The 136,725-nt window shown below is 59.2% G+C and overlaps 5 protein-coding genes across 11 annotated transcripts in view; 1 reads left to right on the top strand and 4 right to left on the bottom strand.

The window, feature by feature from the left end:
- Castor2 (cytosolic arginine sensor for mTORC1 subunit 2) overlaps positions 1–12,131 on the top strand; it is a 14,428-nt gene extending 2,297 nt beyond the window's left edge. Inside the window, exons 2-9 of the mRNA XM_090324043.1 lie at positions 6,346–6,416; positions 8,774–8,967; positions 9,245–9,377; positions 9,674–9,797; positions 10,056–10,166; positions 10,331–10,413; positions 11,212–11,306; positions 11,381–12,131. Of these exons, the coding sequence (XP_090180169.1) occupies positions 6,346–6,416; positions 8,774–8,967; positions 9,245–9,377; positions 9,674–9,797; positions 10,056–10,166; positions 10,331–10,413; positions 11,212–11,306; positions 11,381–11,446 (877 nt within the window). The 3' untranslated portion in view covers positions 11,447–12,131. The remainder of the gene's footprint in view (positions 1–6,345; positions 6,417–8,773; positions 8,968–9,244; positions 9,378–9,673; positions 9,798–10,055; positions 10,167–10,330; positions 10,414–11,211; positions 11,307–11,380) is intronic.
- A 4,230-nt stretch (positions 12,132–16,361) lies between these two features.
- Positions 16,362–23,863, bottom strand: Rcc1l (RCC1 like). Its single transcript, XM_090324066.1, has 11 exons — positions 23,481–23,863; positions 23,244–23,373; positions 21,994–22,122; positions 21,688–21,754; positions 20,436–20,487; positions 19,733–19,817; positions 19,222–19,403; positions 18,683–18,770; positions 18,225–18,398; positions 17,899–17,984; positions 16,362–16,855 (listed from the first exon to the last, which is right to left on the bottom strand). Exons 1-11 carry the CDS (start codon positions 23,835–23,837, stop codon positions 16,778–16,780), a joined length of 1,428 nt encoding a protein of 475 aa, XP_090180192.1. The 5' UTR covers positions 23,838–23,863; the 3' UTR covers positions 16,362–16,777.
- A 2,625-nt stretch (positions 23,864–26,488) lies between these two features.
- On the bottom strand, positions 26,489–34,490 carry Ncf1 (neutrophil cytosolic factor 1). Of its 2 annotated transcripts, none has more exons than XM_090324116.1 (11): positions 34,294–34,490; positions 30,931–31,011; positions 30,776–30,851; positions 30,467–30,632; positions 30,008–30,063; positions 28,877–28,999; positions 28,570–28,677; positions 28,151–28,256; positions 27,256–27,363; positions 27,001–27,161; positions 26,489–26,663 (listed from the first exon to the last, which is right to left on the bottom strand). In XM_090324116.1, exons 1-11 carry the CDS (start codon positions 34,381–34,383, stop codon positions 26,539–26,541), a joined length of 1,200 nt encoding a protein of 399 aa, XP_090180242.1. In that variant the 5' UTR covers positions 34,384–34,490; the 3' UTR covers positions 26,489–26,538. The 2 variants fall into 2 exon arrangements, with proteins under 2 accessions (XP_090180242.1, XP_090180241.1); XM_090324115.1 differs by having other exon boundaries at positions 28,139–28,256; positions 34,294–34,486.
- A 2,674-nt stretch (positions 34,491–37,164) lies between these two features.
- Gtf2i (general transcription factor IIi) lies at positions 37,165–86,384 on the bottom strand. 6 transcript variants are annotated; one of them, XM_090324142.1, is made up of 35 exons: positions 86,036–86,381; positions 74,415–74,518; positions 72,517–72,655; positions 70,669–70,803; positions 68,800–68,983; positions 68,636–68,664; positions 65,533–65,587; positions 65,196–65,239; positions 61,446–61,523; positions 59,435–59,494; positions 58,042–58,098; positions 57,208–57,270; positions 52,772–52,891; positions 52,115–52,180; positions 51,263–51,446; positions 49,658–49,716; positions 48,770–48,841; positions 46,888–47,071; positions 46,255–46,313; positions 45,839–45,910; positions 45,041–45,224; positions 44,776–44,834; positions 44,220–44,294; positions 42,406–42,507; positions 42,076–42,141; positions 41,434–41,617; positions 40,576–40,631; positions 40,017–40,097; positions 39,724–39,807; positions 39,415–39,598; positions 38,666–38,694; positions 38,368–38,409; positions 37,785–37,826; positions 37,432–37,509; positions 37,165–37,338 (listed from the first exon to the last, which is right to left on the bottom strand). In XM_090324142.1, the coding sequence occupies exons 2-34, from the start codon at positions 74,511–74,513 to the stop codon at positions 37,451–37,453; spliced, it is 3,006 nt and encodes a 1,001-aa protein (XP_090180268.1). In that variant the 5' UTR covers positions 74,514–74,518; positions 86,036–86,381; the 3' UTR covers positions 37,165–37,338; positions 37,432–37,450. The 6 variants fall into 6 exon arrangements, with proteins under 6 accessions (XP_090180268.1, XP_090180270.1, XP_090180269.1 ...); XM_090324144.1 differs by lacking the exon at positions 57,208–57,270; XM_090324143.1 differs by lacking the exon at positions 59,435–59,494.
- Positions 86,385–102,645: 16,261 nt separating this feature from the next.
- On the bottom strand, positions 102,646–124,724 carry Gtf2ird1 (GTF2I repeat domain containing 1). The gene is made up of 26 exons (XM_090324403.1): positions 124,605–124,724; positions 124,342–124,483; positions 122,275–122,427; positions 120,927–121,110; positions 120,448–120,752; positions 119,441–119,530; positions 118,311–118,394; positions 116,645–116,828; positions 115,764–115,789; positions 115,098–115,170; positions 114,790–114,830; positions 114,519–114,599; positions 114,099–114,188; positions 113,234–113,281; positions 112,708–112,773; positions 112,424–112,607; positions 110,860–110,909; positions 110,641–110,697; positions 109,500–109,583; positions 109,166–109,349; positions 109,005–109,033; positions 106,003–106,080; positions 105,684–105,876; positions 104,810–104,847; positions 103,860–104,005; positions 102,646–102,800 (listed from the first exon to the last, which is right to left on the bottom strand). The coding sequence occupies exons 1-26, from the start codon at positions 124,722–124,724 to the stop codon at positions 102,735–102,737; spliced, it is 2,796 nt and encodes a 931-aa protein (XP_090180529.1). The 3' UTR covers positions 102,646–102,734.
- Positions 124,725–136,725: the final 12,001 nt, after the last annotated feature.

Here is a 136,725-nt window from a genome sequence, read left to right as displayed (position 1 = left end):
GGGGAGGACCTGGGATTCGAACCCATTCTTTGTGGCGTACTTTGGAATGTTTGCTTGCTGGTACTCAGATGGGAACTCGGCTTGGCTGGCGCTCTACCACTTGGGCTCCGCCCGCAGCCCAGCCCTGCGCTGCTTCTGTTGCTTGTGGGATCCCCTGGCCCGGGTTACAGGCCAGCTCGGCTAGGGGGGTTGCAGACGCTGCCCACACTCAGCGGTGCCGGCCTGCCTCGCCTCATCTGGAGCCACGCCGGCACCTCACCTCCAGACCCCGTACTTCCTGAGGGCCTGTCCCACGCACTGCCTCCACCACTCCTGTGCTGTCTCCTCCCCGCTGCACCCGACCCCTCACCCGGAAGGAGATTGTGCATCCCGGGTTATCCCTGCCTCCCCCTCCGGCACCCTTGGTCTTTACCCCTTACAAAGGGGAGCTGCAGCTGATGGATGGTGATGCAGATGTCAGTAAGGGATTTGAGGGCTCCAGGGGCTGGAAGACATCTGGTGGACAGAGCCACACCTGGCAAGGAGTGGGCCAGGTGCCCAGGCAGGGCCTCTGGGGGCAGTGGACACACGTGCAGTGTCTGGAGGGAAGAGGCAATGGAGTGCACTGTGTCTAATAAAGCTAGGCAGTGGGGAGAACAGGGGGCAGTTCAAGGCCAGGCCAGGTCCCCCAGCAAGGGTGACATGGGGCTGCCAGCCTGTCTCATGACCCCCAACACCCCAGGAGGTCTGGCCTCCAGACCTGAATTCTGCCCCTGGGCTTCCACCCTTGTCTTCCTGCTCTTTCTTTTAGTCTGCTCCCACAGCCTCCTCCCAGAAGTTCTCCCAGAGTGCACCTCTGGGTCTTATCTGCCCTCCACTGGGGGAGGGGGAGGTGACAATCAGAATGCCAAAGAGAATGTCTACCTCTCACAGCCAGAAGTTACACGCCGGGCTATCCTGAGTCAGTTAGTGTAATAGAATCTGTGTGCACATTTGCACATGTGTAAGTCTTGGGGCTTGAACTCGGGGCTGAGAGCTCCACCACTTGAGCCACGACTCTGCTTCTGTCCCTGTGTGCGTGCGCTGAATTACAGACTTGTCTGCCCAGGCTGATTTTGAACTGTGATCCTGGTGTCTCAGCCTTCTGAGTGGCAAGATTGCAGGCCTGCGTCACCAGCGCCCAGCTTCTCAGGATTGTGTTTTGTAACGTAAGCAGTTTGGTGGCGCGGTCAGGTAGGGTGGTCCATGCCTGTAATCCGACTGCAAGGGCATGCAGCAGCCGGAAGCTCAAATGCCACCTGCTCACAGGGTCCATCTGGCTGAGGCTGAAATCTTGGTCCAGTCCTCCCATCGTTGAATCTGTCCTTTCCCAAGCAAGCCCCTGCCCAGGGCCCACCCTCACATCCTGGGGACCCCCAGGGAGCCAACCAGAGTTGCAAGGGTTTGTGGGGCTTGATTGCCCAAGACTGAAAGTAAATAAAAATATTCCAGATGGCTGCCAAATGCCCCACGTCACTAAAACAGGAAAGGGGGTAGTGACACTGGGGAGGGGGGCAGTCATTTGTCCTAGAGTGAGACCAGGCCATCAGGGAGCAGGATCCACCCAAAAAGATGGGGGCACCTGCTAATCCCATCAGGACAGCTACCACTCCGTAGAAAAAGTGTTGGCAAAGAAATACAGAGATTGAACCTTAGTGCCCTCTGGAAAATAGAATGGCAAAGTCTCAAGAAATTAAAGGTAGATTTATCACGTGATCCTCTTGTCCCTCCGTTTCTTAGAGTGTGTCTCAAGGAATCAAAGCAGGGACCATCTGTACCCCCAAACTCGTAGCAGCCAGCACGTGGAAGAGGCCACAGGTGTCCGTGGCTGCATGGATGGGAGGAAGGAGGGAGTGGACAATAAGTTTTCCATATGTCTGATGACTGCTACGCAGCTTGAAAAAGAAAAAAATGGCATGCCAGGACTTGCCATAGCCTGAGTTGAACTTGTGACAACAAAAATGAGCCTTTGTGTCACAGAACTGTTCATGTAAAAAAAAGAAGTGGTTAGAATGACAATGTGATGTTTTCTAGACCGCTCTGTAATTTTAACAACGCACCTAAGAAGACATCCTGTCAGGAAGGCTGAGATCTAGAGGCTTGGCCGTGCAGGCCAGATAGAAGAGTTCAGCAGACCGCATCTGTGGCGAGACACGGGGCACACCCCTTCCATCCTAAGCTAGGTGGCTCCAAGCCAGACTGTAGAGAAAGGCCAGGAGACTCCATCTCCAGACAGAAGCTGCAGACGGCAGCACATGCCTTCACTCTCAGCAATGGCGGGATGTCTAAAGTAGGTGGATCAAGGTCGAGGTACCTGCCCAGGCAGGAAGCAAGACCCCGCATCTCTGAAATAACCAGGGCAAAAAGGAGCTGGAGGCCTGGCTCAGCAGTAGAACATCTGACTAGGATCTAAAAAAAACACCAACAAAAACAATACCAAGAAAAAAGAATGAAGTCACATAAGCCTATTGTATTTGTTCAGTATTGGCATTTGAACTCAGCCTCTTGTTGCTAGCTGGTGCTTTAGCACTTGAAGCCACACCCCCGGCCCAATTTGGGGCGGGGGGGCGGTGGGTGCAGCATGGGGGTACAGCATAGGATCTTATTCTCATTTCTCCCATGCCAGAACCAGAGCTGAAGCTCAGGGTCGTGCACTGTCATTGAGCCGTGTTCACAGCTGATGTTCTTACCACTTGAGCCGCGCCTCTGGTCTGACATTTTGCTGGTTGAGTAGAGATGGAGTCTCACAGACATTTCAAATTCCAGTCCTCCACGTCTCAGCCTCTGAGTTTTGCAGCCTGAGCCACCGGGGTCCAGCCTGGGACCGTGATCCTCCTCCTTCAGGCTGTCAGGTAGCTGGGATGATACACAAACATTTGAACGCCGCTGTCCAGCCGCGCTAGCCATGACTCAGGTGTTTGGTCCCTCCCTGCCTGTGGGTATCCACGGGACATTCCCTCCAACACATGGAGGAAGGCCTGGGAACCCATACCTCTGCCCCCCTGGTCCTGGGCTCGTCCCGTCCCATCCGTCGAGGAGCTGGGAGGCCAGCACAGGGGAGCTGTCTTCAGGACGAGCTCCGGGAAGTGGGGGGCAGGGGGGAGTGGCAGCAGGTCTCCGGAGCTCCCAGGTGAGCAGCCTGCACAGTTTGCCTGGAGGACAGAACTGGCACGGGGTACCGAGCTTGTCTCCACGGGCTTCTAGTGCTCGAATCACACTCCTCGCCCCTTTCTGCATTGTTCTTTTGCCAGTCCCAGGGCTTGGAGTCAGACCTGAGATTTCTCAAGGCTAGCGCTCTACCACTTGGGCCACAGCACCACTTCCGGCTTGTTCTGTGCATGTGGTACCAAGGAATGGAACCCCGAGCTTCCTGCTAGCTAGGCAAGCACTCTACCACTAGGCCACGCTCCTGGCCCGGGCGTTTGTTTCTGAGGTGAGGTCTTGCTTCATGCCTAGACGCCTCCTCTTTGTGCCTCCCTGGGCCTCTGGGTGACAGACTTGTGCCACCACACTGGGCCGCTGGTTGAGATGGAGGCTTGTGAACCTTTGTGCCCAGGCTGGCCTCTTACCGCCACCCATCCACAATCGTTGCCTCCTGGGTAGGTAGGATTACAGGCTGGAGTCACCCACCCAGCCCCCCTGTAAACTTTAAGTCACCCCTAGATGAGTACTAATACCTGAGACAAAGTCAACAGTTGCTACAAATAGGAAACAAGTCTTGACTGGCTCAGCATGGCCGCTTGTGCTTGAGGTTTGGGATTCGCTGTTGGTTGAGTCTCATGTGGAACTATTTGGCTTTGAAATCTGGAATGCCCCCGCAGGTCCTGTTGAAGGCTGGTGCTCCCAGAGCGGTGGCCTCGTTCCCGCTGCACCCCTGCGCACCCCGAGCTCCTCCCTGCCCTCTCCGCCCAACCCCTGTTGGGGTGCTGCCTCCAGCAGGGCCCCTGGAACCAGCCCTTGAGCCTTGAGCGAGCCCCCTCTCTGCCCCTCCTGCTGGACACAGGGCCCACCCCCGGGGCGAGCGTGTGTCTGTGGCTCCGGGCTCTGTGTGGTGCCTGAGGTCTGGGGACAGGCCTGGGCGGAGCTGTGCAGGCCTGGGAAGCTGAGAACAAACAGATGGGGGTTCACTGTGATTGATTTCAGTGTTCTGAGCAGACGGAGCCTCACCTCGGCTGGACTGGGCAGCTGACCTGGCGCAGAGGTTGGCTCTCCCCGGGCCTGAAGGCACAGCAGCCTCTGCACAGTTGAACCCCCGCCAATCACCTGTGGAGGTTCTGTCCAAACCCGATGCCACAGAAAGAAAGGAGAAATGAAGAAGAGCCAGGCACCCGTCAGCCTAGCTGCTCAGGAGGCTGAGATCTGGGGGTCAGGGTTCAAAGTCAGTCCAGGCGGCCAAGACTGGCACAGAAAAAAAGAGGTGGGGGAGGAACAGAGAGAGGGGAGGGGTGAAGGAAGGAAAGAAGGACAATTAAAGATCTAGGGTGAGCAGAGAAAGCCAGTCTGGCCACAGAGGACCCTGGCGAGCCCCTGGAACCGCCCCAGGGGGAAAGAGCCACTCAGCTATTGCCAATGGAGTGGAGTAGGTGGCAGATGGCATGGCGGGCCAGCTTCCAGGCAAAGGCCAGGCTGGCAGGTGCCGCTGGTAGAGCCGTTGGCCCACTGAACTGGGCAGAGGGCTGAGGCTGGCCAGGTGGCGGCGGGCCCAGGGTGATGACCCAATGAGACAGGAATGAGTGAAGACCTTTTTTAGGCCAGGGACACTCGAGCAGGAGAGGACGAAGCAGGGTTGTGGCTGGCCGCTTGCTGAGCGTCTGGGGGCCATGTCCAGGATGTATGCGGGGGGGGGGGGGGGCCTGGGGAGCCTGAGCCCAAGATTGGAGCCACCAAGGCCACGCTGCCCCACAGGCCGGGAGCCGGGCCGGGGGGGGGGGGGGGAGCTGACCACTGCTGGCAGGGGTCCCTGGATGGGCGGGCACTCAGGATTTGCCAGGCAACAGTCCTGGGAACACACAGGGCCAAGGTGACTGGAGGACCTGTGGGTTCATCCCCACCCAGGGCTCCCACCCCTGAGGGCAGCTCCAGCCCCTCCCAACCGGGGACAACCGGGCTGTACACGTCAGAGGCCGGGATGGGGTCTCAACCCAACCCCATCCGTCATGCGTTCAGGAACCCTCCTCCGCATCTCCATGAACTCTGGCCAGGGGACTGCTTGGGGAGACCTGTGTGTGCAGCCAGCGTGGAGGGCACCCTGTATCGCTGTGCTCGGGCGACTGAGCTGGAGCATCGCCAGTCCAGGTCCCGCCTGGGCTCCACCTGAAGGAACGCGGGGAGGTCAGGGCCTCAACTCAGGGCAGATCACCCTCCTGCCGTGGACAGACTTGGGTGGCTGGGAGTCGAGTCTGGGGGGACTCAGCTGGCTCCGACCCTGAGACCAGAATGAGTGGTAGCTGTGTCCACCCAGCGGCCCCCGCCAGGGTGCCCTGCCTGAGGCGATGGCCTACAGCAGGCAGGCACCGGGCACCGGCCCAGGGGCAGCAGCTCACTTCCACAGCCCATGGCCCTAGAGGCCGTGGCTCCTTCTCGAGAGCCAGGACAGCTGGTTTGCTCTGGTTCTGTAGCATCCCCGCAGCCCGTGGGTCACGGGGGCCAGCACGGTGTCCCCCAGCCAGCCTGGGGCTCTGCCCGGACCCACCATCTCTACTGAACAGGGAGCTCACCACTGAACGGGGAACAGCTCCAGATGCCATCTCCCCAGGCAAGAGTTGCAAGCCAGCTTAGGGGACAGTCAGGGACAGAGAAGTGGCTTGAAAACCAACCAGGTTGGGCTGGGAGTGTGGCCTAGTGGTAGAGGGCTTGCCTAGCATGCACAGAAACCTGAGTTCAGTTCCTTTTTACCACATACATAGGAAAGCCAGAAGTGGTGCTGTGGCTCAAGTGGTAGAGCTCTAGCCTTGAGAAAGCCCAAGGACGGTGCTCAGGCCCTGAGCTCAAGGCCCAGCAGGGCATAAAAGGGAGGGAGGGAGGGAGGGCCGGCCCGCGGGCAGGCACACTGTTGGCCTTCTGCCCAAGCTGCTTCCTCCCCCGGGGAGGGAGGAGCACTGCTCTCAGGCCTCGCCGAGGGCTTCGGGTCTGGCAGGCTCTGCGGGCATAGAGGGCTGTGTGGGAATCTGTAGGCCTCCCACAGCCGCCTCTGTCAGGACGGGAGCATGGGGCCCAGACAGTTTGGATACATGGAGTCACCTCCACTGGTGATGACGACTGGACGGCTGCCACCGGGCACTGCCAGGTCTGACCAGGCATCCTCTGTCTGTCTGTCCGTCCTCCCAGGTGCAAGTTCTTCAGTCTGACGGAGACCCCCGAGGACTACACCATCATCGTGGACGAGGAAGGCTTCCTGGGTAAGAGCCGCCCTCCCTGACTCACCCCGCTTCTTTCTGCTAGGCAGGCTCTCCCGCGCCTCCCTGCGCTGTGCTCTGTGTGGGGGGACAGTGTCTCACTGCTGTCCTCCCGAGTGTCATGCCCTGGACCCAGCCCTGGTCACTCGAGGGCTCTGTCCCTGACCCCTGCCTCCTGCTCACCCTCACCCCATGCTGGGGCCATCCGCACGCCCAGTGCGGCCAGCTCGGGCCCCAGCCCGAAGGAGGCCTGGAGGCAGAGGCGGGGTCGGGGCCACAGCCAGCTCCTGGCAAAGGCGCAGAACCTCTGAAAAACCAACCAAAGCCGAAAGGACAGACAGGCAGGCCTTGGGGGAGAACACCTGTCTAGCAGGTACAAGGCCCCGAGTTTACACTCCAGTACCCCGGGAGATGACGTGTGCGCCTCCTTCTCCGCTGTGGGCACTGGCAGACCTTTCCCAACCCTGGTGGCTGCCTTGACTTCCCCCAGGCAGAACTCGGCAGGAGGACCTGGGAGGCAGGTGTGCAGAAAATGCCAGAAACAGGGACGCACCCTGTAGTGAGGCTGCCAGCCTAAGGGACCCCGGGGCATGGCAGGCTCTTACAGAGCTGCTGCTGTGTGGCCACCACGGGGCCCCCAAAGTGATCGGAAGCCCAGTTGCCCCAGGGGGGCATCGCTCTGCTGCTGTCCATTCACGGCCTCTCCCGCACGTCAGTGTGTCCTGTGCAGCCTTGGGGATTGCAGATCCCGCCAGGCTGTGTCAGGAGAGAGCACGGCGGTCTGCGCGGGTGATCCCAGCTCTCAGGAAGCAGAGGCAGGAGACTCTCCACCTAAATATGGAAGTTGCTCTGCACACGGGGGCGTGGATTTGAGCCCAGGGCACCGTGCTTAGCACTCTACCGCGCTAATAATGCCTCCAGCCCTGTTTTACTTCTAGCTTTTCTCCAAGTAGAGTCTTGTAGTTTTGCCCAAGGCCACTGTTCCACCGGGCCCCTCCCACCTGTGGCTGTCCACAAAGCGGAGACCTCAGAAGTGTGTCACCACACCGGTGCACTGCTTGGGGGGGGGGGGTCTCACTCACTCTTTGCCCAGGTGGGCCTTGACCTGTGATCCCCACCTCTCCTGAAGGCAGGCCAGCCAGGAGCAGGAGCCCCTTTGTCCATCCTCACTGTATGCAGAAGATATGAGTGGCATCAATATTGCACCGCTCACCAGGGCCTTATGGCTTCCGAGTTGTGGTTTTAGCTGCTTCCACGGCCTCGTCCTGAGCCAGGAGATGCAGGGGCCCAAACTGCATCTCTGAGAGTCTTAAAGTTCTTACACACAGAAATGCGCTGCCAGAGCCACAGTCTGAGCAGCAGAGGCACCGAGCCCTGCTTGACATGAGAAATCGGGGCGGGGGGGGGGAGGGTTGAAGGGGTCACAGATCCCGCCTCTGGAGTGGTGGGGCATTCAGTTTCCTTTCAGAGTCTCAGCCCTGCGCTGGGACATGAAGAAGGGACAGCCCCCCCAGTCAGGGGCACCCCAGCCTCACCCGTGACTCTCAGTGTGAATGCACAAAAAGGAGGAAAGGCTGGGGGGGTGGCTCCCACCTAGTCCCAGCTCTGAGGCTGAAGCAGAAATGATTTCACGAATAAACACAATGGCGGCTGCATGCATGCATACATATGCATGCATGCACATACGTAATGGATGCTGGGAAATGAGGGGGCCCCTGGGAACAGAGCATCCTGGGCCTCCACCTGCCACCAGTCCCTTGCCAGGGGTGGAGGGGATCCATGCCACCCTGATAAAGTGTCCTGTGTGGCCCCTTAGTGCTGGGGAGAAGGTGAAGCTGGACCATTGTCCTGGTTCCCCTCCCAGCCGCTCCGCTCACTGGCTGACCACAGGCCCTTCTGTGCCAGCACAGCCAATGGACGCATGCGACTGCTGTCGCCATGGCGACCAGAGCATCAGTGGAAGCCTGGCGGCCTGTCTCCTCCTCCTTGCCCTCAGCCCCTGGGTACCCAGGATGGCCCGGCCTGCTATACCAGCACAGTGGGCTCTGGCCTGCCCCTTTAGGCGTCTGGTTTGGGGTGCAGAGAGGGGGGCGGGGCATCGGTGCACCCCATGAGCTATGGCCCCTGCCCCCCCACAAAGTCCAGGGAGCCTGGTTTGAAGACCTGAGCACCTGTGAATGTGAGCTGAGGGGGGCCACACACACGTGGTCCCAGCCACATTGCCAGCTCTGCTTGCAGCTGGAGAAACTGAAGCATAAACCCCTTGGCCACAAGCCCCCTGCCCTAGCAGTGCCGAGAGGGGCAGCGCTGGCCACGAGGCAGGGCCCCTGCAGCCTGTTCACCTGCCCTGCCCTCCGCAGAGCTGCCCTCGTCGGAACACCTGAGCGTGGCCGATGCCACCTGGCTGGCGCTCAACGTGGTGTCAGGCGGCGGTGGCTTCTCCAGCTCGCAGCCCATCGGCGTGACCAAGATTGCCAAGTCAGTCATCGCGCCCCTGGCTGACCAGAACATCTCCGTCTTCATGCTGTCTACCTACCAGACAGACTTCATCCTGGTGAGCGCCTGCCCCCCCACCAGACAGACAGACCTCATCCTGGTGAGCGCCTGCCCCCCCACCAGACAGACAGACCTCATCCTGGTGAGCGCCTGCCCCCCCCGCACCAGACAGACAGACAGACCTCATCCTGCACCACACGCGCGCACACACACACACACACACACACACACACACACACACACACACACACACACACACACACACACACACACACACACGTGCGCACCCGGCCCAGGGCGGCCAGGCCGTGCTCAGGGTCCCCACCTTCTCTCAGGTGCGGGAACGGGACTTGCCCTTCGTCACGCACACCCTGTCCTCCGAGTTCACCATCCTGCGGGTCGTCAACGGAGAGACCGTGGCAGCCGAGAACCTCGGCCTCGCCAATGGCTTTGCGAAGCCCAGGATGGGTGAGTTGGTGGAGCGGCTCAAGCGGCAGTCTTGAGTAAAAAAGCCAAGTAAGCGCGTGCAGGGCCCTGAGTTCAAGCCCCAGTGCTGGCATGAGTTAATAAATGCAAATCCCAGCGGGGTGAGGCTGGGCTGGAGGTTCGCCCGGGAGAGAGTGGAGGGGACGCTCGGGCTTGGCAGTTGGGCAGCGGCGTGTGCAGAGACCCAGGCTGGAGGGGCAGAGGCCAGAAGCCAACAAGGGGCCCGGGATCCCCAAAGGTGCCCACCGCCCCAGCTGAGCGCGTGTCTGTCCCCGCAGTCCAGAGGCCCGTCATCCACCCGCTGTCCAGTCCCAGCAACAGGTTCTGCGTCACCAGCCTGGACCCTGACACGCTGCCCGCCGTGACCACACTTCTCATGGACGTCATGTTCTACTCCAACGGGTACGGGGGGGAGGCAGGAGGGGCGGGGACGCGGGCGTCGGGGATGGAGGGGAACGGCCCTCGCTGGAGCCAGCCTGAGGGAGCCCCAGGGGAAAACCTCACCCTGACTGCCACAAAGCCCGGCCCAGCCCGTGGAGCGAGAGGGCGGCGCCCGGCTGCATGGGCTCCTGGGGGGCCCTGCCCAACTCAGCACCCCAGTCGTGGCCGCTGGGCAGAGGGGTGGGGCCCCACACGCTCACCAGAACCCCCTGTCCCCAGAGTGAAGGACGCCATGGCAGCCGGGGAGGACTGCGGCCACATCCGCTTCTTCTCCTTCTCCCTCATTGAGGGCTACATCTCCCTCGTGATGGACGCGCAGACCCAGCAGAGGTGAGCAGCTGAACGTCCTCCCCACTCCCCCCGGGGGCTCCCTGAGACCACAGCGCGGTGATGGACGTAACGCAGGGCTTTGAGCGGGGTCCCCCGGGGAGGGGGTGCAGGACGCGCCTGCCCCAGGGCCTGAGCTCTGCCTCTGAGCCTCCTCCCGCCCCAAGGTTCCCCAGCGACCTGCTGTTCACCAGCGCGTCTGGAGAGCTCTGGAAGATGGTGCGCGTCGGAGGGCAGCCGCTGGGATTTGGTGAGCGGGGCCCACGGGCGGAGGGGACCTGGCCGGGGGCTCGGAACCAGACCCCACACAGAGCTCCTGGGGCCCGGGCAGCACCCCACACCCACCTGCAGGCACAGAGCCCCGGCTCCAGCCCGCGCGCGCTGCATGGACGGGGCAGTGACAAGCCCCACCCCTCGTCAGGGTGTTAGTGACGTGTCTACTTCCCCAGGGAGCCTGCCTCGGCCTTGTCGTCGTGACGGGGACCCAGGGAGAGAACCCCCATGGGAAGGATCCTAGCCTAGCACCCCATCCACAGGGTCTCCCACGGCCACCTTGGTTTGGTGGCTGGCTTGGGCCTTCCATTCCTGACGCTCTCCTCTGCCTCCTGTGGCCGGGCTGGTGGGCGAGTGCTGCCGTGCCCAGGTTTACAATGGCGGCTTTGAAGCTGGTGGTCAGTGTAAGGCGGCCTCGACTGTCGGGCGCCGGCCGGCTCACATCCGTGACCCTGGCCACCCGAGAGGCGGGTGCTAGGCTCAGTTGGAAGCTGGCCTGGGAAGGGAGGTCCGTGAAACTCAAAGCTGAGCGTGGAGGTGTGGGTCCAGGGTAGAGCACAAAAGCTGAGTTAGAATGGGTGGCCCTGAGCGCGCCCCGTGCCCGTGTGCAGGGGTGACAGCGGTGAGAACACAGGCACAGAGGGCCCTGCGGGTCAGGCGGAGCCGGGTGTGAGGCCCTCTAGAGTGGTACTTGCTAGCCAGTAGCAGGGGGTGGGGGCGGGGGGAACCCCGGGGCCGGGTCCTGGCCTGGGAACCTGAGCACCCCATTTTCCAGATGAGTGCGGGATCGTGGCCCAGATCTCGGAGCCGCTGGCGGCGGCAGACATCCCCGCCTACTACATCAGCACGTTCAAGTTCGACCACGCGCTGGTGAGTGGCGCGGGGCGGGCGGGCGGGCGGGCGGGGCACGGGCTCCGGGCTCAGGGCCGGCTCCGTGTCTGCAGATCCCCGAGGAGCACGTCAGTGGGGTTATCAGCACCCTGAAGGTCAGCCATGCAGAAAAGCACTAGAAGGTTCTGAGCTCCCTGCGCCGCCAGCCCGCCGGCCCCGCCCCGAAGGTTGTTCTCGCCATGTTTCCATAGAGACTGGAAGATGGGCCCAGGCACCCCGGAAGGGGCCTCGGGGACACCCCCGCATTGCCAAGGCCCCCCCAGCCCTCCCCGTCATTCCCAGAGCCCAGCCTCCCCCCAAGATGGCCTCCGGTTCGCAGGGGCTGGGGAGAAGCCACCGCCCTCGGGTGGCCCAGGAGGACACCACAGGAAGCCAGCCCCACCCCAGGTGCAGGGGACCTGTGGAGGGGAGCTGCAGTGGAGGTCGCCGGACTCTGGTTCCATCAGCTGGAGACCAGTGGGGTCGCCAGGTGACAAGAGGCTGGGGCCTGCCCTGCCTGCCAGTCACAGGGCCTGTACCCACCCCAGCATGGCTGTGGGGGCCTCTCCACACCCCTCCCTGCTGCGGAGTGGGGGGCCAGCCCTGGGCAGGAGCACCAGCTCCTGCCTGTTGTTTTCCTGGGTGGGCTGTGCCTCAGTTTCCCCCAGTGGGGGCTCCCCAGCTCCCTGGGCCTGGGTGTCTCAGGTCATCCCTTCTGTCCCCAGCCACCACCAGCTAGACCAGCTGAGGACTCCCCTTCCTCCTCCCCTGCTTCCTTTTGGGGGACAAGTCATCTGCCATCCCCTGCCCCACAGCCCGGGCGCTGAGCCTTGCTGGCGCCTGCGCCTGGCTTTGGATTTTCTCTAGGGCCTTGGTGCCCCACCACTGAAGGCAGTGGTGGCCATTTGGGGAGCTGGGACCCGCCAGAGACCTGCGCACAGGTCAGGCAAGTCCTCTGGGGGACCCCAGGATGCAGTGGCCCCCACAGGCCCTGCTGGGCCAGAGTGGACTTGTCTGAGGGTCAGCGGGAACGGGGAGACCTGAGGCCACACAGAGGGGCCCAGGAACTGAGCCCCCGCTCCCGGGTCGTCCTGCCTCGGGCGGTGGCTGAACCCCAGGAGAGGAGTGCTGGAGATTCCTCCTTGTGGGGGGTCACGGAGCCCCGTGGAGGGGCTGGTGTGGACTAGAGCCCCACTTAACTGTCCACTCTTGATTTATTTTGCACAAAACTCTTGACCAGCCAAATCTTGAAAATCGTTCGCTGGTTCCAAAGCGGGCAGGCGGGGCGAAGGCGGGGGGGCCAGGCCTCCTCCTGCCCCGGGGCCCACGACTCCGGGGGCGCACCTCTGCCTACCCCTTTGTCTGCTTTTCTGGTTGGTCATTCCTTCGTGCCCTGCAAGTATATTGGCCCTGACCCCCCAGAATCACGTGAGAGCCTCTCCCCACCCCCCAACATCCTGGGATGGCCTGTTGTAAACAGCTATAAATCCCCGTGTTTTATGTTGATAGAGGTCTATACTGTACATAGCATATATACTTGAGCAATATATACGTTAATATATTCTGCGTGTGTGGGCGTGGACACGTGGGGCCCGGCGCGACGGCCACGTGCACACAGACACCTTGGAGCCCCCGAGCTTTCTGAATTCAAGTACACAGCAGCCACTGCGGCGGGGCAGGCCGTGGGGCTGGTGGGGAGCAGCGCCTGCACCCCCGCTCGAGGCCGGTGTGGGCTTCTGGCCCCTCACCAGGGTCGTCCGGCCTGGCAGCGCCCGGCTCGTGTCTCGGCCGGAAGCTCTGGCTTCCCCCAGCCTTGTGTGCGCGCCCTGCCTGAGCCGGGGCCCTGCCCGGGGTCCCCCTCCCGCTTACTGAATGTGAGGGGGTGCCTGGTGCCGGGTGGGGGTGCATGTTACCTTGGCTTCTGCAAGGCCCTGGCAGGACCCCCGGGCGCTGGCTGTGGGGTCTCCTGAGTGGCTGGTGAGCCGGGAAGCATGAGTGCTGAGGGGACAGCCTGGCCTGGGGCCGCCCTCGGCGGGGGCTCACCCACCCCAGCTTGTCTCGCCAGCCTGTGTGTCAGGCACTGCCAGCTTACACCCCCAAAGATGCATGCGGCCCCCAGCCCGTGGCCTCCCCTCCCCAAGACCTTAGGGCAACACCTCCAAACCACCAGCATCTGCCCTCCCTCCCCAGGGGCGGCCATGTGGACGGGGCCGCACTGAGTAGTCTGGGTCCGATGAGCCCGGGGGACCTGGCATCAAGGGGGACGACTTGCGTGGATGGGGCATTCCTGCTCTCCACCAGTCTCCTGGCCACCCTGGGCCAGCACGGAGGCTCTAGGTCACCTGTGGGACAGCACAGGTCCCTCACGGGGCAAAGGCCCCACCCCCACCAGCTGTGGCCAGGCAGGGAGCCAGGCAGACCCTTGGGTTTTCTGCCACTCTTGGGTAGGGCCAGCGGGAGCGAGTGAGGGACAGGGCCTGTAGCCCAGGGCAGCCTGGGAGCTGGGTCTGCGCTGGTCTGGGGAGGAGTGGAACCCTGACGCGCTTGCCTGTCCCCACTCCTCCCCACGGACGGGCGGGGAGCCAGGGGGAGCAGAGGGGCTCTCCAGGAGGGCAGCCATTGCATTGGGGGATGGTCAGCCTGAGGGGACATGTGTGGCCCCTGGTGTAACTGCAGATGCCAGGCCCTGCCTGTGGGCCAGGGTGCTGTCCCATGTGGATTCAGTTCATGCATGTGTGTGTGTGCGTGTGTGTGCACGTGGACGTGTTCTAGGCATGAGCTAGTGTGCGTGTGCGCAGAGCCCAGCCAGGGACTGGTTCATTCGGCATTCGGCTCTTGGTCCCAGGAGCAGGGGCTGCCCCGCTGTGTGCGGGCAGGGCGGGGGTCCAGCAGCCAGCCAGGCCTGCCACAGTGGGGCCTCTTCAACTGCCCCTGACCCTGAAGACAGTATTCACAGTGAAAGAGGGCGCGCCCCTCACCCACCCAGGCTCCTCTGGAAATAGAAGCAAAAAGCAGGGCAAATTCAGGGCCCCAGGCCATGCCCAGTGTGTTTTCTGGTCCACTGCCTCAGTTTCCCTATTCTGAGACTGAGCCAGGAAGAATTGGGTGAGGTTGCCTTGGAAACCACCGGGAGACTGACAAGGAGAGCATTTCTGGTCCCTCCTCTCATTCTATGCCAAAATCATTTCCGTTATCCTGCGATGGAAGGGAGAATGGGTGGGTCCTGGGGGCCGCTCTTGGGAGCAGCGGGGTGGGGCGGCGTTCTGCCCCCAGCCCCTGAGCCTCCTGGCACACTGTCACCAGCACTGAGGCACCTCCTTGGGCCTGGGTAAAGGGGAGACCAGGCAGCCCCACCCCAGGGCCCTCATGCTTTCTTTTCTTTGTCAAAGAAATACAAAACCCTTGAAATTCATGTACTGTATGATGAAGAGAAAAAAAGGACTTAATGTTCCCTAAAAAAAAGACGGTATATTTTGTACTTTGTAAAGTGTTCATTAAAACGAAGGGGAAAAGCTGACGGTCTTGTGTGCATTCTCCCAGTCTCGTCTCCTTCCCCTCCTGCTGTGGTGGGGAGGGACACAGGGTCAGGAGAGGACAAGGGCAGGGCCGCCCTGAGAAGCCCCCAAAGCAGCGGAGCCGCAGTCATCGCCTGAAGCGGTGCGTATAACGAGTGCCCCCAAACTGGCGCTCACAGAAGCTGTGGCACAGCCAGGCTTGGGTTGTCATGGCCCATTTCCTGTTTCTCTGGCTGAGTACTGAGCCTGCCTGCTTCATAAAGGAGAGGTTTAGAGCTTCCAGGCTGGGAGGCCAGGCAGGCCAGGCTAAGCAGGGCGGGTATCCTGCTGGACCCAGTCACGTGGCAAGACAGGCCGCCCGAGGGGCTGGGGGCTGACTACGGCTCCGTGTTTGTGCAGATGTGCCAGTCCTGGGGGTTTGATTCAGGGCCTGGTTGCTGTCCCTGAGCTTTGTGCTTAAGGCTGGAGCTCTACCACTTGAGCCACAGTGCCACTTTCAACTTTTGGGTGGTGTCTCATGGACTTTCCTGCCCTGTCTGGCTTCCAACTCTGATCCTCAGATCTCAGCCTCCGGAGTAGCTGGGATTTCACCAGCAACTCACTCTACGGGAACTAGCTGGCATCCTGAGAACCGCTGCAATCCCTCCCAAGTCCACTCCCCAGCAGCCTGGATGGCTCACACTGGACCCCTCGTACAGGCTCCACCCCATGGCCACACCAGGGGCTGAGGACCCCCTCCTGTGCTTGGCTCCATGGTTCTTCCCTCAGGGTGGGGAGTTTCCTCCCAGCATGGCCCCGCTCCCTGCAGAAGGGAACCTGCATCCATTTGCCATAGCCTGCACTGCTGTCTGTAGCCACACAGCCCAGCTCTGGTCCCATGCACAGAAGCGACATGTGGGGCCCCCACACCCCACACCGGGCCTGGACCCTTGCATTAGCACTGGCGGGGTCTGGGGAAGGGCCGGTGGCTCGGGCAGTGGCGCAGGAGACCCACTCGGCCCGCCCCTTGTCTTGGGCCTCAGGGCTGCATGGACAGAGGCTGAGAACACGGGTGGCCCCTGCCCTCTGACCAGAGCACCAGGACAGCATGCTTCCACTCCTACGGCAGAGCAGAAGCAGAGGCAGGTTCTGCATGGCTGACAAGAACAGGCCCGGCAGATGGCAGCCAGGAGGCTGATGGTGCCCAGATCAGAAGCAACCTCAGCACACCTGTACTCTAGCAACCACGTCCCTCCCTGGTGGCCGCGGAGGGGACACCTCACCAGGTAGCCTAGACGCCGGCAAGGGCTGAGGTTACAGGCGTGGGCCCCGAGTGTTCTCATCACACTTCTGTGTGGCCATTTGAAGAACCTCGCTTCAGATGACCCCAGGACCACGGCCAGCGACGCTAGCCAGCAGGGTGACCGCAGACCCTGCTGACCTCGGCTTCAGGAAGCATGAGTTTTCCAGCAGTGCCTGACCTCCGCCTCCCCGGTGCCTTTATCAAAACCCTTGAGTGCCAGCACTCACAATGACCAGCAATAAACCTGAGACCTTTTGTGTTCTTCAAAAAGCAGAAAGCAGGCTTTATTCCAGAAGGTGCTTTCCAGTGCTGCTGTTCTAGAAAAGTCATGATTGGCCCTTGTAAAGCAAATGTGCTCCCCAGTTTCTGAGTCTTCTCCAGTTCTACCCCCAGCCAGGGGTGGCCCTGTGCGGGCACACAGCATGCAGGCACCGTGATCGGTGGTCAGAACCAGGGCCCAGCAGGGAGGCTGGGGTGACCACAGAGTGGGGGGACGGCCCACTTCCCCTGCCACAGGAGGGCAGCACAGACCCGCGTGTGCTCCTGGTGGGAGATGAGTGCTGCAGGGTCCTCAGGAGGGCGCCGCCACCCCCAGTGCCACTGGAGCCACGGCAGGTCCCTCAGCCCTGCTCAGCGGGGCGTTCACAGCCTGGGCCCCAGCTGTGTCCCGGGGCTCAGATGAAAGACTTGGCCAGAGTTACCATGTGATCCACCCCGCACGCCACGTCCACAGGCTGGCCAGGCAGGGTCACCTGGAACAGAGCAGGCGCATGGTCGGCCCCCGCAGTGAAGCCGCCCTACCCCATGCCTGCTTCAGGGTAGTGCCTATGTCCTGAGACAGATACCCCAGCCTGTCCCCAAGGGGGTCTGTTTCCTCCCTCCCTCTCCCTCTGCTCTTTTGTTCTTGTTTTCTGGTTTTGTTTCTCAGACAGAGTCTCCCGACCTAGCCCAGACCACCCTCAAACTTTAATCTTCCTGCCTCAGCTCCCAGGGACTGGGGTTACACATGGGTGGTCACGCCTGGCTTCCCTGTTGACTGTTAGGGTTAACAGGCAATTCCATCACGACGCTACACTGCCAGGCGTGAGATGTCTCTTCCCACGCTACCACCCTCTCCCCCTTCCCCACATCACTAAAAAATATACTCGTGGGTCCTTCCAGAGGTGCTTGTTTGGTGTTTGGAATTACCCAAGTTCAAACACAGCCTCTACCACCTGAGCCGCAGTGCCAGCCCTTTTGCTTGTGTAATCTGCAGGATGAGTGTCTCCAGACCAGGCTGGACTGCGATCCTCACGACTGTGCCTCTCTGCGGCCCTGGGCCCCACCGTTCACCGAGACGGAGGCTCTGATGTCCAGGCTGACCTCAGACGGCCTCTCCACAGCTAGGCCAAGGGCTGACCGGAGGCGGTGCTGGTCTGAGTAGACCCCACCCCGTGATAATGGCCACCCGGCTCGGTGTGAGCTCGGCACACGTGGAGGGGAGCTGAGGCAGACAACAGCGACCTCAGCTCCGTGCTGGAGCCGAGGGCCTGCGCCACTGGGGCAGAGCAGGGCCTACCGTTCTCTCCCGCCCCACTGAGGTGGCACTGGCACTGGGCAGGGCACCCTGGGGCTCCAGCCTGTCTAGACCACAGCGGCAGCCGCTGTGGCTCCTGTGCTGTGCTCCTCCCGGGGAGGCTCCCCGCTCACCCTTCCCGCCCTCTGCTGCGGGGACAGGGCGCTCCCGGAGGCTGTGACTGGGATGAGCCCAGAGGTGGGCCCACGGGCCCCGAGGGGCAGCCAGGGCCTGCCTTACCCGCCACGGGAAGTACTGGTCGTCCAGGCGGCCGATGCCCAGGCAGCCCCGCACGTTCTTACCCCACACAAACAGCTCGCCACGGTCTGCAAGGCGGGGACGGCACTGAGAGCGCTGCACGGGGCGGGGGCAGAAGCTGCGTCCGCCTGGCCACGGCTCTCCCGACCCCGCCGCCGCAGCCCCACGGCACCACCAGGCCCTGCCTCCTTTTCCTTTCCCTTAGAAGGCACGGGGCCTTGAACTCGGGGCCTGGCCCATGGCCAGCCCTCCCCCTTCCTGGGGCTCCGCCCCCAACGCCAGGCCCTGCCCCACGGCCGGGCACTCACCAGTGATGGCCGCAAAGTGGCTGAGCCCGCACCGGAGGCGTGCCACCCGGACATCGGGGGCGAAGGCCGTGGATCCGAAGAGCGAGGGGGGTATCATCTCGGGCAGCGCCGCCTCCACCAGCCCCGGCCCCTTCCCGAGAATGCCGTAGCCCCACACGAACACCCGTCCTTCCTCTGCAGGGCACGGCCAGTCAGGGCGCCTGCCGTCCCCAGTGTGCCTGCCACCCCCACAGAGGTGCTGTGTGGTGAGCTGGGGTCTCACTGACAGCCCGAAGTAGCCTTGAACTCGCAAAGCTCAGCCTCAGCCTCAAGTGCTGGGATGCAGCCAAGGCAGGCGCCAGGCCTGCAGCCCGTGGACTCGGGCTTCACCACACCCAGCTCCAGCCAGGCTACGGGGCCCCCGCTGTGGCCATGCCCACCCCTGGGTCTGCGTCCTCCCCCGCCGGGCACCCACTCACCGTTGAGCAAGGCACAGCCAGTGCCCCCGCAGACTGCCTGCTTCACCCTGCCCACCCGCGAGAAGGGCAGGTTCCGGGGGACATTGACCTGGACGGAGGAAGGGGCTGAGGGTGAGAGGCCGGTCTGGACCCCAGCGCACCCACCCATCTATGTACCCCACATCCAGAGCCACCTCGGCCCCCCGCCAGCACGGACCCCTGCACTGCAGGCGCCCACCACGGTCTCAATCTCCACCCCGAAGGAGCCAGGGGTTAGGCTGGAGGCTCTGAGAGTACAGGCGCCTGCCCTGCACCGCACCCCCAGCTGACACAGCCACCCCCAACCGCTCACACCCTCAATCCCGGCTACTCAGGCAGAAACGTCCACGAGACGCCATCTCCAAAATCCTGGGCAAAAGCCTGGACCAGAGCCGCAGCTCAAGTGGTAGAACGCTAGCCACAAATCCAAAACCAGCAAGACCTTGAGTTCAAACCCCAATACCGGCCAAAAGAAAGCAGAAGAACAGCAGCCCTCAGAACCTTCCCTGGGGATTCCAAACCTGCGTGGATTCTGTGACTGAGGCCAGCTGCAGATACTCCGAGTTTCCCCAGCCGAAGATGCCTCCATCGGCCGACACGGCCAAGCAGCAATCGCCATAGGTGGCCACCTGGACGACCGTCACGCCCGCCAGGTCCCCGCCCAGCCTGCAGGGGGTGCTGGTGGTGGCGTAGTGACCCAGGCCTGCCAGCACGGGAGACCGGGATTTCAGTGACTCACTCTTCACCCACCGACCTGGGACCCGGACCCGCCAGGCTGGTGGCAAGTGCCGGACAGGACGAACAACAAAACGCTCCCCGGCCTGCCCGCCTGCCCACCCGCCCGGGGTCACATGGCTTCTCAGAGGGCCATGCTTCCAACTTAACCCTTTTCCAAGGTGTAGAAAACCTTTCAAGAGGAAATGGCATTACTTGGGGGTCAGTGGCAGTGGTAATGCACTGTGAGGGGGCTTGTGCAGCACAAGCTGAGGAGTCCAGACGCCTCGGGACCCGAGACCCCAGCTGGGACTCTACCTGTCTGCCCGTCGGCGCCCCATCCACAGGAGTAGACCTGGCCTTTGTCCGTGAGGAAGAGGCTGTGGTCCTGGCCGCAGGCGACCTGCCAGGCAGATGGGGCTGGTGAGGTGATGTCCCCGCCCCGGCCCGCAGCCTGGCAGCGGGCATGAGCGGGACAGACGAGGCAGGGGCCCCTTACCACTCGCACTGGGCTGTCTTCTGGAAGTTTCTACCCATCTTGGAAGCTGACCAGCCTCCAGCCAAAGCCTTGCCGCTGCCACCAACCTCTGCTACCATGTCAGCCCACAAAATGCCAATGCCTCCTCCATGAGGCCCCCCTTCCACTCTTCACCCAGCAGACCCATTATTGCAGGGGCTCCAAGTCTTTAAAAGCCCAAGCGTGTTCCACAAAGCACTGTGTTTCACACGGGACATACTGCGTGTTCAGGGGTGCTGTGGGAAGTAAGACACACACACACCAGCCTGGACCGCACACCCTTCCAGGCCCCGGGTGACTCTGCTGCCTGGCACCCCCGCCTGGCCCACCCCTTGAGTCCTAGCCAACCTTGGAGTCACAGGAAGTTGAATAACTTTTGCCTGTTACAGGCAAATCACTAGCTCCTCCGCTAAACGAGTTCAGAACTTCCCACCGCCCTCAGGCTTCCTCTGGTCCTGTAACAGCTCCCCTGGGACAGGAGAGCCACTCCGCCCCAGCTCTTACCTGGATCACCTGGCCGTCAAAGTCCTGCATCCGGTGCACTCGGTGACTCTCCCTGCAGCCACGGGGCGGGGGAGGAGACACGAGCCAAGGTTAGCAAGTCCCCGAGTCCCACCCGGAGTCCTGGATCCTCAGGAGGCTGAGCTCTGAGGAGCAGTTTGAAGCCAGGCTGGTCATTAAAGTCCATGGGACTCTCATCTCCAATTAATCACCAAAAAGCCAAAGTGGCACTGTGGCTCAAGTGGTAGAACACTAGCCTTGAACAAAAAGAGCTGAGACAGCAGCCAGGCCCCCAGTTCAAGCCTGGCAAAAAAGAAGTAAACCCAGCAGGACTGGCTACATCCAGTACCAGGAACTGCATTCCATCACGCAAGCCTCTCCACTCGTTCCCACCAGGCCTTTTGCTGGTTATTTTGGACACAGAGTCTAGTAAATTCTGCCCAAACTAACCTTGAACCACGATCCTCAAATCAGTCTCCTGAGGAGCTAGGATCACAGCTGTGAGCCACGGCCCCTGATTCCACAGTAATCTTACGTGAGTTTAGAAAACCACAATGGAAGGAACTAGAAAAAATTTTATTACTAGCATTTTACATTTCACTAATTTTTTTCTAAACTTTGTTTTTGGCCAGTATTGGGGCTTGAACTTAGGGACTGAGCACTGTTCTCAGGCTTTCTCAAGACTAGAACTCTACCACTTGAGCCACAGCACCATTTCCAGCTTTTTCTATGTATGTGGTACCAGGGAATCGAACCCAGGACTTCATACATGCTAGGCAAGCACTTACCACTAGGCCATGCTTTTGGCCCTTTTTATTAATCTGATTCATTTTTGTGTGTATGTGGTACTGAGGAATTGAACCGAGGGACTCGTGCATACTAGGCAAGCCCTCTATCACGTTCCCAGGCCCCATTAATTATTTATATTGTAGTTTAGAGTTTTGAGAAAGGATCTTGCTGGGTAGTCTGCCTGTCTTTGTTTTTTGCCAGTCTTGGGGCTTGAACTCAGGGCCTGGGCACTGTCCTTGAGCTCCTTTTTTTCAAGGCTGGCAATCTACCGCTTGAGCCACAGCACCACTTCCGACTTTTTCTGTGCTTGAGGTTTCAGCCTCCTGAGTAGCTGGAATGTCAGGGGAGAGTCCCGGGGGTTCAGCCTCAGTGGATTTTAAACACCAAAATGAAAACAATGCCAGGAAACCAAGCTTGTTTGTTTAAGTTAATCAGTTCTACCAGTTCACGCTGGAGCAGGGCTCACCTGTACACCTCGTTCTCCACCACCTGGCGTCCACACTGCCCGTACGCGTTGTTGCCCATGCTGAAGACTGCGGAGCAGGTCTGGTTATGTCAGCTCTGTGCGCCTGGCTTTCTCCCGCCCCACCTTCACTGGGTCTCAAGGGTGCCTGGTGGGGGGCAGGTGCTCTGTGCGCCTGGCTTTCTCCCACCCCACACCTGTGCTGCTCCTGGCACCCCCACCTGAGGCCAGCACCCCTCCCGAGCCTGCCGCTCCGCTGACCTCAGTATATACCCCTGGGCTCCAGGACTGCCTCAGCCCCATACTCACCGCCTTCCTGGTCTGTGAGCACTAGCGAGTGGGCCCGGCCACAGGCCACTTGCAGCACCCGTGTGTCCTGTGGTCTGTCCAGGGGCAGCGGCACTGGCGAGGGCTCCAGGACGTAGTCGTAGCCACGGCCTGGGGGAGGTGGCACGCATCTTATTGCAGGACTTCCAGGGTTTTTGTTTTTGTTTTTTTTTTTTTTTGTGGGTCATGGGGCTTGAACTGGCCTGGGTCTATCCCTGAGCTCTTCAGCTCAAGGCTACCACCCTACCCTCCAGCCAAGCCCCACTTCCCATTTTCTAGAGGTTAACTGGACATAAGTCTCAGGTCCTTTTGTGCTGCTTTGATTGAGCCTTGATCCTCAGATCTCAGCCTCCTGAGTAGCTAGGATGACAGCCTGAGCCACTGCACCTGGCGCTTCCAGGCTTTCTGGACCCTTTTTCTCTGGCAAGCATCTCTTGGGCACCTCCATGTGAGCCTTGATGGGCTGGGTGAAATCCACCCGCCCCCTTGCTGGGGCTCCTCAGGCCCTTTCCCCCACTCAGAAGGCAATGTCCCCATCACCCCCCCCACCCCACAGACCCTGCACCATCATGCCACATGGGACGACCTCACACACACACACTGCCCTTTATGTAAAGACAAGGACGTGAACTCAAGACCTTTACCCTTGATTCTTTTTTTGCTCAAGGCTGGCACTCTACCACTCAAGTCACACCTGGGTTTCCTGTCTGAGATGGACTCAATCCACAGTTCTACAGATCTCTGGCTCCTCGGTAGCTAGGACAATAGGCGTGAGGCGTGGCTTCTGGCCTCAGGTCTAGATCCCACAGGGGAGAGGAAAGACAGGCTGCTTGCCTAGCATGACAGGTTCACCCTGGCTGGGATGGCAGCCGTGGTGCCACCGCCTAGATGTGTGCAGCCACTGGGTGACAGCTCTGGGCCTTCGGCAGAAGGGCAGCCACGGCCCTGTGCTGGCGGGTGAGCGGGGCACGCCAGAGTCCTGGGTCTGGGGGAGTGCTGATGGGCTCCCTACCGTGGGCACTTGTCACCTGGCTACCTGGGGGACAGGAGGGGCCTGGTCTACGGCCGGTGCGCAGACAAGCCCGGGAGACCCCACCTCGATGGAAGGGGCGGGCGAGGCACAGGCCCTGTCATCACAGGAACTGGAGAGTGGGAGGGGGACATGGGCCTGGCAAGCCCGAGGCCCTGGGCTGCAGCCCCGCCGGCCGCCTCGGCGCCCCGGCCCCGCTCACTCTGGTCTCTCCGACTCCGGTGGAAGCCGAGCTGCGAGTCCTTGTTGAGGCCCATGCCCCAGACCTTGGTGACGTCCCTGGTCCTGGAGGCCAGCAGCGTGAAGCCATAGCCGCAGGCGGCCGCGGAGATCTGCAAGGGAGACGGGGGAGAGGGAGGCGCCTGGCACGGGGCGCGGGGAGCCGGGCGCGGGGTCGTCCGCCCCTCCGCCCCTCCGTCCGCCCTGCGGGCCCCCGCACCTGCGGATCGGGCTCGGGCTCCAGCTCCAGGCGGTAGGGCACCGTCTGGATCCGGCGGCGCGGGCGAGGGGCGCCGCGCGGGGCGGGCCGCGCGCCCGGCACCACGAAGGTGGGGACGCCCAGCGCCCCCGAGAAGCTGAAGCCCCACACGAACACGCGGGCGGCCCGGGCGGCTCGCTGGCCCGCGTACTGCACCGCGGGCGCCGCCGCCTCGGCCTCCGCCGCCTCGCGCCGGCTGCGCGACCGCCCGGCCGGCGTCCAGTGCCCGCGGGCCAGCGCGGGCCGCAGCGACCCCGGCCGCGCCAGCCGGGCCCCCGCCGCCAGCGCCCGCACCACGCTCGGCGGAGCCGCCGCCATCGCGGCGTCCCGGCCCCTCGCGCCCGGCCGGAAGCGCCCGCCGCGGACGGCGAGGCCGCGAGGCGCCTGCGCAGACCGGGGTCGGGGGCCGCGCCCGCCCTCGCCCCGCCCTCGCCCCGCCCCACGAGGCCGCGCGCCGGAAGTGCGGGCCGGGCTGCCGCGCGGGGACTCGGGCTGGGCAGGGCAGGGCCGGCGGGGCCCCGGGCGGTGGACTCGGGCAGGGCCGGCGGGGCCCCGGGCGGTGGACTCGGGCAGGGCCGGCGGGGCCCCGGGCGGTGGACTCGGGCAGGGCCGGCGGGGCCCCGGGCGGTGGACTCGGGCTGGGCAGGGCAGGGCCGGCGGGGCCCCGGGCGGTGGACTCGGGCTGGGCAGGGCAGGGCCGGCGGGGCCCCGGGCGGTGGACTCGGGCAGGGCTGGCAGAGCCGGCGGGGCCCCGGGCAGTGGCTCCCGTGTCGTGCGTGGCTCCCGTCACTGTTTTGAAGTTGCGGGGTTTTACTTTGGCCAGCCTACACGTCTTCACTGCATTGTTAATAACCTTGTGAGATGACTGGCTGCATTCGCTTTGATCTAAGAAAATAGGGGCCGGGAATGTTGGTAGAGCGCCTGCCTAGCATGCACGAAGACCCGGGTTCGATTCCTCGGTACCCCACATACATAGAAAAAAGCCGGAAGTGGTGCTGAGGCTCAAGTGGTAGAGCTCCAGCCTTGAGAGAAGTCCAAGGACAGTGCTCAGGCCCTGAGCTCAAGCCCAGGACTTAGACCAGAAGCGTGGCGAGTGGTGGACGGCCGCCCCGCTGTCCCCGCGAGCGGGGAGCGGGTGGGGGGCCGGGAGGCAGGAAAGCCCGCCAGAGCCCCCGTCGATGATCCCCACGAGCCGGGGGTGGGAGGGAGCGAGTCCCGGTTCAGAGGCCCAGCCCCACCCGGCCATCGAGCCCGAGGTGACGTCCCGGAGCCATCGAGCGCCGCGCGCAGCTCCCGAGCTCACGGGAGAAGCTGACTGCGGGGAGGACTCGGACGTCGCCTCCCCCACGCTCGTGCGCCACGCTCCGGCCACGGCTCGGGGAGGCGGCCAGGGCCCCCGCGCCGCGCGTCCCCGCGGGCGCGCTCCCGCGGGCGGGCCCTGCGCAGGGGCGTGGCTCCACGGGGCACGTGTGGTCAAGCTCCGCCCAGCGGGCTGCGGCTGCGTCTGATTGGCTAAGCGAGGGGGCGTGGCCTCCGCGCGGTAGGTGCGCCTGGCCCCGCCCCCTCGGGCCTTCGCGGTGTTGTCCGGGGGAGTCCTGCCCTGCGCGGTTGGAGGCCCCGCCGGCCGTCCCGCGTGGAGGGCGCGGGAAGGCTGTAGGCTGGCGCTGGGGTCCGGCCTGTCGTCTGCTTACTCAGGAGGCTGAGACTCCTCGCCAGGTAAGCGGCAGAAAGCTGGGCGAGGGCTCTGGCTCAAGTGGTAGAGCGCCTGCTTCGAGCGTTCCTGAGAGGCCTGCGCACTCCGCACAGGCGCACGCGCACACGCCGCCCTGCCACGTTAGCGTCTGCATGCGGCGGCCCCTCGTGCCGCTGCTGCATCCCCACTCGAGCCGTCCCTCCTGCTCTGCTGGGGTCTCCAGGCCCTGAACGCGCATGTGCGCGTGCGCGCGCGCGCGCGGGTCTCACGCCGTGAATCCCACTCCGTCACGGTTCAAAGCCAGCCCAGGCAGAAAAGCCCACGGAGCTCTACCTCCACCTAACCACTGAAGCGCCAGAAGTGGAGCTGTGGTCGAGTGGTAAACCGCCCGCCCAGCGTGACTGTCAGCACCAGCACAAAAGCAATTCACGAGGGGCCAGGAGTCTGGCCTGGCATGCGCCAAGACCCGGGTTCCACTCCTTGGTACCAGAAGTGGTGCTGGGGCTCAAGTGCCTTGAGAAAGCCCAAGGACAGCTGAGCTTGAACCCCAAAAGAAAAGAAAAAAAGCAATGCAGAGTGCGCGCGAGGACAGTGGGTCTTGCCAGGCTTTAGAATGAAGAAAGCTCACGCCTGTCATCCCAGCTGCTCAGGAGGCTGAGATCTGAGGATCGAGGTTCAAAGCCAGCCTGGGCACAAAAATACCTGAGACTCGAACCTCTAGAAAACAGGAAGTGGGGCTTGGCTCAAGGGTAGGGCAGTAGCCTTGAGCTGAAGAGCTCAGGGACAGCGCCCAGGCCGAGTTCAAGCTCCAAGAAAGAATGGCGGGAAAGCCTGGCCACTTTTATTTTTTTCTTTGCCGACCAGCCCTGGGGCTTTGAACTCAGGCCTGGGCACTGTCCCTGAACTTCTCCTGCTCGAGGCTACCGCTCCGCCACTTGAGCCACAGCTCCAGCCCAGCTTTTTGATGATGAATCTGCATCTCACGTCTCGTGTACTTTCCCGCCAGATCTCAGCCCCCTGAGCAGCCAGGCTGACACGGCGCACGGTTTGCAATGTCTGCCCTCCCCTTCTGCATGGCCCTGCGTCTGGGGACGACTGGGATGGGGTGGGGGGCGAGGCGGGCCCGGTCCCGAGACGCACGGCCCCCCCGCCCTCCCGGGGACCGGCCGCCCGCGTCGGGGGCTGCGCCCACCCCACCAGCCCACCCCACCAGCCGGGCCCACCCCTCCTCACCCTGGAGACACCCTGGGGAGCCCATGCTCCGTCCACGCCACGCTGTTTATTGAGGGGCTAGCTACAAGCTCTGTACGCGGCTGGGGCCGGGGCTCAGGTGGCGGGCGCCAGTTTCCGCTTGGTGCTCTCGCTGCAGCGGTGCAGAATGAGCTCGGCGCTGGGCCGCGGGGGCACCGCGGGCTGAGGCTTCGGGCGCGGCGGCGTCTGCGGCGCGGCCTCTGGGGTGCAGGGCCAGCGGTCAGGGGCCGCCCGGGCGGGCCGCGTGGCCCCGCCCACCCCGGCCACGCCCACAGGCGTCCCGAGCCCGGGCCCCAGCCTCCGGCGCCCTCCGGTCCCAAGGCCTCAGCCTATCGGCGCCCTCCCGTCCCAAGGCCTCAGCCTATCGGCGGCCTCCCGCCCCAAGGCCTCAGCCTATCGGCGGCCTCCCGTCCCAAGGCCTCAGCCTATCAGCGCCCTCCTCTCCTGCCTCCGTGGCTCCGCCCCATTTTCCAGGCCCCTATCAGCGTCCTCCGGCCTGACTGGCTCCGCCCCCCGTCCGGCTGCGCCTGCGCTTACGCTGCGGGCTCCGGGCGCTGGGCGCGGGGCCCGGCGCGGGGCCGCCCGGCCCCGGGCGCCGGCGCTGCTGCAGGAAGCGGACGCTGTTGCGGCGGTAGGCCTCCTGGCTGAGGCGCTTCCGGGACCGCTGGTGGATGCTCTGCGCGTTGCGAATGGTGGACCTGGCCGGGCGGGACGGGCGCGAGGTCAGAGCCCGGCGCGCGCGCCCCCCCCCCCGCCCCGTCCCCGCGGGCCCCCGGGGTCCCCCTCGCCCACCTGCGCGGCGGGGCGCCTCTGACCCTGCCCGGCCGCGGGGCCGGCGCCGGGGCCTGCCCGGCCTTCTGCAGGTACATGGACGGGAAGTAGCCGGTGGCGTCCTCCTTCCTGCAACGGGCGGGCGGCCGAGGCCCGGGCCTCAGGAGCGGGGCCTGCGCCCGCCCGCGGGAGGGGCCAGGCCTCCTGCCTCGGGCTGGGTTTTCGGTGCCCCCCCCCCGCCCCCAGCCTTTGCCTATGGCGTGAGCGGGGCGCAGCACCAGGGCTGAGGAGGGCTGCGTCCACCTCCGAAGCCAGGCCTGCTGGCTCCTGCCTGTAGTCCCAGCTAGGGGGGAATGGAGTTCAGGAGATCGGGGCCAGCTTGGGGGAAAAGACGAGTTCACGACTCATCGCCACTGACGACCAGGGCAGAGCAGGCCCCAGCTGCTCAGGAAGACCACGCGTGACAAGCTCATCTCCAATCCAACACCAGAGATCTGGGAATGAAGCCATGGCTCGAGGAGAGCGCCACACTTGAGCAAAACAAGCTCGAGGAGAGCTGGGGGTGGTGCCGGGCTCACACCCGTGCTCACACCCGTCCTCACAGCTACTCTGAGGTCCAAGGATCAAGGTTCCAAGCCAGACCCACCAGGAAAGTCCATGAGGCTCCCACTGCGACCCAAAGCAGCAAGAATGCTAGACTTGAACAGAAAAGCTCGGGCCCCAAGTTCAAGGCCCATGAGAGGCGTGGGGGAGGGCACTGTGCCACCAAGTGAGAAAGGCTCTATTTGGACAGAATTCTGAACCCCACGTGACAGGCAGGAAGGGTTCACCCCTCCCTCATCTGCCAGCAAGACTCACCCAGAGTCCCAGCACGGGGGTGGGTGCTTGGGGAGAGACGTCCTACCTGACCACCCACCAGCCGTCCAGGAGCTTGTGAATGACCTCAATGGCGTCCCCCTCGGACAGCGACACCTCGTCCTCCTCCACAGCAGCGTAGCCTTTGATGACGACGTAGGGCTCTCCTGTGGTCCAGGACCCAGCACAATACTGCCAGGGCTGCGTGCCTGGCTCACACCCCGGTGTCCCTCTGTCCTCAAGCTAGGCTAGCTGCCCCTCTGGCTCCCGCCCATACTCCTGGGGTACCAGGTGAGCCCCCAGCCGCCACCCCCACCAGAGCCATGGGACCCCAGGCTCCCACAGATGGGGCGTCTGTGGGCAGCATCCACCAAGCAGTGTTGGGCTCTACACACTGACCAAGCGTGACCAGGGCCAGTGGCCTCCACTTCTCTGCCCTCTCTCACCACCCTAACCCCGTGGCCGTGAGGGGCTGGGCACCTGCGTAATTGGGCTCGGGGTCCTCTGCCTCGTCGGGGCTGTCCAGAGGCTCCAGGAAGGACGCTGGGACCCAGCCTCGCGTCGCCTTTGTCTGGCAAAACCACCAACCTGCACCGGAACCCCATGATCTGGAGTCAGCTCCCCGCCTCCGTGGCAGAGGACGTGGACACGAGGGGTCCAGGGTGCCAGCCTGTCAGGTCCCACATGGGCTCCGGGGGCAGAGGGGTGCCCCTGCCCCACCATGCCCACTCCAGAGCCTCGAGGCCGGGAACCTGCCTCGGGGTGGCAGCGGGGTAGGGGGACTGACCGCTCTCGCTCTTCTCCACCACATCCACCACATCGCCAGTGGCCACGGCCATCTCGGAGGGAGAGCTCTTCTCGTAGGTGGCGATGGCGCGGTAGCTCTGCAGGATGAGGGGGCCCGTGATGTCTGTGGAGGGCACAGGGGCGCGGCTGAGCAGGCACCGGGACCCCGGCAGCAGGCTCACAGTGGGCGTTTCTCATTTTTTTTGTTGTTTTTGGGGTTTTTTTGGTCAGTTGTGGGGCTGTCACAGCTGTTGCTTTACCACCTTGAGCCACAGCACCACAGCTGGTTTTCTGGTGGTTCCTTGGAGATAAGAGTCTCAGGGATTTTCCTGCCTGGGCTGGCTTTGAACCTCTATCCTTAGCTCTCAGCCTCCTAAGTAGCTAGGATGACAGGCGTGAGCCACCAGTGCCCGGCTCGGGTGGACTATTATTAAGTGACTACTGTCTTCCCGTGAGGGGACCTGTCCTGGGCCCAGAAAGTTAACAACGGGATCAGAGCATGCGTGTGTGTGTGTGTGTGTGTGAGCATGTGCATGTGCAAACGTGTGTTACTGGGACGTGAACGCTTGCCTTTCTTCTGCTTGCCCACTCCCAGCCTTTTTCGTCTCCAGTGTGTTTTAGGGTCTCACACCTTTGCCCGAAGGATCCACTTTGGTGCAGGGTCTTCCTGCCTCTCCTAAACATCTGGAGCGAGTGGTGTGTGCCCCACGCCCGCAGAGTGAATGCCTGACACACAGTTAGTGCCTGGTACATGCCAGCCAGTAGTATTCACCACTCCTCTGCAATCAAGATTGGACCTGGGAGGCTGGTGGGGGGGCCAATCTTGTAACCCCAGCGCCCAGGAGGCTGAGGCAGGAGGATCACGAGCTCAAGATCTAGGCACCATCACTTGTCTCAAAACCAGACAGAACCCGCAAGAAAGAGCAGGGTCAGAAATGGACCAGAGACCTGGCTCTGGAGCCCTGGTCTCCAGCCCAGCCCCAACACGAATGGATCAAGGCCCTGCCAGCCCCACCTCTGCAGGCCACCTTGGCTCCTGGAACCCCAGACCCTGGGAGGGTTGCGTAGTACAAAGATAGGCCGCCGCCTGCACGGCGACCCCGACCCCCACAGCCCGGGCCCGGTGCCTTACGGGCTGCACTGCCTTGGCCGTCCTTGGGTATCAGGTAGGTCTCCGGCTTCTTAGCCCTAAGAAGAGAACACAGCCTGGTTCAGACCCTCGGCTTCCAGGTGAGACTGGGTCAGACCTACAGAAAGACTTCCCGTGAGCACTGCAGAGAGAAGGCCTGAGCTGGGCAGGCTGTGGCTGGAGGGAGGGGTGAGGATTGGCCCCACAGATCACACGGACACCAGCCGGGGTGGCTCTCCTGGAACCACAGGAGTGGACACAGGTTTCCATCTCTGCCCACTGGCCATCTCTGTGCCAGGTCAGCTAGGGGCCAGCCAGGCTGGCTGGGCAACTGGGTCTCATACAGGGCGCAGCTGCCCTCTGGGAGGCTGGTCAGCTTCCCGCAGGGACCCAGGGCCCCCCAACCTCCCAGATCCCCTCTCAGGAGCGCTGGGCCCCGCATGGAGGCTGGCATCCACTCACTGGCTGTCTGTGGGCAGCTTCAGGTCATCCGGGCGCACCCTGAAGAAGCTGAGCACGTGCGGGCAGCGTGAGATCTTCACGGGGAGCCCGAGAAGCGCGTGCAGGTACTCGGAGAGGGCGCCCTGCCGGTTCTCCGCCGCCCGCTGGCCGTCGAACCACCTGGGGGCTGGGGCCGAGGGCAACTGAATCACAACGCCACGGGCAGGGGTGGGACAGGCGGAGGGGAGGGGAACGTGGGGCGCGGGATGGGACCACAAGACAGAGCCACGGGAAGGGACACGGGCGGGGACCTGGCAGGGCTGCCCTCACCCTGGAGGTGCGGGATCACTCGGCTCTCAGGGTTGATATCTCCAGCCTCGATCGGAAACATTTCTTTGAGCATTTTCTAGAAGAGGAGGTGGAAGCGAGGTGCTGTGGGCCAGGTGTGGCGTGGCACGGCGTGGCTCCCACAGCCCCACACTTACGTGGAACTCGTAGATCTCTGTGAAACGCCGGTACACCACCTTCTCCGACAGGTCCTGCCACTTCACCAGAAACATGTACACCTGGGAGAGGAGCTGGCTCAGCTCCGCGCCCGCCCCCAGCGCCCACTGCCCTCCAGCCTCTGGGAGGGGCCTGGCGGGGCCCCTGAAGGGACTCGAGAGCTGCCAGCTCCAGGGCTAGGCACGGTGGCATCCTGTAATCCCAGCTCTGCAGGAGGTTGGGATTGGCAGGATCACAGCTCAGGACTAGCCCACGGAATCAACACCCCCCCACCCCGGTTGTGGGACTTGAACTCTGGGCCTGGGCACTGTCCCCGAGCTCTCTAGCTCAAGGCTACTACCCTACCCCTTGAGCCTCAGTGCTACTTCCAGTTTTCTGGTGGTTAAATGGGGATAAAAAACTCTTGGGTCCTTTAGTGCCAGGGCTGGCTTTGAACCGTCATCCTCAGATCTCAGCCTCCTGAGTAGCTAGGATGACAGGCGTGAGCCACCACGCCATCTTGGGGGCCCAGGACACAAAATGGGGCTCAGCATGTTCTCGCACAGTGGGGGTACCCCCTCTGTGGCAGTGTTACCCCCTGAGACAGGTGGCCAGGCACTGGGGCTGACATTGCTTCAGTCCGTTCACTAGAACTAAACCCAGCGACATAGCTGCATTCCGCTTCAGATGCTGCACCCACAGTCTGGGTGTCAGAAACCGCAGGGGCTGAGTGAGGTGAAACCTGGCCACCCTGGGCCCATGGTGGGGGGGAGGCATGGGGAAATCCCGGCCAGGCCCAGAGCCAGCACCCACACCAGGAGGAAGTGGCCCTGTGGTCACCAGCAGGCCTCCCTGGAGCTCCAGCCTGAGCTGGCCAATGAGATTCCTGTTCAAAGCAAGGAAACAAGCCAGGGCCGGGTCCCACCCGTCATTCTAGCTATTCACAGGGGGAGACTAGGAGAGTCAAGATTTAGCCCCACTCAGGCACAACAGCTGATGGATTCCTCACAACACACGAGCCGGCATGGACATGTCATTCTAGCATTGTACAAAATTCAGAAAAGCCCAGCATGGTGGCTCACACCTGCAATCCTAGCTACTCAGGAGGCTGAGATCTGAGGATCAAGGTTCAAAGCCAGCCCAGGCACAAAAGGACCTGAGACAAATCTCCAATTAACCTCTAGAAAACTAGGAAGTGAGGCTTGGCTCAGGGGTAGGGCAGTAGCCTTGAGCTGACAGTACCCAGGCCGAGTTCAAGCCCCATGACTCACAAAAAAAAGGGGTGGGGGGGACTAGGAGCATGGCCTAGTGGTAGAGTGCTCGCCTAGCACGCATGAAGCCCTGGGTTTGATCCCTCAGTACCACATACACAGAAAAAGCCAGAAATGGAGCTGTGGCTCAAGTGGCTCTAGTCTTGAGAAAGCCCAAGGACCATGCCCAGGCCCTGAGTTCAAGTCCCAGGACTGGCAATAAAAGTAGTAGTAATGGGAGCTGGGAGTTTGGCCTAGTGGTTAAAGTGCTTGCCTAGCATGCACAAAGACCCGGGTTCAGTTCCTTGGTACCACGTGCATAGAAAAAGCCGGAAGTGGTGCTGAGGCTCAAGTGGTAGAGCTCTAACCTTGAGAAAGTCCAAGGACAGTGCTCAGGCCCTGAGCTCAAGCCCAGGACTGGGGGAAAAAAAAAAAAAAAAGTAATAATGAAAGCAAAGGGGCTCAGGTGGAAAGTGAGGTTTTTTAAATTGTTACGTATTGAGGGGTTACATTCTGCCTTTCCCTTTCCTATTTCAAATAACCAAATAAATGTATATACAATATACCAGGAGGTAACAAAGTCAGATACAGTAACAATATGAGATTAACCAAAGGGCAATAAGAGAAGAGAAACAACAGTATATTAAGAACAATCACACAAGATAAAGCACTTATTTCTGTATCCTAGAGATTCTTTCCTTTGGTTTCATCCTATATGGCCTTATGTATCTAGGTTTTGTGCTACTAGAAGAGCCCTCGGTGTGTACTGATTATTACAAATGAGGGAAACCATTGAGCCTATTGGTTCCTTTGGGTCTGCTGGAAAATGAGGACTAAAGAAAGTTAAGGACCGTGATCTCCGTGGATCCTGGACTCAGTATCAGTGAACATTTCACCCCCAAGGCACAAGGCGGGGGTAACCGCGTGACTGGTGTTTGTGTGTGTACTCATTTCCTGCTTTCACCCACACGCGGCCGTTATGTAAGAATGGGCTTCAGTTGAGGAAATCCAGGCACGCAGCTGGGCCTGGTAGCTCACGTCTGTAACCCTAGCTTTTCAGAGGGTGAAGATCAGAGGATTGTGGTTTGAAACCAGCCTGGACAGCCAAATCTGTGAGACTCTTGAGCTCCAGTTAATCATCAAAAAGCTGGAAGAGGAGATTGTGGCTCAAGTGGTTAGAGCACCAGTATGGAGCAAAAGAGCCAAGTGGGATCTTGAGGTCCTAAGTTCAAGCTCCAGTACTGGCACAAAAAGGGAGAGGAAAAAAAAGCATCAACTGGGCGCTGTGGCTCACATCTGCCATCCCAGCTACTCAGGAGGCTCAGAGCTGAGAATCATATCACAGTTCAAAGTCAGACCAGGGAGGAATTTTTTTTTTTCTTGCCAGTCCTGACCTTGAGCTTTCTCAAGGCTAAACGTCTACCATTTGAGCCACAGTACCACTTCCAGCTTTTTCTGTGCATGTGGTACCAAGAAATTGAACCCCAGGCTTCGTACATGCAAGGAGAGTACTCTTATCGCTAGGTCAAACTCCCAGCCCCTCTGTGAGACTCATTTATCCACTGAACTACCAAAAGGCTGAAAATAGCTGTGGCTCAAGTGGTAGAGTGCTAGCTTTGAGCAAAAAGCAACTCAAGGATAGCACCCAGGCCCTGAGTTCAAGTCCCAGGACCAGCATGCGCGCACGCACACACACACACACACACACACAACATGAACATAGATATAAAGCAATACAGTAGGGTAACCTGCTTTCTCTCCAGTAGTTGCAAAAATGTACAGGACAGACAGGAAGGAGGGGAGAAGAGCAAGAGAGAAATATTTACACTGTTGGCCTTTGCCCTGCCTCTCAAATTATTTCAGCTTTAAAAGCAGAGGGAGTCAGTGTGACATTCCCATGGGCTGCACGTAACCTGATGTCCGCAGGGTCCTGCCTGGCCCTGCTATTGGCCCAGGGTGGGGTTAGGTGAGGATGGGGTTCAATAGGACTTCAGTCTCCCCAGGGTGGCTGGTGTCTGTGGATCCCAAAGAGGACACTGAGCCCCAAAGGCCCTGCCCTGTCCAATGGCAGGTTGGCAGCGGGGCCGCCACGCGAGGTGAGGCCGGGGTACTCACATAGTGCTGGCTGGGCACAAAGCGTTTCTCAAAGCCCAGCACGGCGATGTGGCGGATGGCTGTGTTGGCTGTGTCCTCCATGCTGGTCATGGTGGCGTCTTCCCTCCCTGCACTCGTCTCTAGGCACTCTTGTCACCAGGCTGGGCCTTATATGTGCTGGAAAGAGGAAGTCCTTTCCCTTGCCTTGGCGGAGGTTTGGGGTGCGAGGTGGGGGCAGGGAAGACACAGCCTCTGGGGTGACCCCGGGGCCCTGGCCGGGCCTCAGGCAGACACCGCGTCCATTGTGCAGTCTGGCTGCCCAGCGGGCGGCGCCCGCGCTGTTGAGTATCCCACCCGCAGTGGATCTGGGGTTTTGTTTGGTTGGCTGGCTTTTTGGTGCTTGTCCTGGGGCTTGAACTCAGGGCCTGGGCGCTATCCCTGAGCATTCTCAGCAAGGCTGGAGCTCCACCACTGAGCCGTAGCTCCGCATCTGGCTTTCGGTGGTTCACTGGAGATTAGTTTCAGACTTTCTACCCGAGCTGGTTTCCAATTGAGATTCTCAGACATCGGCCTCCTGAGCAGCTGAGCCACCGTGCCCAGCGGAACGGGCTGTTGGGTGAGAGTGAACGCAGGGCTTGGCGCTGGAGTTTCTGTGGGCACGTGTTTGTCCATGCTGTAAGTGTAGGGCAGACTCTGCGCTGCCGGGCAGCCCTCTGGGGACGGCGATCAGGAGCTGGGGCCCTTTGGGGACTTGCCACACCACAGCTGCCTCCTCCCCAAGCTGCCACTTCCTTCCCTGCCTCTCCCCTTACACAATGTGGCCAGGCCGTGAGCGCACTCAGCCTGGCCAGGCTGGGGAGATGAGAGCCTCGGGGGCTTCCCTGCCTGGGTGGGCATCAAACCTCAACCCTCAGTTCTCAGCCTCTACAGCTGGGATGAGGCGCAAGCCCCGGGCATCGGGCACAAGATCTCAAAACTCCTACTGGGAAACACACGGAAGCAAATTATAAAATCCCACCAGACGCTGCCACCTGTGCCCCAGCCCCAGACTACAGCTCTAGGGAGCGAGTGGGAAAAGATTTGCGCTGGGCCAGGCCTTCCTTGGCAGTGTTGGTCACCTGTGGGAAAACTGAGGCACCAGGGCCTGGCCACTGGCAGCAGAGCCAAGAGGCCTGCAGACTGGGCTCCACCCGAACTCTCAGCAGGTGCATGGCTGGGAGGGGGTGGGGCTGGTGGGCACAGATACTGAAAGTGAGAAGCTGTCACCGAGGCTAGGAGGTGGTGGCCCCCAGAACCCGCCCCCATTGCCCCAGGCCAGGCTGGCCATTTCCTTAGCCAGGAAATCCCCAAGACAGGCAACGTGGCCTGGGGCACCACTCTGGGGTCACGGTTGTCATTCGTCCTGGTTGTGCCCAGGTCTGAGGCAGCTTATGACATTACCCTGCCAGGCTCTGGGGACAGACAGCCTAGGGCACCAGGACCCCACGGACTCCCTTCCCCACTGACTGCTGACTTCAGAAGTTACTCCTGTGGATCGTGGGGGGGCTGGGGCCCCACGCCCCTGCTGCCCGTGCCCTGTATGGCTAGGGCAACGGGCAGAGGACAGCTGCCCTGCTGCGAGACGCTCAGGCACCCCGAGCAGCAGGGGAGGCCCTGGCTCCGCGGGGGTCTCCTGTCCAGCGGGGCCACAGCTACTGCCTGAGCTTCGTGGGGACAGGGCACTGGCGGGGAACCCTCCAGCTGAGGCCAGTGGGGGCTGCAGCCTGCACCATCCCAGGACGACGCCAGGGGTATAGACTTCACCTTCACGCACGCACGCGCAGTCTCTATAGGAGGAAGCCCCTGCGGGCATGGCATCCTCAGGTGTCTCAGAGCCCAGGAATGGGGAGCAAACAGCGTGTGCCAGGCCTGTCTGCACAGGGAGCTCAGGCAGGGCCGCAGACTCCTGCAGCTCCCACTCCATGACCCCTCGGGCCAAGGGCCCCATCAAACCCACCCCCACGTTCTCAGCCCAGGGTTTTGGGGACTTGTGGAAGGGGGCAGCTCTGGGTCCCACGCCTCTCCATTTCTGGGGTGGGGGGCTGGGCTCAGCAGGGCCCCCTCCCAGCATCTGGAGCTGCGCCTCACTGCGGAAGTGAGGCCGATCCCGGGCCAGCGCAGGCCCAGGCAAGACCCAGACCTCCGGTGTGTGGAGCTGTGCAGGGCCCCAGCCCCTCAACATGGCCCCGTGGGGCTGGAGGCCCGGTCCTTGGCTGTGTCCAGGCATCGCCATGCTGTGCCCTGGCACCAGGCAAGCTCAATGTCCCCCAAAGACCCAGGTGAGGGAGGCTGTGGGGGCCACGCAGCGGTGAGGACGCAGGGGCCTTCCCGGCCGGCTCAGGCCTTCCGACAGGCGGGGAGACACGTCACAAAGAAAGGAGCCGCGCGTGAAAGGCATGGATGGACTTTATTTGTTACCCTATATCTACAATCTGAGGTAAAATATAAGCAACACAGAAAATGCCTATTTCTGCTACCATGTGATATAGTCTCGGTGGTGTCTTCGTCATAAAGCTAAGGAAGCGAGCTCCTCGCTCCGCGGCCTTCTGTGAACCTCGCCGTCTGCCACAGGTGGAGGAGCGAGTGGGCGCGGCGCTCTGTGCCGTGTGGCCTGCAGGAACACACGCCCGGCAGCGCCCTGCGTGGCCCGGTCACAGGGGTGAGGCCGGCGGCCGCCGCTCTCAACCACAACAAGAGCACGGACCGCAGGGCGGACTCAGGAGAGGCCAGCCGACGTACGGATGGCGCAGGTCCACTAGGAAGGGACTTCTCCAATAGAAAACTATAGAACCGCCAGGCCCGGGAGGAGGCCCACGGCTGCCCCACGGCCGCCCCACAGCTGCCCCACGGCCCACGGCTACCCCACAGCTGCCCTGCTGGACAATGCGCCTCAATTCACAGAACGGCTGAAAAAGTAGACATTTCTATCTAAAAGTAGAAAAGAAGGTTTGTATAGAAGGAATTCTGTTATACAAGTACTGTACACAGCTCGGCATCCTCGGGGCCGCTCCACTCCCACGCCGGCGGCTGCGAGGACACAAGAGGAGTGGGTCAGCACGGCCACGACCCAGCCAGCAAGGCTCCCAGGACGCCCACCCGCCAGCACGGAGGCCGGCTCACCTGGCCCGGGAGGAGCCGTCTACCACGTGGGGTCGGGCTCCTGCTTGATCTGGGAGCTTCCATCTGCCTCCTTCATCTCTGCCAGGACACACACACAAAAAGCCCATAAGCTACACGCCGCAAACACGCAACAAGCGATGCCGCCAACCACGAGCCACGCGACGGATGTTCCGGCCCCAGAGGTGGCCCGGGCATGACGGCGTGGGGGACGGGGCGCTGCACCCCACTACCTCACAGAACCAACACCCTGCCACGAGGGCCCCACCAACCACTGCGGGGACCCGGCTGCCCCCAGCCAGCCCGTGGCCCACTCTGGAGCACCGGGCCGGGCTTGGCACGCTCCCCTTCCTCACCTTCTGCCACGGGAGCTTCCAACTGGCTCTGCTCAGCCGACTCTGGAGGAAGGACACACAGCGCGCAGCCCCGATTACTCGAGAGCACCTTCAGTGCCTGCTTCCTCCTCCTCCCTGTGCCAGTCCTGGGGCTTGAACTCGGAGCCCGGGCGCTGTCCCTGAGCTCTTCAGCACAAGGCTGGTGCTCTACCATTGGAGCCACAGTGCCATCTCCAAGTTGTTATTTTTCTAAGGCGCTGCGCGTGCGCGGAGGCAGCCCTGTGTGAGGCCTGCTCACACTGTGCTCGTGCCAGGTGACGGCCCACCCCTCACCAGGCTGCACGGGAGCAGCCAGCTCCTCCCCGCCCCGGCATCACAGTGCCCACGCACGTGCCCGCCCTATGTGGCACTTCACTAGCAAGTTTCGGCAGTGGCTGCCCAGTGGCCCTACCCTGCCCCCGGCCAGCAGCCTGAGACTGCCCGGCTCTCATCAGCACCCGCGAGAGCTGGCATGAGTCACCGTCAACTGAGGCAGCCAAGGCCACCTGTCCACGTGTGGACATGCGAGCACGTGGCTGCCAGTCCCTCCCTCCCCCGCTCTCACCTTGGGTCACGGGGCCCTCAGCCTCGTTCTGATCCACCAGCTCTGAAAGGAAAGCGAGATGAGCTGGCAGCGGTGCTATGGCACAGGCGCTCCCTCTTGGGGTGGGGACCCTGCCTGTGAGGGCGCTCAGGGTGCAGAGGGCTGCGAAGGGAGCTGGGGCCTCAGGCACGTGGGCTTCACTGACAACCGTGCAAGGACCCATAGAAAGCATGGCAGAAAGCGTGGCCCAGGCTCTCAGCACCCACTCTACCACACGGGGAGAGCAGGGCAGGGGGCGGAGAACGTGGGTGGTACTCACGGTTATTAATCACCAGTCCTGGGAACGGCCTGGAGGGAAAACAAACGCTGTGTGAGCACTACCTCCATGCCCCAGTGTGCCCCGCGGAAGGAAAGTGCTCCATGCTGCCTGACTGCCATGTGCCACCAGTCGGCCAACCACACTGTGCTGTGCCAGGATGGAGCAGAAGTGCAATGGCAATGCTACAGAGTGCCAGGCCGGGGTTTGCAGCGGGGACGTGGGCACGTAAGGCCCCGTGCAGAACATGGGCAGGGCGGATGTGTGCCACTCACAGGCGGAGCACTCATGATGGGCACGGGGACGAGAGCCTGGGGGGCCAGGACAACCGGGAACCCAGTCCACAGCTGCCCTGGAAACCCTGAAGCCTGAGGGGAAGTGCAGCTGTGGCTAGAGGGGAGCTCGAGGCTCGAGAGAACATTCCAGTGAAACCTGGACAAGGGTGGATGACGCCTGTCAGCTGAGACTGGGGATCTTGGTTCAGAGCCAGCCTGGGTAGCAAAGCTACTGAGACTCCTATCTAGTTAACCATCAAAGCCCCAAGTAGCCCTGATGCTCAAAGCGGCACAACATGGGTCTGGAGCAAAAGCACAGGGACGGCACCAGGCCTGGGGTTCGAGCCCAGGCACAGACCGGGCTGAGGATGTGTGGAGCGCCAGCCGGGGTGCCGCCCTATCCCGCCAGGCCACGGGCAGCAGCCGCCGTGTGGGGATGAGGTGAGACGCAGCCTGCAGCTACTGCGCACAGCCCACCTGATGACCGTGAACTTGATGAACTCAGCCGAGTCCAGGATCCGCCTCATGGAGCTGATCTCCAGGTAGCTGGGGGCTTTGAAGGACACGCCCGGCGGCATGCCGTCCACCACCACGCAGCCCGGGTTGATGGTGATCTTCCGGTAGGGCACCTTCACCGGAAAACCCATGCCAATGGCTTCACCTGCGGGAGGCCGGCACAGAGGACAAACAAAACACAGCAGTGACGCCCACCGCGGCCACGGCACCCTCCCCACGAGCGCTGACCCAGCCTCAGCCCCTTGCTGCGAATTAGCTGCAGGAACTCACCAAACTTCCGGCTGAAGAGGTCGTTGACCTGCTCCCGCAGCTGCCGGGCCTTCTCCACCTTGGACAGCCGCTCGCTGTCGTCATCTGGGGCGGGTGTGGAAGCGGGGTTAGCCCACTTGCCCCCCACCGCCCTGAGGAACGGACTTTGCTGTGGCAGCTTCCTGCCGCCAGACACAAGGGGCAGAAGCCAGCGTGTGCCCTGGGGAGCCCCTCCCCGGGACAGCAGGTGCAGGAGCATGGGGGCTGGCAGGCAAGCCCCTAGAAAAGGCCGGGGTGGGCCGGCAGAGCCCTACCTGGAATGGTCACCTGGATGATGTTGAGATCTTCCACGCCGGAGGCTGTAGTATTCACACTGGGCGATGAATTGATCTTCCCTTCAAACAGAAACCGTGGCAGAGGGTCAGGAGCGTGGCCTAGCGGTACAGTGCTTGCCTAGCCTAGCACGCGCAAAGACCCGGGTCCACTCCCTGGCATCACAGACACGGAAAAAGCAGGAAGTGGTGCTGCGGCTCAAGTGGTAGAGGACTAGCTTTGAACAAAAAAAGCTCCAGGACAGGGCCCAGGCCCAGAGTCCAAGCTCCAGGACTGGCAAAAATAAATAAATAAAAGGAAGGAAGGGAGGGAGGGAGGGCACAGAGCAGACACAAGGTGTGAGAGGGAAGGGGGGCACGGCCTGTAGGAGGCGGCGCTGGCCTGGCGCCCGGCGTGCCCTCTTCTTTCAGGGCTGTGGTCCTGCACACCTGCTTTGTTCTAGTAACATGTGAGGCCGCCCCAGACACCACTTTGTTTTTCCTGATGTTTAGGGAACAGAGCAGGGGACACCCAGAGACGGGGACACCCCTGAGTACTCACGGGGCGGACTCTTAGACGACGTACTCTCCTTGATGGCCGTCTCAAACATCTCAGGCCTGCAACAAGAGAGAACCACAAATGCCCAGCGTGCCCAGCACTCAAGCCCTGAGGCAGAAGAGTCCCCGCCCTAACAGCAAGCACTGCCCTGCGGGGGGGAAAATGTAGCCTGGCACCTCAGACATCTGAGGACCCCGAGGACCTGACCCCCTCCCCCCACACGCCTGAAGACCTGAGGACCCGACCCCCTTCCCCCACACACCTGAGGACCCGACCCCCTCCCCACACATTCCTGGACCCAAGTAGTCCAAGCACTGTGTGCTGAAGGACTCAAGAGGACGCTTCCATCAACTTAGTAGCCGGGACGGCAGGGAAGGAGTTGGAATGGCTGGCAGCAATGGCGCCCATGGGTACCAGCCAGTGGCCAGACGAGTCCACCAAATCCACAGGTGCTTGGGCAAGAAGGGTTCACAAAAGCAAACCACTTGCCAGGCACTGGTGGCTCATGTCTGCCTGTAACCATGACTCGTCAGGAGGCTGAGATCTGAGAGACGCTTCTCCAATTAACCAGCAAAACGCTGCAAGTGGAGCCATGTGTGGTTCAAGTGGTAGAGTCAGGATCAATTTCAAGCGAGAGCCCGAGGCCTGACCTCAAGCTCCAGGACCAGCGTAAAAACCAAGCAACCTGAACCGCTGGCTGGACGTGACGGACACCAGTGTACCACCTCTCCATGTGCTAGCGTTCTCCTTCCTATCTTTGAACTAAGTTGCTCATTTCATGTGAGTGGCCCGGCCCCGCCCCGCCCCATCCGGCCCCGCCCCACCCAGCCTGGGGTGGCCCCGCCCCGCCCAGCCCCTCACTTCTTGATGATGAACTTGATCTTAGCCTTGTTCCGCAGGATCTTCTCCAGCCGGGGGATGCCGAAGGTGGAGGGTCTTCGGAAGGGCACGCCCTCAGGCAGGCCCTCCACGTAGAAGTCCTCCGGGAAGGACTCAAACAGCGCAAACGGGACCTTCACCGCCTGCTTCAGGCCAAGCGCCTCCCCTGCAATGGAGGAAAGCAACGCTCAATGCATCAGCCATCTTAATGCCTGTGTTATAAAACACACTCGTTTTAGCGTGAGAAAACAGTCTTTCACAACACGCCGCATCAAGAATCGTCCACATCTGCACGTTTGGTTTTTTTTTTGCCGGCTATGGGGCTTGAACTCGAGCCTGGGCGCTGTCCCTGAGCTCTTCGGCTCCCGTCTAGCACTCGACCACGTTGAGCCATAGTTTCAGTTTGGTTTTCTGATGATTCACTGGAGCTGTGAATCTCAGTTTCATGCCAGGCTGACTCTGAACTGCGACCCTCAGATCTCAGCCTCCTGAGCAGCTAGGATTACAGCGTGAGCCACCCGCGCCCCACTGGAAATGAACTGCTTTGCTCTGCTGCTTTCTTATGCCAAAAATGACCTCATAGCAAAATAATGTTTTGTTTTAAAAAGAAAAAAAACAACCTACCACATTTTTCATTGAAAAGGTTTTCCACTTTCTGCTTCAGATCGGTAATTTTGGCATTCCAGGCCTCTGTAGGGAGAGGACACGGGTAGGGTGGTGTGGAGTGGAGGGCACACGCATGTGTCCACCCACACCGCTAACGGCACCTGCGGGAGGGGAACCCGCCCGCTGCCCCCGGCCCCGGTCCAGCGGGTGGATGCATGGCCACTGTGGAAGCCCGGGCCTGGAGGCGAGGTGGAGCGGGGGGCTGAGGTGCGGCTCCGCTGGGCCTTGGGTGCACGGCCCACGCCGGCCGGGGTGAGCGGCGCAAAGGAGGGAAGGTGAATCAATTACCAAAGGAGAACTCCCTGCCGCGGGGCTTGAAGGGCACGTTGGAGCCGTTGGTCTGGGTCGGGGTGCGCACGGCTGAGGTCTGAGGACTGCTGTTGTTGGGGCCTGGGGAAGGTGAAAAGAGATCACTGTCACCACAGCGACGCACGCACGGCGTGTGCTTTCCCGGGCCCAGGACATAACTCCAAATCCACAGACATGTTGTCCCGCAAGGGCACAGACCTCTGCCATCCCCTGGCTGGCCCACCCACAGCCCACCCCTTCCTTGGAGGTCCCCAATGACAGGGGACACACAGGGGCCCCAGGGAGGGACACGGGCACGAGACTCAAGCACACGTAGACCGGGGGCAGGGATGGGCCGAGGCCTGACCGGGCAAGGCAGCGGGAGCCCACCGGTGGAAACACAGACAAGCCAGCCCAAGAAACGGGAGACCACGGCAGCCCCCCCTGGGCCCCTGGGGCCTGGCTTATGTTGTGGGCAGCAGAAACAACGCCACTGCCCACCATGAGGCCCGCAGGAAGCCACGCGAGGCCAGCACCGAGCAGACACCTGAGAGCATGTTAACCCTGCCCGCTCCCCAGTCTCACTGCCTGGGCACAGGCAGGGCTGGGGTCCCAGCAGAGGGCGCAGGGCAGGAGCATCAAGAGTTCAAGGTCAGCCTATATCTAAGCACAAACTGGAGGAGAGTGACGGAGGTGCCCCTGGAGGCCTGGCTCTGGGACAGAATCTGCACTGCTCACGTCTTACGAAATCCTCTCTCCTCCTGAGCCCAAGTCAGACAAAAGCCTGGCAGGACACCCAGGAAGGATGGGCTGAGCCCCTCCTCTGAGCTGACATCACGGTGGGAGTACCCCCACCTCACCCCTGCGCCAGAGCTTCCAGTACAGACATGGCCTCAGCACAGAGCAGCAGTTGAGAAACAGATGGAAAAGGTCCCCAGAAGTGAGCCTGAGTGGCTTCTGCTCGGCTCACACCAGCTCTACTGAGGATTCATGGACTCTTCCAGTCAGGTCCTCTGAGGCTGGAATTAGGGCCCCACCCTCTCACTTGGGCTGAAGCTCTATCACAAATCCACTTGAGCTAGCTGCTGCTTCACTCAACTTCCCCAGCTGGGCTGGCTTCAAACCACAATCCTCAGATCTCAACCCCGAGTGGCTGGTTGTAAGATTCCCAAGCCTGCAGCAGAAGTGGCCTCCATCAACCCGCACTATCCACCAGCTGCTTCCTTGCAGGACTCGGCACTGAACCAGAGCCCGGCAGGCCATGGCACCATCATGGCTCCCCTGGTGTCCGGGGGCTATAGGGAGGCTGGGCCTTCTAAAGGTCAGGATGGAGGCCGCCCGGTGCTCTTGTGGACTCAGGGCTCACTGCTTCCTGCCAGGTCCACACAGCCCCCCCACGCCAGGCCACGCCCGCTGGGACGGCACACGAGCTCCTGGGATGTCCTCCCTACACAGCTCCATGAGTGGTGGACTCCAGACCCTACCATCACAGTGTGTGTGCTGGTCCTGGGGCTTGAACTCAGGCCTCGGTGCTGTTCCTGAGCTAGTTCACCTAACACCAGTGCCCTGGCTTTTTCTGGTGGCAGGCTGCAATCTGTGCAGTTGCTAGCTCATACTGGTGAGATCGTCTCCGGGCAGCTCCAGAGCCTGGAGGAGGATCGTCCAGTCCGGGGCCCCGGAGCCAGCACGTCCCCGGGCCTCACTCCGGCCTTTTCACTTCAGATGTCTCTGTGTAGGCCCCGGCCAGCCTGGACCTCCGCCCTCCTCGCTGCGCCCCGTGCCGACGGAGGCGGGGCTGGCGCTGCGAGACCTACCTTCCACCGTCACCTCGATCTCAGGCACCTTGGCGTTACTCCCGGGGCTGCGTGGTCTTTTCGGGGACTGCAGGGCTGCAAAGCAAGCACACGGTTACTCACTGCACTTGCTGCACACTTCACGAGGAAATGCTGTTCAAAAGCACGCAGGAAAACTTTTCACAGAGGAAACCTGAAGAATGAAACTGGCCATGCAATCCTCCACACGCCTGTCAAAGCCGGAATGGAGGACGGCACATAGGAAAGCCTCTTAGGCTGAGACCTGAGGATCACGGTTCAAAGCCAGCCAGGGCACTAAAGAACATGAGGTTCTTATCTCCACTTAACCATCAGAAAATCGGAAATGGGGCTGTGGCTCTAGGGGTAGGGCACTAGCCTTGAGGTGAAGAGCTCAGAGACAGCACCCAGGCCCAGAGTTCAAGCCCCATGACTGACCAAAAAAAAAAAGAGAGATGACCAAGAGGCCAGGCCACGGCCAGGTGACAACGGGCCACTTGGGTGGAGGCTGGCTGGGACAGGAAGGCTGAGCAGGGTGGTGAGCGGCTGTGGTGCTTACCTTTAGTGTTTATCTTAGTGGCCATTCCCGGAGGCAGGTAGGACACAACCAGCTCTGGCCTAGGAAGAAAGGAGCCAAGAGCCCTCAGCACAGGGTGGGCTGACCACGACTCTTCTTCACCTCCACGTGGTGCACAAGGATCAAGGACGCATGGCACACCCCGCCCCAGGCGGCACGGGCCCCTGCCCGGGACGCGGCGGCCCTGGGCGGGAGGCCCCGCGTGGCGGGGGCCGGCAGCTTCCCAGCGCTCCCCAGAGGCACTCACTTCTTCACCACGAACTTGATCTTGTTGCTCCCACGCACGATCCTCTCCAGGCGTGGGATCCCGAACCAGGTGGGGCTCCGGAAGGGGATGCCCTCCGGCAGGCCCTCCACATACAGGAACTCGGGGTTGGACTCAAACACCGGGTACGGCACCTTCACGGCCTCCGTGAGCCCGAGGGCCTGGGCTGTGGGGAACGGCAGCAGCTGGTACACAGACTGCCCAGGACCCACCGGCACCGGAGACCCCCTCCTCCCCACCCCAGACGACAGCTCTGCTGGCCAGATGAGCTACGGCATCAGGCGGCTCCCCTGAGCTCTCTGGGCCAGGGCCAGCAGCAGAGGACTCACATGTCAACCAACACCAGTGACGCACATAAAAAAGCACAAGTGGAGTGGGGCTGTGTCTGCATTCCTACACATGGAAACTGAGGCAGGAGAATGAGTCTGAGGCCAGCATGGGCTATAGTGAGATGCTGCCTCAGCAAACCACAATCAGTAAGGACACCAAGTTAAGACAAGGGAGAGAGGAAGGCCCTCCCGAGTGCTGCACCCTCACTTCTGGGCCCGCAGAGGCTCCGTTCACTGACACCCCCTCCTCCTCAGCCGGCACTGCAGGACACTGTGCTCAGCAAATCCACATTCAAACCAGTACACTCGGCTGCGCCCGCCGTGTCCCAATGCTCACAGCCAGGGTGCAGAGCGGGAAGGAGTCTGCACGACGCAGCCTGAAGCTGTGCAGAGCTCAGGACAAGGCCTCTATTTGTCTGGAAAGAAACACACAAGCCCTGCTCTCACGTACCAAATTTCAGGTTGAAGATCTCCTCCACCTGCTTCCGAAGCTTGGTAATCCTCACGTTCCAGTCTTCTTTGACTAGAGGGCAAAGGGCGGATGAGCGCTGCTGCCAGGGCAGCCTGGAGCCAGGCCCTTGTTCTCCAGTGGGTCGGGGACCCAGAAGGCGAGGCCGTGCCGGACCTGTACACCCTCTGCAGGCAGAAAGGCCAGGCTGGCCTCGGCAGAGGGCGGGGCATGGCAGCTTTGGTGACTTACATAGGGCACGCATGTAAATGAGGGCAAGCTACCTGCCAAGCGCACACGACTTCATGGACTATGCAGGCCTGGACTGGGGTGGGGGGTGGAGGGTGGGTGGGAGTGGGGGTGTTGCAAAACAAGCAACTCCCAAGCCCGAGGGAAGAGCCCGCCGCCCTTCAACTCACCTGGCGTATTTGTTCTCGGCTGGGTGACTTCCGTTGTGCTGTGGGTCAGAAGTTCCGGCCTGTGGGAACACAGCGGGTCAGGGATGGCCGGTGCCCGGCGGGGACTTCAGGGGAGAAGGGTCTTGAAAACCAGCCACTTGTCCTCCTCTAACCACAAACCCACAGTTCACAGGCCCACAACACAGCACTCAACACCAGGGCTCTGCTCCAAGCCACGCCACCGCCTGCGTAAACAAGCATGGCTGGCTCTCACCAGTAAACCTAGCTACGCAGGGTCCAGGTTCAAAGCCCACCTGGGCAGAAAAGTCTGGGACTTTTGTTTCCAATAAATTGCCAGAACAGCTAGAAATCAAGCTGTGGCACTTAAGAGGTAGAGCACCAGCCTTGAGTGAAAAAGCCAGGGGAAACAACAAAGCGGCAGCAGCCTGGCTGGAATGACGAGAAGGGGCTACATGGCGTCTCGCCGGCTCGCTGCCTGCCACAGGTCCTGTGGGCACACAACACTAGAGAGGACTGAGGGACACCACACACAGGGACGAGCGGCTTCTAGAAACGCCGTGCCACCTGACAGCCCTGGCGGGGATGGGAGGGGCTCTCGAGGCCAGTCCGAGGGCTGGAGAGACACCGTCTTACCTTTTAATCACAAACTTGATCCGGTTGCCGACCTGAATGATCTTCTCCAGCCGGGGGATCCCGTACCAGGAGGGGCTTCGGAAAGGGATGCTCTCAGGAAGCCCCTCCACATACAGGTCGTTCGGATGGGCTTCAAATTTTTGGTAGGGCACTGCCTTGGCCTCACCACTGCCCAAGGCCTCCGCTGGGGAAACAATGAGGAGCAGTCACGCATGCGCACGCGCACGCACACGCACACGACTCGTCCTCAGCAGACGGAAAAAGGAGTCAGGAGAGCTGCGTAGCATACAGGGCCGCCCAGCCACCTAGTTAAGGCTAGCTGGTGTTGTCCCTGGCTCAAGCTGGCCATCACAGTGGAACTTTGCTGCTAAGTCTCCCATAATTTTGGGGCCTCAACTGCTAAAGAAAACTACTGTCTGCAATGAGTTCATGCATGAGAAAGAAGACAGCAGCATGAGTGGTCCCATCTCAGTGCAGGAACTGGAGCTAAATATGCACCGAATTCCACACAGAGGATCCAGAGGGGGACAGCGGGGGCGGGAGTGTGGCCTAGTGGTGGAGCGCTTGCCTAGCATGCACAGTGGGTTTCATTCCTCAGAACCACATACACGGAAAAGGCTGGGAATGGTGCTGTGGCTCAAGTGGTAGAGCTCTAGCCTTGAGGAAAGCCCAAGGACAGTGCTCAGGCCCCGAGTTCAAGCCCCAGGACTGGCAGAAAAAAAAAATCCAGAGGGACAGTGACATCCTGCCCCCACACTAAACTGGCTTAGGCACAAGAGGGAAGGAGATGCAGGACACAACAGCCGGCATCTGGGGTTTACTGAACTACGTTTCCCTACTTTTGAGTATCTGCACAGGCTGTAACTAGAACTAGAATACAAATAAGCCAGTGCCAGGGGCTCCACCTGAAACCCAAGCTACGTGGGAGGCAGAGATAACGAGCATCCGGGCCTGGGGTGTCCTCAAGAGCCCACCTCAACCAAGAGCTACACAGAGTCGCCACTAGCCCAGCACCCACAAAGCACCAACAGGAAGACAAGGGTCCTGCTGGGCAAAGGGGAGGCCACTCCAGAAACAACCAGAAAGGAGAAAAGGCAGAGCTGAAGATCTGTCCGGTATGTCCCACCCCAGATCGACAGACACGCCGCAGCATCAGGAAGAAAAGAGCAGGCAGCTGCCCAGCCCGCCAGACGGGGCCTCGGCATCCTTGCTCAAGGGTCCCTCTCCTTCCACTCGGAAGGTGTCTCGTCGCCTGCCTGCTCAGGGGACAGGACAGACAGCCACCAGCCCATCACCAAGCCCAGCTCTGGGAGGAAGTGTGCCCAGAGGAGAGGGCCCAGGCCAGGGCTGGCCTCACACCTGGTATGAATCACGTCTAAACAGTCTGCTGAATAGGAAAAGAGGCTTAATTCTGGCAAGCCCTCCCTGAATAACAAACTCAGCAAGCACGACGGGAGGAGGAAGAGCCAGCGTTACAGAAGCGGAGTGGGGAGTCTCTGGAGTGGGCTGCGTTCAGTTCCAGCCACCTCACTACGAGACCTGGAAGTTCCCATGAGCGAGTGTGGCCAGACAGGGTGGAGTTCATGCTTCACAGCAGAGCTCAGGCCCTGTAGTCGCCATTAGTGAGGAGGCAGAGATCCGAGGAGCTCCACTGAAAGCCAGCCTGGGCAAGGAAGCCAGGAGACTCGGCTCCAACTAATCACCACAACGCTGGAAAAGGAGCTATGGATGCAGCGGCACAGTGCTAGCCTCAGGCAAAGCACCTCAGGGCAGCACCAGACCCCAAGCTCAGAGCCCAGGGTGGGCACAACAACAGACAAACAAAAACCAGCTGCGTCAATGAGAAGAAAAGGGAGCATGCGATAAGAGGTCCCGAACTCACCGAACTTCTTGCAGAAGAGCTGGTCCACCATCTTGCGCAGCTTGGTGATTCTGGCATACCACTCCTCCTTGACTGGGGGACAACAGGCTCTGCTCAGCGGCGCCAGCACCCCCCAGCCCCCATGGAATCACCACGCGTCCCGAGTCCCTCCAGAGCCCAGTGCACCCTCTACAAACAGCCGTCACTGGGCCACAGAACGGGAGATCAGGAAGTGCGCTGTTCACTCAAGGGCAGCCCGCAGAACGTTTCTGAACGACAGGTCGGGAGACAGGCGTGTGGTGCTTCCTTCACCCCAAATTTGAAGGGTGTACCTTTCACGTAATCGCCTCTCCCCATTATGCCAGAGCAAATACTAAAAGCAAATCATGCCTGTATTCCTTCAAAGGCACGGACGGGCACACTACTCCTCCCCAGGCTTCGGGGTGTAAAGAGCCGAGACCGCGCTGTGGAAGGGCGTCTGAAACCTGCCGGGGCGGGAACTTCCTGAGACTCTTATCTCTAATGAACCAGCACGAGCCCGGAAGTGGTGCTGTGGCTCAAGGGGTAGAGCATTAGCCTTGAGCAAAAGAGCTTAGGAACAGCGAGCGCCCAGGCCTAGCGTTCAAGCCCCATGGCTGAAGGGAAAAAAAAAAGAACTAGCAAGCCTCATGTACTGAGTGCTCGAGAATGGAGACGGGTAGTGGCTGGTGGAGGCCCTCTGCTGGCTAACAGAGTCTCTACCCCAAAAGGGCAGGTCTCTCCTGACTCTGGAAGGGATAAGAAGACACCCAGGTTCTTCTTGAGTCTGAGTGGCCAGGAGAGGGAGCCCCTCCCACACAGGCTGAGTGTAAGCCCGGCACAGGCACGCGAGGGCACGGGGGTGGGGGAGGGGGGGACACGGACACGTACCCCCCGAGGCAGGCTTGTCCAGCTGCAGGTCTTCCCGAGTTGAGTTGAGCAGCTCATGTCTGAAAGCAGAGACGAGCAGTGAGTGTGTGGCGGCCACCCCGTTCCCGGAACCCACGCCGCCCGAGGCCCGCAGTCCCTCAGACGGCTCGGACCCACCTCCACACGTCTACCAACTCATCACGTCCACGAACCTGCAGGGTCATGTGTGTTTTCTATAAATGCTGGTTTTGTACACTGCAGATTTTTTCATCGATTGCCCACAATATAAAAAAGCAAGATGAAAATGTATATGAATTTGTCAATTAAAAAAAGTTAAAAGGTGGCCTAGCAATAGAGTGCTCACCTAGCATGCATGAAGCCCGGAGTTCAATTCCTCAGTATCGTAAACACAGGACAATGCCAGAAATGGTGCTACGGCTTAAGTGGTAGAGGGCTCGCCTTGAGAAAGTTCAAGGACAGTGCCCAGGTCCCAAGCTCAAGCTCCAGAACTGGCAAAAAATAAATAAAAATAAAAATCCCAGCACTAGGGCAGGGAGTGTGGCCTAGTGGTTAAAGTGCTTGCCTAGCATGCACGAAGACCCGGGTTCGATTCCTCAGTACCACATACATAGAAAAAAGCCGGAAGTGGTGCTGAGGCTCAAGTGGTAGAGCTCCAGCCTTGAGAAAGTCCAAGGACAGGGCTCAGGCCCTGAGCTCAAGCCCAGGACTGGCAAAAAAAAAAAAAAAAAAAAAAAAATCCCAGCACTGGTGGCTCCTGCCTGCCATCCCAGCTACTCAGGATGCTGAGATCTGAGGATCTCAGTTCAAAGCCAGCCCAACAAGCAAAGTCCATGAGACTCTTATCTCCAATTAGCCACCAAAAAATTGAAAGTGGGGGCCAGGAGTGTGGCCTAGTGGTAAGAGTGCTTGCCTTGCATGCGCAAAGACCTGGGTTTGATTCCTTAATACCATGTACATAGAAAAAGCCAGAAGGGCCGGGTGCAGTGGCTCACAACTGTAATCCTAGCTACTCAGGAGGTTGAGATTTGAAGATCAAGGTTCAAAGCCAACTCAGGCATTAAAGACCTTGAGATTCTTATCTTTAATTAACCACTAGAAAAGGGGAAATGGCACTGTGGCTCAAGGGGTAGGGCCAAAGCCTTGAGCTGAAGAGCTCAAGGACAACACCCAGGCCCAGAGTTCAAGTCCCATGACCCATAAAAGAAAAGAAAAATCCAGAAGGGGTGCTATGGCTCAAGTGGTAGAGCACTATAGGTCTTAAGCACAAAAGCTCAGGACAAAGATAATGCCCAGGGCCCCGAGTTCAAGCCCTAGGACTGGCACAAAGGAAGGGAAGAAGAGGAGAGAGGAAGAGAGGGAAAGAAGGAGAGGGGGAGAGAGGGAGAGAGGGGAGCGAGGGGGAGACAGGGAGAGGGGGAGAGGGGGAGAGAGGGGGAGAGGGAAAGGAAGAGAAAGGGTGAGAGGGAAAAGGAGGAGAGGGGGAGAGGGAGAGAGGGAGAGAGAGGGGAAGAGAGGGAGGGAGGGAGAGAGGGAGAGGGAGAGGAAGAGAGGGAGGGAGGGAAGGAGAGAGGGAGAGGGAGAGGGAGAGAGGGAGGGCAGGCTCACTTCTTAATCACGAAGCGAATCCGCTCCTTGGCGAGCAGGATCCTCTCGAGCCGGGGGATGCCATAGGTGGATGGCCTTCTAAAAGGAATCCCCTCGGGAAGGCCTTCTACATAAAGGTCTTCCACGTGGGACTGGAAAAGAGGGTACGGAATCGTCACAGGACCTTTGGCTTTTATAGCTTGCGCTTGAAGGATAAAAAGAGAAAGAAAGAGATCATCATTAAAAGGCAGGCCAGGAGAAGAATGATCACCCAACACGCACCACTCTTTGCCGTGTGACTTCTATCTTTACTCCTGCAGCCATGGAAACCAGGACAGGCACCCCAGGAGCCAGGGGACCAGCACCAGTTCTGCCAGGACTGAGTGCGGCAGCAGGCCCTGAGTGAGGAAGGCCCAGCGGAGCAGCGGCGCCCACGGCTGGACAAGGACAGGCTTGAGTCAACGGCAGCGCCTGCTGCTCTGCCCCCCCCCCCCACCCCCCCCCACACACACACAGGCCACAGACAAGCGGCCGGCGTCCCAAGCTCCTTTTCTTTTCTTGCTGGCGTTTGTATAAAGCTCCCTTTGGGATACATAAGCCACCAGCCCTGCAGGAGGCAGGGGCACCTCTACCAGGCCAGCCAACCCGGGAGGGTTAGGCCGCTGTGTGCAGGGCCGGGCCCACCCTCGCGCAGGATGTGGCAGGTTCCATGGAACCACACAGAACTTGGCTTCAGAGCTGTGGTACTCCAGCGCTTGCAGGGAGGGGGAGGCAGACCGTGCGGCCCCTCACGCCCACGATGAGCAGTGACCCCATCATTTAAATGCTCGTCAACAGAGACATGATACGATCACTCCATTTATTTACACCTACCATATTTTCTCTCAAACAGCTCTTCAACTTGTTTACGCAGGTCAGTAATTCGGGCGTTCCATTTCTCTGTAAATTGACAGAAAAGGTGGTTCTTAATAACCAATGGTGGAATGACCTTCAGGCGACTGGCCACCCAAACCCCCAGCCCCGGTCCCCTCCTGGCCACTTGTGCCCGGGGGCAGCCAGAGCCCAGCAGTCACATGTCTGAAACTTCAGGCCCACAAAACAAAAACCCCAAACCTCTACAAAGTAAGCATGGATGGCACAGTGTGTGTGGGGAGGAGGGGAAGGGGGGGATGACACCCACGAGGCCTTCAGGAGCCTCTGTAGCCTGCTTCAGCTGTGGCCGTGAACCCAGGCAAGGCAGAAGTGTTTCAATCCACAGCCAGCAGGGAGCAGATCAAAAATGAACAGCAAGATGGAGCCAGTAATCCTAGCTACTCAGGAGGCTGAGCTCTGAGGACCACGGTTCAAAGCCAGACCGGGCACAAAGGTCCGGGAGACTCTCACCCTACAACTAACCACCAAAGGTGGCATTGTGGTTCGAGGAGTAGGGTGGTGGCCTTGAGCCCAAGCTCAGGGACAACACCCAGAGTTCAAGTCCCACAACCCCCCCCCCCCAAAAAAAGCAAGCTGGCAGCTGACGGGAGGACTCACCAAAGTTGAACTCCCGCACCTTCCGCTTGCCAGCATTGACAGGCTCAGCCAGGGGCGGCGGCGGCGGCAGTGGGGGCTCGCTGCTCTTTGGTCTCTTGGTGGGTGGGGAATAGTCGTCATCTTGAGAGAGGAAGGGGTCATTAGTGGGGGGCCGGCTGAGGGGCCAGCCGCGGCCCGCTCCACTCGGCACCACAGCACGTGCCTGAGCTGCCACATGTCCCCTTTTCTCTCCAAGTAACTGCTCACACCTCACCTCCAGCTTTCCCAGAACACGTTCTACAGGAAGGCAGCCACAGAATCAGAGCTGGGGGGAAGCTGGCCGCTCCCTCCGAGCCACATCCCAGGCCTTACGGGGTCTGTCCTGAGACAGGAAGACCTGGAACTCGCCACCCGCTGCCTCCCTGCCGCCTCCCCGAGTGCCAGGATCGCAGGCACACACCGCTGTCTACTTTTCCAAGTACACTGAACACTACAGATTCTGTAGGACAAAAGACACAGGGTCACATTATGTGCAAAGCAGATGCATGTGTACCAGAGGCTGGGCCCCCAGGGGCCTCTGGCACTGGAGCCACTCCTCTATGGGCAGATGGGCACCGGCTCTGCCAGGCAAAGATGAGACATGGCCGTGAGCCCTGCCCCTAGGCCTGCAGTGCCTCTCCAAAGACTGTGCCCTCAAACTGCAGTCACAGAGGACACCCAAAGCTGTCGCTCTTCAGTGTCCAGACCAGTCACACTTACTCAGGAACACCATGACGCAGTATCAATGTATCCTACAAAAGCAACCTAGTCAATGCAAATAAATACAGACAATCTGTAAAACAACAATCCCACAAAACTACAAAACGTTAGAACCTCTCTAAGAAACAGATCCAAACACAAAGCCAGGGACGAGGCCCAAACATCCGGCAAGATGGGCCCTGGGCTCCAAGCTCCTGCCCATGAAACAGCACAGACGAATGCCACATAGCTGTCAGTACTTTCTTGTGATGACAATGAAACAAAGGCAGTTTGATTATCTGTGATAAAACATTACATATCCTATTAAAACTTAGCCCGTTTGCTAGTCCTTCGGTGTCTCAAGTCATGTGGATCATATGGGATTAAACGTCACAACAGCTGTGGACATAGCTAGATTCCAGTTCTTCTCTCTATTTCCTTTTTTGTCAGTCATGGGGCTTGAACTCAGAGACTGGGCACTGTCCCTGAGCTCTTCAGCTCTAGGTTTGCACTCTACCACTTTAGCTACAGCGCCACTTCTGTTCTTTTCGCTACTCACTCTTTATTGGGGGGAAATGGTTTCGCAGAACAGGAGCGCATGCTGTCTCTGAGGTGGGCCCAGGTCCCCTGAAGGCCAGGGGACGTCCCAAGGGCCACTCAGGCACCGCCTACACCTGAGGGCCTGGCCTCACAAATTCCACCCAGACAACAGGTTTTTTTCATTTCATTTTTTATTTTTTGGTGCTGTACTGGGGCTTGAACTCAGGGCCACACAGAAGGCTGGTGTTCTACCACTTAGACGCAGCTCTAGCTCCTGCATTTTGGAAGGTAGGTAGAAGAATCTTTGAACCTGATGACAGACCTGAGCCACCCACATCTGGCTGAAACTATTTGAACAGGCAAAACCTGGCTGAACTATTCCGTGGATATGCCAACTGTCCAAAGAGAAGGCAGCCCATGCCTGGGAAAGCAGCCCTCTCTCCTCCCGAAAGCCAGGCAACTGGCGTGCCTCCCAAAAGACAAGCGCACAGCGTCCCAGCCCAGCCTGCTCCCTACCGCACACATGCTCTGTCCATCCATGTGATGTGGCCACCACTGAGCCACCTCCAGACCCAAACCGGTACTGCTGCAACGCAATCTGAAGAAGGCTTTACAGAGGGGTGAGGAGTGAGAGCCAGGCACAGTGTTCAGAGCATTGACACAGGTCCAAGGGGTGAACAGCCTAAGTCACTGGCTACTTAGGGATCTATTCCAGCTCCTGTGAAATTCATAGGCATCAGCTGCATCAGAAGACGACAAGCCAGGCTGTGGACACCAGCCTGAGGTGTCCAGGGCAAAAGTGGCACAGCTGCACTAACGATGCCACCGCAGAGACGGCACTGTCTAGCCCACAGGAAGCAGCTGGGCGGAGGCCTCATCTCCAATGGCCCCAGAGCCAGCAGGGGCTACGGCTAGCGGCCACAGCACATGCCGTGGGTACACGCCCTCCTGGGGCCCTGGGGCAGCGGCACCGCTGGCTGAGGGCGGCCGCCTGCCCCCGGCTCCTGGTCATACAAGCAGCTGGCCCGTGCCCAGGTCTTAATAAGCATGTCATCACCAGACAGTCATCCATCACACCAGTCACTGCAACCACGGTGTGGAGGCGGACACACAATGTCCTCCAAGCGGTCAGGTGAGCACGTGTGCATGACTGGGTGTGCGTGAGGAGCACACGCAGAGTCTCCACACCGAGGCCTCAGCGGAGGCGGGAGGACTGTGAGCTCTGGAGACATGCGCAGAACCACTTATCTACACCTCACCACTACCAGGGAAGCTGTAGAATCAGTAAGCAAAGTCCTGTGAGGGGGGACAGGAGACACCCTCCACGCCGCTATGACGTCCACGACGCTAGTGTGGCTCTGCCCGGCCCCTGGCACACAACCGAGCTACGGGAAGCACCTCTGGGAGCCGCACGTGGCCCTCGGGCAGCAAAGGTGGGTCTCTGGATGGCACTGGTGACTGCGAGGCAGATCGAAGGGAGCGCAGGGGCCTGAGACCCGAGCCTGCCTGCCCGCTCCTCCATCAACCCCGGGAGCATGGAGGAAGACGGAAGCGTGCCCGTTCTGACCCACCCTGGTGCCAGGGCCCTCTCCAGGCCCCCTCTCAGGAACCTCATTCTTGGAGCCTTCCTACCTGTCCTCACACACCTGTGCTCCTCCGAAACCCACTCCCAGATTCCCTTTTCTATGAGTGGAGAGTGTGCAGCAACCTCCCGGGAAGAAGCCACTGCAGCAGCACACACGCACTCCCCCCCCCCCCCCCGCAGTGTCCCACGGGACTCAGGACCCCTTCTGAGAAAGAAACCATGAGTCTCTTCAAAAGCCTCAAGAGCGGCCCGGGACCAGCCTGGGCTACATCAACACCTTCTCATCAGTCCTTTGTTCTCTCTGCAAAACTGGGGACTCACTAAGTCTTCAGGGTCATCAGGGTCATTAGCCAAGGCCTCCCAAGTCTTTTTTTTTTTTTCCAGTCCTGGGCTTGAGCTCAGGGCCTGAGCACTGTCCTTGGACTTTCTCAAGGCTAGAGCTCTACCACTTGAGCCACAGCACCGCTTTCGGCTCTTTCTGTCTATGTAGTACCAAGGAATCAAACCCAGGACTTCATGCAAGCTAGGCAAGCACTCTACCACCAGGCCACGCTCCTGACCCCTTCCCCAGTTTTCATTCCTTTCCATCCCTTTCGTTCACTGGAAACAGGACCCTGCTCTGTGGCCCAGGCAGGCCTCTAGCTGGAGGCCTCAGGCCCGCACCACACACCCAGCCCAGACACCTAGCGTTTCTCTCTTCCCGAAAAGGGTAAGTCCTGCAAGTTACTTTTGCTTGCATTCTTACAACACTCTCTTCTCAAAAGTCTTAAAGTAACAAAAGTTCAATTTGCTAGCAAATAATAGGCCACAAACAACGCCAACACAGCCCTTAGGAAAACAAAATCCATGACAATGACAAAAGAAATGGAGACTAACACATGAAGCCCAAAATGTGGAGTACCAATCGTCTCCTCTGGAAGCGGTGAGGGGAGACATCCAGAGACAGATGCTACGGAGGGCTGGGGGCAGGCCTCGGGGAGCGGGGACAGACTGCACACCAAGCCCCACACCAAGACAAGCTGCGCAGCTCTCAGGAAAGGGTCTGCAGCCCGTGTGCCGTGACTGGGGGCTGAGGGGTGCGAGGGTTTTTCTGTGTCTAATGCGTGAAGCTCCTGGGAGGGGCTGAGGGGTGCGAGGGTCTGTGTCTAATGCAGGGAGTTCCTGTGAGGATGCCGGGGTCCGGGGCTGCTGCGAGACCAGCAAGGAGCCTGCCGCCGCCGCCCGAGTAAGGGCCACACAGCACAGCAGGCGAGGGCGGGCAGCCGTCCCCACTCACCTCCTCAGCAGCGACTGGCCCCAAGCTACCCTGGCTGACAACCACTTTGAGATGAAACCTGTGAGTCATCGTTTTGGAGCATGAATGAACGATATATTTAACTCCAAGGAGCACTTCAGGGGCAGCTTGCTTTCCCAGCAACGGGCGAGGGGCTCTGGCCCCGCTCTGGCCCCACACACCAGGTGTGTCTACTGAGTCTGCTCGGTCTCCACTGCAGAAGGCAGGGCCTAGCCAGGGACGGGGCCCAGGGCTGATGGATGGTGAGATGCAAATGCAGTGTGAATTCACCTCTGGAGTCCAGGCTGTCAGATAACTGACCTTCAATAGTCACCTCGACTTCAGGGTCCTCACTTGTTTCTGAAGGGACATGTTGAGTAGAATCTTGAAAAAAATAAAATTCTAGGATGACATTCATTATTAAGCATTTCCGTATGTTCCAACAGTGCTAACTTGGTTCTCCAAAAGCATCCTGCAATAAAATGCAACTGAGATCTGAAGTTACTTCGTATGCACCTGAAAACTCTTCTAGTGCTTTCGCTGTAAGCAGGGATAGCCCAGGACAGAGCAGCTGGAGAGTGGCTGACAAGTGTGGCACGCTCGGGAGGGAGCCTGCAGAGGGCGGGGGCAGTGTCACCACGACCACACCCAACCCTGTGCTGGCTGGCAGAGGAGAGTGCGTGAAGCTCAGCTGTCATGGCACAGGCTGAGTTATTAGTGAAGGGAGGAAGAGCAGAGCACGGCTGCCCAGACAAGGCTCTCCAGCCGAGCCACCACCAGCTTCCTGGCCAGCAAGGGGAGCAGCCAGGTGGGGTTCCTGGACAGGAAGCCCCAACTCCAGGGCAAATCCCTGAACTGAAACAGTAAACACAAGAACAGAACCTTCCAGAACAGACTCCCTTTTTGTAGCAGAAAGGCCGAGGGAGGCTCAGCTTGGCAAATCTGAAACAAAGCAGGCTTGACCCCAGAGAAAGGTCCACCTGCTGTGTGACTACGTAAACTGCTCAGTAATGGGGGCCGGGCTGAACCCCGAATCTACCAGGGAGCTGGAAAACTCCCTCCCTTAGGCCTAAGCACCGTTCCTTCCTGGCTGGCGTCTGGCCCCTCAAGGCCCTCAGTAGCCCTGGGCCCTGCCCAGCACTCGCAAATCCTAACCTTCTGCAGGCGCTTCCACCTCCGCTCCCTCGGTGCCCTCGGAGGAATGGTGGCTGCCTGGAAAGAAAACAAACAGCACACGCTCAACCAGTGACTGGCTTCCGCGTATGGCAGAGGGAAGCGGGACAGCGGTGCAGCCGAGGTTCAGTACACACCACGCGGCCCTGTCACCTCTAGTGGTAAATTCAAATAAAAAGTATCAACTGTTCTACTTCTCAAGCTGCTGCAGGTATAGAGAACAAGCCCTGTGGACAGCGCTGGAGGCGTAGGCACAGACTCCACGTGGTGGGCTGCCCCGAGCTCTCCCTGCCCCAAGCCCGATGGGCATTTAATGTGAGGAATCCACTGTGCCCGCCCCTAATACCAGGCAGGGGCCACAGGGCGCAGCAGGCTCTGCCTCCTGGGACAGAAGGACAAGTTCCCGGAGGAAGGAGGAGGAGGAGGAGGAGGAAGAAGGAGGAAGCGGAGGAGGAAGAAGGAGGAGGAGGAGGAGGAGGAAGAGGAGGAGGAGGAAGAGGAGGAGGAGGAAGAGGAGGAGGAGGAAGAGGAGGAGGAGAGGCACAATGTCCTGAGAACCCTATACTCATGAGAAGGCCACAAATCCATCCTGCCCCCTCCTCCATGCCTGCCTGCCTCCCTCTCTCCCTTCTGATAAACAAAGCACATCTCCCTCTAGCAAGCATGATGGGTAAGGGACTAAGCTGTCAGAGCTGCTGATGGCGGCTTCAGAAGCGTGTCCAGGCTGAGGAAGGCCTCAGTGGTGGGCGCCCAGGCTGGTGGGAGCAGGCTGGGCCCTCACGCAGGCCCTCTACCCTTGACCTGGGCCTTCCTTTCTGATTTGGGGCTGTAAGAATGCGGATGGGAAGCGGAAGACAGAGGGAAAATGGGGTTGGGGTGTGTGGGGGGGTTTCAAGGAAGTGAGCACCACGACACCCTTCCTCTCTGATTTATCTACTGAATGGGACAGGTAAGGCATGGGCACAGTGCAAAGGAGAAGTTAAAGAAAGCCGCCTTTGTGTGCTTACAGAACCAAGTTCACAAGTGGCAGCCTAAGACCACCGGGTTTGGAAAAACTGTAGCAACATGCCAAGGACGCCAGTGTGTGGCTCTGGGCTCGGCAAGCGCCCCGTGCCCTGCAGCACCACAGCCTGCGCCTGCTGCCGCCTCGGCCCCTGCCCCTCCGCACGTGCCTGCGCCCAAACGCCTCCACTCACCGCTGCAGTCACAAAAGGGAAACTGGTTTGAAAAGTTTACTTGTAAAGGTCATTTGTGGTCTTTTTTTAAAAAAGAGAAAAGCCAATCCATGTCTTCCTTTTCCATTTGGAAAAGTGAGCGCAGTTACACACGCGGGACACAGAGGCCGCCACGGGGGCGGGCGGGCGGCGACGTCTACCTGGCAGAGGCTTGGCAAGGGGGAGCTTCTCGTCCACCTCGGCCGTCTCGGAGGGGCCTGCTTTGGGATACAAAGACAAAGGCTTCAAGAGGGACGCCCCGGGCTCCCCCGCGAGCTTCCGTGTGTGGATGAAGGATGGCCTGGACGACGATGACGACTCAGGATGAGGTGGAGGGACAGACAGGGAGGCGGAGGAGGGGGGGGCAGGGGTGTCTGCAGCCCACGAGCGGCTCCCATCTACCGCTTACCACACCAAGACAGAAGCCACGGGACCCACCGTGGCCACCTCAGCCGGCACAAACCCAGCAACTGGGCCCGGCCCCGCCCCAGGCACACTTTACATGGCTCTCCTGCCTTGCGGCCCGCACCAGCATCACCAATACCACGTGCCAGCAGGCACACCACCGCGGAGAAAGGAGCATGGCTCCCGTGAAGGAGGGTATAGACTCGGGTCCTCCAGCTCGCCAGGCAGGCACGAGCACAATCTCACTGAGCCCTGCTGGCTTTGGGGTGTTTTGTCTAATGAGATCTTTTTGGCAGGGGTTTTTCTCCCCACATGGCCAGGTGGCCAGGTCGGTGCTCTCACTCTTGGCTGAGTTGGCCTTGAACCCTGCTCTTCCTGGCCTCAGTCTCGCAGGCACTGGTCCTGGGATCTGAAGACATGTGCAGTCATCCACATTCCTGCACAGTATTTTGGGAAGGTGGGAAGTGTGCACACAAAACAGTAACATTCGGTACCCTGGGCAAGCTACCAGAAGTAGGCAGTTTTAAACAAGTTCACTGGGCCAGGAGTGGGGCCTAGGGGTAGAGTGCTCACCTCATATGCACAAAGCCCTGGGTTCGATTCCTTGGTTATCACGTACACAGAAAAAGCCAGAAGTGGTGCTGTGGCTCAAGTGGCAGAGCACTAGCCTTGAGCAAAAAGAAGTTCTGGGACAGGCCTGAGTTCAAGCCCAGAACTGGCACTGGGCCTTGTATTTGTGAGACAGCTGCTCCACCTTTTGGGCCACACCCTAAGCCCTATATTACACTTTTGCAAAGCATTCTAGAAACCTCTACACAGTAAGTGCACCAGTCACACCGCTACTTTGGAGAGAGGGCTCCTGCTGCGGTCAGCTGGCCCACGTTTGCCGATCTCTGCCTCATGAGAAGTGGGCACACCTCAGGCATGTGCCACCAGACCTGGTCAACTGCAGAATCCTCCGAATCCTCCACGCTCTGCCATGCAGTCTCTAATGCCACATGGGCGAGGACGCTAGTAAAGCCCACTACTACACGTGAAGATACCAATCTACATACTCACAAGCCAGCACACGCTTACTTGAGGACCTTTTAAAGAAAGAAAGGAAATCTACAAGGCAAACACATGGCAGGGGGGTGCACACAGAAGAACCAGTGTGGTGGCTTGGCCCAGGCTCACCCAGGCCGGCCAGGACACCCAGTACCCCCAGGACTCCTGCACATGCTGCCTCCAACACCCATGTCTCCGTCAGTGCATCACCAGGCGTCCCCTCCATGGACAAGAAGGAACCGGGCCATGCAAATCTCACACAATGTCTGGTCGCCCCTGACCGCTGGCACCTAGCTCAAACCTAACTCAGAACAAGTGGCCACTAGCAGACAGACAGACAGATGGGCAGCCCAGCAAGGCTCCACCACGGCGGGGACCCTGCCTCCAAAACAGCCACCCTGCTCCATGGGCCCGCTCCATGCCAGCATGCCCAGGAAATGGAAGAGGAGATGACAAAGGAGGGGACGACACAGGGACACGATGGACCCTGACGATGGCGCATGAGGACGGGACTTGGTGACAGGCATCCACACGGTCATTGTGTACGGGGAGGGGACGGGGCCCTGCACGCCCGGGCACTGGGCAGAGAAGCTCGGCCTTGCCCTCATCACTGGGGTCACGCACCTGTCACGGGACAGGGGCAGGCGGCCTGAGTCTCACGTGGACCACGCCTTTTCTTCACTGGCGCGTCCCCAGCCCAGCACACTGGCGGCCACTTACCTTGCAGGTTGTACTGGTAATAGTCGGGGTCTTCAGACTCCTCCTTCACTGTCACGGCGGCCATCTCCAGGGAGATGCCTGGTGAAGAGGGAAACCTGCCCTTAGCCGAGGAGCGCCGGGGTGGACACCGGCCAAGCACGAGCCAGCACAGCCCCACACACGCGCGTACATCCCACCACAGTGCACACACAGCCCCACACACGCGTACATCCCACCACAGTGCACACACAGCCCCACACACGCGTACATCCCACCACAGTGCACACACAGCCCCACACACGTGTACATTCCACCACAGTGCACACACAGCCCCACACACGCGTACATCCCACCACAGTGCACACACAGCCCCACACACGTGTACATTCCACCACAGTGCACACACAGCCCCACACGCGCGTACATTCCACCACAGTGCACACACAGCCCCACACACGCGCATACATTCCACCACAGTGCACACACAGCCCCACACGCGCGTACATCCCACCACAGTGCACACACAGCCCCACACACGCGTACATTCCACCACAGTGCACACATAGCCCCCCACACACACATACATTCCACCACAGTGCACACATAGCCACGCACACACACGTACATTCCACCACAGTGCACACACAGCCACGCACACACACGTACATCCCACCACAGTGCACACACAGCCCCACACACGTGTACATCCCACCACAGTGCACACACAGCCCCACACACGCGTACATCCCACCACAGTGCACACACAGCCCCACACACGTGTACATTCCACCAGTGCACACACAGCCCCACACACGCGTACATCCCACCACAGTGCACACACAGCCCCACACACGTGTACATTCCACCACAGTGCACACACAGCCCCACACGCGCGTACATTCCACCACAGTGCACACACAGCCCCACACACGCGCATACATTCCACCACAGTGCACACACAGCCCCACACGCGCGTACATCCCACCACAGTGCACACACAGCCCCACACACGCGTACATTCCACCACAGTGCACACACAGCCCCACACGCGCGTACATCCCACCACAGTGCACACACAGCCCCACACACGCGTACATCCCACCACAGTGCACACACAGCCCCCCACACGCGCGTACATCCCACCACAGTGCACACATAGCCACGCACACACACGTACATTCCACCACAGTGCACACATAGCCACGCACACGCGTACATCCCACCACAGTGCACACACAGCCCCACACACACACGTACATTCCACCACAGTGCACACATAGCCACGCACACGCGCGTACATTCCACCACAGTGCACACACAGCCCCACACACGCGCGTACATCCCACCACAGTGCACACACAGCCCCACACACGTGTACATTCCACCACAGTGCACACATAGCCACGCACACGCGCGTACATCCCACCACAGTGCACAGATAGCCACGCACACACACGTACATTCCACCACAGTGCACACATAGCCACGCACACGCGTACATCCCACCACAGTGCACACACAGCCCCACACACACACGTACATTCCACCACAGTGCACACATAGCCACGCACACGCGCGTACATTCCACCAGTGCACACACAGCCCCACACACGCGTACATTCCACCACAGTGCACACACAGCCCCACACACGCGTACATTCCACCACAGTGCACACATAGCCACGCACACGCGCGTACATCCCACCACAGTGCACACACAGCCCCACACACGCGTACATTCCACCACAGTGCACACACAGCCCCACACACGCGTACATTCCACCACAGTGCACACATAGCCACGCGCACACACACGCGTACATTCCACCACAGTGCACACACAGCCCCACACACGCACGCACATTCCACCACAGTGTACACACAGCCCCCCCCACACACGTACATTCCACCACAGTGCACACACAGCCCCACACACACACGTACATCCCACCACAGTGCACACACAGCCGCAACGCCTCTTTCTTGCCAACAGGGGCCAGCATGCCTCCCCCCTGATGAGTGGACAGGCCACGCACGCCTGCAGTCCCAGCACCAGGGAGGCTGAGGCAGACAGAGGTCCAAGAGCCCAGCATGCCTGGCGGGAGGCAGTACAGGAAGGGTGGGAAGCAAAGCTGCCGAGGGGACGAGAAGGAAGCACAAGGTCCGCCCTCCGCCCACAGCCCTGCTGCTCTTGCGCAGCTCTGGGCGGCTAGGCCAGGAGGCCAAGTGCCAGGACTGTCCTCAGCACCCTCACAGAGCCCACGGTGGGGTGCCCCACGCTACCAGAGCTGCAGCCCAGGCCTTCCCTGCCTGAAGACTCCAGTCCTGGCCTAACACCCTCCCTACTTAGAAGGCAAGGCCTACGAGCCACTCAACGTCACACCTCCCCACCACCAAAAACAAAAACAAAAACCACAAAAAAACCATTGGTGCCGTGGCCCACACCTGTCATCCTAGCTACTCAGGAAGCTGAGATCTGAGGATCAAGGTTCAAAGCCAGCCCGGGGAACTAAATGCTGTGAGACTATTGTCTCCAATTAACCCTAAGAAAATGGGAAGTGGGCTACAGCTCAAAGGGAGGGCTGTAGCCTTGAGCTGAAGAGCTTAGGGGCAAGTTTGTCCTCTGCTCAGGCCCGAGTTCAAGCCCCACAACTCACAAAACAAAACAAATAAACAAAACCATTAGGCAAATTGTATTTGGTCATCTGAAATTGGATAGGGAATGGGGGAAAACAAGATGAGGGGTGGGGGAGGGGGGAAGGGAAATGGGGACCATGACATGTGAAAGGGTATCAATGTGTGGTAATTAAGGCACCATTTATCTGGCAAATGTCATGTAACTCTTCTATTAATTACAATTAAAAAATATATTTAAAAAAAAACAAAACAATAACAACAACAACAACAAAAAAAAACCATTAGGCAAAGGTGGGCATGGTAGAGCCACATGTCATCATTCCAACCAGACACAGGAAGCAGAAGGACAACCCTGACCCTAGACCAAGACGCTAATGACTCTGGCTCTCCCACCAAGACAAGGAGGCCGAGATCCGAGGATCACCATTCAGAACCAGCCCGGGGCAGGAGCGTCCATGAGACTCTATCTCCCATGAACCTCTAGAAACATGACAGCAGAACTGGGCTCAACGGGTGTCAGCCAGCTCACGACAGTGCCCAGGACCTGATTTTTAGCCCTATGACCAACAGAACAATAAAAACAATTACTAGGCAGAGCTGGGCAGGGGTGGCCAGAGCCAGCAGTGAGCAGCTGGCCTCCGCTGGCCGCAGTTCTGGGCGGCGGCCACCAGGGGCAGCACGCTCCTCCGCCCGGAGGCCAGGGCCTCCTTGCGCTGTGCACTGCCCACGGGCCACGTCTCCTCTGAAGGGGAAGCAAGCAGCCGAGCACCCCAGCGAGCCCGAGTTCAAACCTCACTCCACACATAAATCTGAACTCAAGCTAGTGGGTGCCCCTGAAACAGGGGAATTTTTTTTTTTTTTGAAACGGGAAATTTATGCTACAAAACAAAAAAAAGAGGAACAGCCTAAAAGGGCATCCACGCCAAAGCTTCCTCCACAGTAGAAGGCTGGCGTGCAGAGAGAGGGCGAGGTGGGCTGAGGGTGGGGCGTCCGTGCACACACGCACTGGAAGCACGCTTCACCGCAGCGCCCGGGACAGTGGATGGCACCCCACGAGCAACGCCACGTGGTGGCTGGTGGCACCGAGTGAGACCCAGCCGACGGGGAGCACACACCGCTCCGCGCAACACCTACCGGAGTCTTCAGCGGGCTCCGTTTTCACCTTGATGGGGCCACAGCTGGAAGAAGGAGGAAGCTGGTCAGGCTCGGCCATGTGAGGTCAGTCACACAGCTTGAGGGCAAACCTAGCCAACACTGCAGCACACCAGTCAGCCAAAGGACAGGTGCCAGAGTGCACTCCTGCCACGCCAGCACCAAGAGGTGGGCGGAGGCCAGGCCACACGACCCCATCCCAAACAAGGCAAAGTGGGTTTGTACCAGGCCCCCGACAACGATGACGACGAGGCCGCCGCCGCCGCCACACTGGCAGAGTACCGCCCTAGCCCTGCAACCACAGCCCCGCCTTGCTTACCTGCCTCCAGGAGACAGAATCGACCTTTCGCCATCTGGTACCATCACACGACCACCTGCACACAAACACGAAGAACAAAGCTTCAGCCCTTCAAAGCCGACTAACATGTCATGAGAAACTGCAGTGCAGCAAGGCGCCAGGCCGGTGAGCCAGCCACCACGCAGAGCCAAATCTGACTCCGGGGCAGAACTGGCAAGATATGGGGGTCTTGTGAGGAGGAAGGTAATGGCCACACATCCGGTAAATACGCTAAAAACACTGAGCTAAAGAGGAGGGGGAAGAAAAGCTCACATGGTCAAGATTCCTGCATTCATAAATCTGTTGAATGGCAACTCCTCTGTACTAAAGAACCCACACAAAGTCAGTTTTAAACTAAATGCTCTAAGAAATAACAAACAAGAAAAAACCCCACTGAACTGTATACTTTAAAATGATGTATTTTATGCCAGGTGCTAAGGAAGGAGAATCAGGAATGCCAGACCAGCTTGGGCTATACAAGACCTCTTCTCCAATTAGCCAGCAATGAGCGGGTCTGGAGGCTCAGTGGTAGAATGAGGCCATGACAAAAAGCTATCCAAGGTACCAGGTCACTGGGCGCCGGGGGCTCACGCCTGGAATTGCAGGAGGTTGACATCTGAGGATTATGGTTCAGCCCTGGCAGAAAAGTCCATGAGACTTATCAACAATCAACCATCCAAAAATGCTGCAAGTGGAGCTCTGGCTCCAGTGGAAGAGAACCAGCCTTGAGCAAAAGAAGCCCAGGGAAAATGTCCCAGCCCTGAGTTCAAGCGCCAGGACCAACACCACCTCCCCCCACACAAAAAATAAGCGTGTAATACCTTGAGTTCAAGTCCTAGAACTAGCTAATTAAACAAATAAGAAAATCCATGGGGCATATACAAGGACCTGGGTTCTATCCACTGGCACTGAAAAAAAGAAAAATAAACCTGTAACCTAACAGGTCACCAGTCCTTAAATGTAATATTCAAAACACCCTTCAAATCCTAGCACAAGATGTGTGAGTAAATTATGCAATGTCTGTCACCTATGGGGTGGAGTGAGGTTGCAGACACCTAGAATCCTAGCAACTGCAAGTCTAAAAAAAGATCGTGAGGGGGCCGGGATTTTGGCCTAGTGGTAGAGTGCTTGCCTAGCATGCACGAAGACCAGCGTTCAATTCCTTGGTACTACATACACAGTGAAGCCAGAAATGGTGCTGTGGCTCAAGTGTTAGAGCTCTAGCCTTGAGGAAAGCTCAGGCTCTGAGATTAAAAAAACAAAAAGATTGTAGTGACAGTGCTGAGGAGCACAGGGACAGCACCCAAAAAACAAAACCACTGTGAGTTCAAGGACTGCCTGCCTAGGTGACACAGCAAATGAGACCCTGTCTCTAAAAACAAAACAGTACAGCCAGCTGTGGTGGCTCATGCCTAGCTACTCGGGAGGCTGAGGTCTGAGGATCACAGTTCAAAGCCAGCCCAGGCACTAGAGTCTGTGAGACTCTTATCTCCCATTAATCACCAGAACAGTGGAAGTAGGGCTGTGGCTCCAGGGTCAGGGCGGTAGCCTTGTGCTGAAGAGCTCAGGGGCAGCACACAGGCCCAGAGTTCAAGTCCCACTTCAAAAAAAAAATAAAAAAGTAGACTACTACACACCAATGTGGACCAGAGTACCATTCAGTAAGGGAAACAATGAACTATCCTTCCATGACACATGAATACATGTCACAAGAACAAGGGTCCACATGACGGGACTCATTTATAGACCAATCTGGAAACAGCAAATGAACGTAGAAGGTCAGCAGAAGCCATGGGACAGCCATGAGGACCTCCTCATACAGACCGCATACACAGCCTGGGGCTGGGAGTCCCCAGCAGGTCCAGCAGGGGTGGGCATTCACCCACAACCAAGTAAGTCAGGTCCCTTCCATGCCTCAAAGATCAAATGCCAATGGCAAAGAACACCAATCTAAACGACGTCCAGCCGGTCACAAAACAGGGGAGCCTTGGTTTGGAGACAGAAATGACGTCAGCTCTGGCACGGGGACAGCATGTCAGCCTTGCGTCAGACCCACTGTGGACTGCCGGCCTGGGCAGGCTCAGCGACCTGGGCGGCCTGACATGCATGAGACAGGGTACCATCCCAGCAAGGGAGGCCCAAGAAGAAAGCCTAGATCCAGACAGAAGAGCTAAAGCTGTGAGACTTACAGACTGTGAGTTTTACAATGCTGGGGATCGGTTTGCCAAGAATCAAACCAGTGCTACAGGCAAGCAACAAGAGTGCTCTCCACTCCAGGGCCAGGTGACCCTTTATGGAACGGACACCAAAGCACAAAGGGCCAAAGGACAAAATCTGTTTTGGTCAAACTCAAGACAAGTTAAAAAAAAAAAAAAGGGTGGATCATGGAATTAGAGAGAGCACTTGCCAATCATCTCACAAGAAACCGAGCCCAGGTGCCCAGCGTAACCCCCGCGGCGGACTCAGAGTTGGAGGGCAGCCTGAGCGGTCACGTCTGTGCGGCACTGCAGCCCTGCTGCCCTGCTGCCACACCCCCAGCTCCGCTTTGTAGACCCTAACGTTTCCTGAGACGCAGAGATTTGTGCAGTTAACATAGGTTCTTTTTTTTTCCCCAGTCCTGGGGCTTGAACTCAGAGCCTGGGCACTGTTCTTGGACACTTTTTGCTCAAAGCTGGTGCTCTGCCACTTGAGCCACAATGCCACTTCCAATTTTTTCTGTGTATGTGGTACTGAAGAATCAACCTCCAGGCTTCCTGCATACTAGGCAAGCACTCTACCACTAAGCCACATTCCCAGCCCTGGGCATCAGTGGCTCATGCCTCTAATCCTAGCTACTCAGGAGGCTGACATCTGAGGATCATGGTTCAAAGCCCAGGCAAAGAGAGTCCTTGAGATTTTACCTCCAATAAACTACTCAGAAACAGACCCTGATTTTAGCTCCAGGACTGACACCCCGCCCCCCCCCCCAAAAAAAATAAAGTCTTGGTTCTGCCAGAGCTCAAGAAACCAGAGAGTCCTTGGAGTCCTGCAGTACGGAGGGACGGGGCTCTCAGGAAACAAAACCCGCATGCATGGACACACTCACCTAGGTGTTTCTTCGGCTCTAGGAAAGGTCTGCATTATAAGAAAACAAACAAAACAGCATGTATGAATGCAGAGAACAGCTTCAACGCCTCAGTAATACCGACGCCTCGTTAAGACTCTTTAAAGCTGCCTGGTGTCTGGGCAGAGCCCTGGAGCACACCCCACCTCTTAATGATGAAGGAGATCCCTGCTTTGTTCTCCAAAATCCACTTGAGGGTGGCGAGGTCGTAGTTCTCGGGGTGCTGGAAGGCCACCCCCTCCGGGAGCCCCTGCACCACCACAGCAGACTGGTCCCGCAGCATCTTCTCGTAGGGGACGGGAACCACGGTGGACTTGCCCAACGCTTTCCCTGATGAAAGAGGAGACGGGCACCGTCACACTCAGCACGTCAAATGGCACACACCGCCCTCCCCACATGTCCTCTGAACCTGGGCTCAAGTTCATGCCACTCCAAGGCCACGTGAGCTACAACTGCAGATACGACACAGCCAACAGCAAATCCATCCCACCCACAGGAAAAGGGCGCCTTGCATCCCCTCGTCTTGCATGGAGCAGGAAGTTTCTCTTTCCCACTTCTCCCAATCCTAACCCATTTATACCACAATAAATCAATGTTAAAACTTGAAGAAAACAAGCAAGCAAAGCCAAGCATGTGGCTCACGCCTGTCATCATAACTACTCCGCAGGCTGAGATCTGAGGATCATGGTTCAAAGCCAGCCCAGGCAGGAAAAGTCCTTGCGTCTCTTTTTTTTTTTTTTTTGAGGGGGGGCAGCAGAGTATTACTGAGGTAGAATGTTGCTTTAAGTTTGTTTTTTTTTAAATTGTTGTTATAAAAGTGATGTATTAGAGGGGTTAGTTATATAAATTGGTTAGAGAATATATTTCTTACTAATTTTTTTTTCCTTGCCAGCCCTGGGGCTTGAGCTCAGGGCCTGAGCACTGTCCTTGGACTTTCTCAAGGCTAGAGCTCTACCACTTGAGCTTCAGCACCACTTCCGGCGTTTTCTATGTATGTGGTACCGAGGAATTGAACCTGGGTCTTCGTGCATGCTAGGCAAGCACTCTACCACTAGGCCAAACTCCCGGCCCCTCGAGTCTTATCTCTAACCACCAAAAAGCCAAAACTTGACTCGTGGTTCAAATGCAAAGCTCTAGCCTTGAGAAAAAAAAGCTCAGGGACACCAAGCTGAGAACCCTAGCCCTAGAAACACACACACACACACACACACACACACACACACACACACACACACAATTTCTAACAAGACACAAGACAGAAGGTAAAGGGAGAAAAAAATAGCTTGAGCAAACTTAGATGTTTTCAACAACATGGGAATTTGGCTCAAGTGATGAGTACTAGCTTGAGCAAGCGTAAGAGAAAAGAGGGGCTGGGAATTCGGCCTAGTGGTAGAGTGCTCGCCTAGCATCCACAAAGACCCAGGTTTGATTTCTCTGTATCACATACAGAGAAAAAAAACAAAGTGGTGCTGTGGCTCCAGTGATAGAGCTCTAGCCTTGGGAAAGCCCAAGTGCTCAGGCCCTGAGTTCAAGCCCCAGGCTTGGGGAGGGAGAGAGGGAGAAAAGGAGGGAGAAAGGGGGAGGGAGGGAGGGAGGGGGGGGCAGAAAGGCAAGCAATGTATTACACATTTTGCCTGTAACTTTTTTCCAATACTGAAAATCAACCCACGGCCTTGCACACAACTGAGCTACACCTCCAGCTCGTCTACATTTATGACAGTTCACCTTTAACCAGGAGAGTGGAGTCCACCTGCAATCCCAACACATTCAGGAGAGTAAGGCCAAGGATGGCCTGCCCCAGCCCGGCCTGGGTAAGATGGCACATCCTGACTTGACGTTCAACACATTCTGCATTTGACAGTTCTGACAGGTGCCAGGCAGACCCTCAGGTGGCTCTGCAGGGCACCAGTCTAATGGCAGGGAGGGGCTGGCAGCCAGCACGGTGAAGGCAAGGCATCACGGGACTGCGAGGACCAAGCGACATGCAAAAAATGCGGCACACAACGATCTTTTACCATAGCAAAAGCAGAAATAGTCCTCAACTGTTTTCCTGAGAGTCTCCACTTCCACAGCACCCACGCTCATCCGGCTTCCCTGGGCAGAGCCCTTCATCTTGTGCATCTCGGCTGCCTTCTCCTCCTCCTCGACACCTGGGAAGAGATGACCAGGAAAAGGCTCAATCTTCGCACCCGTCTTTCGGCAAGAGGTTTTGTTCTGTTTAGTAGCATCCATGCTTTGTGACAAGACGCGAAGGAGGGAGAGTGATGGGGCTGACTGGAGCACACTGTCCGTGTGTGACAAACACAGGAGAAGGCATAAGGGACAACTTATATGATAAAATCCTTAAGGACAGCGGGGCATGGTGGCTCCTGCCTGTAATCCTAGCTACTCGGGAGGCTGAGATCTGATAATCATGGTTCAAAGCCAACCCAGGCACAAAGCCCATGAGACTCTTCTATCCAATTAACCACCAGAAAACCAGAAGTTGTGCTGTGGCTCAAGGGGTAGGGTGGTAGCCTTGAGCTGAAGAGCTTAGGAACAGAGCCCAGGCCCAGAGTTCAAGTCCCATGACTGATCAAAAAAAAAAAATCCTTAAGGACATAAATGATTGCCACCCAACTCTGAAGTAAATGTCACTATAACTAAAACACACTGGATTACTAGCAGGAAAAAAAGAATAACAATAATAACTTGTCAGGGGCGGGGATGCACAATGATTCCCCAGTACCATATATACATAGAAAAAGCTGGAAGTGGTGCTGAGGCTCAAGTGGTAGAGCTCTAGTCTTGAGAAATCCCAAGGACAGTGCTCAGGCCCTGAGTTCAAACCCCAGGACAGGGAAAAAAACAAAAACACGAGCTAATGGTGACGTGCAGGGTAAGGTATGCAAGCAGGCAGATGGCTGCTTTTCTTCTTTCCTTCCTGTGGAGGGGGGGTGTGGATGGACCCCCAGCCCCTGACTAACGTTTTGGTGGTTAATTACAGGTAAGAGGTCTCATGAACTTGCTGACCAGCTTCAGACCCTTCAGCCTCCGGTCTCAGCCTCCTGAGTAGCTAGGTCTGTAAACTACCAGTGTCCAGCTGCCCTGGTCAACTTTAAGGTTCTCACTTCTGTCTGATTCAGAGGTTATTATATTAAACTTTGCAAATCTCTTACAATAGAGCAAGAGATACATAAGGACATATAATGTGAAGCTAATTGAAAGGACCTCCAGGATAGTGAAACAAAAGCCATATAATGAATGATTGTTGTCCTTAATGTACTATGTTGTCTCTCATCTCCTCTGCTGTCCCTTGGTTATCTCATATTGGTATAGTATCTCACTTTGTTATCTGATATATTGAATTTATTTGTATTTGGATATTTGAAATTTGATAGGGAAGGGGGGAAAACCAAGACGGGTGGGGGGTGTGGGGGGGAGGGAAACGGGTACCAAAACATGTGAAAGGGTATCAATGTATGTGAATTAATGCACCTTCTATCTGGCAAATATCATGTAACCCTTTTACTAATTACAATAAAAAAAAAAAAACTTTGCAAATCTTGAGGTATTTGGTCATGACCTTCTCTGATGAACATTTGTAACTGACATTATTCTTTATTTTTTTATTTTTATTTTTCTGCCAGTCCTGGGTCTTGAGCTCGGGGCCTGAGCACTGTCCTTGGGCTTTCTCAAGGCTGAAGCTCTACCACTTGAGCCTCAGCACCACTTCCAGCTTTTCTGTGTATGTGGTACGGAGGAATTGAACCCAGGTCTTCGTGCATGCTAGGCTACACTCCCGGCCCAGAAATGGCATTTCTTACTTACAAATCCTTAGGTTTAGATTTATAGAATAGGAAAGAAAAAGACCCATTACTTACAGTATTTTACAAAGTCCTTCTGGAAGTCCTTCCTGGCATTGACGAAGGCACGTCCCCTCTCTGTACCCACCACGAACACGTCAGTCTCGTACACAGCCATGCAGGCCACTTCCGCCTTGGACTTGGCCAGCTCCTTACACTGCAAGCAGACAGCAGGCCGTCACGTGTGGAGAGCGCAAACACCCCAGTGAAAGCACGCAGCAAGGCACAGCCCCACTGCCTCTGGGCCAGATTTTAAACAGGAGAAACCGACTGGTAAACACGACAGCAGAAAGCCCTGGTACTCCAAGAGGCCAGGAAGCAGACGTGCTACGCTGGGCGGCGGGCAGCGTGCAGGGAAGAGTACTCACGGGCCAAGCACCCAGGGAGGGCTGAGAGGGGTGTGTGCCAGCTCTGCCATCCTAGTCCCTCACAGGAACAGTGGACGGCACCCAGGAGCCTCCCCTGAGGAAGCCCAGTGCCGAGACTTGAATCCAGCGCCTGGGGGCACGAGCTCTGAGCTTTTTTGCTCCAGGCTAGTGTTCTACCACGAAAGCCACAGGTCCGTTTACAGCTTTTTGGGGTGGTTAATGGACAATACGAATCCCATGGACTTTCTTTTTTTTGGATGGGTCATGAACACTGGGCCTGGGAATTGTACTGAGCTCTTCAGCTCAAGGCTACCGTCCTACCCTTGAGCCAAGCCCCACTTCCCATTTTCTTGAGGTTCATTGGAGATAAGAATCTCAGGTCCTTTTGTGCCCAGGCTGGCTTTGAACCTCCTTGATCCTCAGATCTCAGCTTCCTGAGTAGCAGGATTACAGGCGTGAGCTGAAATTCAGTACTTTTTTTTTTTTTAGATTTTTTTTTTATTTGTTTGTTTTTGCCAGTTCTGGTCTTGAGCTCAGGCCTGAGCACTGTCCTTGGACTTTCTCAAGGCTAGAGCTCTACCACTGGAGCCTCAGCACCACTTCCGGCTTTTTTCTGTGTATGTGGTACTTAGGAATTGAACCCTGATCTTCATGCAAGCACTCTACCGCTAGGCCACACTCCCGACCCTGAAATTCAGTATTCTTAAAAACTAAAGGAAGCTGGGCATTGGTGGCTCAGGCCTGTAAAAATCTAGTCATGAAGCTGAGATCTGAGGATCATGGTTCAAATCCAGCCCAACTATCTTAGCTCCAACTAACCACCAAAACTCTAGAAGTGGAGCTGTAGTTCAAATAAAAGAGTACAGCCTTATAAGAAAAAGCTGCTGGGCAGGGTGGCTCATTCCTGTAATCCTAGCTACTTAGAAGGCTGAAATCTGAGGATAAAGGTTCAAAGCCAGCCCGGGCACTAAATAAAGTCTGTTGAGAATCTTATCTCTAATTAGCCACTAGAAAACCAGGAGTGATGCTGTGTCTCAAGGGCAGGGCAGTAGCCTTGAGCTGAAGAGCTCAGGGACAGCACTCAGGCCCAGAATTCAAGCCCCACAACTGGGAAAAAAAAAAAATCTATCCTCATCACAACTAAAAAACAAACCAAGCGACTTGGGGGCCTGAGGCAGGAGGGTGCCCAAGGCAGACAGCCCTGTCTCAAAGTAAAATACTGAGGCCAGAGGTGTGTTGAATGGTAGAGCCCTTGCATGGCACGCACGAGGCCCTGGGTTCAATTCAGAGAATACACAGGTGTACAAACATTCATCATCATTTTACAAAAACCAGTCAACTTTATGGGGACAAAAACATAAGAAGGGGCATCCATGTGTGAGAAGTAATGCACCTACTATCTGGTGAATGTAACTCTAACCTCTCTATACATTAGCTCGGTAATAAAAAAATAAAATTAAAAAAAATCAACTTTGTCCAAGGCCTCATGGTATCCCATACCGCCAGCCCCAGCCCGCCCGCATGAGCCTGGGACAGAAGCCACCTCACCATGGACTCCAGTGCAGACATGAGAAACGTCACCACCATCCGACTCTCCGAGGACTCCTCATCTTCAACCGGCAGTGAGGACATCGCCACTTGGGCCATGGTCCCTGGGCGAGAGGCAACAAGGACATGAGTGGCACAGCCCCAGGGCCCGGACACCAGCACACAGCGGAATTCAGCTTCCTCACAGAGAGAACACTGTGAAATGCCCCCAACTGTCCACCTGCTGCTGTTCTGCTCAGACTAGCTCAGCATCCATCACGACTAAACCTAGGGGCGCCCAGCCAGGGAAAAGGGACCAGCCCTGGGGTTCCGCGGGCACTGACACAGGCCAAGGTGGTGAGGCTGCAGTTTGGGGCAGCCGCCACTCTGCTATCTGACAAGAGAGTACTTTGGGGGTTTGGTTTTGGTTTTGCCAACACTGGGGCTTGTTTGGCCTCAGGGCCTGGTGCCGTGGCTCACGTGGTAGAGCACCAGCCGTGAGCTGAAGAGCTCACTGACCACACCCAGGCCCAGCGTTCAAGCCCCACGATCCACTGAGCGTACGACGGACGGGTATGTGGAAAGTTGAGCCCCAGGAGCAGGGGGAAAGTATACTGAAGCTCTGTGCACTGGAGCACCCCTTCACACGAGCCGGGGAACACTGGCAGGCCCGACTGCACAAACAACTGGCTAACACGCCGTGCACCTCTCCTCACTGCCCAAGACCACCGTCCTGCTTGCCATCCACCAAGTGGGCTAACCACACACTGGACGTGCACACCCAGGTATCCAGCGTGACACACGTGATGTCTGTAAGAAGAGCCAGGTGAGGCCGGGAGTGTGGCCTAGTGGTAGGTAGAGTGCTTGCCTAACATGCACCAAGAAGTTGGTTCGATTCTGAGCTGGAAGTGGTGCTGAGGCCCAAGTGGTAGAGCTCTAGCCTTGAGAGAGAAAGTCCAAGAACAGTGCTCAGACCCTGAGCTCAAGCCCGGACTGGCAAAAACAAAAAGAAAGATGGAAAACCAGGTGACACTTCGCCCCATACCTGCAGACATACAGCCAGACTGCTGGACTATGCCCTCCTTGTTTCTGAAAGCTTATGGCATCTAACCCCATCCTGGCGTCCACTTGCTAGGCAGGCAGCATAGGAACCACGTCCCCAGCCCTGCTCCCCGAGGCAGGGTCCTGCCTTCTACCCAGGCAGGTCTGTGGTGATCAGATGGGCATCTTCTGTTGAGAAGAGCTCTCCCCCATTTCCACCAGGAATCATGGCCCCCCAGCCTCCAGGCACTGAGAGCACAGACGTTACCCCATAATCTCAACTTGGCTCTAATGTCTCAGCAAGAAAAATAGGAGGCTTGTTCTCATTGTACACGTGCTGTGGTTTCTCAAGGTCACGCAGCCACTTGTAGAGGCACAGGAGGACGCTAGAACCATCTTCCTGCCCAATGTGACTTCCCAGCTGAACACCATGAACCTGAGGGGGGAGGGAACGACCCACCCACTTGCCTGTCAGCCTGTCCCACGGGGCGCCCCACCGGGCTGGGCCTGCTGCGCCCCAGGCACCCACGAGCATGGTGCATCCTTCAGTCTCAGGGAGTGGAGGACGCCCGCTCCAGGACCTGACCAGTCCCTCCTGTTACCACACACTCCTCAGAACACAGAAGCTGGGGCGGGGCGGGGGGGATTGGCCCAAGGAATGCACGGGGGCGCCTCAGCACGTCTCAGCTTCATGAGTGGGCAAGCCCTGTTCCCACAAAGGATGGAGGCGGGAGGAGGGGACGGGTCCCCGTGGCTGGTCCTCAGGCACCAGCCCTCCAGACCCCTCGTGGGAACCCAGAGCCCGGGGAGCCCTCGGCGGCAGCAGCCCCTCACACCCACAGGCGAATGCCCTCATCCACGAGGCCCCGAGCAGCGTGCAGACACAGGCGGCAGGCTCAGAGCCCCTGCGTCTTCAACCCCGCACCCAACAGGAGGTAACCCTGGCCTCTGCCAGCGCTCCCAGGGAACGGCAGTGACGGGGCAGTGATGGCTGCTGCGAGGACAGTGCCGGCACGCTGGAGAGCGGGTGCAACCCTGGGCAACGCCTCCAGTCCACCTAACTGGGCAACCGCTTTTCTCACTCAAGCAACAATGTGCGGAGGGGCGCAAGGCCTAAGCAGTAGAGAACCCACCTAGCAACCTCAACGCTGCGAGTTAAACCCCAAAACACCCAAGGTCACCCCTACTTCCACTTCAGGGGGAGGGGAGAATCTGGGGATTTGAACTCAGGACCTGGATGCTGTCCCTGAGCTTTTCCACTCAAGCCTAGCACTCCACCTACCACTTGAGCCACAAGGCCATTTCCGGCTCTTTGGTGGTTAACTGGAGCTGACCCACAGTCCTCAGCCGCAGCCTCCCGAGTGGCGAGGATGACAGGCGTGGACCACGGGTCCCTGGCCGTGGCCATTTCTGTGCGTGTCTGAACGCAGCATGCCCTCCACGACACAGTGTGGAAGCACACTTACTTCACGACACTGCCGTGGGCTTCGCGCACCTCGGGGGGGGCTCTGCCTCAACCACCCCCAATCATTCCTCCTGGTGACAAACCTGGGCTCTCTCGCCAGCACCGCCAGGCTGCTGCACCACCTCCTGGCTTCTCTGTGCCGGGTGCACCCTGAGGAGTCCCCGCTTCCAGGCTTGCTGTACCCGCCTCCTCAGCCCTGGTCAGGGTCTCCTTCCGTGGAAACTCAGCTCTGCTCCCTCCACACGCCCAGAGCCGCCCTGAGCCCTGACCTCCATGCTCTTGCCACTCTAGCCTGTGTCATGGTCCACTTCCTACACACTTGCAAGCTATGCCTCTGCAGCCGTGGAGAGCGGAATGGAGCTCTATGGCCTCTGGCGGCCCTTGCCCAGGTCCAGGGCCCAGTCCCATGGGATTTCTTTGGCTGGGATCTGAAGTCCAATGGGGCAGCCTCTGGGGGTGCCAGGGCCCCTTGCTGACCACGGGCAGGCAGGCCATCTTCTCTCGGATCCCAGAGCTTGGGTAGGCACGGGGTGGACACAGCTGCCTGAGCTGTCCACATGGGCCAGCACACACGGCATGGCTAGGGTGCTTTTGTGCTGGGGGAACCTGGCCAGCACGTGGCCCTCTGCTTCCTGCCCGCATCCCTCATTCCTCGCTGGGAATGGTGGTGGCTTCTTGAGTTTCCACCAACACTTTAGAATTTCAAAGGCTTGTGGGTGGTCTGCAGTGAGTAGCGGCTTCACACCTCCAGCTCTACCAGCGCCCTCCCTTCTCCAGGGGATGCAGCAGCGGGGCACGAGCTCACAGAGACAGAGACGTTAACCAAGTTTTGATTGCTTCCTTTAATTAAGGATCCAGACTGCACTCTGCTGTGGACAGCTAGATCCAAAACACAAAACAACAGCCTTCCCTCCCCCTGGGCCATGGCAGGCTCTGGACTGGACTGAAGGCTTTCCTTTCCCCAGGCAGACTTGAGGTGGCCGCCAGGGGCGCCTTCCTGCCCGGGAAGAGCAATCCAATCCACACCTGGACAAGCGAGGAGGCAGCCTCACACCAGGAGTGGCCCTTGCCCCAGGAGGAAATGTGTTCTAACACAAACCCACTGTGCGTGCACCTGCTCTGGGGGCTTGAACTCAGCATGTGGCTCAAGATTAGCGGTCTACCCCTTGAGCCGCAGCTCCGCGTCTGGTTTTTGGTGGCTCCTTAAGAGTATCACAGACTTTCTGCCAGGGACCACTTCCAACCCCGGTCCTCTGCCTGTCTCCCGAGGAGCTAGGATTACAGGTGTGCCCCACTGCACCTGGCACTTACTCGCCAGACGGGGGAAGAAGTTTGAAATAGTGAAGCTGCAGTTACACCAATGCTCTGTGCAAAGATGACAGGGAAGCAGCCCCTGGGCGGGCACCGTAAGTACTCATGGACAGTGCCCAGACTCGTGTCCACTCTCCTCACAGCCCAGCCCTGCCTATGGCTGGCATCCTTTCTCTGACCAGCCTCTGTCCTGCAGCTGAGCACGGGGCAGCAGCTTCCGGGGGGCAGCCCGGCCCCACGGGTGCCTCTGGGATTTCCCATCCTTTCCTCAGGCTTTCTGGCATAGCACTGACATTCATAACACATCTGCTGTCCATGTGTGCCACACACAGCTAAAGCCCTCTCCGTCAGCTCAGCACCAGGCCCCGTGTCTGCGCAGCTGCGACCTTGGCGTCACAGCCAGGAGCCACAGCAAAGCTAGCGTGAATTTATTTCTCCTTTTTCATGACCTCACCAATAAAAGACTCATTCTTGCTGTACATCTTAGCGCCCTCAGCAAATTGAGAACTCTCGCCTTTCTGGCTTCTCTTCACCATCTCCAACTTGCCAACATCATCATTCTTGAGTTTGGGGGCATTTCGGGAGTAACTTGAACGCAAGACTGTACCCCAAAAGTCTATCTGATAAGGGGGTTCTCGTGTGCGCTCACACGGGGAGGGCCCTGTCCCACCTGGGACAGCAGGCACTCAGGGCTGCCACTAATGCAAAACATAATCCCCGAACTATGTTTCTAGAATACTCCACGTGGCAACTCAGGCGGCAGTTGAAGCTGAGTGAGTGAGGGCTGCAGAGAGTGGCACTGTGGCTGAGGGCAACATCATAGCGCCCTTATTCCCCTTATTCCAGGAGCAACTTTCTGTGGTCATTTTTCAATTCCCTGCTCTGATTTTACTATTCCTCTGTGAGTTTCAAAGATAGACTTAATTGACCCATTGCTGTCTCAATTTCCATCTTTTATTCTAGAAGCCATTGTTTAATAGATACAGTGCCTTTTATCTTTGAAAACAGACTCCTGCCATGCTTTGAAATCTTCTCATGTATCGGGTGGAGATCCATTTCAGGGATTAGGTTTATCTGTGTCCTTGCTCCTCTGATCTGCTCCAGCTCAAAACAAGCCAATAATTAATTCCAGTAAGATTTTCATCTGCCTGTATGGCTTTAATTATTGGTCCTTATTATGAATACTGACGGACACCAAAAGCTCTCAAAGACACCAGGCAGTCACTGCAAGCCCAGCAGTCCTGGGTCTGCATGGCTCAGCACTGCCTCACTGTAGAAGCAAAGCTTCAGGTCTGGCTGGCACATGCCAGGTGCTCTGCCATGAGCCATGCCGCTGCCCTACAGTGTTATTTCCACCAAGCACCTTCCTTTTTCTATCTAACGTGTAACACAGCACCCATCTTTTTACCCTGTCATTTTCCAAGTGAGCAAGCTGGATCCAGGAAAGCTGGCTGCCCTGGTAAGGTTTCCACACTTTTTTCTGTAACAAGGAACTAGAACCCGTCATGAATCCCAAACCTGCTGTGTGCAGGAAAAGCAGAGCTGGCAGTCTCTGTGCAGCTAGTTTATCCTCTCCACCAAGAGACAGCGTGGGCACAAAGGGCAGCACACACCACCTCAGCCACGCCCCAGTGTGGTGGGGTGCCAGCCAATCCCTCAGGTCACAGACACCACTGACAGGCAGCTGACTACCAAAACTGTGTCCTTCAAAAGCTGTATTTCTCTGTGGATTTATATCAGTTGTGGTGCTTGAGTTCAGTGCCTGGGCACTGTATTGAGCTCTTCTGCTCAAGGCTAGAGAGCTAGCTCTATCACTAGGGCCACAGCTTAACTTCCAGTTTTTTGGTGATTAAAGAGCCTGACCAACTTTCCTGCCCAGACTGGCACTGAACTACAGATCTCGCTCTCCTGAGTAACAAGGATTTTATAGGTGAGAGCCACCAGCGAGCGCCCAGCCCCTCAAACGCGTTCAACGCACTGAAGACTCAACCAAGAAGCAAGGGATTTACACGGTTCTCAAGGTAGGCAGGGGTGGCTGATAACTGTAGCCCTAGCTACTCTGGAAGCTAAGGTCTGAGGACTGCAGTTCAAAGCCATCTTGGGCAGGAAAGGCCATGAGACTCCTTTCTCCAATAAACTACTCAGAAGAAGCCAGAAGTGGCGCTGTGGCTGGCGTGTGTGGAGTGCTAGCCTTGAGTAAAAGCTAACAGACAGCCCCTAGGCTGGGTTCTTTTCCTTAATCAATCACTAACACCAACACTGAACACCAAACCCAGAGTTCAAGCCTGACAACTGTCAAAAATAAATAAAATAAACAGCTAAGAAGATAGTAAGAGCAACAGTAACAAGAGGCCCTGATTTGATCTCCAGCACTGACACACGATACCTACCCACAGAGTGAAGGACAGTTCAAACCCCCAGCTTTCTGGCTTGTTTGCTGTTGTTTTGTAGGTTGTGGGACTTGAACTCTGCGCCTGGGTGCTGTCCCTGAGCTCTTCAGCTCAAAGGCTACCACCCTACCCCTTGAGCCACAGTGTCACTTCCGGTTTTCTGGTGGACAATTGGAGATAAGAATCTCAGGGACTTTAGTGCTCGGGCTGGCTTTTTATACAGTGATCCTCAGATCTCAGCCTCCTGAGTAGCTAAGAATATAAGTGTGAGCCACTGTGCCCAGCTTTCTGGCTTGGTTTTGCAGCATTCAAGAACAGAATCAACTCTCTCCACTGGTCAGATGCTCTCTTTCAAGCATGCCATACACAAAAATTTCATCCACTTTAAGAGTTTCATTGCTGACAATATTTAAGTTTCATAAAAATGCTGAATTTTCAGGGCCTTAAGATAACAAGTATAACAGGATGCAAGTCCAGGCACTGACCTATGTTCAGAGGAAAACTTCGGTCCCTCTCGCCTAGTCTACAAGAGGGGAAAGAGGAGAATCGGCATCACATGCTGTACCTTACCTTGTGGCCGATTAACCCTAGCCATGCCCAGTCTCCTGGATCTCGAGGAAGACACCAGCGACCCAAGTTGAAGAGCAATCTGTGGAATGGCCACCTCTGCATTTCCACAAGCTAGTGGTGTGAAGCTGGAAGGCTGGGGACATGCGAGGACTGAGGCTGGCCCCGCTGCCAGCCACACCACCACACCACCAAGCTGGACTAAGCCTTGGTGGCAGGTTCTATTACAACTGCCTTTTAAGTTTGTGTTCCAAAATAATTCCTAAGCACAGGAGAAATGTACTCATCAAGGGACATGCACCTGAAGAAAATCATTCACAAAATCCGGAGCCAAACTCATTTTCCCCCTTTCTTTTGAAACAGGATCTCCAACCACAGGCAGGCAGACAGGCAGGCAGGCAGGCAGGCAGGCAGGCAGGCAGGCTGCCGAGCCCCTATCCCTCCCCTACCACCACACAGTGCGGCCTGGGCGGAGCTAGGGCTCACCCAGGCTCTACCTTCTCCCCCTGAGAGCTGACACAGTACAACACTGGCCAGACTGCAAAAGTGTCGTCTCACCCCAGGTAATTTTACCTGGTCTGTTGTCCTGTAGCTATGGCACCAATCTCTGCGTGTGCACACTTGTCCCGGGGCTTGAACTCAGTTCCTGAATGCTGTCCCTGAGCTTTTCTTTCAAGGCTGGTGCCCTACCACTTGAACCACAGCTCCATTTCTGACTTTTACATGGTTCATTGATGATAAGTCTCCCAGACTTTCCTGCCTGGCTGGCTTCAAACCACAATCCTCAGGTTTCAGCCTCCTGGGTAGCTAAGATTACAGGCCTGAGCCACAGGCGCCGGCCTGGCTCCCTTCAGGCAGGTTAACATGAGAATCATCACAGCAGTGCTTGCTCTGGGGAAAACTGCTAATCACAAACAGTGGGGGTCCAGCCCCCGCTCTCCCCTCTAGCCTTCACCTGGCTGCCCCCTCGCCCTACCCCACAGTACTAGGGCTTGAACATAGGGGTTACCTTCTCTCACTCAGCACACCTCCAGCAAGCTTACTACTTTTAAAATAACTTTTCTATTATTGGACCAGTTTAAAATTAGTCCTTGGAATCATCAAAATCTGTCACTTCTGCCTTCTAGAAAAGAAACTTCTAAAACCAGAGCCCTAGCCATGTACAGTGCTCCTCCCACAGCCCACAGCTCCTGGCTAATCCTCTCGCCGCCGCCTCCGCCCTCCACATCCCCGTCTGCCCAGCAACACCCAGGTTCACCCAGCATGGTGGGAGGGACACTCAGCCCAAACCACAGGAGGTTCTGCTTCATCTTACACGCTTTCTCCACGCTCAACAGTGACATTCTCTCTCTCTGCCTCCCCCCTCCCTGTCCCCCTCCCTCTAGCTCAGTATACACAAGGAAGGTTTGGAAGCAGAGACACAATACTTGTATATCAATGCTCACAGCTGCATTAATCAGACTTGCCAAAAAGTGGGAAAACGCAAGTGCCCCCCAACAGAGGAAGGGAAGAAGATGGCGTTCGTCAGCCTTAAGAAGGAAGGGCATGCTGAAACACGAACGACAGGCAGCCTGCCCACAGCACGGTGCCAACAAGCGCAGGCAGTCACACCCCCAGATGTGGCAGAGCCGGGTATCTGTGGCTTGTGGGCACAGCACCTGCCCAGATCCACATCCAGTGCTGCAAGAACAAAACAAAGCTGAAGCCGGCAGCCGGCCTCGCCTGTGATCCTACCTCCCCAGGAGGCTGAGATCTAAGCACTCAGATTCAAAGCCAGGAGCAGGAGGCAGAAGTCCTGTCCAGGGAGGAATAACACACATAACCAGCCCTTCACCAAACCCTTTCATTCGGCAGAGCACTTCCAAGGTAAGGCCTGGATTCAAGCCTCAGAACCACAAACAAGGGGTGGGGTGGGGTGCCAGAGTCTCAGGCCTGTAACCCTACCTCCTCACAAGGCTGAGATCTGAGGATAGGAGCTAGAAGCCAGCCCTGGCAGAGAAGTCTTCAAGACAGACAAACAAACAGTCCTCTGCATTGTCCCTGAGCTTCTGTGTTCACAAGGCTGGCACTCAACTCGTTTTTTTGGGCAGTTAGAGAGTCTTACCGTCTTTCCTGGCTTCAAACCACACAATCCCTGATCTCAGACTCTGGAGTAGCTAAGATTACAGGCATGAGTCACTGGCGCCCAGCTTTAGGGAATGCTCTCTACCTACCACAACCCTAAGCACTTGCTAACTCATCCAATCCCATCTATCCTCCCAGGAATGGCGGCTAGAGCAGGGGTCAGGGCTACAGCACTTGCCTGGGCCACACACGGGACTCAGCGCTGTATAGAGATGAATGAGAAGTTCTTAAAATAAGAATTTAGAAAGCTCTAAGCACTGGTGGCTCACAGGTGCAATCCTACTCAGGAAGCTGAGATCTGAGGATCATGGTTCAAAGCCAGCCCCAGCATGGACGTGAAAACCGGAAGTGGTGCTGTGTCTCCACATGTTAGGGCGCTGAGCCCTAAGCACAGATGACCACCCCATCTTTTCAACAAAGGTGTGACGTGAACATACCTGTGGACACTCGGCCACTAGGCAAGACCCTCAGCACTAGAATGTAGTGGACTCTCGCCACCCCACACTTGAGTAGCTGGCTCATGCCTAATTCCAGCTGGTCAGGAGACGGAGATACAGAGGACCACAGCTTGAAGTTAAGTCATGACACCGAAACACCAGAAAAGATGGTGATTTAGCTCAACTGGTAGAGCAGTGCATCTCTAAAACTACAAGAAAAGGTGTTTGGGCTTAACTGGCAGAGACCCAAACAAGTATGAGACTCTTAAGTTTAGACTCCAGTACCAAAGAGCAGTCCTTCTGGTGCTAGACTGGGTAGCAGACTGCATGTCCAGCATGGGAGTGCTGCAAACACACCACCTGTGTATATACACATGCATTCCTGTGCACACACACACGTATGAAGAGTCCTACATGGCTCCTTTAAAGCACCTTTATTCCTCTACGGAGCCAGGATCTGGCAGGACAGCCCAGGCTAGTTCAAGTCCATCCTCCCATGGAAGCCCACCTCTACCGAAGAGCTCCTTGGTTGCCTGGCATCTGATAGTGTCAGAATATGTCTTTGAGTGGGAGGCCCTGGGGGCCAGGAGTGTGGCCTATTGGTAGTGTTTGCCTAGCATGGGCTTGTTTCCTCCATATCACATAAGCAGAAAAGCCAGAAGTGACGCTGTGGCTCAAGTGGTAGAGTGCTTGCCTTGAACAAAAGAAGCCCAGGGACAGTGCCCAGGCCGAGTTCAAGTTCCAGGACTGGCAAAGAAAGTAAACTAAACTGGGGATTTGTTTGGTGTTCCTAACTCTCAACCAGTTCTCTCCTAAACAGCTCACCCCGAGCAACTCCATGTTTCTTTTTTTGGCGGGTCATGGGGCTTGGACTCTGGGCCTGGGCGCTGTCCCCGAGCTCTTCAGCTCAAGGCTACCTCCCTACTCCTTGAGCCACAGCCCCACTTCCGTTTTCTGGTGGTTAACTGGAGAGGAGTCTCACAGACTAGAACGCCCGGGCTGGCTTTGAACCTAGAACCTCAGCTCTCTGCCTGCCGAGTAGCTGGGAGTTCAGGACTGAGCCACCACGCCTGGCTCCGTCTTTCTTTGGTCCTTTAACTCAGAGCCCGGGTGCTGTCCCTTAGTTGTTGTTTTGTTTTCTTCCCTCACTCAAGGACAGCCTTCTGCAACAACTCTCACCACTTTGCTTTGTGTGGCTGACTGCAGACAGAAGGTCCTGGCTCCGCATCCCGCGTGAGCCACCGACCCTGAGCTGCGGCGGCACTTTTAGGCTGGGAATTCGGTTATCAAGAAATGGAGGGGAGACCTGGGGGGGGGGGGCGCCCCACTCAGGCCGTCCAGGCTGCGCCTGATGGGGGTGGAGGAGGCGCTGGCCCGGCCGCCCAGCTTCGCCGGCGGCTCTTCTGGTCGGTTGCTAGGGTGCCGTGAGGAAGGTGGCGGCGGGGCGCTCGGGGGCCATCTGGAGGGTGGACGCCCCAGCGGGGGTGGCGGCGGCCGGGGCGTGGGAGACGGAGGACAAAGGCGCGGGGGCCCCTCCGGCCCGGCCCCCGGGGACCCACGGGGGACAAAGGGGTGATGGCGGAGGAGCCCTGCGGCCAGGGAGCGAGTGGAGCAGACCCGGCGGCGGCGGCGCGGAGCCCGGCCCAGCCCCTTTCCCTTGCTCCCGCGGCCCGCCGGCGGAGGGCCTCCTTTTCCGGCCATTGTGCTCGTTTCCCCCAACCCACCCCAGCCCCGGAAAACCCAGGCCCCGGCTCCCCGGGCCGCCGGCCCCCCGCCCCGCCGCGGGGACCCGGCAGCCGCCGCCCCGCCCACCCGGCGCCCGCCAGCCAATCCCCTGCGTCTGCTCCCCGGGCGCCCGAGCCCCGGAGACACCGGGCGAGCGCGACCCCGAGGCTCGGGCCTGGCACCGCGCGCGCGCGCCCGCCGGGCCCGACGGCCAATCCGCGAGACGCGCGGCGGGCTCGCGCACGCGCACGCCGGGCCCGCGCACGCGCACGCCGGGCCCGCACGAGCCCGCCTCCCCCCCACGCCGCCGCCGCCGCCGGCGCGCGCGCCCCTCCCCCCACGCGCGCAACTGCCGTCCCCCGCGGCCGCCCCACCCCCCCCAGGCCGCGGCGCGCGGGCCGCCGGGACCGCGGGGACCCTCGGCGGGGACCCTCGGCGGGTGGGGGCGCGGGGGCGGCCTCGGGGCCCCAGCCGCGCGGCTCCCCCCGCTCCCGCCCCCCCCCCCACCCCGGTCTCCGCAGGCCCCGGCCGGGCAGAGTCGCCCGTCGAAGGCCCGGATGGCCGGGGACGCCCGGGACTCACCCGAGTGCGGCCGCCTCCGGGCAGCCGAGCGCCGACGGGACGCTAGCGGGGCCGCGGCGGGCGGGCTCGGCGGGGGCGGGCGGGCGGCGGGCGGCGGTGGGGGGGCGACGGGCCCGTGCGTCTCGGCCGCGCTCCTGTCACCGCCTCATGGCCGCCCCGGCAGGGCCGCGCTCCGCTCCTCGATCCGTTGTCAGGGAGCAGCGAGAGGCCGGGGCGAGCGCGGCGGCCCGGGCCGGAGAGCGCGCGGAGGAGCGGGGGGGCGCCGGCGGCCCCTTTTCTCTGCTCCGGAGCTGCTCTCGCACCCGCCTCCTCCTCCCCCTCTTTTTTTTTTTTTTAATCTTTTTTTTTTTTTTTTTGTTCCTCGAAGGCGCGCTGCGCGTGCGCACACGCAGCGCCGCCCCCTGGGGGTTGTAGTTCGGCCCGGACCCGCGCTCCCGGGAAGAGGGGGTGCGAGGAACTACAGTTCCCACAAACCCCCGCGCGGCCAACTTCCCCCCCCTCCCTCCTCCCCCCCGGAGCCCGAGGACGGAGCGAGAGCCGCGGCGCCCGGCCCTCTCCGGCGACGGCCGTCCGCGGAGGCTCGGGTGGTGGGAGCGAGAACATGGCCGCCCCCGGGGCCTGCGCGGCCGCCCGGGTGGGGGAGGGGGCGCGGGGACGGACCGCCGGCCGCGCCGCGCCCGCCCCGGCCCGCGCCCCCGCCGCCCGGGACACAAAGGGCGCCGCGCCCGGGGGGGCCGCGGACCCCCGCGCCCCGGGGCGACTCAACTCTGCCCGCGCGGCCCGAGCCTGTTCCCTAAGTCGTCACGAGAATAACCCTGCTCCGGCGCCCACCCACCCGCGATCTGGAGCCTTGAGTGACCCGACACCCCCGGCATGGCGCCTCCAGCAGCCGCGGCGCGCGGCCCCGCGGCCCCCACCCCCCGCCGCCGGGCCCGGGCGGGCGGGCAGCGCTTCCGGGGCCGGCCCGGGCCGCCGCGGCGCCGCTGGGATTTTCCAGGGAGCGCCGGGCCCCGGGTCTGGGCAGGCGTCCCTCGCTCCCTCGGAGTCGCCGGCCCGGGTCCGCGCTCGGGCGCTCGGGCGCGTGTCACCGCGGCCCCAGCGTCCTGCCCGGCCGTGCCACCCGCAGCCACGCGCGGCCTCCCGGGTGGCCGTGACCTTGGCGTTGGGAGAGGCCACAAGGGAGCCCAGGACGCCGACCTGAGCGTGGAGACGGCAGAGCCCCAGCGTCCAGGGATCGCACGGACGAGCACCCTGGACAGGGGAACCAATTGCCCCGGGGCGAGGCAGCTAGATAGTTATCCACCCGCAGGAGCCTGGAGCAAAACTCCCGGCTCTCGGGCTGCAGACGACTCACCTAGGTGAGGAAAACAAGTATCTTTCCCCAAGGGCCCATGCTCTTGCTCCACTTTTTCTGATAAAGGCTAGCTGTCTAGCCTCACCTGCAAATGCTGCCTTAGATAAGACATTTCTCTCTGACGTGACCTCACACCACAGTTCTCTAGATCTCGGCCTCCAGAGCTAGGATTACAGCCCCAGCCACCTGCACCAGACAAGTGTCTTCTTTCCAGCAGGCAAGCACGGTGTCCTCCACCTGAGGGTGGGACTTTAAGATTGCAGTTCAGCCCTTCAACCCGAGCCTCCAAATTTCCACCCTGGCCCAGATTACTTGAGGAAGACCACAGTGATGTTTTTCACCATAACACAGTGGTCTGTACCACACCAGAAGTTTATTATCGCCCAGACACTTTTTTTTTTTTTTTGGCCAGTCCTGGGTCTTGAACTCAGGGCCTGAGCACTGTCCTTGGACTTTCTCAAGGCTAGAGCTCTACCACTTGAGCCTCAGCACCACTTCCAGCTTTTTTCTACGTACGTGGTACTGAGGAATCGAACCCCGGTCCTCGTGCATGCTAGGCAAGCACTCTACCATTAGGCCAAACTCCCAGCCCCCCCCAAGATACATTTTTTAAATCTACTATAAATTACTAAAATAGAAAATCCTTTGGAAAATGTGAATACTTAGAGTAACTGACCTTTTACAGTGTGTGTAGTCCTCAAACTCCTGGAGAGGAGAAACCTAATCCAAGCCATAATTTATTCACCATGATGAATAATGCAGCTGCGCGGCACACAGCCTGGCCACAGCAGGCCCTTCCAGCACAGGAAGGGGCCTTTCCCAAAAACCGGTGCAAGCTGGGCGGGGGTGCAGCTCTACATGCAGCTCCCGCCCAGCGCACCAACCCCTGCATCCCCAAAAAGATGAGTTCAAATAAGGCAGTATTTATGGGGTTAATAGGATTTCCATGAAGTGTTTGCAACTTTTTTTTTTCTTTCATTTCTGAGGTTTAGCACTCAGGACTTGCTGCTTATTAGGGGCTTTACCCCTTGAGCCCCACCTCCCCTTCCCAACCTTTTGCTTGTTAAGTGGAGATAATAGTCTCACAGACTTTCCTGCCTGGTCTGTCTTTGAACCAACATCTTCAGATCTCAGTCTCCTGAGTAGCTAGGATCTCACTGTTGTGGGCCGTTGTGGGCGGCCTGAAGCCTCAGTTCTTAACCAACTGCTACAGAATATTTTTAGGTTAGTCTTGCAAAACAAAAGAAAGTGCTAAATCAAGGCATTTACCAATTACTTTCACAAGTACCTGAGGCAGTGCAGCCAGCGGGGATGGGAAGAGAGGAAATCTCTCCCCTAGACTGGTGTAATCTACCGCATTTTTGTGCCTGAGGGTTGGTGGGGCCTAGAGGCTGCTGAGTTAAGCAATTCCTGGAAGATTATCTATTAGCTAATGTTAGTTCAGATACAAAGTTAAAATAATTGCCCTAAGATGGCCTCAGATAAGCGGTCCACTTGGGCTAGGTTTTTCCATCCCCCTCCTGGCTGCCTCATTCTGGTCAGCCAGAAAGTCAAGCCCGTGCAAGGTCTGTGCACAGATGCAGCTTTTGTGACTAAATTTTCCCTTATTTGGGTGCCTCCCCCCCCCCCCACCTCACCAGGCCTGCTGCCCTAGTTAGTCAAAAGGCCAAGATCTGAGAAACCAGGTGGAAGCCAGCTCTGTAAGAAAAGTCCAAGAAACTCTTATCTCCAGTTAACCAGAGAAAGACTGGCCTGGGGCATGGCACAAGAAAAATAAATAAAAATAGCTTCCTAGCTGGGGCCAGTGGCTCACTCCTGTCATCCTAGCTACCCCAGAGTCTGAGATCTGAGGATCACCAGACAAGGAAGGGGAGTGGTGGCTCAAAGAGGTAAACCACTAACCTTGAGGAAAATTGCTCAGAGACATAGGGTCAGTGCCTAGGACCTGAATTGAAGCCCCATGGCTCACAAACCCGGGTGGGGGGGAATGTAAATGATAAAAATGTGTAGACTTAGCCAGGCGAGGTGGCTCACGCCTGTAATCCTCTGGAGGCTGAGCTCAAAGCCAGTCCTGCCACTAAAAAGTTCATGCGACTTTTATCTCCAGTTACCCATCAGAAAGTGGCACTGTGGCTTAAGGGGTAGGGTGGTAACCTTGAGCTAAAGAGCTCAGGAACAATGCCCAGGTCCAGAGTTCAAGTCCCACAATCGACAAAAGGAAAAAAAAATGTGTAGACTTGACATCATTCTGTGTATAGTCCTCTAGGTAAAGTTCCCTCAGGATGGGCATTTGGGTGGTTTCTGATATTTTTGCAAAGTCAAGGGCTGGGCATTTTCTTTCTTTCTTCTTTTGTGTGTGTGTGTGTGTGTGTGTGTGTCACCGGGCTTGAACTCTGGGCCTGGGCGCCATCCCTGAGCTCTTCAGCTCAAGGCTACTACTCTACTCCTGGAGTCACAGCCCCACTTCTCCTTTTCTAGTGATTAATTGAAGATGGGAGTCTCACTCGGTCTTTTGTGCCTGGGCTGTCTTTGAACCTCGATCTTCAGATCTCAGCTTTCTAAGTAGCTAGAATTACAGGTGTGAGCCACCAAGCCCAGCGGTCTTTTTCCTTTTTCCAGTCCTGGGGCTTGGGCTCAGGGTCTGAGCACTGTCCTTAGGTTTTCCCAAGGCTAGAGCTCTACCACTTGAGCCACAGCAGCATTTCCAGCTTTTTCTATGTATGTGATACCAAGGAATCAAACCCCGGTCTTCGTGCGTGCTAGGTAAGCATTCTACCCATTTGGCAAAACTCTCCCAGCTGGCTTTTCCTGAACACATGGATGGATGGATGGATGGATAGATAGATAGACAGACAAACAGACAGACAGACAGATCGATCGTTTGTTTTTGGCAGTGCTGACATTTTAACTCAGGCTTGCACACTTGCTAGGTAAAAAACTTTACCCCTCATTTTTTGCTTTTATGCCTGTCTTGTGCTTAAATTCAGGGCCCTGGCTCTGTCCCTGGGATTTTTTGCCAAGGCTAGCATTCTACCACTTCCAGCCACTGCATCATTCCCTGCTTTTTGGTAGTCAATTGCAGATAAGATTCTCAGAGACTTTCTTGCCCAGGCTGGCTTTGAACTGTGATTCTTAGATCTCAACCTCCTGAGTGGCTTAAGATTACAGATGCGGTCCGTCTGTGCAGCTGAACAGTGTCTCAGTGTCTGTGGGCCTAGGCCACAGCCTGTTTACTCTTCTGATATAGCTGGGATAGGCACCACCACATTCAACTTTTTCTTGGTTTGAGGTAGGATTTCCCGAATGGTTTCTCCTGAGCTGGCCTTCCTGGGATTATAGGAATGTGTTACCACGCCCACATGCCAGCATATCTGAGCAGCAAATTTTTCATGTTATTTTCTCCCCAGTCCTGGGGTGAACTCAGAACCATATGCACACTCACCTTGCTTGCAGTGGCTAACGTACTGCCACTTGACCCACACCTGTAGTCTGTTTTTCAGGTGAATTAGAGATGATGTATATCAGATTTTTCTGTTCTGCTTGACTCTGAATCTTGACCCTCCAAGTCTCAACTTCCTGAGTAAGCAGGATTACAGGGGTGAGCCACCAGCTTCTTTTCACCTTTGTAACTAATTGCAGAATCTCAATCTGTGTGTGTGTGTGTGTGTGTGTGTGTGTGTGTGTGTGTGTGCGTGTGTGTTCTGAGCTACCATGGCTTGACTGAGAGTCTCTTTCAGAACAGATTTGTTGGGGCTGGGTGTTTGGCCTAGTGGTAGAGTGCTTGCCCAGCATGCATGAAGACCTGGGTTCGATTCCTCCGTACCACATATATAGAAAAAGGCAGAAGTGGTTCTGTGGCTCAAGTGATAGAGCTCCAGCCTTGAGAAAGTCCAAGGACAGTGCTCAGACTCTGACCTCAAGCCCAAGACTGGCAAAATAAAACAAAACAACAGCAAAACATTTGTTTCCTCTAGCTTCTTTGGACTAATGCATGTGACATAAAATGTACCACCATAATCATTTGTGTGTGTGTGTGTGTGTGTCTGTCTGTCTGTCTGTCTGTCTGTCCTGGGGCTTGACCTCAGGGCCTAAACTCTGTCCCTGAACTCTATTGCTCAAGGCTAGCACTCTACCACTGTGAGTCATAGCACCACTTCTGGTTTTTGTGAGTGGTTAGTTGGAGATAAGAGTCTGGGTGCCCCACTCCCCCTGCTGAGAATGTGGCTTAGTCTGCTGGAAGCCCTGGGTTTAGTTCCTCGGTACCACATAAACAGAAAAATCTGGAAGTGCACTTTGTAGCTCAAGTAGTAGAATGCTACCCTTGAGCTACAAGAAACTCTGGGTTTGATCCACCACCCCACCAGGTAGAGATGCCTAACGCCTCAGCCCTCGGCTGAAGCCCGTGGGATTCCTGCTCAGAGCTCCATTGGTGTGCATGCAGGTTTAGTTTAGCCAGCCATCCAAGACAAGACTTTGGGGAGAAGCCTCCTGTCCCATCCTTCCGGTTTAGCCTGGTCCCTGGCCCCCGCCCCGACTCCCTCTCCTGCCCCTGCTGGCGCAGTCCTCCCCCACAGAGTCCTCCCCTCAGAATAAAAGAATACATTTGCTTGGGGAAAAAGAGCTCTAGCACAGTGCCCAGGCCTTGGTTCAAACCCCAGGACTGGTGCAAGCACTCACACGTGCGTGGTTCCCCCCCCCCTGCCCCCAGGCTGGCTTTGAACCATGATCCTCGGATCTCAGCCCCTCCATCCCCCCTCCCGCTCCCAGCTTTTTCTGTGTGTATGGTACTGAGGAATTGAACCTAAGACTTCGTGCATGCTAAGCAAGCACTCTACAACTAGGCGACATTCCCGGCCCCCCAGTAATCATTTTTAACTGGGCACAAAGCATGCGGTTGCGTATCTGTAGTTCCAGCCATCAGGAGGCTGAGACAGGAGCATCGTGGTTGCATAGCCAGATGTGGCTCTAGAGAGAGCCCAAGGCCAGCCCGGCCGCTTCAGGACAGCCTGCCTCAGGGAAAAGCAAACAAAAACCATCCGAGCTCTGTGCACTGTGCACCATTCTACCCAGAACAACTTCATCAATCCAAACAGAAGCTCTGGCGGCTGCCAGGGACTGGGTTGGGCTGTTCTCATAGTTCAAATCAGCAGGGTCAAGAAAGTCCCAGAGACACTTATCTCCAATTAATGGGGGGGGGAATAATAATAATAATAATAAAAAGAAACGGAAAAGCTGTTGGGAGGTGAGCAGATCTAGGACGACAAAGGGACAAGACCTTTTAGAAGCAAGTCTACAGGAAAGGGCACCCCTCCAGCCCTCTGCAGGCTGCTAAGGATTACAGACACACCTGCTGGCCCTTCTTTGTCTTTCCTGTCCAGGTGTGGGGGGGAGGGGCACCTGCTCTTCGGCTGACATATTTGGGTCTCCTTTGCTCTCAGCTCCTCATGCCATTCTTGGGAGCGGCATATTCCAGTCTCACTAGCATGATCATATTGCATCTTCTAGGTCACTGCAGGGACGTGGCTGTACAGCATAGCGCTCACCTAGCATGTATGGAACCCTGAAACCCTGGGTTCAATCCTCAGTCCTGAGGGGAGAAAAATTGCCTGTATGTAATCCTAGCTATTTGGGAATACAGGCGACATCGGATTACAGGCATGAGCCACCATGCCCGCTTTTCTCTTTCTCTCTCTCTTTTTTTTAAAAAATGGGATGTCATTAAAACTATGCACACACAACCAAGGACCTGTAATCCTGGCTACTCAGGAGGCTGAGAAGTGAGGATCGCAGTTCAAAGCCAGTCTGGACAGGAAAGTCCATGAGAGTCTTTATTTCCAATTAACCACCAGAAAACCAGAAGTGGATCTATGGCTCAAAGTGATAGAGCCCTAGCCTTGAGTAACAAGACTTAAAGACAGGGCCCAGGTCCTGAGTTCAAGCCCCATAACCAACCAAAATAATAATAATAATAATAATATATACACTTCTATGTACAAAGATATGTATGTGCACAGACACACAGCACCAAAATCAAATTTCTGAAGATGAAAAATTCAAACCTGAAACCTGACTCACCACAAATAGCTGCATAGTTATAAATTCCAGCACTGTTCTGGGCTCCAAGAAGGCAGTAAAGCAAGTCCTAAATTTATAAATTGTTATTCAAGCATGCTTGTCTGTCTTCTGTGTGGCACCCACCATTCCAGATAGTCAGAAGTGCCAGCCAGTGTCCAAGTCTGGTTAAGATTGTCAATTATTATCATTATTATTATTTCTTTCCAGTTCTGGGGGTTAAACTCAGGGTCTGGGCACGGTCCTTGAGCTTCTTTTGCTCAAGACTAGCACTCTGCCACTTGAGCCACAGTGCCACTTCTGTGTGTGTGTCGAACCCAGGACTTGGTGCAGGAAAGGCAAGCACTTGTGCCCATCACCCCAGACCCCTCTACTCTTTGGGCCACGCCCCAAGTTGTCATCCATTGGTCAGGCTCCAACATGCCCACCCCTTAGACCACTCCCCCCCTCCATTTGGGCCAAGTCCACAACCTCTCCACCCTCCCGGCCTTGCCCACATCCCATTCATCATTCCCATCTCATCCATCATCCCAACATTCTGGACCTCAAGAAGTTCCACCCTTGAGGGAGGACCAAGTGGTAAACAGGCACTGGTGATAAGAAACCAGGCCTGGGTTGGGCTGGGAGTGTGGCCTAGTGGTAGAGTGCTTGCCTGGCATGCATGAAGACCCGGGTTCGATTCCTCCATCCCATATACATAGAAAAAGCCGGAAGTGGTGCTGTGGCTCAAGTGGTAGAGCTCCAACCCTGAGAAAACCCAAGGACAGTGCTCAGGCTCTGAGCTCAAGCCCCCTACTGGCAAAAAAAGAAAAGAAGAAGAAAGAATGAAAAAGAAACAAGGACTGGGGTGGAGCTCAACAGGTGCCCTGAGCCTAGCAGGCTCCAAGCCGTGGGGTCCATCTCCAGCTGGAAAAAAATAATAAAAAGAATCCAGGAGAAGAGGAGAGAGAGAGAGAGGAAGAGAGAGAGAGAGAGAGAGAGAGAGAGAGAGAGAGAGAGAGAGAGAGAGAGAGAGAGAGGGAGCGAGCGAGAGAGAGCACATCTCAAGCCAGGCCTCCAATGGTCCAATCGCAAAGGAGATGAGGGGGTGGCCCGGAGATGGCCTAGCATGCATGAAGGCCACATGCACAGAAAACGCTGGCAGTGGTGGTGACTCCGGTGGTCGAGTGCTAGACTTGAACACCCATCCTTGGGTTTTTCCCCAAGGACAGTGCCCAGGCCCTGAGTTCAAGCCCCAAGACTGGCAAAAAAAAAAAAAAAATGAAGGGGGTATGTCAGGGTGGTGGATCCACCTGTAATCCCAGATACTCAGGAGGCAGCGGTAGGAGACCCAGAAGACTATCTGAAAACAGCACGACGGGCAGAGGACGGGGCCTGAGCCCCTGCTTAGCAAGTGAAAGGCAATGAGTTCAAAAAACCCCAGGGCTTGAGAGGGGCTGGGGGAGAGGTGGGAGAAGGCAAGAAAGGAGGAGCTAAGGCAGTCCCCAGAGGGTCCAGCTCCGCAGAGCACAGCAACTGGCCTGGTTCTGCTGGTGGGGGCGGGGGCAGGGGCGGGTGGGTCTGGAGAGGGCGGAGACTCATCACAATGGCCCTTCTATGCCCAGGGCTTTGTGCCCGACAGGCTGGTCAGAATGCCAATCATTCCAGGCTCCCATTTCCAGGCCAGATTACACCACCCACTGCCAGGCTTGAGGCTTTTTTTTTTTTTTTTTAAACAACTTCTTTTCCTCTCTTTTGAGATAGGAAAGGTTTATTTTGGCTCCCTTAAAAAAAAAAAAAACTGCTTTGTTCAAGAATTTTATTGACTCAGAATAAAAATCCATCTATTTTGACGTTAAAGACCTTTATCAGGGCGAATCATCTTTGTAAACCCCTGCCCTCCCCATCCATAATCAAGACATGGAAATTCCCCATCCGTCTGAACATTTCCCAGTTCCCCACCCCAGCTCGAGCCCCTGACAGCAGCCACTCACTTTCTGTCCCTTAGTTTAGTCCCTCTAATGGATTTTGTGTGTTTTATCTGTCCTGTGTTTGTTTTCTTTTTCATTGCCGGGCACGGACCCCAGGCCTTTGCTGTGTGACAGGCAAGCATTCCACCATGCAGGCCTTTGTGCCTTGCTTTAGTTTTCACATAGGGTCTTGTGCTTTTGCCCCAGCCAGTTTGGGACAGGGAAATTCCTACCTCCAGCCCCTGAGAGGCAGGGGTTACAGGCATACACTACCATGCCTGGCCTAGCAATGATTTAATTAAATGTTGTGTGAGCATTTTTACCCTCCTAGCCAACTAGTATCTTTATATGTTTTTATTTTGGTTGTTATTGTTTTTCTTGTTGTTGTTGTTTTTTGGGTTTTGGGGTTTTTTTTGGCCAGTCCTGAGGCTTCAGGGCCTGAGCACTGTCCTTGGGTTTTCCTCAAGGCCAGCGCTCTACCACTTGAGCCACAGCGCCACTTCCGGCTTTTTCTGAATCTGTGGTACTGAGGAATAAACCCAGGGCTTCATGCTTGCTAGGCCAGCTCTCCCGGTCCCTGGAATTCATTTTTATGACTGGGCAGTGTGAGTGGGAGCACTGATTCCAGCCAAGGACCACTACAATAAACAGAGGAGGCAGAGAAGACAATGGCGACTTTGAAGGAGAGGAGGAGGAGGCAACTTAGTGGGAGGGAGAGAAAGAGGAGAAAGGGGGGAGAGAGAGGAAGAGGGAGGGGAGGGGAGAAGCAGGAAGGGGAGGGCAGAGCTCAGGAGGGGTGTGGAGGAGAAGCTACTGACCAACCAGAGAAAGGAAAAAGCAGCCTGTGCTGGCCTGAGCAGCTGTCACCCCAGCTGCTCGGGAGACTGAGATCTCAGGATCCACGTTCAAAGCTCACCTGGCAGTCAAGTCCCGAGATTCTTATCTCCAATTAACCAGTTAAAATCCCAGGGAGGGAGCGTGTGTGTGCGTGCGTGCGTGTGTGTGCGTGCATGCGTGTGTGTGTGTGTGTGTGTGTGTGTGTGTGTGTGTGTGTGTGTCTGTTTAACAAAGCCTTACAGACTGGACAGTCAATCCTCTTCTGCAACCCAGAACTCATGGCTGACTATGAGATTTCGGTACATGGAAGAAGGAATCTGATTCCTACCACAGGTGCAACGAAGGGTTTGTCAGCTCACAGGTGAGCTCTGAGAATAAAGTTGATGTAAAAGCTTAAAAGAAAACAATCCCAGAGCAGAGCTGTGGCTCTCCCAGGGCCTGAAGGCTTGGGTGGCTGTCCTGGGTCCTGACAGCTGCCTGAGGCTCCATGCCCAGCTGCCTGGACCCAGAGACATGCGAAGCAAGATACCAGGAGTGCAGCGAGCCCTCCAGCCAGCCTGCGGTCAGCTGTGTCTGTCCTCTTTAGTATTTTTATTTTTGGATGCCGGTCCCGGGGCTTGAACTCAGGGCCTGGCTGTTATCCCTGAGCTTTTTTTGTTCAAGGCTGGCGCTCTCTACCACTTGAACGATAGCTCCACTTCTGGCTTTTTTTGGTGGATGATGGGAAATAAGAGTCTCAAGGACGTTCCTGCCCAGGGCAGGTTTGAACCGTGATCCTGAGTGGCTGAGCTTGCAGGCGTGAGCCCGGCTCTATCTGCGTATACTTCACAGCAGAGGCGGGGTGGACTGGGAAGGGAGGCAGGTGGTGACCTGCTTCCTGTCCCCCTTTGGGCTCCAGGCTGGGTCCTGAAGTGCCCAATGCAGTCAAAGTTGAGGGGCCCCTCGGTGTCTGGTCATCCTGTTCAGCCAGGTACAGCACGCCGGCCTGCTGTGGCTCCACTACTGGACGTGCCCCAAACCCAGTCCTGGAGACATGTGCTTGTGCCAGGCACGGTGGCTCACGCCTGCAATCCCAGCTACTTCAGAGGCTGAAATCTGAGTAGGGCAAAGCCAGCGTAGGGAAAAACAGTCTAGAGATTCTTATCATTTAACGAGCATAAAGCTGCAAGTAGAGTCAGTTTGAACAAGAAAGCCAAGGGAGAAAGGGACAATAAGAAGCCAGGAGTCCCAGCCTCTGTGAGTCAGTGCTGCCACCATAAAGAAGAAAAAAAAAAAAACCCACTGGAGGACCAGAGGGAAAGCAGGCCGCTTCACTGTGAGGGGCCCCTGGCCTCACGGCCCAGGCTCTGGAGTGGAATTTGAAGCAGCTGGTGAACAGGTTTGTTGAAGCCAAAGCTGTTTCTCCCTCTGCTGGCCAGGAGGCGACGTGATCAGTCGAGCTTTGAGGAAGTCCCTTGGAGGGCACTTAGAGGAGAATGAAGGGCGCTGTAGGCCCACCCCTTACCTGCAGCTTAATTGCCTTGGGGAGCTGTAGGGCCCCCGCGGTGAGTCTAACCTGTAACCCAGCAGTGTCATCTTTGATCAGACTTGTCTCACAGGTGCCAGAGACAGACAAAATGGGAGAGCTGGAGATCAGATTGATAGCTGACATCCTTACAACGAGTGGATGGGCCTCTGAGAACGGCAGGCCGGGCCCTGCGGTGTTCAACTACATCCCTAGACTCAGGAGATGGGGAGGTCTTGAGTTCAAAACCACCCTAGGCCCCATGGCAAGCTCAAGTTAGTGGTACAAACAAATGGTAATAAAATGGCTCTTTTTTCCTCTTGCTCTGAAGAACACGAAGAGTGGGTATTCTGTTTGTGGTTGGTAGCACGGCTTAGAGGTAGCAGGCAGGGGACCCGCTGGGTCAGGCAGAGCCAGGGCCAGGGCAGAGCCAGGGCCAGGGCTCGCAGGCAGAATCAATCCACCCTCCTGCTTCTCCCTTCCTTTTGGAAAGGACTGTGTGCTCTGCTTTGATCTCGATTGCAATCCGGTTTCCTGGGTTATTTTCTTCTTCTCCTTGCAGGGTTAATTAAGCTCTGTGATATTTGGGAGAAAAGAGAAATGAACCAGGCAAGCTGACAGAGGCGGGGCAGCCGGTCGCCCTGGTCCCGAGGCAGGGACATTTCCACCCGTCACTTCTGGCTCCTCTCATTTCCTCTGGCAGAGCTAAAATTAAACGCTGCTTTCCAGGAGCTGTGGGGAACTGAATTCTGCATCTTTTATTAAATCCTCCGGAAATGACCTTGAAGAGAGCAGAGCCCCTGTGGGCGTTCAGTCACCAGAAATATTGTCAGCACCCCAGCAACACTTGAAAATAGTGCTTGAAGCTGGGGGCCAGGGCTCACACCTGTAATCCTAGCTACGCTTCTGTTGTCCTTATTTTGCTATATATTGTGCATTAAATCAGGACTGTGTGTGTGTGTGTGTGTGTGTGTGTGTGTGCACACGCCGCATGCCAGGCCTGGGGCTTGGCCTCAGGGCCTAATTGCTGTCCTTGAGCTTTTTCACTCCAGACTGGTGCTCTACCACTCCAACCACAGCTCCACCTATGGTTTTTTGCTAGTTTACCAGAAATAAGCGTCTCTAGGGTTTGTCTGACCAGTGTGTGATCCTCGGAACTCAGTCTCCTGAGCAGCTGGGATACACAGGTGTGAGACACCAGCACCTGGCCTTTGTGCTTGGTATTTTTTAGGCCAGATCTTGTTAGGTAGCCCTGGCTGGTCTCTAATTCACATCCCTGCTTCCTCAAATGCCCCAGGGGTGGAATTACAGGTGTGCAAACCACGCCCAGTTAAAAATAAATCACAGATTTCCCTGAAAGACCGGGAAAGTTCAGGTGCATAGTAGAAAAAGATCTCATTGCCAAGAACAATTAAAATTCCAAGGAAGGTCATTTTTCTACAAGTACCTGAAGCATTGCTGCCTCCTCTTGGGAAATATTTTCCAGAGCCTTCCTTGTGCTCTGACCTGTGAGCTGCAGCCAGAAGTTGTCAGAGTATCGGAGGGGAGAAAGCCGGCCTCCAGTGGCTCACGCCTGTAATCCTAGCCACTCAAGAGGCTGAAATCTGAGGACTGCAGTTCAAAGCCAGTCCAGGCAGGAAAGTCTGTAAGCCTCTTATCAACAATTACACACACACACACACACACACACACACAGAGCCAGACAGAAATGGAGCAGTGGCTCAAGTAGAGTGCCAACTTTGAGTGAAAAAAGCAGAGCAAAAATGCAAGGCCCAGAGTTCAAGTCCCAGTGTTGGTACACAGATAAAAACATAAAACAAGATGACAAATGACAAAGACAGCCAGCAGAGGCTGCTCAGAGCCTGTAGTTCAGGTGACGAGGAGCTGGAGATTTAGGGATTGTGATTCAATGCCAGCTTGGGGGGGGAAATAAAAAGTTTCAGGGTCTCCACATTAGCCATGGGCTGGGTACAGAAGTCGCACCTGTCACCTGTCACTAGGGGAAGCGCAAGCAGGCAGAAGCAAAGATCTTCTCTCCACCGTAACTAGCACAAAAAGGGCTGGAGGAGTGGTTCAAATGGAAGATCATGAGTAGCAAGCTTGGGGCCCTGAGTTCAAACCACAACACTGCCAAAACAAGTGGGCAAATCAGTGGAAGACAGTCAGAGGTAGAGACTCTCGAAGGACCATCACAAGGACGCAGGCTCGCTCTGCGTGGCAGGGCACCCTGGGCTGTCAGCGGCGCTCACGGAAGGCAGAGGTCAGAGGCTCACCGAGTTCAACCTGAGCGAACGTGCTATCTGAAAAGCACGAGGAGCGGGGAGCTGGCTGCTGTGGCAGGGTGCCTGCCTCACTCCAGGGGAGGCCAGAGTCCCATCCCCAGGGCTGGCAGGTGGCTGGTGCTCAGCAGAGGCGAAGGGAGGGGGGGCGGAGCAGGTGTGGCGGGCTTGCAGGTGTGAGCGCTGAGCAGGCTCCCGGCACCCCAGCTTTGTCCTGAGCTGATTATTACTTTAGTACTGTTTTCAGTCAGCGATAATTCCAGCGTTTTGTCTCATTTTAATGCTTTCATTGATACCAGATTTTTACACAAAGACTTTGTATCCAGCGTGATTGTGCGAGCCATCCGGATGCATCCGGCAATTAGAGCGCTCAACGCCCGTTTATTACTTGTGGAAGTGGTTTGTGATTCTCCCGGCCCCCCAGTCGGGGGGGGGTGGCGTTTACCCACCCTGTGGGAATTCTCCCTCTGAGTTGCAAAACACGGAGCGGTTTGGAAGGGAGACAGATGGCGGTGCAAGGCAGTTTAATTAAAGCACGAGTGCTCAGAGGAGACAGTGTGGGAGGCTTGTGCATGTCCAGGCTGGAGGCTTCCCTGGCCCCACAGCCAGCGCTGTCCCCGCTGGCCTGGAGCTGAGGGGGGAAGCGGCCAGACAGGTCTTGCAGGCCTCAGGGGTCCCCTGCGCCCCACTTTCTCCTGACTTGCCCGGGCAGGGCCTGGGTGCCACTTCCAGCTCTGGTCCAGCTGGCCCAGATGCCAGGGGGCCTGGAAAGTGGGGGCCTCTCCCTGCAGACTGGGGTGCAGAACCTTTGTGCTGGGGGGGGAGTCAGGGCGCTCTTCTCTTCTTCTCTGTCTTACTTTCTTCTGCTGGTCCTGAGTGGATGTGAACTCGGGGTGGAGAACCATTCCTTAGCTTTCCCACCAAGCGATCTACACCTCCAATTCCCGCCTGGGCTGGCTGTGAACCCCAGTTCTCACAGCTCAGCCTCTTGAATGACTAGGGGCACAGAAGTGAGCCATCCCACCTCTTCCTCCCTTTCGCTCCTCCTTCCCTCCCTCCACCCTCCCTCCCTCTTCTTCCTCGCTCCCTTTTTTCTTCTTTCCCAGGGCTCACTGCAGTGGGTCCAGGACAGAGGCCCTGGTGCTTGGGGTGACACCATCTCCTCTCTGCTCCAAATGGCCCTGCTGTGACTCAATGTCCTCAGGAGTCACCTTGCAAAGCTCAATCCTTGGTGGGGAGAAAGGGGCTCAGTGTGTGGGCCTCATGTGTCGTGGGGGTCCCCACCCTGTGTCTCCCCAGGGACCCTGCCAGCTCCCCATTCCACAGCCAGGTCCTCCTCCCCCACCCCCACCCCGCTCCAGCCCACATATTCCCCCCAGGTCTCAGCATCAAAGACCTCCAGGCCCCGAGGGAGGTCGCCCCCACGTTGTGCCTTCCCTGGGCAAAACACCCTGTGTCCCTCACCCCGGACGCCAGCGCAGCCACACCCCTGAGCAGCTACGATGCCAGGCCCCAGGCCACTGCCAACCTCTTGTCTCTGTCTCCAGGCTCATGGCTTCTTTCAAATGCCACCCCCCCCCCCACTTTGAGCCATGCCTCCAGCCCTGCTTCTTGCTGGGTAATTACCGATGGAGAGTCATGGTTTTGGACTGGCCTTAAGCCTGGCGAGGAGCTGGGATGACTGGTGCAAGCCACTGCACCTAACCTGGGTGGCTTTTATTTATTCATGTATTTATTGCCAGTCCTGGGCTTGAACTCAGGGCCTGGGCACTGTCCCTGGACACTTTTTGCTCAAGGCTAGCGCTCTGCCACTTGAGCCACAGCACCACTTCCTGTTTTCTTCTGTGTGCGTGGTACCGAGGAAGGGAACCTAGGGCTTTGTGCTTGCTAGGCGGGCACCCTACCACGAGGCCACAATCCTGGCCCCAACCAGGGTCATTTTTGAGACTGGGTCTCACTAACCTTGCCCCAGCTGGCTCTGACCTTCTGGACCTCCTGCCTCCACATCCCAAATAGCTGGATTACAGGCAACCCCTGGCACAGAACTGGCAGCGAGGTGGGCGTGTTAAGTCCAGCTGGGCACAGGGGCCCCGCCCCTTGTCCTGGGCACTCAGGAGCCCGAGGCAGAAGACTCGAGGCTGATTTGGGAAGTGCATGGAGACCCTGTCTCAAAATAAAAACGCAAGGCTGGTGCCAGTGGCTGCTGGTGCCAGTGGCTGTGCCTGCCACCCCCGCTGCTCAGAGGCTGAGATCTGGGGATCTCCACACAAACGCAGCCTGGGCAGGGAAGCCCATGCGACTCTCGTCTCCAACTTACCAGCAAAAAGCCCAAAGTAGAGCTGTGGCTCAAGTGGCCGGGCACCACCCTCGAGCAAAAGCTCGGGGACGGACGGCACCCAGGCCCCGAGTTCAAGCCGCAGGACTGGCACAGAAACTGAACAGACAACAAAACGCAGTGTGGCCCATTTCTGCTTCCTGAGGTCTCCGGGCCCGGCGTGGACACAGAGGTCAATTTGTCCCCAAGCCCAGGGGTCCGCCCAAAGCAGCACCAGGAGACAGGTGGCTTGCTTTTTTTTTTTTCTTATTTAAAAAGGCCTTGGTGGCAGAATATAGTGTAAAAATCATTGGAAAAACTAAAAGGCATCGATACATATGCGAATGTACACTTTGTACATAAATACAATTCCATAAATCTCTGCTGAGGTCAGTAATTCAGAGGTCCCGGGAGCTGCACGTTGAGTCCAGCGTAGTCCACCATGTACATTGGCCACTGCAGGGGAAGGACAGCAGGGTCAGGTGTGGGGCCAGGGCCTGTCATGTGACTACACCCACAGCGCTGTAGACAGCACCCACGATTCTAAGGGAACAGGAGAGAAGCGCCTTCCTCCACACACACGCCTGGCCTGGGCTTCGGGGGTCCAGGAAAGGCGGGGAAGGGGTGCACACAGGAGGGGGCGCATCTTCAAGTTTGTGTGTTTTCCCCCTGCTCTGTTCCTGAGTCTTGAACTCACGGCCCATGCACTGTCCCCGAGTTTCTTTTGCTCGAGGCTGGCGTCCTACCACCTTGAGCCACAGCGCCAGGTCTGGTTTTCTGGTGGTTTATTGGACACGAGTCCCAGGGACTTGAGCTTTGAGTGGAGATCCTCAGAGCTCACCTCCTGGACTCTGGGGTGACAGGCGTGTGCCACTAGTGTCACTCTCAAATACGTCTTAAATGGTTCTCTTTTTTTTTGTCGGTCACGGGGCTTGAACTCTGTCCCTGAGCGCTTCAGCTCAAGGCCACCGCCCTAGCCCTGGAGCCACAGCGCCACATCCGGTTTTCTAGTGATTAATTGGAGAAAAGGGTCCCAGTCTTTAGTGCCAGGGCTGGCACTGAACCTGGATCCTCAGATCTCAGCCTCCTAAACAGCGAGGATCACGGCGTGAGCCACCCGTGCCCGGCAAGTTTTAAATATTCTCAGTGTTCAGACTTTCACAGCTGGCATCTGGGAGCGGGCAAAGGCCATGCCAGGTGTCCTAGGGAGGGGTGGGGAGCGCGGAGCCGGCCCCCGGGGGCACCTGGGGCCCTGGTGGTATGTGGCCTGCCCACCCTCAGGGCCCCCCACCTGCGGACACCCACCCTCTGGTCAGCAGGCTGAGACTTGGCGTGCAGACCCCGGGTCCTGCCCACTCTGTGAGTGCCCTATGGAGGGACAGGCGGACACGGCTGTACCCCCAGGCCGGACAGACCCCCTCACAGCCCAGCTCTCCCCACATCCCACACCCACATCCACCCGAGGGCGGGGCCGGGGGAAGGGCGGGCGGCAGACCCTCGCCACGGCCATGTTACCACGAGGGAGAGCTGGTTGGTGGATGCCACGGACTCCGTGTTGGAAGAGGAGGAGGAGGAGGAGGAGGAGGAGGAAGAGGAGGAGGAGGCTGAGTTCCCTTCGGACACACGCTTGCGCTTGCGCTTGGGAACGCTGCTGTCTTTGGCTGGGGAGAAGGGAGACTGAGGCAGATGTGGGGGCCGTTCTGTCTCAGGACCCGGGGGGTGGGGGGGCGTGCTGTTCTCCACGCGGCCGCCTCCTGACCCACCAGAACCCTGGCTACCTGTCCAGCCCCCTTCCCAAACAAAGTTCAGCATCCCTAGCACAGGCCTGTCCTCCCAGCTACTCAGGAGGCTGAGATCTGAGGTCTGGAGTTCAAAGCCAGCCCGGGCAGGACAGTCTGTGACTCTTATCTCCAATGAACCTCCAAGAAGCTGTAAGTGGAGCTGTGGTTGAAAGTAGTAGAGCTCTAGCCTTGAGCAAAACAGCTCAGGGACAGTGCCCAGACCCTGAGTTCAAGGCCCACAGCTGGGTAGGGTGGTACATGCCCGTAGTGCCAGCTGCTCAGGATTGTTTGATCCAGAAGTTGGTCGCTCGCTGGGACCACAGAGTGAGACCCCAGATCTCAAAACAAAACAAACACAATGTCTTGCAGAGCGCCAGGGAGACCCAGTGTGCAGCTACGGAGACTTGAACTCAGGACCTCGGCACTGTCCCTTAGCCTTTGCACTCACGGCTGGCACTCTACCACTGCAGGCACAGCCCCACCTCCTACTTTTTGTGGGTTAATCAGAAATGAGTCTCAAGGACTTTTCTGCCCAGGATGGCTTTGAGCCATGATCCTCACATCTCAGCTTCCTGAGTATCCAGGATTACAGGCGTGAGCTACCAGTGTCGGGCTGCTTTTTGGGGAGAAACTGACCCTGGTTCCTAGAAGGCAACGGGTTGGCTTCCTTAGCCTCCAACTTACCTGGCATCTTGGCATCGTTGCAGACTTCTGCAAAAGGCCTGGAACAGAAACAAAGGGGGCGGCGGTTAGAAGTCAGGCTCCACCTGACTGCTGTGCAATCTGAATGCACTCAGATCCCATGCTGACCACCTCGCCTGCCTGTGTTTCTATTGGTGGCAGGCCTTGAGGAGGGGGGGCCTAACGGAAGGTACTGAGGCCACTGGGGCGTGGCCTAGCAGGAATCCAGAACCCAGGCTGCAGCTTCTCTTTTCTTGTTGGCTGCCATGGGGTGAAACCTTAGATACGTCTCATAGACTTTCCTTCCTGGGTTGGCTTTGAACCAAGATCCTCAGATCTCAGACTCCAGAGTAGCGGGGGCTTCCAGGTATGAGCGGTAGAGCCCGGCCTCCACACTTTTTGAGCCTGGCTGCATGGCTTGGGCTGGCTGGGAAGCCGAGGTCCCATCTCCCTCCCTCTCCAAAGTGCTATGATTACAGATGGGCTCAGGGACACAGCAGGACTTACAGCCTGGGCCCTGGCAGGCTACTAGCAGCCCCTGGGACTCCCTGGAGCTGGGGACCCCCTGGAGCTGGGACTCCTTGGCCCTGGACTGCCTGGCCCTGGGACTCCCTGGAGCTGGGACTCCCTGGCCCTGGACTCCCTGGAGCTGGGGACTCCCTGGAGCTGGGGACTCCCTGGAGCTGGGACTCCCTGGCCCTGGACTCCCTGGAGCTGGGACTCCTTGGCCCTGGACTCCCTGGCCCTGGACTCCCTGGAGCTGGGACTCCTTGGCCCTGGACTCCCTGGCCCTAGACTCCCTGGAGCTGGGACTCCCTGGAGCTGGCGATCGAGCTGGGGACCCCCTGGAGCTGGGACCCCCTGGCCCTGGACTCACTGGAGCTGGTTGACGACCACCATGCGCACATGCTCCCGTGCCCTGAGGATCTTCTCCAGCCGGTGGATGTCGTAGGTGTTGGGGTTCCGGAAGGGGATGTCGTCGGGCAGGCCCGTCACCTCCACCGCGTCCGGACTGTCTCGGATGAGCTTGTACGGGACCAGTACAGGCCGGTTCAGGCCCAGGGCCTCGCCTGGAGGGCACGGCGGGTCAGAGGGGCGAGGGCGGCCCTGGTCACAGGAGACACCCCGGGACGGTGGGCCAGGGCTGCCCCGGGTTCGCGGCAGCTGCCGGCTGCAGGTGGGGCGCGGGCACTGACCGTATTTCTCATTGAACAGCTCCTTCACCTGCTCCCGCAGGATCACCTTCTCTCCCAGCCTGTTGGCGTCGTCCTCATCTGCGGGGGGTGGGGTGGAACACAAGGGGGCTCACGGCCTGCCGCCGTGCTGTCCCAGCCCCACTCTGCCCACTGGTCTCTGTGGCCCTCAGCCTGTACATCCATCCATCCACCCATCCATCTGTTCATCCACCACGTCACCTTCTGACCAGCAGCCCAGCCTAGGCCCCAGAGCCCAGCGCAGCAGGGGCTGGGTGCAGGGCTCCTCTCCAGGCCAGCTCTGCCTGCCTCACCCTGCCCGGGAGCCCTGCTTTCCTCCAGGGTTCAGGGAAAAGCCAGGCACCTGCGCGTCCCGGCTCTGCTTCCCCGGGGCTGGCTTCTCAGGACCCCGGCTGGCCTCCAGGGCCCAGAGGAGGGCCGGAGGGGTCTCCACTGCTCAAGTCCATGGGGACAGGGTGCAGCCCCCACCCAGAATGGGGTTCACCAGGGTGTGCCAGGCGCTCGGCCACCAAGGACTGGGAGGCTTAGAGAGGTTGAGCTGTTTTCCCAAAGCGCCCAGCTGAGGCGGCAGGAAAGGCGCAGGGCGCAGCCTGGCTCTCCACGCTCAGTGGAAATGAGCTTCGGCATTCGGGTTCCTGGGCCAGGGAGGCGCCGATGCCTCCGCTGCGGCCCGTGGAGGCCTCTGGGGCCAGGTCTCCACCCGCCTGCCCCTCCACCCCTCCTGATCTCCAGGCCCAGGCAGCGTGTCCAGTCCTGCCTGATCTACCGGAGCCAGTGGAAGAAAAACAAGCAGGCTTATTAAATTACTGCCAGCCACGTCCTCCATTTTAAAGCCACGGCTCAGGGCAGAGCCTCAGGCGTCCACCCAGCTCCAAGCTCCAGAGCCACCAGCAGGCTCACACTTGGAATCCCAGCTACTCAGGAGGCTGTGACCCAGAGCCCTGAAGCTCAAAGCCAGCCAGGGAGAAATGTCAGAGGGACTCCATCCAATCAATCAGCAAAAAAGCTGGAAGTAGAGGCGTGGCTCGAGTGGTAGAGGGAGAGTGTGAAGCCCTGAGTTCAAGGCCTGAAACCAGAAAAGAAAGTTTTGAGGGGCCTTGGGCCCTCAGGGGAGGCAGGGGCAAGCCACAACCTCCCTGCACTGGATACACTGAAAACATTTCCTGGAAGCTTCCAGATTCTCTAGGCCTTTCCTGACATTGGAACCCGGGGGACAGAGGGCAGGGTGGGGCGGGATTTCCCTTTACACCCTAGGAAGGGAGACAACTCAGTGGCCAATCAGCTGGGAAGGGAGTGGCCTTCACCAGTGGGCGTGGCCTTCACCAGTGGGCGTGGCTCTTTGGTCCCAAGACCCAGGCTCCCCCAGGCAGAGCTTAGACACAGGACAGCCATCTGCAACCACCAAAGCTCCAGACCCCAGGCTCCTGAGGCAGCTGCCTCTCAGCCACAGTGCCCTCGCTCCCACCCAGAATCCACGATCCCGAGCCCTTTCCTTTGCCCTTCCACGGGGTCTCCCTCCTCCCACGTGCTGGGGTGGCAGGCATGCACACCCACTCCTGGCGGGGACAGAGGCCTGCAGAGGAGCCCTTGGCGACCCTTAGTGATCCAGCCTGACTCCACCCTGCGTCTCCTCCCTCGGGTTTGGGACTTTAACTCACAGCCCAAGGGCTCCCTAGAACCCCCACGTGTGCCATGCCTGCTCCCAGATGACACAAACCTGGTGCTGAGGGTCTGCCCCCAGCTTCTGCCTCGGCTAACCTCCCTCCAACCGGCCAGCTCAGCCCTCACCAAACCCACCTGGCGCCTCTCCACTGCCCTGCCGGCACATTCTGACACCTTTAGCCACAAGACATGCTGGGAGCCCATGAGTCATGGCTCTGTTGGCCACAGCCTCACCTGTTATCACAGCCTCTGCCCACGTCCACCCTGCGTGTTCAAGCTCAGCCACAGGCTCTTCCTAAGCCTACCTGGGCCCCAGTTGAGGCACGGCCTCCTTCTCCACTTCCGCCTACTTCTGACCCTGCCTCTGCTGGTGACCACAGGACCTTTGCATGTGTTCTCTTCTCTAGCCACAATACTCGCCCCTGCCCCCATGGCTCAGCTCTGCCCCCTTCAGGCTGCTTCTTCTCTTGGGCTCAACTCAAGACAGCATGTGCTCAGTGGGGGGCTCTACTTAGCAAACACACGCCCCTGGGCCCCATCCCAGCATTGTAAGCAAACAAGAGACATGGGTATGACTCCTCTCCTCCCCATGCCTGCGTGCATACACACACACGCACACACACACACACCACACACACGCACAAGCACACGCTCACACGCGTGTGCACGCACACACAGAGCAGACTTCACTCCAACTCTTTATTCTCTGGATCAGCTCAAAGGATGAGCTCTGAGGCCATTTTCTCACTGTGTTACCGAGCTAGCCTCCCTTCACAGCCCCTGGAGGTCTGGACAACAGGCATGAGCCACCAATACCCAGCCTGTCCCCACCAAGGCCCTGTCTGCCGGCAGCACCGGGGCAGAGGCCATGGAGGGATCTCGCTCCACGGAACCGAGCTGATAGAGGCCCAGAGGCAGGAAGGCGGCTCAGCCGCGCTCAGAGGTAGTAGGCTAACGGACCCGAAGTTACCTTCTCCAAGGCTACCGGGGTCCTGGGCCTGGCAGGCCGGCTCTGTGGCCGGGGTCACCGTGGTCTCTGCCCCCCTGGCTTTGGTCCATTTCCCGAATGATGCCCCAGGGAATGAGGGGCCCCTGGGGTCCCGGCTCCCACTGCGCTCGGGCTTGGTCCGTCTATGCAGCAGAGTCTGCCTCCCTGCCGCCCGCCGCCCGCTGCCCGCACCACCCTGGCGTGGCAGGGGGCCCAGGACCAGCTGACCAATGCAGGGTCGGGGGAGACGCGCCTCATTCTACAAGGAAGGAAACCCCTTCTCCAGAAGCCCCCCAGCCCGGGCCTGCCCCCCCCCCCCGCCCCTGCCTCTTACCAGGCTTCGGGATGAGACCTTGGAAGGGCCTGGAGGGGAGAGAGGGGGTGTCAGGCCAGGCCCGGCCAGTGGCTCCAGCCTGGGCACCCAGCTTCCTCCCGGGGGGGGGGGCTGGCGGGGACACGTGCAGCCCCGCCCCTGCCCAGCGTCGGCCCCAGGACCTGGTGACGGTGAACTTGATCTTGTCGGCCACAGCCAGGATACGCTCCAGGTTCTGGGAGCCGAAGGTGCAGGGCTTGCGGAAGGGGATCCCGGGGGGCAGCCCCTCGATGACCACCGAGCCGGGGTTGCTCTTGATCCGCTTGTAAGGCACCTGCACGGGGTATTTGATCCCCAAGGCCTCCCCTGGGGGCAGGGCGGGGGTCAGGAGGCCCTGGGCCAGCGCGGGCCTCAGGCCCTCCCTCGTCCTGCTGGGGGAGCCCCACCGCGCCTGCTCCCCCCACCCCAGCCCCTGAGGAGGTGGGGAGCGGGCCCCCCTTCTCCGCCCGCGCTCACCGTACTTCTTGTTAAACAGGTCCTGGACCTGCTCCCGCAGCGTGTTGGCGATGTCGATTCGGGAGAGTCTCGTGTCGTAATTCTCTGCAGGTGGAGACGGCCGAGCGTCAGCCATGCTGCCTGCCAACAGGCAGTCCTGGGCCTTGAACGGGGCCCGGCGCGTCCCCGAGCTTTTGTGCTCAAGAACACTCTTCCTGCTGTGCCACAGTGCACTGGCGGCCTTTCGGTGTTGAGGGGAGGAAAGAGTCTCACAGTCGTCAGACCCGGATCCCGGGATCTCCGCCTGAGCTGCAGTGCCCGGCTCCACGGGGGGCACTGTGGGGGGTTCGCCTCTAAGCCGGGCCCGCGTGGGAAGGGGGTTTCCTGTCTCCACGGTGGCAAGGAGGTGGAAATTTGGCCAATGGCTGACATGTGAAAACCACCAAAGCAGTAAACAGAACCCAGAGGCGAGACACCATGAGGACGCCCCGCTCCCGGTGGCCTTGTCCTGCCACACAGTCCCTGCCCCGACACCCCACTTCTGCCTTAACCCCCATACTATTATCACCTTATGCCACGTGGGAACATTGGTGGCTGTCTTGGGCCAGGCCCCTCCTGGCGCCAGCCCCCACCCCGTGCATGGGGTGGCCGGGACCCTAGCCACGGCCCATCTCCTTTCCTGCCCCCGGGTCTCCCCCTCCAGCCAGCCCTCCCTCAAGCCTTTCCCATTCCTCCCTTCCTCATCTTCCCTCCTCTGCTCCCCTCTCCTCCACACCACTCGTTTGTTTGTGCCAACCCTGGGCTCTGTGCTCTTGCTTGGCTCTTGCTCAAGGCTGGCGTTCTACCACTTGAGCCACACCTCCACTGCTGGCTTTTTTTTTTTTTTTTTTTTGATGGTTCCTTGAGAAGAAGAGTCCCAGAGACTTTCCTGCCCAGGCTGGCTTTGAACTATGATGCTCTGAGCTCCCCCTCCAGAGTAGCTGGGATTACAGGTGTGAGCTCAGTGCGGGCTCTCCAGGCATTTGAAAGCGTGAGGAGCCAGAGGGGCCGAGGCCTGGGGAGGCAGGCTCACCCGGGGCCCCCATCTCCCCACAGCGCCCCGCTGTGGAGCTGGCAGGGCCGCAGCCAGCCCTCTCCACCCCGGGCCCCCGACGCCCGTTACCTTGGAGTGCCTGTCTCCCGAGGCTCGCGTCCACCCGAGCGTCCCCGGACTCCCTCTCTGGGGGGGCAGGAAGAGAGGTGGGATGAGCTCGCAGTGCCTGGGCCCCAGGGTGGCACCGACAGGGTGGGGCAGAGCCGGTGGGGGTCGACGAGAAAGCTGGGGGCCTGCGGGCGGAGGCCTGGCTCCCTCCCATGCCCTCCCGATTGGGTGCCCGGGTACCTTGACTGTCCAGGAGGGGCTCCTTGATGCCCTCGGCCAGCAGCTCGGGCCTGGAACACAGCAGGGCTGTCATGCAGACCAGCCTGGCCTCCCCCGGCCTCCCCCACCCGGCCTCCCCCACTCCCCCCGGCCTCCCGCGGGCCACACGTCCCAGCCCTCACCTCCCACCCACGCTGCCCCCTCTCCCCACACCAGGGTCTGGGCAGTCTCTGCAGGGGAGGGAGGGAGAGAGGGAGGGCGGGCAGTGGAGAGGCTGGTGAGCACAGAGCTGGGAGCTCTCTGCCCTGTCTGCTGACTCTCACGGTGGGAGAGAGATGAGAGACACAGCAGGCTCAGGCCGGGCGGCAGGATGGTGAGCCGGCCTTGGCCGTGGGTCGGCTAAGCCATGGCACACACGAGCCCCTGCTGGGCCCAAGATGAGCTACAGAGCGGGGCAGGAGCACCAGTCTGCACCCACAACGGCTTGGGAGGCAGAGATGGGTGCATGGAAGCTGAGGCCCGGCTCAGTGAGAATCTGCAGCTCCTCATCTCAACAAGTGAGCCAGGCGTCCAGGGGGCCTAGCCCAGAAAAAGGCACGAGACAGGGTACAGAGGACAACTAAAGCAGGTCAGGGCTCGGGGTGCAGCTCAAGCGGGGGGGGGGGGGCTCCAGTTCAAAGTGCAGTACCATGAAATGAGCCAAAAAGATAAAGACGCCAGGCCTGCGGGGTAAGCCTGCTACAAGAGTTACTTGGGAGACAGACATCTGGGGTCGGTGGTTCAAGGCCTGCCTGGGACAAAAAGTTCCCAAGACTCAACCAATGGTGACGCCACCCTGTCACCACAGCTGTGGTTCTGTGGATGCACAGTGGCCTGGCCAGCCCCGGGGCCCAGGACCAGGGGAAGCACAAGTAGGAGGTCCCAGTCCCCGCCTTGAAAATAACCCAGGCACAAAGGGGCTGGAGACGTGGCTCAAGTGGTAGAGCGCCTGCCTAGCAAGTTCAAGGCTCTGAGTTCAAGTTCTAGTATAACCAAGACAAAAAAAAGACACCCCACTGGGTCACCACTTTCTACCCCCGGCCTGAATTCAGAGACGTGGGGTCACAGAGCAGATGCTGCCCCCCCCAACTCAGGCACAACCACTGCTTCCCCCACGGGGTTTTTTCCCCTTCTGTGTCTATCTGAAGCTTGAACTCAGGGCCTTGGTACTGTACCTGAGCTTCATTTGTTCCACTACTTGAACCACAGCTGCAATGTGTGGAGGTATTTCTGGTAGTCTAGTGGAGATAAGAGTCTCATGGGTCAGGGAGTGTGGCCTAGTGGCAGAGTGCTTGCCTAGCATACAGGAAGACTCAGGTTCGATTCCTCAGTACCACATACATAGAAAAAGCCAGAAGTGGTGCTGTGGCTCAAGTGGTAGAGCTCTAATCTTGAGAAAGTCCAAGAACAATGCTCAGGCCCTGAGTTCAAGCCCCAGGACAGCCACAAAAAATAAATAAAAAGGGGTGCTGGCTGTGGGTAGAGGCCCATGCCAGTCTGCGTGCTGTGAGAGCCCCGGGAGAGGGGGTACTGGTCCGGACCTCACCTCTTGATGACAAACTGGATGCTGTTGCTGGCTTCTAGAATCTTCCGCAGTTTGGCAATCCCAAAGCAGTTGGGCCTGCGGAGTGAGATGCCGTCGGGCAGCCCTACCACAAACAGCTCGTCGGGGTACATGAGGAACTTGGAGTAGGGCACCTTCACCGGCTCCGACGTGCCGATGGCCTTGGCTGCGGGAACATGGCCGCTCAGGGGCGAGGCACCCCGCCCTCGCCCCTGAATCCCCAGCCTGGCCCCGATGCCATGGCTCGGCCGTCCAGCCGCGCTCACCGTAACGGGAGTTGAACAGCAGCTCCACCTGCTTCCTCAGGGGCCGGATGGCGTCGCCCGGGCTGTCTGGAGGAAAAGGCTTGGTCAGCAGCCGTGGGCTCAAGGCCTGGGCCTATGCGGGTCAGTATGGGGCCCACGCTACTGGGCCCACACCCCACGTGCAGAACCAGCCTGCATGGAGAGCTGGGGGAGGCGGGAAGGACCGAGCTGGTCGCTGGGCACGGGGGCTCACGCCAGTCATCCTAGCTGGCTCAGATCTGAGGATGGAGATTGAAAGCCACGTAGGCCCTGAGTTCAAGCCCCAGAACTGGCACAACACATAAATAAACCACACTCTGCAAGTCACCCAGCTGTAGGAACAGCAAAGTGCAAACCACAGCCTCTTCTTCCAGGACGCGGCTCTGGACACTTCCGACCCGGCCTCCCAGTTCTAGAGCCATCTCCAGACCCTCCCTTCCCACAGCCCGCAGGACTCAGGCCCCACAGGCGATACTGGAGAGGAGGGGGGGGCAGGGCGTGGCCTCACCCTCCGAGGGTCTCTCCTCGGGACGGAGGTCCTCGCTGGGGCCTTTGTCTACGAGAGAAGAGAGGACGGCGGGAAGCCAGGACCCCCTCACCGCAGAGGCTCAGCCGGGCCACAGGACTCGGGGCAGAGGTGGGGAGAGCCAGCTGCTGCTCCCGAGGGGATCAGGGCACCCACCTAATCGTGTGACCCACCTCCCGGGCTCCACACACAGACAGAGTCCGGGACCACCTGGCCTGCACCCCAGAGCCAGCCGAGCCGCTCTCCACACCGAGGGCACGTGAGCGGAAGGCAGGCTGTGCTTCGTGGCACCTTCCTGTCGTCCCGGCCACCAGGGCAGACAGGACGGAGGTGCAGTGCCCAGGGCACCTTGACCAGCCCCTGGCCCCCTGCAGGCCTCCGAGCAGGGGCATCTGGCCCCAGACAGAAGGAGCGAGGCCACGGGGACACCTGGGGTCCCCTCAAAGGCCATAGCTGTGACCCTGCTTCCTCTTTGGTGGCCCAAATGCCACAATGTGGGAAGGGTGTGGTTCGGCATCCAGGCTCCCGGGAGGACAAATCCCTGGGGAGACCCTGGCCCCATGCCCCCCGCCCCCCCCCCCCGTTTCCAGCAACCTCCACGGATGAACAGCAGGTGGAGCCTACAGTGAGCAGAAGGATCTAGAAAGGTAGAGGGGGCTTCTGGGAGCCTCCTGGACCGCCTCCTCCCTGCAGTGCACCAGGGTTGGCTCTACTTAGAGCTGAGATACTGCACCAGGTGTGGATGACGCAGCGGTGGGGCATGCAAACTCTGGTCCAGGCTTCATTTCACCCCCGTCCCCCACCACTGAGCCCCGAATTCCACCGCCAGGGCCCCTCCCCGCCTTACCCGCCAGCACCTCCATCCCGCAGCCCGAGTCTTCCGAGGCCAGGGGGCCAGGCAGGGAGTCACCCATCAACTCCGGGCTGGGCGAAGGGTCTGGGGAGAAATGGCCAGCGGTGGGCATGGCTTCTGGCTGGCCCCGACTTCTGCCTGTCCACCTCCCACCCCTCCTAGTAGCCTCAGGCCTGGGAAGGGGTGCAGGATGGGACTTTGGGGTGTCTGGCTCTCTAGCTCTGACTTGGGCCTTCACACAGGGTCTCACCCGAGCTTTGCCTCAGACCCCGTTCCTCAACCTGTGCCTCCCGAGTGGCCAGGACAGCAGAGTGTGCTGCCAGGCCGGGCGCGGGCAGGAGCGTGAGGGACACAGGCTGCCCCCGCCCCGTCCACGCACGCCCAGGGTCCAGCCCCTCCGCCTCTGACCCCAACCTGGGACGGTGACCTGGATGATGTCCAGGTCTTCTGGCTCAATTTTGATCGGCCTCAGGATGCCAAGCTCCCCGGAGGTTCCTGCGTGGAGGCAGCGGGGGCTCTGGTCAGGGTGTGCGCTAGGCCGGGCTTCCTGAGACCGGCAGGAGAGCCCGGGAAGTCCTGTCCCCTCCCAGGCTCCTGCAGGCCCAATGGAAGGGCAGGGCAGGCAGGCCTCAGGACCCCTGGCCGCCCAGGGTCTGCGTGCTGACCCTCCCACCAGCCCGCTCACCTGGCCCGCAGTCCACGGGGGAGCCGCTGCCCTGGTCCAACCTGAGGAGGAAGTGCAGGATGGGAGCACTGCCTCGCTGGGCCCCCATTCCGCAGGAGGCACAGGCCTGGCTGGCGGGAGGTGTGGGTGAGGTGCCCTGCAGGCAGCAAGCAGGCCCTGGGGGCCCCGGGGACCACGGGGGTGGGGGCGCCCGGGCGGGCGTGGGGTCTGCGGGGTGGGGGGGCCCGGGGTGGGGCATGGGGTCCGCGGGGTGGGGGCGCCCAGGCAGGCGTGGGGTCCGTGGGGTGGGGCCAGGCCACCATGCTCACCTGCAGCCTGTGGGGCTGTCCTGAGGCGGGCTGGGCGGCTCCAGCTTGGGGACGTCTTTGGTACACTTGTTCCCTGGGGAGGGGTCCAGCAAAGTGATTTCTTTACTGACAGCACCAAGGCTCAAATTCAGGGCTTCGTGGTCACTCAAGGCCAGCGCTCTACCACTTGGGCCACAGCGCCACTTCTGGTTTTCTGGTGGCTTATTGGAGGTAAGAAAGTGGGAATGTGGTAGAGAGCTCGCCCAGCATGCACGAAGACCCAGGTTGGATTCCTTGGTACCACATACACAGAAAAAGCCGGAAGCGGTGCTGTGGCTCAAGTGGTAGAGCTCTATCCCTGAGAAAGCCCAAGGACAGTGCCCAGGCCCTGAGCTCATCCCCCATGGCCAATCAAAATAACCTCCAGAAAAGTAAGAGCACCAATTGTCAGTGAAAAAAGAGAGCAAGCCCAAGGCCCTGGGTTCAAACCCCAGTATTCTCAATTGATCAACCAATATCAGAGAACTAAATAAACTAAGGCTTGCAGACAGCTCAGAGCAGGACTGACACTGGTCAAGGGTGTTTTGAGGTGTACTGAGGGGTTGAATCTGAGACTCAAGTGTCCCAGTACAGGCTAAGGGTGCACAGAGGAATTGGGGTTCACAGCAGACAGTGGTCTCTGCTTACCTGTGAAAATCCGCTCGTCAAACATCCTGTGGAGAGAGGGGAGGTGTGAGGCCAGGCTCGTGTGGGCTCCCGTGGGCTCCTCCAGGCTCCCGGTCCCCCCCAGTGACAGTCACCAAGGATACACACTGTTTTTCCAGAGCCGGTCCTTGATCCCAGAGCATGGACGGCTACCTGTCCCCTACCAGGCCTCTCCTGGCTCTGTGCTTCGGCCAATGTCACCTATGTCCCTGAGTTTGGCCCCCAGAGCCACTCACCAGAGCCACCCAACAGGCTCAGTGACACAGCCATCAAAACAGCATGTAAGCTGGGCACTGCCGGCTACTCTTGTGCTCCCAGCGACTCAACGGCTGAGGATCAGGGTTCAAAGCCAGCCCGGACAGGAAAGTCCCGCAGGCGATTATCTCCAATAAACTACAGACAAAGCACTGGAAGTGGAGCTATGGTTCAAGTGGTGGAGCACCAGCTCTGAGGGACAAGGCCTGAGGTCCTGGCTGCCACCACCTCCAGAGGGTGCTGTGCCCGCACTCACCTTGCCTGGGCACCCAGATGGTGCGGGGACCTGGGACTGGGCTCTGGTCCCCGGCCACCTGCCTGCTCACAGCTGGCCAGGGACATCCCCCGACCCGCAGAGGCTGGGGACGGCCAGGGTGTGTCCCCAACAGGGGGGTCAGCTCCAAACTCCAGATCCCAGAGCATAGGCCAGCCGTGTGTGCCACCCACACCTTTCTCTAGGCTCTGTGTGCCAGGCGTGGAGCCTGGGGCCGGGTACCTGTTCAGCATGTGCTCCAACTGGCCAGGCCTAGCCGGGCCCAGCCCGGCTCTGTCCAGCCCGGCTCTGTCCAGCCCAGCCCGGCCCAGCCCGGCCCAGCCCAGCCCTGCACCTCTTAATGATAAAGTGGATGCTGTGCCTCTCCTCCAGGATACGCTTCAGCTTGGGGACCCCGTAGGTGCAGGGCCGCTTGAAGGGGATCTTGTCGGGGATGCCCACGATCTCCACGGCCTCGGGGTCACAGGCGATCTTCCGGTAGGGGACGGGGACCATGTGGTCCAGGCCCAGGGCTTCGGCTGCAAGGGCAGGATCCAGGCTGAGGCCAGCAGAGGCCACCTCCGGTCCCGACCTGCTCTGCCCGCAGAGCCAAACCCCATCGCCATCTTGGTAGGCGTCTAACCTCACCTCTGCCGGTCTCTGCCACCGCCTGGCTGCCCACGGCCTAATGGCGTGGAGCGAGTACAGGCTCTGCCACCGAGCACCGCATCACAGCTGTCTACCCACTGCCTGCCTGCTATCCACCTACCTACCTGTCTATCTACATGTCTGTCTGTCCATCCATCTACCTACCGTCTGCCCATCCATCCATTCCATCTGGCTGGCTAGGGGCCACACCCCAGCACCAATGCTGGCACACAGTCCCCTCTGCCCCCCTCCCAGCTCCACTGGGTCACCAAAGGCTTTTGCTGTTTCCTTTCCTCTGTCTGTTTCTGTTGTCTACACAGGGCCCCAGGATATCACCGGAGCCTCTGGGACTGCAGGCGTGATGCTCTGCCATGCCCAGCACCACACACTTCTGAGGTGCACACACTGGGGGGCCCCCTCACCCCGCGGCCATCGGGCTGCCGCCTGGCTTGGCTACAGCTGGGGCTGCGTCGGTGGCTTTGACAATGAGATCTCACAATGAAGTCACACTTAGCTAGTTGTCAAATGAAACCCCACACACCTCAGCAGCGCCAGCCCTGCTCCCCGCCCGCCCGCCGCCCCAGCCACCCATGCAGTGCACGAGCTCTGGTTTTCTTCAGCAGCACAGCCAGAAGCTCGGGTGGAGAGAGACGACCCTGCCTGCACTGCCCACGGGGGAAGTCCACGCCAGACAGACGTGTGCCCCTACTCCTCTCATATCCCTCAGGGACAACGTCCTTGCCTCCCTGAAGGCTGAGGCGCCCTTCTGCTCCTCGTGTGTGTGTGTGTGCGTTGGTCCTGGGCTTCAACACACGGCCTGGACGCTGTCCCTGAGCTCTTCAGCTCCAGGCTAGCGCTGGGCCGCTTCAAGCCCCAGCGTCACTTGGGGCTTTTGGCTGGTTAACCGAGTGAGAGCCCCAGGACTTTCCTTCCAGGTTGGCTTTGAGCTGGGACCCGGGGCTCTCAGCCTCCTCAGCAGCTCAGACGACAGGCGTGAGCCACTGGCGCCTGGCTGTGTCACCTCTGGGGACAGAACGGGGCGATGCGTGCGGCCGGGGAGTGGGTGGCAGTCTGAACTCAATAAAGGCTGCATGAGGCAGTGACCCTAGAGGCTCACAGGACCCAGGCATAAGGCTCACAAGGACTTTGGGGGACCCCACATCCCTCAAGTGACACCCTGGGGTTCACAGGCTGGCTGAGGCAGCACCCGGACTGGGGCTCAGTGCTAAGAGGGGCACAGAGCAGGAGACGGCGGGGGCCGCAGGGGGCCGGGTGTCTGGAGGCCCCCACCCCAGTCCACAGGGGCTGTCCAGGCAGGGAGCGCTGCTGAGCGCTGGGGGGCAGCGGGGGCGGGAGGCGGCCGGCGTCCTCACCGTATCGGCTGTTGAAAAGGATCTGCACACACTCCCTCAGCGTGTTGATGTCCTCTGTGTCCTTCAGGAAGGCGTCCCATTTCTCTATCAGAACAAAGGAGGCGCCGTGAGGACCGGTCCTGCAGCTGAGCTGCCCTGCAACCCGGCCGCCGTGGCTGGTTCCCAGCCTGGATCTCGGGCAGATGGAGCAGTGGGCTGTGCTGGCCTCGTCGGGGAGGCCCTGGCTCTACCCCCCCCCGCCCCCATTTCCTACTAATAGGAGTTTTCAAGTCAGGGGCCGTGGCTCAGCCAGCATCCCAGCCTCTCAGGAGGCTGCAGGCGGAAGACTGGGGGTACAGTCCAGCTCAAGAAGGAGGTGCCCCAAACCCCTGCTCAACAAAAACAGCTCCACAGAATGCCGAGATCCGAGATCTGAGACCCAGGCATTGTGGCTCACAGCCAGCCTGAGCTGGGCAGAAAAGACTCCATGAGACTCAAATGTTTTTGGCAGTCCTGGGACTTGAACTCAGGGCCTGGGTACTGTCCTTGAGCTTCTGTTTTTGCTCCAGGCTAGCACTCTACCGCTTCTGGCTTTTTCTGTGTGAGTGGAACTGAGGATCGAACCCAGGGCTTTGTGGATGACAGGCACCCCCCCCCCACAAGACTCTTATCTCCAATAAACCACTCAAAAGTCAGACGTGGAGTTGTGGCTCCAAGTGGTAGAATACCAGCTTTGAACACAAGAATACCCAGAAAACAGCACCCAGACCCTGGACTTCAAACCCCATGGCTGACAGAAAAAAAAAAAAAAGTTTCTCATGGTGGCCCACGGTTATCATCCCACCTAGCCAAGAACCATAAATAGGAGGATCACAGTCCAGATATAAATGGGAACCTTACCTGAACCGCGATGAAGGGAAAGAGGGCTGGGAATGTGGCTCCCCAGTCCAGCTGTGGGTCAGGAGATCCACAGGAGCCACAGGTAAGGATCACTTACTTCAAGTTACATTTGAGGGCCATTTGTTACACGGCTGCAGCTAGCTGTTACACCCTGGTGTTACTCAGTGCCCCTAGAGTAGGGCCGTTCTCTCCTTTCCTGGTCATCAACCGCCCCCCTTCCCAGCCGGGTCACAGCGGAAAGGCCCGCCTACCTGACTTGTCGTGGACGATGGAGAAGAGAATGCGCTTGGAGGCGTGAACGTTCTGGATTAGAGGCCCCGCGGGTCCCGGGGGCTTCTGTCCTGGACGGGAGGGAGAGGAAAGGGGCAGGCTGAGGGAGTGTCCACCCCAGCCCAGCGACACCCTGGCACCAATCCCAGCCTGGATCCTGACCAGGCCCCAGTCACCGCACCTGCCTGGTATCTAAAGGCTAAGTGAGCCAGCAGAGCGTGGGGCCACAGCCCCCAGCCCCCGCTCCAGAAGACAGAGCTTGTTCTTCTCACCTTCGAGAAACAGCAGTAAAAATATCAAGGCTCACGCCTGTCGTCCTAGCTACTCAGGAGGCTGAGATCTGAGGATCACAGTTCAAAGCCAGCCTGGGCACTAAAGGCCATGAGATTCTTATCTCCAATGAGCCACCAGAAAACGGAACTGGCGCCCTGGCTCAAGGGGTAGGGCGGTAGCCTTGAGCGAAAGAGCTCAGGGACAGTGCCCAGGCCCAGAGTTCAAGCCCCATCACACACACACGCACACCATGTAAGCACCTACTATGTGCCATGGAGCTTTGTCTCCAGCTTACCATTTTCCTAGTATGCCCACCCCAAAACCTTTTGGATAAGGGGTACTCAAGCGTTTAGCTGATGTGGAAACTGAAGCTCAGAGCATGAAACAGGCAGCCATGCTCCTCACAGCTTCTCCTGGGCCCCGGAGCCCAGCACCCAGGCAGAGCTCGCAGTAGGTGATCATTTGGTAGGGGTGTGTGTGTGTGTGTGTGTGTGTGTGTGTGTGTGTGTGCGTGTGTGTGCATGCGCATTCCCCCTCCAGACTCCTCGGGAGGCCCTGGGTGGCTCTCTACCAGGCCAAGGAACACAAACGGATGGATTACTGGGGGTCAAGTGCAGTGGGGTCTCAGGACGCCCTGTGCCAGCCCAGGCCTGGTTAGGAATGCCCCTCTGGAGCCAGCGGGCAGGGCCCTGCCCGGCGCCCCTCGCTGCATTACCGTAGCAGTCGAAGTCGTGGGCGGCCGGCGCCTTGTGCTCGGGTCCTGGCCGGCCCAGACACAGGTCCTCGGGCAGCAGCGGGCCGGGGGTCTCCTGCTTCAGGTCGCGGAGCGCGTGGCCGGGCAGCGCGCTGCTGTAGAGGAAGCCGGCCCCCGAGGAGGGGGTGCTGGGGGCCGGCGGGTTCTGGGGGGCGGCCCTGGGGGCCTGGCCATGCAGGCCGCCGTCCCGGGACGCCTTGGGAAGCAGGGACAGGCCGTTGACCTCCACCAGGGCTTTGGAGTCGCACCCGCCATCATCCAGAGGCCTGGGGGAGACGGGGCGGTGTCTCTCCCATCCCCCTCCCGCCCATCCACACCCCTGGGGGGCACAGGCCTGGCTGGGGGGTGGCTGGGAGGGGGAGGGCTCAGGCCTGCTCCACCTCCTGCCTCTGCCACCGAGGCCCTCCAGAGCTGGGCCAGTGCCCAGCGCCCGCCCTCACCTCTTGAGCTTGAAGCGGATGCGGTGGCTGTGCTCCAAGATGGCCATGAGGGCTTTGGGGTCGTACTCCGCAGGCCTCCGGAAGGCCAGGCCCTCGGGCAGCCCCTGCACGGCCAGCAGCCCCGGCTCCCTGAGCAGCCGTTCGTAGGGCAGCGGTGCCACGCTGGCCCTGCCCAGGGCCTCACCTGCGGAGGGGAGGACGGGCTGAGCACCGGGCAGCCAGCGGGGGACGGGCTGGGGCTCAGGGCGCGGCACAGCCCCTCACCGCCTGGCCAAGCTGTGGCCCTGAAATCTGGGCTCACCCCAGAGGCGGCTGGTCCTCCCTCCTCTCTTCTCCTCCCCCCTCCTCCCCTCTCTTCTCTTCTCCTCTGCTTTCCTCGCCTGGGCCAAAGGACAAGAGAAGTGTGGGGTGGGGCAGGGCAGTAATTAAAAATGGAGACGGAAAGCCAGCCCGGTGGCTCACACCTGTAATCCTAGCTACTCAGGAGGCTGAGATCTGAGGATCAAGGTTCAAAGCCAGGCCAGGCACAAAAGAACCCGAGACTCTTATCTCCAATTAACCACCAGAAAATGGGAAGTGTGGCTTGGCTCAAGGGTAGGGTGGTAGCCTTGAGCTGAAGAGCTCAGGGACAGCACCCAGGCCAACTTCAAGCCCCATGACCCACAAAAAAACAAAAAAATGGAGAGGTAGAAAGAAGATGGGGCTTTCATGTAAGGAGGGCAGGAGGGAGAGAGCGCGCGGGATGAGGTGGGGGAGAGAGGAAGGCAGACAGGGGCAGCGGCACCAGCTGTGTTGCATCCCCGGGGACCGTCCCCACTTTAGAGGCCAAGGCCAGGAGGCCACAGCAGGGAGGCTGTGTGGGGAGGACACAGCAGGGAGGCCATGGCAGTGCACCAGAAATCAAGGCCCCTGGGGATGGAGGGCACACAGCCAAGGCCGTCACGGGAGGGAGGGGGTCACCCAGGGCCCTGACACTCGACGACTGGCGCCTCCCCAGGGGCAGGCAGGGCCTCACCGGCAATTGGACTGCATTTGCAGTCATTCAACAGACACCTACCAATACTCAGCCCTAAACCACAGGGCGGAGTCACCCAGAAGGACAAGTGGCGCTGACAGAGGGTGTCCCTGGGCTGAGTGGAGGTGGCAAGGAGGAGGGGAGGAATGAGGGGAGGGTGGGAGGTGTCAGGGCCATGACAACCAGACCTGGGGCAGCGCAGAGGGGGTCAGCGCAGAGGAGGGTGGGGTCAGTGGGGAGGGGCGGGGTCAGTGGGGAGGGGCGGGGTCAGTGGGGAGGGGTGGGGTCAGCAGAGGGGGGTGTCCTGGGGCCCGGGTGACCAGAGGCTCTTACTATAAAGAACATCAAACACCTCCTCCACCATCTTCTGCAGCAGGTACACGTCTGCACCCGCCTCCAGCGACGCCCGTGCCCCACGGCCGCCGCCCTCGCCCCGCGCCGCTTTCTTAGGGTGGTCGGCCTCCGGATCCTTCCACGGGGGTCCCCCTGCCGGACAAGGGGCAGGGGTCAGGCCTCTAAACTACCCGCCAAAGGGGCTGCTGCCCTGGCCCTGCCAGCTGAGAGACAGGGCAGGTGGGTGGGCATGAGAGAAGGGGAGGCCAGGCGCAGGAGCTGCCCGTCCCCGTCCCCGTCCCCGTCCCCCACCCCACAAGGCGTGTCATCTCAGACGTGGGCCCCGCCCCCCCCCCACCAGCCAGGCTTGGGTCTCAGAATCCTGCATCCAGGCTGGCTGGCCCAGGTCGGGGAATTGGGACTCTGGATAGATCCTTCTAGAATATGCTAGAAGCTGCATCAGAAAGGGGACACACACACACACACACACACACACACACACACACACACACACACACACACGCCACGTGGGGCCTGCGCTCCTGCAAGATCCACACAGCCTGAAAGACGGCAGCCAAGTCCCTGGCTATAAATAGCAGCGTGGCCAGCCGGGGGGGGGGCACAGCCGGAGCCCGCCCTGGCCAGTGCCCAGCCTGCCGACCACCCTCCCAGGGCCACGTGCAGTGCTGGGGGCCACGAGCAGGTCTGCCTCTGAGACAGCCGTGGCCCTGGGGACCCCACGCAGCTCAGATTCGGGGTGTGGTTCTGACCCTATTCCTAGTGAGGGATGCTGGGGGGACCTGGGCTTCCTTAATCCCTGGTTCCTGGGGTCCAGCACTTGCTCAGAGTCAGGGAAGGGCCTGGTCGCCACGCTGACCCAGATCTGAGCTCCCCGTGTTGGGGCTGTATGGTGTGGGTGGTGCCTGGTGCCTGACTCTGGCTACTTTTCCTTTCCTTTTCTTTTCAGTTGATCATGGGGCTTACACTCTGGGCCTGAGTTCTTCCCCGACCTCTTCAGCTCAAGGCTAGGCTCTACCACCTGAACCGCTTTTCTAGTGGTTAATGGGAGTTAAAAGTCTCACGCACTTTAGTGTCTGCATGGCTTTGAACCACCATCCTCAGATCTCAGCCTTCTGAGTGGCCAGGATGACAGGTGTGGGCCATAGTGCCTAGTGTGTAGCTTTCTCAACTGAGGTCACAGTGTAGGCCCCACGGTTGCCTGGGGCTGGTCTTTGGGGTTGCGGGGTCAAGGCTAACCCACCACAGAGGAACACCCCAGGCCAGAGGCACTGAACACCAGATGGAGATTTAGGGCCTGGAAGGGGGGGGGGCTGGGAGACTTGGGGGGGGCAGGGAGAGGAGGGAAAAGGGAGAGGAGGGACCAGGCCCTGAGGTCTGGGGAGAAAGGACAAGGAGTGCAGGCTCGGGAGGAAGGGCCGCATGGACTAAGAAAGACTAAATAAAGCCAGGCACTGTGGCTCACACCTGCAATCCCAGCTGTGCAGGATCAAGGTTGGAAGCCAGCCCAAGGCAGACAAATCCCAGAGACGCTTCTCTCCAATGACCCACAAAAAAAGCTGGAAGGGGTGCTGTGACCCAAGTGGAAGAGGGCCAGCCTTGAGTGAAAAAGCTCAGGGACAGCACCCAGAACCTGAGTGCAAACCCTAGCATGTGTGTATGAACACGTGCACATACGCACACACACACACACACACGCATGTACGTGCATGCACAGATCCCAGCAGAGCCCCCTCAGTTTCTGGGGGTCCCCCAAGCAGGAGGAAGGGAAGGGCCATCCCAGCACCTCTCTAGTGGCAAAAGATCATGGCTCTCAGAGCAGAGCCAGGCTTTGAACCCAACTCTAGGCCAGCCCCATCACTGGCCAGCTGCGGCCACTGTGCCTCAGTTTCTCCTGGGTGAGCCAGGCAAAGCAAGTGGCAGATGTGGGACCAAATCGTGGCGAGATGAGGGCTCCAGCCACAGGAACAGCAGGTGGGTGGACACACAGACAGGCGTGGTTACCCCCCCCCCCGCCCTCCCAGCCGGGCAAGGAGCCCGGGTACTCACGGCAGAACCTCAGGAAGTCCGCCTGCAGCTCCTTCCTGGCGTTCAGGAACATTCTGCCCTTGTCCGTGCCCACCACGAAGGCGCTGTCATCACGGACGGCCACACAGGCCACCTCGGCGTTGAGCTTGGACAGCGCGCAGCACTGCGGAGGGCGGGCGGCCATGAGCACAGCCCCCCCGGCTCACGCGCCCCTGAGACGCGTGCAGGTCGGGCGGCTCTGCCCAGGGGGCGTGGGGGCTCCCGGCCATCCCCTCCCCGCGCACCATCGAGTCCAGGGCCGACACCAGGCTGTTGATGATCTCGTCTTTGCGGGCAAAGGCGGGGCTCCAGCGGTCACCGCAGCCGTGGGCAGCGAGGTCACAGCGCTTCCCCAGCAGGGCCATGGCCACCTGCAGGGGAGGCGGGCCGGTGGGTGGCTATCCTGGGTGGGTGGACACCGGGAAGGACCCGTCCTCAAACGCCCCTCGGGCTGCACGGGGTGGGCTCAGGCCCACGCCCACAGCACCCCACTTGCAGGCCCTCCATAGCTCCCACGAGACCTCTTCTGAAGACAGCCATCCACGTAGTCCGAGCTGGCCTCGCCTGGCTGAGGCGGCACCCTGGGCCCCACTCGGGCCTCCGGGCTCTGTGCTGCTCCTCGGCGGACTTTGTCCCACCCCCAGCGGGGCCCCTGGGGCCCCTCTGCCAGCCAAGACACAGAGCCACTTCCTCTTGCCTGGGGTCCTGGCCCTTCCCAGCACGGGCGGGTGGGCGGGTGTGGGCTGGGCAGGCTCCTGGTGAGAGCAGGCGGAGACTGGCAGCCTGTGCCCGGTGCTGGGGGCCTGGGAGAAGCACCCAGAAGCCCAGTCCACATCTGCTGTGGGATTCTAAACCAGGCACCAGGGTCAGAAGCAGGGCCAGACGCCCAGGCCTGCACAGGGTGGCGGGGACAGAGCCAGCCACAGGGGGGTGAGGCTAGGATCTGAGGACCGACCCTGGCAAGTACCTCAGGGAGAGGCCCTGTGGCTGTCAGAGGGGCCCAAGCTCACCGGTCAGAACAGGTTGGGCAGGGAGGTATGGCTCGAGGGGTAGAGCGCCAGCCTCGAGCAAAAAAAAAGCCAATTGAGATTGGAAGGCTCTGAACTAGAGTCAAAAGCTGACACCAAGAATGGTGAGCACTGGGCACAGTGAATCCCAATTGTAATCTCAGCTCCTCGGGGGAATCCGGAATGAGGCTGGCACAGGCAAACAGTGCACAAGAACTCATCTCCACTGACAGCTGGCACGGGGGCATCTACCTGCCATGCCCGCTGAGCGGGGGTGGGGGCACATCTCCAGGATAGCCCAGAAAAGCCCTAAAGAGTCTATTATTAAAAATAAACAAAGCCAGGAGCTGGTGGCTCACACCTGTAATTCCAGCTAGTAGGAGGCTGAGATCTGAGGATCTCGGTTCAAAGCCAGCCTGGACATGAAAGTCCATGGCACCCTTATCTCCAAAGAACTACCGGAAAACCACAAGTGGCAGTGAGGCTCAAGTGGTAGAGCTCTAGCCTGGAGCTAGAGTTCAGGGACAGCACCCAGCCCAGAGTTCAAGCCCCATGGCCGACCAATAAATAAATCAATCCTCAAGCAAAAAGGGCTGGGGATGAGGTTCAAGTGGTAGAGTACCATCAAGCTAGCAAGTGGCTCTGAGTTCAAATTCAAAGGGTCATCAAGGAAAAAAAAATCGGGGGGCTGGGCATTTGTCCTAGTCGTAGAGTGCTTGCCTGGCATCTGCGAAGACCCAGGTTCCATTCCTTTTACCACATACACAGAAAAAGCCAGCAGTGGTGCTGAGGCTCAAGTGGTAGAGCTTTAGTCTTGAGAAAGCCCAAGGACAGTGCTCAGGCCCTGAGCTCAAGCCCAGGACTGGCAAATATAAAAATAAGTGAAACTAAACATTCCACAGTTCAAGATGGGAGGCAGTTTGGGCCCCAGCCCTTTGCAGGGAGACACTGGACAAGCCTGCAAACTCAGGCTTATGCCCTGGCACCCCCAACACACAGTCCACACACCAACCCCAGGGCCTCACAGCCCTGCCCCAGACGCCCGGCGGAAGGAGTCTCTGCCTTAGTCTCCCCACTCCAGGGACCAGCTGCGCGGGCGCTAAAGCTGACCAAACACCCCCACATACAGACACACAGACACGTGGCCAAGGCAAGCTCTTATATCACCCAAATACGGCCCCCGCAGCAGCCGCGCCATATGCCTGTTTCTTCAGAAGGAACACAAACAAAAGCAAGGGCTGCTGGGGCGGGGGGTGGGGGGGGCGCTCTGGCGCCCTACCCCACTCCTGGGGCTCAGAGGCTGCCCCCTTTCCCCAAGGTGTGGCCTGGGGCTGGGAGCACTGTGGCCTCTGCTCTGTCCCCTCCCTCACAGGCACAGCCAGGCCAGGACACCAGGCCTGTCCTGGCACCCAAGCGCTTGTTACTGTCATGAGACACGGTGAGCTCGCTCTTCTGTAAGGAAAAGAGGTCAGCCAGGCTGCGTCTGGAATCCCGGCTCCTCACCAGACTGGGAGAGAGGATGGTGGCTTGAGGCCAGCCTGGGCAAATCGTTTGCAAGTCCTCATCTCCAAGCCCAGCGTGGTGACCGCCTCCCCCACGTCCCCGCACCCTCGTCCGAGGAGGAGAAGCTCCCCACATAAAAGGGCAGGTTCCCCAAAGGCAGGTGTGGGCTCCCTCCTGCAGCTCCGGTAGCTTCCCCTGGCCCAAACCATGGCCACCCAGGAGGAGTGACCTGGGTGTCCCCGGCTCCCTTCCTGTGCCTCAGAGAATGACTTCTTTTCGAGCAGAGCTGGGGCTGGAACCCGGGGCTCTGGGCACGCCTTTTGCCTTAACATGGATACTTTTTATGCCAGTCCTGGAGCTTTAACTCAGGACCTGGGTGCCGTCCCTGAGCTTTTCTGACAAGGCTGGAGCTCCACCAGAGTCACAGCTCCCCTCTGGCTTTCTGATGGTTAATCGTGAAGAACAGGTTCACAGGCTTTCCTTGGGCTGGCTTGACACAGAGCCTCAGAGCTCAGCTTCCGGAGTAGCTGGGGTGACCAAGTTCTTTCAGAGACCGGCTCCAGCTGGGCACAGCGGTGGACACCCATAATCCCACACTGGGAGGCAGAGACAGCCCCGGACAGCACGGTGAGACCCTGCCTCCCGTGCGGGAGAGGCCTGCGGCGACAGGACATGGCAAGGCAGGTGCCCTGGCCCCTGCCAGGCTGTGTGACACCTAGCTTCTCGTGGCCACGTGGTGACTCGAGTATTTGGCCAGGTGGGCTCTTGACCATTTGAATCGCGCCTCCAGCCCCTTTTTTGCTAATGAGTTCTTGATTGACCTGGGCTGGCCTTGGGCTGCACTCCTCCTCCCACAGTGCTACCGGGTCACAGGCCAAGCTGGCCGCACCCAGCAGAGGCTGAGACAGCCCTGAACCTCATCCTCAACCCTGCCTGCTCTGGAAAGTCCGTGCATGTGTGTGCCAGTCCTGGGCACAGCCTGACGCTCTGCCACTTGAGCCACAGTTCCCTTGCCAGCCAGAGCTGATCCTAGGATCTCAGCCTCCTGAACAGCTGGGATTACAGAACTGAGCTACCAACAGCGGCTCCAACACCTGCCTCGCTGCATAGCTCGGGCTGGTCTGGATGGCGCCCCCAATGCCGGGATGATGGGCTGGGATTGCAGGATGCACTGCCAGGCCTGGCTAGATTCAAGCATTTTTCTGTAATCATTCTTTGTTAGAAAACAAAGTGGCATGCAGAATGCCCAGGGCGGAGGGAAGGCGCCTAGAGGCGGTGACATCAGGGCCGGCTCATATTCAAGGGTCACCCACCTGCCATGGTGGTGACTACCTGCCTGGACACAAGGCCAGGCAGATGCTGAAGGACCCACAGTGCCAAAGACCAGCTGTCTAGGAAACCAGACGCCAGCCTGGCGCCCACACGTGGCGCCGAGCTCCGGGCTGGGCAGGGCCAGGCTGGCTAGAGGCAGAGGCGGGGGTGCAGTGGAGATGGGAGTTTCTCTGTGCAGGGTGCAGGGTGCAGGGCACAAGGCCCAGGGCAGGGCAGGAAGTGGGCAGCCCTTCCCAGTGGAAGGGCTGGCGGTCGGCAGACCTAAGGCTGAGGGGGCACTGGTGGCTCTGCAATGGGCTTGGGACAGAAGAGCTGCAGGGGGCGGGGGGGGGGTGGCAGAGGTCTGCCGGCTCTCAAGGACAGGCCTGGAGTGACCTCAGTGCCTGGAACCGAGGCAGCAGGACTCAGCCTCGGAGCACTGAGGCCCAAGGCCCAGCTGTGGCTATGGGTGCTACGGACTGGGGGGTGCTGGGTGACCATGCCGGAGGGTGAGGGGAGGCAGGAGAGGCGGAGGACAGGATCTGGAGGCCCAGGGGGAAGGTCAGTGGTAGGGGGCCGTCGAGGGGCCTGGGAGGGGCAGAGCTGCCTGAGCCCCGGCTGCTGGAGGAGCTGCTGTAAGCTGCGTGTTTGTTATTTTTGAGGCAGGTTCTCACGACGTAGCTCAGGCTGGCCTTGAACTTTCAGTTCTCCTTCCTTCCAAGGGTGCACTGCCACACCCAGACGGCACCAGACTCTTGAATCACCAGATGCGTCTCAGAGCTTCCTTTTCTCCCCCTCCTCTTGTTTATTTGTTGGTGGTAGCAATGGTGGGGCTTGAACTCAGGCCTGGGTGCTGTCCTTGAGCTTTTGTGCTCAAGGCTAGCGCGCTCGCCCAGAGCCGCACCATCCCTTCGTTTCTGAGTGGTTAAGCGGGAGCGAGAGTCTCACGGGGCCTCTTCTGCGAGGCTGGCTTCTGCCTGCGATCCTCAGGCCTCGGCCTCCTGAGGAGCCATCAGAGTCCAGCTTCCTGGCCTGGAGGCCTCGACCCAGAATCCTCACCAGGAACTCTGATCCTGGACCTGGACCTTCCCCGCGGGCGGCAGCTCCTCTGCCAGGCCGGCCTCCACCCGGATCCTTGGGTTCAGGAAGCGGAGAGGCGGGGACCTGGGCAGAACTGGGAAGGGGACGGAGCCCAGCACAGGCTGACGGGCAGCAGGCCCAGCGTCTCCCGCCATCCCCGTGGATCGGCCGTCCTCTCCTTTACCCTCACAGCGCCATGCTGGCAGTCGTCATGAGGACTGGGCCAGGGCAGCCGGGGCTACAGCCACTGTGCGACCTAGTTCAGTTCCAGACAGCACCCAAGTCCTTCACGCGGGGCCAGCGCTGAGAGAAGATTCCGGACACGCTCCCGTCCACTCTTCCGGGAATCAGCATCTGGCAGGCTAACTGGAGACCCACGAGCACTTGACACCTCCTAGGATGGCTACGATGGAAAAGACGAGCCGGCAGGAGGTGAGGCCGGCAGGTCGGCACCCGCCTCGCTCCCGCAAGGCGCTGGGCCCCATCCTCAGAACCGGCTCCACGCATCATCTCCTGGGCAGCCCCCGCCCCAGGCGGGCCCCGTCCACCAGACAGGCTTGGTGACCGCTGGGAGGCTGCCAGGCCGAGGAAGCTGTCAGTTCTACCCTTTTAGGAGAAACGGAGGCACAGCCTGTCTGTGCTCCATGGACAGAGCGGCCAGGGTCACATGGAGGGGAGAATGTGTGTCCAGCTCCTTCTGGGCAGGTCTGGGGGCTCCCGGAGGGCCAGCCCAGGGAGACGAGTTGAAAAGCATACATCCTGCCCTGATTCTGGCTTGGTGGCACCCTCCTGTCACCCCAGCACTCAGAGGCCTGGACCAGGGACCAGGGGATGGTGTCTGGGCCACACAGGAAGAACAGTTCTCAGCAGAGCTGGAGAGGCATTCCCACCCCCCACACACACACCGGCTAGGGCAAATTTCCAGAAGGCTCAGCGAGTGACGCCGGCGGCCCACCCGTGTGGCAGGTCAGCGCTCAAGTTGGGACTTGAACTCCATCCGTGTGGGTTCAAAGGCCTTGATGGCAGCCGTGGGGAGGGGACACAGCGGGGACAGACACCCCAGGGGCGCCCAGGGCAGTGGCGGGTCTGGGATCAGAGAGGAGGACGTGGGGGGACTCCTCTCCCCCTCCCACGCCCCAAGTGAACACTTGCAGAACCAGCTCCAGGTGTGCGGGCGCCGCCAGGACCACCCTGGCTGTGGGTGGACCACCCACGAGCGCCCAGGGTGGGCGCTGGGCCACATGCCCCCAGGACGTCCCACGGGGCGCTGGCCCTGCCGGTCTGGCCTCGAAGGCTCTAGGGGGCCACGCACCCCAGTACTGCAGCGACACCCAAGCTGCCCTTTGACCTCCCGGGAGCCGTGTTTAGTTTTCTCTTTTGGTGCTCTACCTCCTGAGCCACACCTCCGGCCCTGATTCTTTGATGGCGATTTTGGAAGCAGTGTCTCACAGACATTTCTGCTCAGGGTGGTTTTGAACCTCGATCCTCCAGATCTCAGTCTTGTGAGCAGGAGGGATTACAGGTGTGATTTCCTGGCACCCAGCTTAGAAGCCGTGACTCCCAGAAGTCAGATGGGCGGGTGGGTGGGAGACTTACCTGTGCTTCTGGGTCCTCCACTCCCTGAACCCCCTAACAGGTCTGGCCTCAGACACAGACAGGCTGGAAATGGCCCAACCAGAAGCTTCTACGACCAACTGGAATCTCACTACTGGGCACAAAATATGGCTGAACACAGCCGCTGCTTGCGAGGCCACCACAGACGCCCTGAACATCCCGTCACCCAAACTCCTACCTACAGGCCAGCACCCATGCTGGGTCCACAAGGACCCCTCAAACTGTGTGGTGTATCTGCTCCTTTAAATGTAGACTCTGGACCTGGCACCAGTGGTTCACGCCTATCGTCCCAGCTACTCAGGAGGCTGAGATCTGAGGATCACAGTTCAAAGCCAGCCCTGGTAGGAAACTGAAACTCTTACCTCCCGTTAACCACCAGAAAACCGGAAGCGGTGCTATGGTACCAAGTGGTAGATGCTAAAGAGCTCAGGGCAGCGCCCAGGCCCAGAGTTCAAACCCCACGCCGACGAAAAATAAATAACTCTAGTCGTCCAGAGGCCAGGCCCAGCGCCTCATGGGATAATGCTGCTGCCCACGTGGCCACTGCGGCCCCCGTCCCACCACCCCATCTTGTGTCCCACCCGGCACGTGGATTGTTCTGGCACCGAGCTGGGCTGCAAAGAACCCTGGGCCTGAGGTCCCAGGCGGCGGCAGGTGTAATTTCATCACCAGGCTGCGAGTCACCAGAAACCAGGATGAAATTCCAGCTGGGGCCGGGGTGGGTGGCCCCAGCTCAGGGCACCCCTCGCGGGGTGACCCTGGGCAGTGCAGGAGAGGTGGTGGCCCAGGAAAGGGCGGCTGGAGTATGACTTAGCATCGAAAAGGCACCAACTCCTGGCACCCACCCTCACACACGCCACAGACAGACCTTGCACAGACCGCCAGAGGAGGGGAGAGGGACCCAGCCAGAAGGACATCGGGGGGGGGGGGGAACAGGGCTGCCCGCTGCAGCGATGGGCAGAGGCAGGATGTGAACACCGCGCCAGCTCCTCCTCGCAGCAGAAGAAACAAGCCTGGTGCAGTGGCTCACGCCTATAATCCCATAATTGGAAGGACAGCAGTCCAGGCTGGCCCAGACAGAAGCTGAGACCCTTCCTAAAAACAACCAATGCACGGGGCCGGGAGTGCGGCCTCATGGTAGAGTGCTTGCCTCGCATGCACGAAGCCCTGGGTTCGATTGCTCAGTACCACATACACAGAAAAAGGTGGAACTGGTGCTGTGGCTCAAGTGGCAGAGCGCTAGCCTTGAGCAAAAAGTGTCCAAGGACAGTGCTCAGGCCAGGAGTTCAGGTCCCAGCCCTGGCAGAAACAAAAACAAAAACAATGCAGAGTCCAGGAACATGGCCTAGTGGTAGAGTGCTCACCCAGCATGTATGGAGCCCTGGGTTCGATTCCTTGGTACCACATACACGGAAAAAGCCAGAAGTGGTGCTGTGGCTCAAGTGGTAGAGCCCTGGCCTTGAGAAAGCCTCAGGACTGCCCCCCCCAAAAAAATGCAGCCAGGCAACTGTAACTTACACTTATAATCCCAGCCACTCAGGAGGCTGAGATCTGAGTTCTAAGTCAAGCCACGCAGGAACGTCTCCACGAGACTCTTACCTCCCATTAACTACCAGGAAACTGGAAGTGGTGATGTGGCTCAACGTGGTAGCCTTGAGCAGAAAAGCCCATGGACGGCACCCAGGCCCTGAGTTCAAATCCCAGGGCTATCAAAAAACAGAGGCACAACCATGATGCCAGCCTGGGGTTGATGTGGGCACCTAGAGAGACTGCCCCCTTCCCTGACTGGGGGTCCCACAAGTTTCCTGCTGCCTGAGGCTGGGTGGATAGGCTGACAGCGAGCTTGCTTCTCCTGTGTTCTGCCAGCACCTTCGCCTCACTTCTAGACCTCAGCCAGCAAGTGGAGCCCCTCGCCTTCCAGAGGGTCCCCAGGGTGCGGGTGTGTGTGTGCAGTCACCCCTTACCAGCATCCTTGGCGTGGCCCCATGGGAGGACGCGTCACCTAAACTGGCTGTGTCCACACCACACCCATGTCCAGGAGACCCCAGACAGGCCATGCGCCCCTTCTCAGAGCCCTGCCTCCGGTGGCACTGTGGCAGCCACTGGACCATGGTGTGGCCCTCTGCCCAACTCCTAGGGAAAGCTCACTTATCGGGGGCAGTGCCCAGGCCCCGAGTTCAAGTCCCAGGAGTGGCACAAAAATAATAATAAAAAGATGAGGGGCTGGCTGGGAAGATGGGACCGCTCACTGCCTGACACCCCATGAGCCCTGGGGTCTGTGGGGACCCCTCCGCCCCCCTCCCCAGCCCTGCTTCATCCTGGCCTGTCCTGGGCTGCAGAGCCGGGAGAAAGCTGTGCTGGGCAAGAGGTAAACTAGTGGGGCTCTCTGTCCCCCAATAGTCCACTCCACTCAGCAAAGCCAGGATCCCCTGTCCCAGGCTCCGGGCTCAGACTCTGCCCCTTCCATGGGCAGATCCGGGGTCTGAGAGCCCCCAGCACCTGCTCACAGCCCACTCCAGGCTCCCCACAGTCTCGCTCTGCCAGGCCCTCAGCGTGGGCCCCTCTCTGGGTCCTGCTCCTCTCGGGCTTGGGCACCCCAGCTGCCAGGAAGCAGACAGTCCAGAGCAGTGGGGTGCACACACTTCGGTTTGGGGCGCCATCGGCCACAGGATGGGGAAAGAGGCCCGGGGCCCCGGAGCCACAGAGGGGGACATGCAAAGAGGTCCTGGGGTCCCTCCCTGCTGCGGGGACCCAGCCCAGACTCCAGATCAGGAACTCACCACCGCCACGCGCCAGCGCGGACACCAAACCCCAACTCCTCGGGAGGCGGAGAGCTGAACCCGGGAGGACCCAGGTTCAAAGCCCGCCCAGCGGGAAAGTCTGTGCGACTCTAATCGCTCAGGAACCCCAGAAAACAGGAAGGGGAGCCCCAGCCTTGAGTCAAAAAGGCCAGTGCCCAGGCCCTGGGTTCAAGGCCCCCAAGACCAGCGAGGGTGTCACACACCGACAGGAGGGGACAGCTGCACCACCAGAGCGGTGGGGCTGGGCAGCGAGGTTTCCTCCGTCCATCCATCCGTTCGTTCGTTCATTCATTCATTCAACAGGTGTCTGCCTTGCGGTCCCCTCCCCGGTCCCGGGAGGACACGGTGTCGGGGGGGCACCGAGGCCCCATCCCAAGTCCCAAGGTCAAGCTCGGGACACGGGGCCTGGGGCAGCCGGCCCGCCTCACCCCGCGTCTCCAGACCCGCTGCGGGCGATGCCGCCGCCTCCCGGACGCCCGCGGGCCTGGGCACCGGGCGGGGAGCCGGGCGCAGCGGGCGGCCTGGGCCCCCGGCCCGGGGGCGGAGGGCGGCGGGCACGGACCGCGCAGGGGGGAGGCCGGGGCCGCCCGCACCCCCGCGCCAGGCCGGCCCGGACAGGGGAGCCCCGCGCGGCCCGGGGGCCCCGCCGCCCGCGCCCCCCGCGCCCGGGTGCACAAGGAGCGGCCCGAGCCCGCGCCCGTGGATGACGCGGCTGAAATGACCGAGCGCGCGGCGCCTCCCGGGCCCCGGCGCCCAGGCCCCGGGCAGGGGGTCGGCCGGCCCCGCGCCCCTGCGGCGCCCGCGCCGCCCGGGCCTGGCACGCGGTGGCACCGGGGCGCCCGGGCCCCGTCCCGCCGGGCCGCGGGGTCGGACGGGCGCGGGGGGGGGGCGCTCCTCCCCCTGCCCACCCTCCGCGCCCCGACCGCCCACCGGCGCCCGTGGAGACCCCCGCGCGGCGCGGCCCCGCCGCCCCCCCGCGCCCACCCCGGCCCGGGCGGCGCCGTGACCTCGTTCCCGGCCGCAGCGGCGGCGGGGGCCCGGGCCGGGCGGGGGGGACGGCGCCCCGCTTCCGGCCGCCGGGGCAGGTGGGGGGCGGCCCGCAGCGCAGCCCGGACCTCGCGCGCCCGCGCCCGGGGGCGCCCGGCCCAGGCCCCCCGCAAAACTTTCTCCTACCTCGGAGGACCCCGCGCTGCTGCGGCCGGCGGCGCCCGCCCGGCCCGCGGCCAGGACGCAGCCTCCAGCCGCGGCTCCCGAATGCGTCCCGGGCCGGGGAAGGCGGCGGGGGCCGGGGCCGGGGAGGACGCGGAGGCCGGGGAGGGGAGGACGGAGCGGAGGCCGGGGAGGAGGCGGAGGCGCGGCGGCGGCGCGGGCGGGGGCGCGGCGCGGGGCGGGGCGCGCGGGCGCGGGGCGCGGGGAAGCTCTTTGTTCTGTAATCTCAGTAAAATTGCCAGCCATTCGCCCGGGCCCTAATCCCAGCCCCGCGCAACACCTCCCTCCATTGGCTGCCATTTACATACGGGATTAGCCCCCGGCCGCGGCACCCCAATCCCGGGCCCGCGGCCGGGCGCGCGGACGCCCCGCCCTCCCCGGATTAGGCGCCCCCCGCCCCGGGTCAAGGTCACCGCGGCGCCCCCGCCGCCGCCCCCCGCCCGCCGCCCCGCCGCTTTGTCTCGCCCGGCGCGGCCCCCGCCCGCCGCTCGCGCGCCCGGGGTCCCGCCGAGCCGGGCGCCTCGCGGGGCTCCGGCGGCTCCCCGGCCCCGGTGGAGCCTGGCCGCTCCCTCGCCGGTCCCCCCGCGGCGCAGGGCCCCGGCGCTGGGGTTCACATCCCCGGTGACCCCGGCCGAGCCCACCGCGGGGCCACCGCACCCAGGGCGCCAGGCCCATGGCCACGGCCCGGCCGACGCCCCCCGGGGAGGACCGAGGCCGGCCAAGGCGAGGCGGGGCGGCCCGGCCAGCCAGGCCCGACACGGGCACGAAGCGACCCCGACGGTGGCAGCGCGGGTCCCAGCAGAGCAAGGAGCCCCCTCCAGTCCAGCCGGGCTGAGGACGGGGCGCAGAGCACATTCAAGTCCAGGAGACTCATCTCCATCAACCCCCCAGAACACTGGAAGGGGCGGTGTGGACAGACAGACAGGCAGACAGGCAGGCAGGCAGACAGACAGACAGACAGGCAGGCATGCAGGCAGGCAGGCAGAAGGCAGGCAGGCAGGCAGGCAGACAGACAGGCAGGCAGACAGACAGACAGGCAGACAGACAGGCAGACAGACAGGCAGGCAGAGAGACAGACATCCAGACAAACAGACAAACAGGCAGGCAGACAGACAGACAGGCAGGCAGAGAGACAGACAGGCAGACAGACAGACAGGCAGACAGAGAGACAGGCAGGCAGACAGACAGACAGAGGCAGACAGGCAGGCAGAGAGACAGACAGACAGGCAGGCGGACAGACAGGCAGACAGACAGGTAGACAGACAGACAGACAAACAGGCAGACAGAGAGGTAGGCAGGCAGACAGACAGGCAGACAGACAGGTAGACAGACAGGCAGACAGACAGGTAGGCAGACAGACAGACAGGCAGACAGACAGGCAGGCAGGCAGACAGGCAGGCAGGCAGACCGGCAGGCAGACAGACAGACAGGCAGGCAGACAGACAGACAGACAGGCAGGCAGGCAGGCAAACAGACAGACAGGCAGACAGGCAGGCAGACAGACAGGCAGGCAGACAGACAGGCAGGCAGACAGACAGGCAGGCAGACAGACACATACAGACAGACAGGCAGGCGGACAGACAGGCAGACAGACAGGCAGGCAGGCAGACAGACAGGTAGACAGACAGGCAGACAGACAGACAGGCAGACAGACAGGCAGACAGACAGGCAGGCAGATAGACACATACAGACAGACAGGCAGGCAGGCGGACAGACAGGCAGACAGACAGACACATACAGGCAGACAGGCAGACAGACAGGTAGACAGACAGGCAGACAGACAAGCAGACAGACAGGCAGACAGACAGGCAGACAGACAGGCAGGCAGACAGGCAGGCAGA

Source organism: Megascapheus bottae, chromosome 34, assembly GCF_031878675.1.
Source record: "Megascapheus bottae isolate mThoBot1 chromosome 34, mThoBot2.hap1, whole genome shotgun sequence".
Taxonomy (NCBI): domain Eukaryota; kingdom Metazoa; phylum Chordata; class Mammalia; order Rodentia; family Geomyidae; genus Megascapheus; species Megascapheus bottae.
Note: the sequence above shows the minus strand (reverse complement) of the source record. Positions and strands in the feature narration are given on the sequence as shown.

Excerpts from the sequence above, each read along its gene's own strand:
- Gtf2ird1 (XM_090324403.1), bottom strand. The coding sequence starts at position 124,724 with ATGGCCCTGCTGGGGAAGCGCTGTGACCTCGCTGCCCACGGCTGCGGT. Across the intron at positions 121,111-122,274 it reads GGTGTTTGATGTTCTTTATA|GTGAGGCCCTGGGCAGGGCC; the intron begins GTAAGAGCCTCT and ends TCCCCTCCGCAG. Across the intron at positions 105,877-106,002 it reads GCTGTTCAATGAGAAATACG|GCGAGGCCCTGGGCCTGAAC; the intron begins GTCAGTGCCCGC and ends CGTGCCCTCCAG.
- Rcc1l (XM_090324066.1), bottom strand. The coding sequence starts at position 23,837 with ATGGCGGCGGCTCCGCCGAGCGTGGTGCGGGCGCTGGCGGCGGGGGCC. Across the intron at positions 19,818-20,435 it reads TTGACGGCCAGGTGATCCAG|GTCGCCTGCGGCCAGGACCA; the intron begins GTAAGAGCTGGG and ends TCTGCCTGGCAG. Across the intron at positions 19,404-19,732 it reads GGGCGCCGACGGGCAGACAG|GCCTGGGTCACTACGCCACC; the intron begins GTAGAGTCCCAG and ends CCGTGCTGGCAG.
- Gtf2i (XM_090324142.1), bottom strand. The coding sequence starts at position 74,513 with ATGGCCCAAGTGGCGATGTCCTCACTGCCGGTTGAAGATGAGGAGTCC. Across the intron at positions 61,524-65,195 it reads GGAGCCCGCTGAAGACTCCG|GCATCTCCCTGGAGATGGCC; the intron begins GTAGGTGTTGCG and ends CCTCTTCACCAG. Across the intron at positions 52,892-57,207 it reads AGTCGAGGTGACTATTGAAG|ATGACGACTATTCCCCACCC; the intron begins GTCAGTTATCTG and ends TCCTCTCTCAAG.
- Ncf1 (XM_090324115.1), bottom strand. The coding sequence starts at position 34,383 with ATGACCAGCATGGAGGACACAGCCAACACAGCCATCCGCCACATCGCC. Across the intron at positions 30,852-30,930 it reads CAGAGATCTACGAGTTCCAC|AAAATGCTCAAAGAAATGTT; the intron begins GTAAGTGTGGGG and ends CTCCTCTTCTAG. Across the intron at positions 28,678-28,876 it reads GGTGGAGAAGAGCGAGAGCG|GTTGGTGGTTTTGCCAGACA; the intron begins GTCAGTCCCCCT and ends GTTCCGGTGCAG.